Consider the following 144,179-nt stretch of genomic DNA (forward strand, 5'->3'; position numbering starts at 1 on the left):
CATTGAAATATCTTCAAGTATTATTTCTAGAACATCTTGAATTGTTTCATTTGAAGCTCATTTGATGCCTCAAAAACTGATTCGCCCAAGACCACTTCTGTGTATCCAAAAAAGGGCAGAAAGGTCATTTTGTAGGTTTTTTTGACCTTTTGGTTGACCATTTCTGCTCTAAAAGCTTAGAAAATTCTCAGGGTGCATGTACTCATCATTATGAATCCACAAATGTTGACCATTCCCTCATTGGATGCCCCTAGGAAAAGCGCAGCGCCACATAGAGCCAAAATTTCTGTGTCAAAATTCCGAAATTATTCAAAAGGAAAAAATTCTTCAAAAATTGCTCAAATTTTTTGGATAACACCACCATCAAGTGTCTTGGTTAGCCAAGGAAGCTTCAGCAAGAAACCTAATCCTATTATCCTCTTCTTTTCTTTTGAGTGCTTGTTTTACACTTCTTTTCATTTGCGTGACCCTTATGTCGCAAATCTTGTTCCGGGTCCTGTAATGGCAAGCCATGTGCCTGATGATCCGATTGTCCCTGTTGGCCTTTTGTAGCAGCTTCTTCAAATGCAAATTGACCCTGTCAAGCCAAGTTTCTCTATCCTCCTCAATCTCCTTCTCAAATCTTTGTTTTGTAGTCAAGGTGGCTGGGGTTTCTTCCTCTTGCATTACTGACTTGCCTTTGTCACCTTGCCTCTTTTATTTGAGAAGTTCTAGCTCCATAAGGACCTTTTTTTAACTTAGCTGCTTGTTCTCTTGCTCAACATATGAAATGACATACTTAGATCTCGCCAAGTTGTCCATCAGTGCTTGGATCTGTGCATCTTTTTCCCTTAAGGTTATGTTTTTGTTTGTTGCCTCATCTTGGACCTCCAAGTCAAATATCTCAATACCATGATGGATGTGTGGTTTTTCTGATTCATTATCTTCTATCAAATGAAAATCCCTTTCCTCCTCATCATCAAGGCTTTCCTCCAACATCTTTTCCTTCCCTTTATGCAGTTGTTGCACCTGTTGTACCTATTGTGTCGATGAAGAAGGCAAAGCCCCTTCCACATTTTGTGGAGCAAGCATTTTCCTATGAGTTGATGAAGAAGGAAAGGCCCCTTCCACATCAAGTGGAATAAAAGCTTGCCTATCTACTGCAAACAACTTTCTAGCCCCTCTCTAATATGTCTTGTAGGCTTTTGGCTCCTCAACAGTTTTAATCTCTTTAACCTTCTCATCTTTCTTTACTTTGGCACTGCTCAAAGGCCTTTCTACTTCTTGAGGCACCGGTGGAGGAATATGAGGACCATTGTTAGGCCCCTATACTACTAGTGTAACCCATTATTGTTATTAGTACAACCCCCTTATTATATTGTTGTACCCATGTAGTCCCCATATTGTTACTATTGTGCCCATAGAAGCCCATTATTGTTATTATTATGCCCTGTTATGTAAAAAGTTAGTTAACTTAGGTTTATTATTTAATTTTAATTTTAATTAGACGAAAGGGCACGATTATAAGATCATGCCCTTTCCCAAAGGGTGTCCATGGCGGTATATAAGCCAGGCACCCGCAATTGTAATAGCATCATCTGTAATTTCATCTTATTAATAAAATATTTATATATCTATTCTGCGTATCAGAAGATTTTTGTTCCATTGGTATCAGAGCACCTGGGGCCTCTGGAAAGCCTCACTACTTTTCCGCACATAGTTACTCCCACTGTGCATCCCATTGTCTCATCGCATTGTGTTTTCCACTGTGCAGTCTGCTGCATTTTCACTTGTCTGTAATCCATCGCTTTACCACTGTCAACACACCCTGTCTCGTTCCATCCCTGTCCCGACCAACGTCTTTTGCACCCAATTGTTGTGTACCCGGACTCTCAGTCTGTTGTTCCCTTCCGACAATCCACACCATCGTTGTTAACACACTTCCGCACAGTGCCAATTATCTTCGATCAATATCTTGCCTCGGTCAACACTACTGCAATGTTCTTTGACGTGGTGTATTATTCAACCGTCTGAGGGACACATCATTTAACGTCACGATTGGATTACGTTGGGTATATAACTATATAAGGTTTATAGCATAAGTCATATAGTTATATGATATTAATCACTTTTTGATATAGCTTAATTAATTAAAAAAAAAATTAGTCAACTTAACCTGCGGTGATAAACACTGAAATTCCGGCGTTCTTTTTTCTGCGGTGACAGCACTGAGGTTCCCATTTCCTTTTCTGCGTTATTATCCTTGCCCCGACTGACCGAAACGTGACATTTTCGTTTGGACGTGACTGTCCATTACGTGACTATCCATTCAATCATTAAAATAATTATAGAGTAATACGTCCATATAAAACACATATATAATATATATTATATAATATATATGATATATATAAGTTATATATAATATATATTATAAATTATATAACATATAACTTTAATTTAGTTGTAAGTTATATATATATATATATATATATATATATATATATATATATATATATATATATATATATATAAAAAGTTAATTTAATTAATTAAAAATTTATATATATAATTTAATTAATTAAATTTATTTTAATTAATTAAAAGTTATATATAAGTTAATTTAATTAATTAAATTTATTTTTAATTAATTAAAAGTTATATGTATAAAATTTATTTTAACTAATTTAAAAAAAAAAAAAACAAAAAAAAACAAAAACAAAAACAAAAACAAAAAAAGAGGAAAAATAATTTAGCTGGCAAATAAATATACGCCCCCGCAAACCCGCTCAATGTCGACAATGACAATGGCGGATTTCCAAAAAAAATTGTTGGATGCAGAACATAAGATAAATAGCAACCATGATGAGGTCAATAAAAGATTAAATGAATTCCAGATCAAGCTTGGGGAGCAAGCTGATGAAATAAAAAATCTTCACGATACGAAAAATCAAATAGAAATAAAGATGGAAAATTACCATGTTCAGACAGAAGCAGGCATCAGAGAGGTCTTAACAATGCTGAAAATTCTATGTAAAAGGTCGAATTGTACACCTGAACAACTACTAAAAGAAGGTGAATAGAATCAAGAACACATCTCGTCAGATTCAACAAAGTCCACAGACTCTCATGACAAAGTTGAATCCCCAAAAAAATCAGTGACACCCCACCAAGAAGCAAGTAACACAGCCTTTACAAACAAGCAACTCTGGGATAACTTTACCAATCAACACCCTTTTTTTGCTCAACCAGTAGCAACATACCAGCGAAGGGCAAAGGTTGAGATGCCTAAATTCGATGGAAACGAAAAAAACAATGTTGCATGGATAAATAAAGCAAAAGAATACTTTGAGATATATGACATCACTGACGATGACGAAAAGCTCAGGCATGCATCCATGAAAATGGAGGCAGAAGCATATAACTGGTATATGTGGTGGAAAAAGACAACACACGTCATTAGCTGGGGGAAATTTAAAGATGCATTCTTCAAAAGATTCCAAGGTGTAAAGGAAGAAGAGTTCTTTTCAAAACTCATCAAGTTACGACAAAAAGGAAGTGTGGACGAATACACTCAAGAATGGGAGACCTTAGTAACACGAGTACCTGGGTTATCAGAATCTCGTCTAATTCAGTCATACATCTCGGGACTCAAAACCCATTTACAAGCAGAACTTGAGATGCATGACATTACATCTATAGAAGTAGCAAGACGAAAAGCAAAAACAGCCGAAAAGAAATCCGAACCAATATTTTGGTCAAAAGCAGAAAAAACTTATGCAAGACGAAGGATACCCCAGTATGTGGACTCCAATAATACAAGATATGTTCCACCACATCGTCGTGAAGATGAAAAGTCTAATATGGAAATACAAAGGATAAAAGAGGGAAAATGTAAACGCTGTGGTGAGAAATGGGACCCCAAACATAGATGTGCTAAAGGAAAAGAAGCAAAGAACCTATATAATTGTGAAGCAACCAATGACTCAAATAGTGAAGATTATGACATAGAAGACACAGAAGACGCCCCAGAATTCTCACCAGAATTAGATGACGGAAGTATTCCGCAAGTGTCATTATCAGCTATGACAGGTATATCACAACCTCAGACTTTAAAGTTAAAAGGACACATAAAGAAGAACAACGTAGTGATTCTCATCGACTCTGGAAGCACACACAATTTTTTAGATGCAACCGTGGCAAAGAGACTTAATATGTTTTCATTTCCCTTACCAAACATGAAAGTGATGGTAGCTAATGGTAAGAAGATTGAAAAGGTAGGGAAATTCCATAAGGTCAATTTGCATATTCAAGACTTTAATCTAGAGTCTCCATTCTTCACAGTACCGTTAGGAGGAGTAGATGTAGTCTTAGGTATCCAATGGTTACGAATTTTAGGTACTTATGCCGCCAACAATCAAGTAAAATTTATAAAATTCAAATGGGGAGGTCAGAAGTACAAGCTACATGGATTCCAAGCACCAGAAAATCAAGTTGTATCATCATCTCAGATAATGAAACTAAGTCGAAAAGGAGCACCCGCTTATGTAGTACAACGTCACCAGTTAGAGATGTTATTTGCAAATATGACCAGAGAAGAGTCACCAGAGATACAAGATTCGATTCGGAAGCATGAAAAAGTATTTCAAGACCTACCTATGAAGATGCCACCTAATAGGGAAATTGAGCATACAATAGAAGTCAAGGCAGGGTCAGACCCTGTCAACATCAAGCCATACCGATATCCACATCACCAAAAAACGGAACTTGAGAGATTAATCCAAGACCTTTTAAAGTGTGCGACCTTGATCATCTTGGAATATCTGATCAAGTGGAAGGACTTACCCGAAGAAGACGCTTTCTGGGAGAATGAATCATTCTTCAACAACATCTGTTGTTACTTATGCTTTGAGGACAAAGCATTCTTTCGAGAGGAAGGCAATGTTATGTAAAAAATTAGTTAACTTAGGTTTATTATTTAATTTTTATTTTAATTAGACGAAAGGGCACGATTACAAGATCATGCCCTTTCCCAAAGGGTGTCCATGGCGGTATATAAGCCAGGCACCCGCAATTGTAATAGCATCGTCTGTAATTTCATCTTATTAATAAAATATTTATATATTTATTCTGCGTATCAGAAGATTTTTGTTCCATGCCCTTACATTATTATTGTTATGTTGACTCTAATTATATTATGACCCCTTAAAATCATATATTTAGAAAGGAGGTATTTTCATTTGTATCATCCAAGAATTGTTCATTTGTGTGATGTAAAGGAGGTTTCCCCCTCGAAGAGGCTGAATTATAAGCCGTTGATCTATCTTTTCTATATTTTTGTGAGTTGGTTTCATAACACCATTGAAGATGTAATTTGAAATGAATGTATCCTAGGAGATGTTTAAGAGGTTGAGATGATGTAGCACAATCATCTTAATCAGGGAATAATGATAGATACTACTCATCTGCTGGGGGTATGGCTTTTTCTGTACAATGTATTCCATCTTCTCAATGTTCCTGAATAAGAAATAAGGGATGCTCAACATTTTCACCCTTGTGAAGTGCATAAGAAGCCTAATGTGATAGGTGTACAATCTAGAAATTCTGCCCTCACATGTAAAATACTTCATAATGATCCTCATCATCAAGGCATACTTGTCTTCAAGGAACTTGAAAGGAAAGTTCCTCTTCTTTTAATTTCTGTACCTGGATTTGATGTATGGCTCATAGTAGTGCTCATCCAAATCTTGTGCCTTATATCACTTTTCCCCCACATTTGGAATCCTTGTAGGATTAGCAATGATGGAGGATGAAATTGTAAATGTCACCCCAACAAGAGTTACCTTGTTATCACGGAGATTGGCTACAAAACGCTTGGTCAGCTCAGGATGATGTTGAACTCTTTCCAGCTGCTCACAAAACTCATAACACCCTAGATGTTTGAAACAAGTGACAGTCATATGAGAAGCATGCAACTCTCTAAAGTTTGATGGTTCCTCCCTGATAATTCTACCTCCCTTATGTGGTTTTCTCTGATGCTGAGGTTCATCTCCCATGCTTTCACTACCACTATTTTCTTCATCCTTATAATCTTTGTCCTCTTTGTCCATGTTTGTCTAATTTTGAAGTTGTGTAACCTTAGAGAAGGTAATCAAGGAATGAGTTATGGTGAATAGGGATAGGGGAGGGGAAATGAGCTTATGCAGTGTAGGATGGAATATATACAATATGAGAATGAGAAGGAGGGTATTCTTCTTTGATAGGGACTGTTTAGTAAATAGGGTTTTAGGATTTTGCTTTGGGGATTAGGGAATAAGGGATATGGAGGGATTTGTTTGAGGGAATTAGGGTAAAAGGGATATGGGGTAGTTTATAGGAGGGAATAGGGTTCAAGGAATAGGTGGAAGGATGTATAGGAGGGATTAGGGTTTAAGGAATAGGTGGAGGGATTTGTAGGCAATCTAGGGTTTAATTTTTTAAATAGCAAACCAACTTCAAAATGATGAATTGAATGGCAAGAGGATAGCTCAGAGATTACACTTACTTGTTTATAAACTATAGAAGGAAAACAACACGTTTTGAGTGGCTGATAGGGTGTTTTGGCACTTTCTGGCCCTATGCATAGTACCACCTACAAGTGCAAAATGCTCTGGCTCTATGCGCAGCACCGTTCAAATGTGCACTAGAGAAATTTCCCTATGTGCAGTGCTTCGTCCCTATGCGCAGCGCTCCAGCCTCTGTGTGCAGTGCCTCCTTAAACTGCTATGTGCGTAGCGCCCTGTCTCCTATGCACAGTGCCTCTTCTCCTTACCCACCAATTAGCCTCAATTCCCCTCTCCTTCAATGATTTTATTTCTATTTGCCAAATGAGAGTGATGAATTTGGAAAAGGAGTGTGACATCTTATATAGAGGTTGATTTTGATTTTTCATTACAAAAACCCACTTTCTAATGTTTTGGAACTTTATCTTCTTTCCTTCAAATCTTTGTTTAATACCTTTCTCTCTTTGTCTCTTTTCAGGTGGATTATGCTTGGATTGAACTGATTTCTTCAATGGTTTCATTTTCTTGCAACAAGGAGAAATGTTTAGGGCAGATGGAAACACTTATTACACAAAATGGATTGAATTACATCAAAAGAATATAAATCAACTAAAAATACTCTGTTTTCATCTCAAAAACATGTTTTTGAGATGAAAATTACATTAGTGACAAATTATCTTTATACAATCATCATGACTTATTGGAAATTACTATTTGTTTATTGGTCATCCTCATACCTTTGCTGCCCTTTATTTACACTTGAAATAATGCTTTTGACCTTGGAAATGAACCCTAAGACCTAATGGAAATACCTTGGAAATGAACCCTAAAACCTAATGGAAAGACAACTGCCTTGACACCTAAAGTAACATATTTGAAACCTCAACTGAATACAACATGGAAATGGGTCAGAAAATGTACCTCATGAGGGAAGATTTGATTTTCTAAGAAAAAGACAACCATCAGTGAACCATTTTAACATGACCTAATGGAATGATCCAAAATTTTGTATGAGACACCTACAATGAAAATGCAAAGAGAAGATTTGATCCCTGATGGAAGTATGCATATTATTCAACTAGCTCTAGTAACTTATCCCATCGCTCTTCACTTGGAATGGAAAATTTTACCATGTTCCTGAATCTCTCATCTACTTCTGTGTATGTCTCAAAAGTTGGCTTATTCAGAAATAGATGATGGATTTCATGTTGAATAAAGAGATCATGTTGTAGGCCCTCCATGAAAGCTTCTCCACTTATAGTTCCTCTGACTTTAGCAAATTTAGATGCATCTGCAGCAATATTACATAATTTATCTTGATATTTTTCTAATGGAATCAATTTTCCATTAGAAGCTCTTAAGGCTGGGAGCTCTTTCTCCTACAATACATTAAATTTTTTGTTGAATCTTTTTACCTGTAATTCTAATTCTTTGCACTTATTTTCTAATTGCACCATAAGATTTTTCTTTGTCAACACTCTTTTGACTTCCATCACTGCATCTTTTCTATCATGAATGTTGAGTTCTTCAAGCTCATCTTTAGTTTTGGAATTCAACATTTTTATAATCATGTGTGCTTCTGCTGGTCTATGCTCAATTTCAAATTTTGTCTGCTCAATTACTGCCTTGACATTTTGCACTAGCTCTTCTTGTTCAAAAATGATCTGAATATATGGCCACAATATTTGCATTAATATTGTGTCAAATGTTGCGCTTGGCTTCTACAAACATTTGATTTGTAAGGGACTGATCTTCATATTTTTGAATTTGCTGAATTAATTTAAAATTCTTTTGTACCTCTGCAAGGTATGCATTTTCTACTCTGATCTTGCTTTCCTCCATCTTTGTGAGTGTTGTTGTTAACTTATCCTTTTCCTTATTTGTTAAAGATAATTCTCCTAAAGCTTAGGCTAGCTTCTCAGAAGAATCTAAATTTGATGCCTGTGTTGTTCGGTGTGTCTCTTGTTGTGTTGATGTACCTGCTATTGATGTACCGGTGGCTTCCAATTGTTCCTTTTCCTTCAACAGTGCTTCCATGTCCTGTTCCATCTTCTGGATTTGAACATTTTGTTCAACTACTATTTTGAACAGTTTTTCTTTTTCCATCTCCAGATTGGTTACTTCTTTGGCCTGAGGGTGCTCTGTTGTTGGAAGCTTAAGTTGTTTCCTAAGGGCTTGAATATCTGCATTTTTGTTTTTAATAATCTCCTCAGCTGCCTTGACATCACTAGGATCATATCCTAGTTTGATAATTAAATCTTCTAAAGTTTTGATTCTGGTGTCTTTGGCCAGAGAAGACATTCTTTCAATCTTCAACTGTGAGTGCATATTATTTAGAGATGTTTGTAACTTAGAGGCAGCCATGGCTAAACTAGTCAGTGTTGAGTAGATCATTTCACCTACTTGCTTATGCAAATCAATTTGATCAATTGCATGAACCTTTTTGGTATCAATAGAAAATATGGCAACCTTGTAATCTTATACACTTTTGGGAGTTGGTAGTGTAGGTTCCAAAAAGGCCATTTGGAACTGCCCCTTTTCTGAGTCAAATGCAGATAGAAATTTGTGTTGGGTGGTGGAAGTTTGCTTCCAAAACTCTGAATATGTTGAAGCCTTCAAAGCTTCATTCTTCAACTTGATTTCCCTGTATCTTGCAAAAATTCTCTGTTGTGCTGGAATCTGATATGTAGAAGATATAGGAGACTGAGTTGTCTCCTCTATATATGGAAAAGAAGTGGTAGGAGTTCATGTCAAAACCATTGTATTTTTCTCATGTGAACCATTTTCTTCTGAGGATTTTTCTTGAATATGTATTACTTTAGGATCAATCTTAGTAGTGATCTTTCAATCCTTCTTCCTCCTCTTGAAGACACAAAATTCTGTAGCCTAGGCTTCTGAATCAGTAGGGGACATACTCTCCCTCGGCCTCTTAATTTATTTGTATTTTTGAATAGGAGTTTACAGAGATGATTGAATTACTATATGTTCTTCTGCTTCCTGTAGTGTGTTTTCTGTCCACTTCTCCTTGTTAGCATATTGATCTATCTCTGGCCTAGGTGTATGTGCATATGGAGTGCTCTTCTTCTCAACTCTCAGCTTTGAAATTGTCCTTAAAGGATCATAATACCATGTGAAGCTTGGTTTAAATTTCATCTGTTTTAATATTTCCTCCACTTCCTTTGTTGCTGCTCTAGTATTTATAATACAAGGCCCAACATTTGCCTTCAATTTAAATTGTGCCTTATTTTTATTTGATACAAAATGAAATTCATCCATATTTAACATATGTCTAGCATATTCAAGGGCAAAGATTCTCATTGGCACAAACACTGGTAATCTATAGGGAGGAAGCTCACACCCATAGATTCTAATTTTCTATATAATTCTGGTATAAATACTAGTCTCCAAATTTTGACTGCTCTGAAAGATGCAAAACCTTCTTGATCTCTGGTGAAATCCTTGGTATAGCATCACTGTTGAGTAGACACAAGGATGTATGTAGAAACTTATCCACAAAATCAGTGAATGAATAATCCTCTGAGTTTCTTCTGACTAAAGAAGTCTAGTGAATGACTGATAATGGGGTACCCTAATCATCCATCTTCTGTAATTGGAACTTGAACCTGTCTGCCTAGTAAAATAACATCAGATATACCAAAATTAATTGGTGTTTGAACACACTTTCAGCTTTGAAATTAAGAAATTGATCATGTATAACATTTGATAAGAACTTACTGTAATTGAAAAGAATTGAAGGCTTCTGACCAATTGCAAATACTGATAAAAACCCTAACACTACCTCATCTACCCACTGGTTTTTGCGATAACCTAATGAACAAGTAACCATAGATATGACTTGTTTGGACATCTCTAGGAAGATAGAAGTAGAGTATGGAAGATTTGTCCTCGGCAATTCAGAATTCTTAGGTAGAGAACATTCAAAAATATGGGCTCACTGGGGGAAGGTAAGTTGTTTGTATAACTCCATAAGTGCATCAGTACAAAATGTATGTAAAGAGGCCTGGAGATTTATCCAAAGGGTTTGACATATGATTTCTGGGGTAATTGAAAATAGGACTTCATTGTTTTGGTCAATTACTGCTTTCTGGTTGTGGAGGTACCTTAAATGATACCAAGTAGATAATTTTGGGAAAACATGAGTCTGGGGAAAGGTAAATTGAGGGAGAAGTGATTCCTAGATGTTTAAAGCGTCACTCTGGTCTAAATACTTATGTTTTTCCCAATTATGGAGCTCATACAAGTCAAACTCATATTTTGTTTTTGAAATTTTGTATTGGGTATCAATTAAGGTATTTTTATCTAAATCAGGGACAGGGGACACCATAGGATTCTCATCTAGCATTTTTCCCTTCCCTTTATGTGAAAACATCTTAATTTCAAAGGTAAAATCAGAGAAACAGAGTTATCGGGTTGTAGTGAACTGACTAACTGAAATTTTCATAAGGAGATATTTGCAAAAGGCATTGGTGAGCTTGGATATCTTTCAACTTGAACCTGTGTGGATGCAATGACAATCAAAAGGGAATAATATAGATGGATACAATATTTTATAAAGGGATTGGAGGGCGATGTTTTTGGAGTAGAGCATTAATGAGAAATTAGACATTGGTGGGAGATTATTTAATGGGAAACAACTATATAACTGTTGGCAAGATTTTTAAATATCGGCAGTTACATGACATGGAGGATAGGTGATGTGAATGGATGGTTGATGTGGAGGGAGAAGAGGATTAAAGGTGTCGAGGATAGAGTGGGAGCCAATAGGCGAAAGGAAACATCGAAAGGTGGTTTTTTCAGGGGGGTGGGGGAGGTAGGAGTGGTAAGCGGGAAACGAAAGGGATCCCCTGAAACAAACGTGGATCTTCCATGTTAACTCACATGGTTTATTGCTCACAACTTCTCGGACACCCCGCCCCCCCACCCCCATTAAGTGTCAAAAGGTTGGGGGAGACCCGAACCTTGTCCCCCGCCGTTGATCTGGGCGGGGACAATCACATTCGTCGACAAATGCAATTGCTTTATAAAAAATGACAAACTGTCATATCAACTTTATTTAAAACATTTAAAACAAACTCTAATAAAATGATTATCACAGTTTTATTGCTATTTTTATTTTCTTTCTTTCTATATTTCTTTTTTCCCTTTAATTTTTTTACTTCTTTTCTTTTCTATTTTTCTTTTTATAGGCTAAACAATTTAAAATGAAAAATATTTTTTACAATATCCCCGTGGGATAAATGGCTACATAACCATACTAGACTACTATATTTATAGGGCCCTAATAGGTTGCGGACTTATAGACCCATGTAGTGAGAAGTATATCTTTTCATGTTGTTTGGAGTTCAAGTGTTCAAATAATATTGTCGAATATGAAGCACCCGTACTTGGACTAAAGAAAGCCATTGATCTAAAGGTGGAGTTTATCAAGGTAATCGGTGGCTCAGAAGTGGTCACTTGGTATGGGATACTATCCACTATGTTTCACCAAATCTTAAAAACTACTAGCAGGAGATATGGTGATTAATAAATTATTTCACAGCTTTAAATATTATTTATGTTCTTAGGCTTAGAAATGTTGCAACAAATGCATTATAAAATGCAACTGCTAGGATTTCACCATTGAGAAATTGTTTTTCTATTGAGATGATATATAAATCATCATACCTAACAATGTCACTAAGTTTTGTGTTTTCAATGACGATCAACAGATATTGCATTTCATGGCTAATGTAGACATGTTCAAAGATGTCGCCATAGAAGAGGATGAGCACAACAACGATTTTCAGGAGGCATCTAATGCGATGAAAGGTAACACTGTGCCTAAAGGTGTAGTGTCCCTGAAAAAGTTATACGACCCGAAAATCATGCTCAGAGGACCAACCAATACCAAGACTCAAAGATCGAAGTTATCATTGGAACAAATCAATTTGGGAACTCAAAAATATCTAAAGTATGTCAACCTAGGTATATGTTGTTCTCCACAAGAACACAAGAATTCATCCATTTATTCAAACAGTACCATGATGTGTTTGCATGGACATACGACAAATTGAAGACATATGATGCTCGTATTATCTATCATGTTATTCCTATCAAAGAAGGGATAAAACATTTCCAACAAAAATTAAGGAAATTTAATCCAACATTAGAGCCCCTCATTCAAAAGGAATTGAGAAAGTTGTTGGATGCTCAGATCATTTTCAAAGTCAGACATTCCACTTGGGTTTTGAATTTGGTCCCAATCATAAAGAATTTTGGTGAGATAAGGTTATGTGTAGACATCCACAATCTCAACCAGGTAGATGATAAATAAAATTACCCAGTGTCATCCACGGAACATATCCTCCAAATAACATCTGGGTCTGAGATGTTCTCACTACTAGATGACTTTTTTGGTTACAGTCATAAGTGCTAGTGGAAGAATTGGATAATTTGAAAACCACCTTCAGGACCAAATGGGGAACATTCGATTTTAAGAGAATTCCATTTGGGCTTATAAATGTTGGTGCTACATTTCAAAGAGTGATGGAAATTGCTTTTCGTGGCCTAATTGGTCAATGTGTAGCTTTTTATTTGGATGATGTTATTGTGTTTTCCAAAAGAATATTAGATCACATACGTCATCTAAAACAAATATTTGAGCGATGTCGCAAATATGGAATTTCTCTCAATCCCATTGAGAAAAGAATCTTCGTTGTGTCAAAAGGGACACTCTTAGGGCACATCATTGTAATGAGTGGAATTAAATTTTATCCTGAGAGGTTCAAAGCTATAACTTGGATCTCATTCCCAGTGAATAAGAAAGTTATGCAATAGTTCTTTGGGAATATTAATTTCCTGCAAAAAATTATGTCTGATTATGCTCAAATAGTTAAACCTTTGTAGGGTATGATTAAGAAAGATGTAACCTACAAATATGAAAAAATGGAAAAGGATGCTTTCACTCAAATTAAGCAGCCTATCATCAATGCCCCTGCATTATTTTGTCTTGATTATGGAAAAAAAAAATAGTGCTTTATACCCATGCTTCAAATTTGTGTATTGTGTTTGTATTGACTCAAAAGGATGTTGAAGGAAATGAGCGACCTATCTCTTTCATGATTGCTAGCTTACAGGGGTCAGAACTTAATTATCCTGCCATTGATAAACAAGCGTATGTTGTATATAAGCTAGTCAATACTTTAGGCCCTATCTTCTAAAAGCTCACACGATCATTTTTGTACCTCACACAGCGCTAAGAATGCTCTTTGTGCAGCAGGAGCTAGGTGAGAAGAGGGAAAATTGTATGCCCTGATTAGAAGAGTATGACATGGAGTTTAAACCAATTCACACCATTAAGGTCATGGCCTCAGTCAGTTAGTTGTTGAAGCAAGAGGTGCTCCTGAGAAATATCTTTTAGGATGGGAGCAGGAAATCGAGATGTACAATGTTTAACATCTTCCCCATACCACATCTACAGCACCATGGTATTCTGACATACAGCTATTTCTATAGCACGACACCATGCCCACGCATTTATCGAACAAAGAAAAAGAGAAAAATTTTCCTTAAACCTCTATCCTACCAGCTTTTTCATGGAGTGCTTTTCAGAAAGCACCATAATGGTGTCTTGATAAGATGCTTGAACCACATGATACAAAGAAGGAACTTATAGACTTACACAATGGACCGGCAGGTGGTCACTATGTTGGTGACACAAAAGTGCATAAAGTGATGAGGGTTGGTTATTATTGGCCCACCTTATTCAAATATGATCATTCTTATGTTTGCAAGTTTCCAACTTATCAAATATGTGTCGGTCGAGATCAGAAATCAGCAGCCCCACTACTACCAGTCGTAGTTGAGGAGCCTTCCCAACTATGGGGCCTAGATGCTATCAGATAAATATTTCCACATTCGTTAACGCAACACTGATATATTTTGACAACGACATATTATTTTACTCAATGACCAGAAGAAGTTCCCTTAAGACAAGTAAACAACCAGGAAGTCATCCACTTCTTATAGCATAACATTATAACCAAGTTTGGAATTCCAACGTCTCTTGTCTTTTATAATGAAACTTATTTTTATTCATTGAAACTATACGAATTTTCATTATAAAATGGTATCGTGTTAAAGCATGTATCTAACTATTATCCGCAGGGAAATGGTTTAATTGAATCGACAGATAAAAATATTATCTACATAATCAAGAAACCATTTTCTCTGAGCAAAGGAACTAGCACAATACTTTGACAAATATGTTATGGTCTAATCGTGTAACTCATAATCCTTCCCTCAAAACCTAGCCATCCTTTTTGGTTTGTGGTAAAGAAGTTATCTTGCCCTCGAACATGTATCTCCCAACCTTACAACTCTCCCAAGAGTCCCAAGGTAGACCTTGTCTTCTGGTTCAGAGTAGGATAAATACTTTGTTAAATCTTGAGGAAGAAAGGCTCAAAGACAAAGAGATATTTGTCGTCCATCAACACCATGTTAAGTGTTGGTTCGAAAAGAAATTTTCATGGGCTAAGAGTTTCGATGTGGGTGACCTAGTATTGAAGTGGGATAAAGCCCATGAAGAAAAAGGAAAAAACATGAAGTTGCAACCTCTGTGGATTCGCCCATTTACCATTGAAGAGAAGTTCGGTCATAATATGTTCACGTTGAAATCCTTAGACGGGGGGATTTACCCCCTTCTCGTAAATGGCTAAGATTTGAAGCATTATTTTCAATAGCAACTCTAAGCTATGTTTATGGTACAGTTTGTACTTTTCTTTTCTTTTTCGTCAGTGTCAGTCATATGTGTGTTATGTTAGTCATGTCCTGTCTTGTTTTGTGTCTTGGTCATTGTAAATCAATAATACCCTCTATGACTGCATTGCTCAAAAGGACTTTGTGGTGGAATAAAAGATAAAATGTGACAACCAAAACGCTTGGTTATCCGTTTTTTCTTCTTATTTGCTTTAGGAAGATTTCATAGGTTGAGTTAAGTCTGGAAGGAAAACTGCAATACATCCAAAAGGAAAACATTGAGGGAACCTATTAGATCTGCACCTATTATAGTATCCAAACTACTCAACTTGGTATAAATATACTTGTGTGATAACGCTTGTCCAATCTAGTAGAGAAAGGAGAAGGGGAAAATATAAAGCGAGCAAACCAATATCAGAGGTTCTAAAATAATTCTCTAAAGGGGAAACCTCCTCTTCTCTCAATACGTCAGGACCCTCTTCTTCCCATTGAAAATAAGCATAGTCTTATTAAATAACTAAATAAATGGTGAAAGAAGAGAAAGGCTTCATGTGTCGGGAGGTGAAGCAAGCGACTTCACTGGGGTACTGTCTAGGCCTATTGGGAGTCAAGAAACATTTGTGCTCCTGAAATGACTCGGTCGGGGTATTGTCTAGGCCTGCTGACAATGGAGTAACACTAGCAATGAAAATTAATACTCTAAATATCATAAACTTTTCATGCATATTACCCTCTCTTGGATTAAAACAATTGTGATGTGGTGTATCTTTTGTGTGTTGAGTGAAGTGAAAGAAAGTGAGGTACTATGTATATAAATGGGTTGAAAGGGGGAAGTCAAGATAATATAATTGGTGAGTCAATACAACCTGAATGACTAACCCTTTAACTGAAAATCCATGCCTAAACATAGAATTTGAAGCTTGCACAGTGTGTCGCCAAGTGTTGTCGTTGCTAGAACACCCTCCAAAAATTTCACTACATTAAATTTTTGGAGTCTACTTCACTATCGTATCTAGGGTTGCCTTGGTCTTCAAGTGTTGTTTCACGTCATTCTATATGTTTCAAGTGTTCTTCATCATCCTAATGTGTTGTCGCATTGATTAAAACATATTTAGTGCATTTCATGGTCATAACACATTTGTTGTTCTAAAACAACACTTTTGGTCGCAGTTGCACACACTTTGTTTGTTGTACTTGGGGAATGTATGTAAAGTGGAATTTTCATGTCTATTTATTGTTATTAAAGCTTGTATAAGTTTTATTTATGATTTGGTATGTGTCACACACAATTTTATGTCTAAACTCATTGTGTTTGCCCCTCATTCTATCCTTCGTACTTAGACAAATTTTGGTTGCAAAATGAACCCATTAAGGCAAGGAGTGGATGAGTGCACTCTTAAGCCTTGAACATGAACCCTTGGTTGTTCAGAAGTGTGCCATGTTCCCTCCAAGAGCACGTAGCGCACCCCTAAAGCATATTTCCCCTTTCTTGTTCTGAATTGTGCCCTTGAAGAGCCAAGTCTTTCTTTGAGTGCACTCCTATGACCCGAAGGACTGCTCCATCCTTGAGGGCATGAGCACACCATGAATACCCGAATCTCAACTACTTCAACCTTCAGCAATGTGTCCTATGCCCTTATTGCCCCTTTGAGTGTATGAACACACTTTGAATCCCTAAAGCTTCATCCTTCGTCCTTCGACAATGCGCCATGCCCCCTCCTTTGCTTTTTTGAGCACATGAGCACACCCTAAAACCCTGAAACGAGACAGCAGAAAGATGATTGGAACATGAAATTACATAAGGATAACACTCATTTAAAGGATGATACCATAATAATCTGTACACAACCAGTGGCCAAATCTTACACTTGAATACTCCTTATTCATAAGATAAATCACAATACACACTAAAATTCCCTCGGATCAATTCACCATCCAACCTCCACTACATTACATCACACTGTATTATATAGGTCTACACTTTACAAAATCTTCATGGTCAAGCTCAATGCATGAGCCATCCAGTATGGATCGAAACATGAGCAAAAGTAGAAACCTAATGTTTTTTCTGTGTCCAAATAAATAAGAACTACTAAAACATATCTCTATTTTTTATGAAAAGTGCTGGAAACAAATAACTTATCCTAATCCTTGTCTTATCTAGATAACATTCTACTATGAAAAAAAATTGATCTATAAATCAATCCTCATCTAAAACATAAAACCAGGAAACAACTATTGAAATAGACATATTTCGCACATGCAAAGGTGACAGTTGGTTGATGAAGAAGTGATAAGTGGACCACTGACTAAGAAATGAACCCCTCCACACGTTCCCTAACACTTGGCATCCTCAAAATATCCATGAATTTCCACAATCTCAAATCGAATTCCAAAATATTTTACAATTCTGCCAACAAAAACTACGAAAAGATGCCTCAAAGAAACACATGTAGCTCCCAAATAGTAGAACCTGTGTAAACATTGAAGGATTTTATTGAAGATAAAGTTGTCCTGGAGATAAACCTCTTTCATTTTCTTCAAATTCTTCCCCATCTCCTCATAAAATCCTCTACAAAACAATGACTAAAACAACAAATTTGCACAGTCTAAAAAATATTATTTGAAGATGCATTCGAATATCCCGATCCATGACACATGTGAAAAAAATGGAATATTTTATTGGCCCGTTCGTGAGAAAAACCTCTTTCAGTTTCCCAAAATTCACCTCCATGTGATCGAAAATTGTTCTGCAAAAGGATGACTAAAACAAAGTATTTGTGCAGCACTAGGCAACGAAAATAGGGGTTGCGCAACACTTTATAAACAGTGGTCTAATCATGACTCTATCAACCCTGAATTAGGCTCATTAACATATATTTGAAGTGAGTATTAAGACCTACTACCTCAGGATTAACAGAAGGTGAAAAATAAAGTTGTGTAGAGACTATGTAGCACTAACAAATCATTGCGCAGTGGCTGCGCAGCACTGTGCGCAACGACTTAGTGGATAGCAGAGGTGTGCAGCAATGGTTTATAATGGTTTTATCTATGTTCTATGTGTCACTGTCTTTGTTATGGATCGATCTAAAGTCTCTTTAGTGATGATGTGTCCTTTAGCTCTTGCTTGACTTGGGGAGTATGGGAAATGATTAAGGTTTAGGGGTATGATGCATGTGTGAATAATTAAGTATGGGGGTGTACAATGATGGTGAATGTAGGAATATAGTAGTAGAATTTAGAGAATAGTTTTAGAATTAAAGAGAAGGGTGGGGTATGGGTATGCAAATCTATAAGGGATGGGAACATTTATGAAGGGGTGTATGTATGAAGGGAAAGGAAATAGGGTTTAGGATAGGAAATTAAGGGGGTAAATGAAGTAAGAATAAAAGCATAAACCATAATTGGCATAATATTAATGACCAAAACTCATAACCAACAAAACCTTAGACTACACAAATTCGTTTCGAATGGTCCTGATCAACAAAGACTGACACATAAACATGGGACCTCATAACTCCCACTAACTAAGACTTTTTCACAATTTTATTGATGTCGAAAAATGGATTTGAGACTATGACAACAACAGTATTCATAGGCTAAACTGCTCCGCAAAAAATGAAAATCAATGGATAAGGCAAATACATTTGATGAAAAAAACATATGACCCTAACATTGGCTCCAATGGGGATGGCAACCTCCCAGCAAGGTGCCAAGAACAAAATCACAGACTAGTGGCCTAAACCATTGGGCGATGGAGTCAAACATTCAAAACTAAACTTAACTGACAGACTACAAATTTCAACTACTGATTGTCTATACTTATGGCAGCAGACCATTGGGATCTTAGGGCATTCACCTCAAGCTTCAAATCCTAATGACGACTTCCCACCTACTGAAGATATATATACAATCATGCAAAATGATCCCTCTAGTGTAGCCAATCAAGCAAATGATTGTCTGACTTATGCTTGTATTCAACTACACCAGACATAAAGGAAAATTCTGAAAATGGAAACTCAAATTGTCCACTGCGCATCTGCTCATGATCCATAAATACAATAAAACTCATCTCCCTTGATGGTTGCAACAAATTAGCAAAAGGATCTTCAATAATCAGGAACATTACCATGTCTTGAATGTCAGCAGAAATACAAGCACTCCCTTCATTTTCCAATGCAAAATCTTTGTTAGAATGAAAGAAGACAATATGTTCATCAAGTTTTTCACTTGCATCAGGAAAAAGAGAAGTTTGTTCTTGAAAATATACATTTGAGGCAGCCACCTTATCAACAACAAGAATTTCCATATCCATGGGATCCAAAACAACCTGCTCTTCTTCATAATTTTTCTGCAATCTTGGGTAGCTATCACTGTGAACGATTTTGTTGCCTAAAGTTTTTGTGCATGCAGTTTCATAAATTTGTTCTTCATAATTTTCTTCATGGGCTGAAAATTGAGACAAGGAATGGCATGAAGGAGAATTGGAAACATTGTCTTCATCCCTGTTTTGGTTACATGGAAACTGACAATCTTTCTCTACTAGTTCTCCCTCCTGATCACAAGATTGTTGCAAATTGTAATCAGCTACAAAAGATGGAACATGACTGTCATCATTGAGATCCTGCTCGGTTTCACTTTCATCCAAGGGAGAAGACACCTGTTCTTCTTGGTGATGGAAAGGGTTCTCATACAAAGCCTCCAGGATCTCTTCATCCATGAACTCTTCATCACCATAAGAATTCTCTAGATTTTGAATGAAAACCTCAAAATGTTCACAGCAATCCTCAACCAATGACAAAGAAGGATAAGATTCTCTATATTTTTCAAAAAATGTTGAATGAAAATCTTTAAGAGAATAAATACTAGCATATGGAAAACCTTCATACCAAGACCGTGTTTTTCCTTCTAAGGTTTCCATGAACATCTTCATCATACAATCTTCAAGAAATTGAACCTTCAACTTGCGTGCATGCATATGAAATTTAACCAGATGTAGAGCAGCATCCTCTCCGTCCTCATCTTTGAATATTAGGAGATAATTTGACCAATTGACACAAGGCATCGGATTTGGAAAGCCAAGAATATGAGTTCTATGCATAGGATCATACTTGAAATTTGTTCTTGCAATTGAGCCCATCTTGATTCTTGGACCCTGCTGCTAGTGGAGTCTTCAGATCATGTTGAAACTTGATTTAGAGTCGCTAGGTGAATGGTTCAGCCTTTTTTATGTGTCTGAATGTTTTCCACCATCAGCAATCAGATCTAAACGATGATGATATTTCCCAGGGAATATGAAACCATTCGCTCCCCGACAACGGCGTCACTATGTTAGCACTCTGTAAATCCATTTAGGCTAAGGAAAGGGACATAGAGGTAACCACAAGACCACTTTGGACTAGAAACTAGTCCTTTCTAGTCAGAGGGGGCTCCCTCACTCGAAAAACCTAAAGATAGGAGACTCTAAGCACATGATTTTACAGAGACCATATATGAAGAAAAATCATGAATTTAATGGTTGTTTGGCAAAGGATCTAGAACATAACATAAGAGCATGTGACCACAAATACTTTTAACTTGATGTATTAGTGCATATAACCAACTATAAGTACAAGGGCTTGATTAGTGACGATGTTAGGGTCATAGGTTTTTGTCGTCAAATGTATTTGCCTTATCCATTGATTTTCAGTTTTTGAGCAGCAATTTAGCCTATGAATATTGTTGTTGTCATAGTCTCAAAGCCATTGTCCAACATCATTAAAATTTTGAAAAAGTCTCAGTCAGTGGGAGTTATGAGGTCTCATGTTTATAAAGTCAATCCAGGTTAAAGGGGTTATGTGTCAATCTTTGTTGATCAGAACCATTCGAAATGAATTTGTGGTAGTCTAAGGTTCTGTTGGTTATGAGGTCTAGTCATTAATATTCCACCAATTATGGTCTATGCTTTTATTCTTACTTCATTTACCCCCTTACTTTCCTATCCTATACCCTTCATACATCCACCCCTTCATATATGTTCCCATCTCATATTCATTTGCATACCCTACCACCCTCTCTTTCATTCTAAACCTATTCTCTAAATTCTACTACTATATTCCTACATTCACCATCATTGTACACCCCCATACCTAATCATTCACACATGCATCATACCCCTAAACCTTAATCATTTCCCATACTCCCTACACCCATGCCAAGTCAAGCAAGCGCTAAAGGACACATCATCACTACACGATACCTTACATCGATCCACAGCAAATACAATGACAAATATAACATAGATAAAACCATTGTAAACCATTTTTGCGCACCTCTTCTTCCCACTCAGTTGTTGCACATAGTGATGCGTTGTCGATACGCAACGATTCATCAGTGCTACATAGTCTCTGCACGACTTGATTTTTCACCTTCTGTTAATCCTAAGGTAAGAAGTATTAATACTAACTTCAAATCTATGTTAATGAGCCTAATTCAAGGTTAATAGAGTTGTGATTAGACCACTGTTTCTAAATTGTTGTGCAACCCCTGTTTTCGTTGCCTAGTGTTGCACAAAGACTTTGTTTTATCCATCCTTTTTCAAAACACTTTCCGATCAAATGGAGGCGAATTTTGGGAAACTTAAAGAAGATTTTCTCAAGGACATGCTAAATAAAATTAACCTCTTCCATTTTTTGCATAGATGTCATGGATCCCATATTTGAATGCATCTTCAAAGCATATTTTTCGGACTGTGCAAATTCCCTGTTTCAGTCACTGTTTTGCAAAGGAGTTTCGAGGATATGGGGAATAATTTGAAGAAAATGAGAGAATTTTATCTCTAGGACAAGTTAATCTACCATTAAATCCTTCATTTTTTACATATTTTCTACCATTTGGGATCTATAGATGTTTCTTCGAGGCCTATTTTCGCAGTTTTTGTTGGCAGAATTGTAAAAAAATTGGAATTTGGTTTGAGATTGTGGAAATTCATGGATATTTTGAGGATTCCAAGTGTCAGGGAATATGTGGAAGGGTTCATTTCTTATTTAGTGGTCCACTCATCGCTTTGTCATCAATCAGTTGTCACCTTTGCATGTGTGAAATATGTCTATTCAGTAGTTGTTTCCTATTTTTGTGTCTTAGATGAGGATTGATTTATGGATCAGTGTTTTCCATAGCAGAATGTTATCTAGATAAGATAAGGATTAAGATAAATTAGTTGTTTCCAATGCTTTTCATAATAAAACATAGATATGTTTTAGTATTTCTTATCTATTTCGACACAAAAAAAAAAAACATTAAGTTTCTACTTTTGCTCATGTTTCAATCCATACTGGATGGCTCATGCATTGAGCTTGTCTATGGATATTTTGTAAAGTTAGACCTATATAATACAGTGTGATGTAGTGTAGTAGAGGTTGGATGGTGAATTGATCCGAAGATATTTTAGTGTTTATTTTGATATATCTTATGAATAAAGAGTATTCAAGTGTGAGATTTGACCACTATTTGTGCAGGGATTCTTATGGTATCATCCTTTAAATGAGTGATTTCCTTATGTAATTTCATGTTCCAATCATCTTTCTGTTATCTTGTTTCTGAAGATGTAATAGATCACTTTTCCTTGAATTCATCTGGCATGCGCTCGAGTGACTGTGATATTTTCATTCATATGCAAATGAAAATTGTTATGCCTCTATATGTTTTTTTCTTCTGAATACTCAGTCTTAAATTCAATTGATAGAATTCTTGACTTCTCTATTGTGTTTGAGACGAGTATGAATTTATTTATTTTTCTTCCCCTTTGCAAACAATCGATTTGAATTTAAGGGATATATTAATCAAGCCCTTGTACTTATAGTTCGTTATATGCACTGATACATCAAGTTAGAAGTATTTGTGGTCACATTCTCTTTTGTTATGTTCCATATCCTCCACCAAACCACCATTAAATTCATGAATTTTCTTCAGATCTGGACCCTGTCAAATCATGTGCTTAGAGTCTCTAATCTTTAGGTTTTTCAAGTGAGGGAGCCCCCTCTGACTAGAAAGGACTAGTTTCTAGTCCAAAGTGGTCTTGTGGTTACCTATGTGTCCCTTTCCTCAGCCTAAAGGGATTTACGGAGTGCTAACACCCTTCAACCCTTTAGCCTTTTAAAGTGTTCCCTTCTGCCTAGAAGCTCTCCTTATTCTCTTGAGAATACTGCCACGGAATTAACACAAAATCCAAATGAAACATGTTAGAATAGGATATTTTCAAGTTGATAGTTTCTTATCATGAGTGATTGCAGTTATAGGAATTTCAGGAATAGCATCGCAAGCATGCATGAAGAAGATCGGGCAAAGAAGGTAGACAAAGGAAGCAACAAAGAACACATTAAATTATTGACAATCGAAGCACCTTGAAGACTTCATAATATCAAAAACCCTTTGGATGGTGAATACATCAATGATCGAAAGTTGCATTCAGAATAAAGACACGAGTGGCAGCCATGTCACCCACTGAGGAAATCCCAGTCATCAAGGATAGTGACTTTTCATGTCTCATCACATGATGATGTCGAATTATGATGCAATGATGTAATCATTGTAAAGACGAATAAATGGAAGTCTAAGAGTCATGTATGGAAAAAATATCCATGGAAGTCCAAAAGACATGTAATATCAAGAGTCATATGCAATTCCAAAATTCATTTGGAAGTATAAAAGTTGTAGAAGTCCAAAGGTCTTCAGGAGTTGGAAATTCAAGAGTCATGAGGATGTGAAAGGTCATGCCTCAAGTTATAAAAGGATCCTCATTACTCATTCAAAGGACTTTTAACATGTGCTTGTCCCACAAGGAATAGAGAGATAAAGTTAGTACTTTTGGGGAGCAAGTAGTGGCTCTAATGCTCCACTATTGGAGCTAGTGATGTTCATTGTACTTATGTATCTTGGAACTTTTTCTTAATACTTGAAGCCTTTTGGCCAACACATTTTCATACATGGATTGTGGATGTTTTAAGACTACTATTTAAATATTTATGATTCATGTTCGCTTTCATATGTATTGAAGTAATTGAACTATTTCAGTGACTTTTGTGCTTAACTGATTGGAAATGTGGTGTAATGATTATAACGATCATCACATTTATGTGAACTATTTCGCTTGATGTTAGATGAGTCCTTCTAATATGTGTGTGTGTCTCCATTGGATTAGTAATATTACTTCTCTTTTAGAGACGCGCTTTCTTCCCCTATGCAGTAGAATAACCTTGGTACATCTGTAATTGAACATTCATAAGGCACACTCTCTTGCTCATTCAAAAGCACATGTGCACTTCTCTCTCATGCTAACTACTTAAGCCAAGGAACATTTTTAAGTAAACGGAAGTTGGGTCGCATTCTGGATGGGACTCCTACACCAAACTGTGTGAGGTCTAATTGGGACCTCATATTGGGGATATCCCTTGTATATTGGTAGTATCCAACGCCGTCAACGCATTCCTTACAAGAAAAACTATTCAAGGAAAATAAAATACAAAAATGGACCACATGTAAAGCACTTGGCAAAGGAAAATATGTAATATACCTAAAAGGTATATATTATAGTAAAGTAAAATTTAAAATTATGTAATAATACTTTCAAGTAGATGTATTATTAATATGTAATAATGATAATCATGTCATTTTCTAAGGACGTGATATATCATTGCTCGTATATTTTATGTGCACATTATTGTAACTCAATATCATGCAAAAGAAATTATATATAATTATGTGTGTGTGGGTGCGTGGGTGGGTGTGTGTGTGGGTGTAATCAAATTTCAAAATCTATTTTAAGAACAAAATGCATAAGTAGATAGCCTCTCAAAAGTGTAGTCAAATTTCAAAATCTATTCTAGGAACAAAATGCATAAGTAGACAACCTCTCAAAAGCATGACTATAGTTGGTCTAAAATACATTCAGGCTAGAATAATTCAAAATGATGTATTATTAATGAGCAAGACAAATTCTTTACAAGTATATTAAAACTTAGATGAATGTATGGTTTTTTAATGTTGTAACTTTAGGAATATTGTGAGATTTTCTGAAGAGAATATTTGATCCATATTGGATCATTGTATTCTCTTTCATCCATCTCGATGCTTTCAAAGTAGAAATAGTGGATAAATTATATCATGGGACCATTTTTACTAACGAGACCCAGTTTGGCAAATTGGGGTCTGAAACCTTTCAGGAGTAGTTTGAGGAATTAAATGACATTTTTTTGGGGTAAAAATTTGCTTCTTCAGTGCCACACCTTTATTACCTATCCTTTACATATATATTTTTCAAATGGCATAATAATTACCTTAGTCGAAGCATGTATGCAAAAGTTATGCCACTTGGAAGTTGACCTTATTTTGACCACCATAATTCGAGAGGATGCCACATTAGGCCCCATTAATCATAGAAAAGGGGTTAGCCACGATCATGATGAAGAATGCTCTAGAAAAATCCATATTGTAACTCTAGTTAAGATTTGAATGATTCGAACCTAACCACTAGTATGCTATCAAGTTGTGTTATAACCAAGCCACTAGAAGGAAAAGGGGTTCCATTCTTTTCCAATGAACTTGTTCCATAAACAAGCAAAGTAGCCAAGGGGGGTATGGAGAGAGAACATAGAGAGGATTTTTTACTGTAGTATCCCATGGGTCACAAGCCTTACTTATTTATACTCGCAATCATTTTCTATTTTAGAGAAAGAGAGTAGATTGACCTAACCTTCCAGCTGGGTTTTCTCACAAAAGGGTTTCCCATGTTATTTCTTGTGTCAATTGTGGATTGTGAGTTTTTATTTCATTGTTCTTTATTATCTTCATAATTATAATTTGCATGCATATGCAATGAACAATAGTTTATAGATCCAGAAATCTAAAGAGAAAAAAACCCTCACGGTGTATCTTTCAGTTTTTTAGGTATAATTTTATTAAATCTATTGTGATGAATTGTACAGTGGAATATCCACTGAAATTTACTGATCATATTGGTATCATGTTAGGTTTCTTTGGGAATATTGTGTATATTTGCAGGGGATCTAGATTGGCCAAGCCAAAAGTCATAAAACCCCAATCATGGCCAATAAATCTATGAATAACCCTCTTGATTCTACATAGTAGAGATTTTCATGGTTGGAGGCACAAGTTGCAAATATAAACCATAACATGAACCTCCTCATGGTAGCCTTGATCTATAAGCTTGGGCTATTCGAAGATGATGGGGGTTCTAACATAGAGATCTGATCGGAGGGGAGATCGGGAGATTGAGAGGAAATAGAGGAGTTGAAGAAAGAATCCAAAAAATATTAACCCAATTAAGTGGCATGAGTTATTCACCATCCCTATTCAAAATGGAAGCAAAGGTTGATATAAAATTGTATCAAGGTGATATTGATGCTTTGAAGTTAAATCATTGGTTGCATGAATTAGAAGTTTATTTCAGTGCTCATCATAGATAGGAAGAACAAAAGATTTCGTTTTCTTCATCTTTGTGGCTAAAATCAAAGGGTCATACCTTGACCTAGAGGGAAAACCACATAAATACCTTGAGGTTGGAGGGAGATCCTCTAGTGACCAAGTGGGAGGAATTTAAAACCCTCATAAAGTAACAATTTTACCCTATCAGGTATTTAAGGACCAGTGGATCTAGTGACGCTACTTTAGGAAAAAGCAGGGGAAGAGTGTATAGGAGTAAACCACAAAATTTAGTTATTGTCATAATGTTGGGTTATCTCCCCAAAGAACCTAGATGTATTCCTCAAGTATCTGAGGGGTCTACAAAATCATCTAAAAAAGCAAGTGATGTTTTTCAAACCCGGATTGAGGGATGGTACTTATGTATAGGCACATTACCTAGAGAACTGATGCCTGATGAAACAAAATCAAGTGGATTGAAGAAGAAGGATTAGTAGGGAACTTCTAAGGAGGGGGAAAAGAAGTGGAATAGGGGGGAGAAAAAAATACAATAGCCATAACACACTAGTGCAAAGATCCCAATAACCACGGAAACCATTAGAACATTAACAATCATACAAAGAAGAAGTGTTGGAAATTGCATCCAAAACTTAACCAAAAGAACAGAAAGAAAGATGCATATAAGAAGAATCTCATGGACATTGATTCGAGAAATCAAGTTGAAAGTTGCTCAAGCATGGATGAGAATATCATTTATACATCAGTGCAGGCGGTGAATCTGAGTAACTTGCAACAACGGGAAGAGAAAGAAACTACCAAGCTCTTGCATATAAATATACACGTTAAAGAGATAAGATTGAGGCACTATTTGACTCAAAATCGTAGGAAAATATCATTGCAATAGAGATGGAATTCCATGATCAATTAAGCCCACATCCATTGGGATGGGTAGATAAGGATGTAAAGATAAATCTAACAAGATAGTGAAAAATTAGGCGTGTTATCATTGTTGATTTTATTGATGAAGTAGAACTATATGTAGTTTCCCTTGATGTATGTGAAGTGGTGTTTGGAATTCCATACATGTACATGTGGGATGCAATCTTCATACGAAGAGCCAACCAATACCATCTTGTTAAGGATGGAAAATCATTCACCGTCAATGTGCACAAAGGCAAGTCAAAAATTTCACTCGTAAGTGCTAACCAAGCCAAGAAGCTTATCAGTGCTATCAAGAAGTATGTTTTATTATTTTTAAGAGAACTGTTATGCAGAAGAGTGGGTGAATGAAAAGCCATCTCTAGAGGGTTGTAAATAGAAACAAAAACAACAACAAGCAGCATTGCTACAAACATACAGGGATGTGATTCATTATATTAACTATCTTATTGCTCTCATATTTAAAGCATTATTCCTTAACCTAGACTATGTGTTCTACCACATCCTAACTTATCTCAAGATCTACAGTAATCCAATCTAAACTCAATATGTACTAAACAATGGATTATATCACCTACTACATATAACTTGTATGTAAATGTGTTAATAAAACTTGGATATTTATTATTATACGCAAACACTACCAAAGCTAAAACTCCATCCAATTGCCCTATAGTCTAAACATAATAAAAACGTCATAACATCCAACACCCACCCAATTCACCTCCTTGGTTGTCTATCACTCTTTTGACGATAAATGGAATTGATATTCGACTTTGTACCCAAAGTTGTTTGGAAGAAATTTTAAGATTACCTTTGCAAGATAGGAAACAAAACATTTTTTGTATGTGGAGGGAACCACTTACAAATGAGAGAATGAAAGATATGAGATAATCCACTATAGCACTTCTAAGGTAAAACCTTTAGCACCAAAGATATCCAAGACATTCACCATAAACAACATAGGAATATAGAGAGAATAACCCTTAAGATAGAAAAAATAACCCTCGAGGTAGGGTAGCATTATCAAATACTCATTATGGAAAGAAAAACTCTATAACCCATGTTTGCTATAAAATAATACAATTCAACACACACATAATACAATGATACTCATGTGTATTTATACTTTCTCATGAATATTTCACAAGTTTTTTGTCAAATGCTTATTATTATTATTTCATTTTAATTACATAATAAGTCTTCCATTATTATGGCCACATTACATTCATTATCCCCTTGAGGATCTCCATCTATTCCATGATTATAGCCACAATACATTCTACTTCGTTCATACCTCTCTAAGTACATTACATTTCATCCACCTTGGCATGCTTCATCCTCAAAACATAGGAAGAACCCATATAATATGAGCTATTAAGCAATATAGTCAATTAGTGTTATGCACGAGCATCCATCCATCCTAATGAAATGTGTACATGATGTCCAACTATAGCCTTTCCTTGATCTTGATTTTGGTTTCTTCTTGGATCCATGTTTTGACCATGCTACTCTGATATCTCCATGCATTGCTTTTAATCCCCCATGTGCCTATGCATCAATTACCTCTAGTCCCATGTTGATCCATAGTTGACATATGAACTACATGAACTCATGACTTAGGAGAATGGACTTAGGAATGGATCAAGAAGTACAAAACAATTAATGAAACCCAAACTCACAATTTAAAAAGGTAATGTTTCACTTCTAACAGTTATCTAAGTTTCCAAAAATTATTTGTGAATCCTAAGGCTAAGCACTAATAACACTCAAAAATATACGTAGGTGAAATGATATTATTATTGTAATACCTCCAAGAACCATTTTTCCTAATGAGTACATAATAATCGAAATATGGTTTTAAAAAAAAAGTCTTAACTATTTGATGCTTTTTCCCTCTTCCGAAAAAATAATTCGGCATTTGCCCAAAAATCCAACAAGGATTTCTTAAAATCATAAGTTTGAGTTGTGTAATCTGCAAAATATGAGTGCCCCAAGGGCTCTTCAGTGCATTGAATCTATTTATGTTTTCAAAAATGCACTTTAAACAAAGAAATCACAATCTCGTCAAAATTTGCATCGCCGGATTCCAACAAAAAAAAAGAAGCAAAAACATCAGTTAGTTAGACTATGTCTATTAAAAAGCCATTTGTTCAAAAATGGATTTGTGACATACTTTGGCACAAATGGAGTTAACAAGGTAGAACTAACTATAGCATGTAGCTTCCTACAATTGACCAAGCTACAATATTAAAGTCAATTGCACCAACCAACGACAATGCATTAGAACAATTAACATTATCTCCATGCTTTTAATCCCCCATGTGCATTTGTACCAATTACCTCTGGTTCCATGTTGATCCATAGTTAACATATGAACTACATGAACTCATGACTTAGAAATGGTTCAAAGAAGTACAAAACAATTAATGAAACTCAAACTCACAATCCTAAAAGGAAATGTTTCACTTCTAGCAGCTATCTATGTTTCCAAAAATTATTTGTGAATCCTAAGACTAATCACAAATAACACTCAAAAATATACCTAAGTGAAATGATACAATTATTATTGTAATACCTCCCAGAAGAACCATATTTTCTAATGAGTACATGTTAAAATTGGCAACTAGGGCCAAACTCCATGTGGATCATATTATTTATGGCAGCTGATATTTTTATTGGATCCCTCTCATTGAGAGGTGTAGGATTGATCTAAAGATCATCCAATTCCGATAAGTATTTATGAAGTTATGAATTTATTTATGTTATGGACAAATTGTTAAGTCCGCCAGCAACTTATGTAGGCTCAGAAGCCCGACAGTCATGTCTATTCAACCTCTATGTTTTAGTATAAATAGAAGAGGACTCCAATTCATTTCTATACACACTTGGATCTCTTTCTCTCTCTACTTCTCTTTGGGTTTTAGTAGGAGGAGAGATTCTAAGGAAAAGTCGGAACTACCGGAAAAGCCGGAAAAGCCGGAACTGCCGGAAAAGCCAGAACTGCCGAAAAAGTCGGAACTGTCGGAAACGCTGGAACTGCCGAAAAAGCCGAAATAGTCGGAAAAGTTGGAACTGCCGGAAAATCCGGAACTGCTGGAAAAGCCGAAACTACCAGGAACTGTCAAAACCGCTGGAGCATCTGTCCCCAAAGGAAGGCAGCGTGATGTATGAGATCATGGACAACATAATAAGCATCATGATGATATGATCATGGGCAGCATAATGATGCATGATGATATGAGTATGGGCAGCATGATGTATGAGATCATGGGCAGCATAATGTATGAGATCATGGACAGCGTGATGTATGGGCAGCCTAGTGATCATGAGCAACATTATGATGCATGATGCAGCGTGATGGTGCTACACAGTAAGGTGCAGCAAATGGACGAGATGCAGCACTATGATAGGTGAAGAAGTCACCTTAGAGAATCAGTTGAAGCAATATGTCTTCAACTGATCTCTATAGATATCAAAAGTCAAAGTGTTGACTTCTATTGTAAATGTACTATCTCTCTCACTTTCTCTGTTGAACTTTGAAGAACATAAAAGAAGAATTGATCAAGGGTTTCCCCACATTGGAGTTTGTCCCTGGCTAGCACCACATCTTATGTCCTCTTGTCTTGGCTTGTCTTCCGCAATTTATGTTCATGTTCTATCTGCAATTTACTTTAATGTTGATGTGATTGCTAACTGTGAACAATTAAATAAATTGCACTAGCATAGAATCTACCTAAACTTAACATGGTAACAAAGCTGAGGTGAAGACAATGCCCAAGCAAGAGTGAAAGAGCAATCACCAAAGACAATAGGGACAAGACAAAAGGATCAATGGGTTCCACATCTCTCTTCTAAGTTCACAAAAGGTGAAGTTGAAGTAGAGCATATTATTAGAATGGCATAGTGGAAGTTTCTGATGGCCCATCTAAAGATCACTTCATTGGGAAGTTCGGATCTAAGGGTGGAAGGAAAGGCGGGATGCCTTGGTTGCAATAAGTTCGGTCGTTATGCGAAGGAGTGTCCGAATGGCAGAGACACATCTCTTGATGAAGATAATAATCATTCCAGAGAATCAATGGTAATGCAGGTCATCAAGGAAATGGTTGACTCTTTAAAGAAAGCAAGGAACCCCAGAATCACTTTTATGTACCTGATTGCAAGAACCTGGTGTCCATCTCGGAAATGGAAGTCAAAGGTGGCACTCATCAATGGAAAGGTACGTGTTTGGAAATAGAATTTTCAAAGATGTTTTTGAGTTCAAGGTTGTATCAAATTGCAGGAAGTCCACTCGGGACCATGTCCATTGTCACGTAGCACCGAAGGCTTGTGAGTCGGATGGTGACAGGGATCCCTAAATTCAAAAGGAGCATGAAAGTACATGTTTGAGATGTACAGAAGGAAAATCTTACAAGGGGACCATTCCCCTCGTGTAGCAGGTCCACAGGTCTGGAACAACCCGAGGGGTCTGAGATTGATAATCAGGGATCTCGCATATGCAGGTGGAAGAAAGCCCTCTATGGCTTGAAGCAAAACACCTCGGGCATAGTATGAGAGGATCAATAGCTGTCTAATAACGCTGAGATTCACTAGGAGTAAAACAGATCCAAACCATCCGAAGGTTGTGGATGATAGACCTCTCATACCAACGCCTTATGAGGACAACCTACTTCTAACAGGTGCAGACCCTCTCATTTGCAGAAGTAAGAGGGAGTTGGATTCCAGATGTGGAATGGTGAACTGCAAGCCTGTGACTACCTCGAGGATCTTAACTTTCAGAAGTTATATGGTAGTGATGTCGGACCAGATTTGGGAAATGCCTCTGAGTTTCATAAACTCAATCACGTTGATGTTCTTGGTGAGCTTTCGTCCGGACATATGTTTTGCAGTTAGCATGGTGAGCTCATATTTGGTTGAGCCTCATTGGATTGGTGCCAAGAATCCTCTGAGATATTTTCGGGGCACACTCTCTCATGGATTGAGATACACTGCCGAAAATATGAAAACTGCATGATTATTCGAATGTTGACTGGGTAGGTAGTGTGAAGGATCACTAGAGCACTTCTCAGTGCTAGTTCTCTTTGGATTCTACTTCGATATCATGGATGAGCAGGAAGCAGAAATCGGTTGTTATAAGTACTGCCGAGACCGGATACATAACTACGAGTATGACCTCATATGAAGTTGCCTCATTGTGGAAACTCTTCAATGAGTACACAAGATGAATACCACTGTGATCCTTTGTGACAACCAAAGGTGGGATTCGATTATTGAGGAATACCGTATTCAATGATTGCTCCAGCAAATAGACATCAGATACTACCTTATCTGGGATATGGTAAGTCGATGAGCAAGGAGGCTCCATCACACTGAGATGATGTACAGGTCGCTACACTTTGTCAGAGCCCTGGGGAAAGATCAAATTTGTGATTTTGCCGAACGACTTGGAATCGTCGAGAGACCCTTGTAAAAGGGTCCTGCATGTTTCATACATTGAGCTCTGGGAGCTCTGGGGGCTTACAGTTCTTACTAGAGCAACATACGACCACAGAGTGACTCACCCTCCCCTGGTGGTGCGCACTGGGACAGGATGATTTGCTCTCTTGTGGACAAGATGATTTGCTCTCGTGTGGACAAGATGATTCGCTCTCTTGTGGGATAAGATGATTCGCTCTCTTGCGAGACAGAATGATTCGCTCTCCTGTGGACGAGATGATTCGCTCTCCTGTGAACAAGATGATTCGCTCTCTTGTGGGACAAGATGATTCGCTCTCTTGTGGAACAGGGTGATTCGCTCTCCTATGTAGCAGGATGATTAATTCTCCTGTGAGGTCTGGATGATGTGTTCTCCATGACGATTGTGTAGCAGGATGATTAATTCTCCTGTGAGGTCTGGATGATGTGTTCTCCATGACGATTGTGTAGTAGAATGATTAATTCTCCTATGAGGTCTGGATGATGTGCTCTCCATGACGATTGTGTAGCAGGATGATTATTTCTCCTGTGAGGCCTGGATGATGTGTTCTCCATGTCGATTATGTAGCAGGATGATTAGTTCTCCTATGAGGACAGGATTGATTAAGTTTTCTTATCGAGGCATCCTACCCATGCAGTCTGGGACTCATGGGAAGTACCTCTCATCTGATCAATGAGCAAGGAAATGAGGATAGGGACCATAGTAGTACCGATGGACGCATCGCTTTATCTACCGTACTCCCTATGTTAGGATGACCTTCATTGATCTGAGATCAATGATACTGGTCTGGGATCAGTGGTAGGAGTTGTACCTACTATGGCACTGACTTGGGGTCAGTTGAGGACTGGTCTGGGACCAGTGGTACATACTCTGAGACTGACTTCGAGTCAGTAGAGTACTGGTCTGGGACCAGTGCTAATAGTTGTACCCACTATGACACTGACTTCAGAGCGGTTGAGGACTGGTCTGGGAGCAATGGTACATACTTTGACACTGACTTCGAGTCAGTAGAGTACTAGTCTGGGACCAGTGGTAAGAATTGTACCTACTATCACACTGACTTCAGGTCGGTTGAGGACTGGTCTAGGACCAGTGGTACACACTCTGAGACTGACTTCGGGTCAGTGGAGAATGGTATGACACATTCTCGATCAATTCTTCTTCTTCATGGTTCAGTAGAGCTGAGCTGAGCAGAGTAGAGCCAGCAAAGCAGAGTTGAGCAAACCAGAGCAGAGCCAGCAAAGCAGAGCTGAGCAAACCAGAGCAGAGCCAGTAGCGCTGAGAAGAGCAGAGTAGAGTTGAGCTGAGCAGAGCAAAGCTAAGCAGCGCTGAGCAGAGCAGTGCAGGGCACTGATGGCAGAGATAGTACAGTTGGACATATGGATCAGTGGATGGAGTTCTCCCTAGTTAAGAGGGAGTGTCAAAATTGGCAACTAGGGCCAAACTCCATGTGGGTCATATTATTTATGGCAGCTGATATTTTTATTGGATACCTCTCATTGAGAGGTGTAGGATTGATCTAGAGATCATCCAATTCCGATAAGTATTTATGAAGTTATTAATTTATTTATGTTATGGACAATTGTTAAGTCGGCCAGCAACTTATGTAGGCTCAAAAGCCCAACAATCATGTCTATTCAACCTCTACGTTTTAGTATAAATAGAAGAGGACTTCAAGTCATTTCTACACACAATTGGATCTCTTCCTCTCTCTACTTGTCTTTGGGTTTTAGTAGGAGGAGAGATCCTAAGGAAAAGCCGGAAAAGCCAAAAATGTTGGAACTGCTGGAAAAGCCGAAATAGCCAGAAAAATCGAAAAAGTCAGAAAAGCCGAAACTGTCGAAACTACCGGAAAAGCCGAAACTGTCGGAAAAACTGGAATTGTCGGAAAAAGCCGGAACTGCTGAAAAATCCGGAAACGCTGGAAAAGCTAGAAATACCGAAAAAGTCGGAAACGTCGGAACTGTCGGAAAAGCCAGAACTACCGGGAACTGTTGAAACAGCCGGAGCATCTGTCTCTGAAGGAAGGCAGCATGATGATATAAGCATGAGAAGCATAATGATGCATGATGATATGACTATGGGCAGCATGATGATATGACTATGGGCAGCATGATGTATGAGATCATGGGCAGCATGATGTATGAGATCATCGACAACATGATGTATGGGTAGCATAGTGATCATGAGCAGCATGATGATGCATGATGCAGCGTGATGGTGCTACACAGTAAAGTGCAGCAAATGGATGAGATGCAGCACTATGATAGATGAAGAAATCACCTTAGAGAATTAGTTGAAGCAATGTCTTCCACTAATCTCTGTAGATATCAAAATTCAAGTGTTGACTTCTATTGTGAATGTACTATCTCTCTCACTTTCTTTGTTGAACTTTGAAGAACATAAAAGAAGAATTGATCAAGGGTTTCGCCACCTTGGCGTTTGTCCCTAGCTAGCACCACATTTTGTGTCCTCTTGTCTTGGCTTGTCTTCTGCGATTTATGTTCATGTTCTATCTGCAATTTACTTTAATGTTGATGTGATTGCTAACTGTGAAATATTAAATAAATTGCACTAGCATAGAATCTACCTAAACTTAACAGTACATGATAATCGATATATGATTAAAAAAAAAGTCTCAACTATTTGATGTTTTTTCCCTCATCCAAAAATAGTTTTCAGCAATTTGCCCAAAAATCTATCAGGAATTTCTTAGAAGCATAAGTTGAGTTTTGTAATTTGCAGAATATGAGTGCCCCCAAGGGCTTCTAAGAAGTTGAATCCATATACATATTCAAAAATGCACTTTAAACAACAATAGATAACAATCTCACCAAAATTTGTATTGCTGGATTCCAACCAAAAAGCAAAAACATGAATTAGTTAGACTGAGCCTATTAAACAACCATTTGTTCAAAAATGGATTTGTGACATAGTTTAGCGCAAATGGAGTTGGCAAGGTAGAACTAACTGTAGCGTGTTTGGTTTCATTCACTGGAGAGAAAATGAGCTTCCTGAAATTGACCAAGCTACAATATTAAAGTCAATTGCACCAACCAACGACAATGCATTAGAACAATTAACATTATCTATTGCTCAACGAGGGATTAATCGGCCAATGAAATTGAAACCATGTGTAGTGAAAGAATACATGGTGAATTTTGGCTAATAACCATTACAATAACTAGATTGACGAGGAACCTTCGAATAATCACTATACAACTAGATGACAAGTCTTCTTTGCTTTGCTAGAGTTGAAAAATACGATCGTTAATATTCAAGTCGGTCATTTGTACCATCTGCTATTGAAAACAAGTTACATTTTTTTAATGCGATCATGTCTGAACCCTCAAAATGTTTCGAAACGTGAAATAAAGGACAGATAAGGTACTATTCCCAATATTATGAATAGATTACACATATGCTAAGTGTGTACAGACTAAGTCATACGCATTGCTACTTCAGAAATTATTATTGATATGTTAAACATGGTAATACTTATTTAACAAACATGCACAGTGCAGAGCCATTAACTAACATAACATGAAACCAATTCTTTGCTTTTTCAGATATTGTGCAATAAAATAAAGAATATTTTGATTACATATGAACAAATTAGAAGGTATAGTACATTTTCCCTATTCATACAACCCTGATAAATGCCCCTGTTATAGTAAAACTGTGATTGTGGTAGAAACGCCCTTTAAGATGTCCTTGTGAAGAATCCATGGCTCGCCTACCAGAATCCATGTCACGCCTACCATAATGTGAGTCACCATACAGACAAGTTCATCTAGTGAAGTTTTAGATAAATTTAAGCTTCTTGAAATATTCTATCATTAATATTCAGGGCATAATACAAATTCAATTTTCTTTGCAGAGGGACAAAGCCGAAATAATTTGATTTGACAAACAGAAAGTGACATGCATCTCATTGAAGCTCGTAAGAATGTTGCTTTGCCATATAAACTTTGGCTTCAATAGATAGGATTAGTCTTCATTAGGCTCTCCTCCTTGATCTCGTGCACAAGAGGCTGAAAGAATTCCAAGATCCCGATTTAAAGTAGTCAAAGCTTCTTCACACTCAGAGATGATCTTTGTAACAGAAGATGACTCTTTTGGAGAAGTTGAATCATCGTCTATTGTTGACTCTGACCCAATCGCAACAGCAGCATATGAATCCCTCAAATTGCGAAGGTTCCGCAGAAACTGTAAATTTTTTAAAAAGAGAACCAAGTCTCCTCGTTAGATGATTTATAAAATCAAGGTTATATTATGAAAACCATTAATACACCCAGTAAACAGCAGTAGTACTCATAGCCTCTGTCCACATTAAATCATGTGAAGAAAACATTATCTATATTTGGTCACCTAATGTTCAGAGCAACCATAATACAATTTTCCATATTGGTGACTCTTGGATGTCCAGGTTACAAATATAGGAATAAGACATTTTATCATTCAAAAAGCACCTGGTAGCCCATAAGATCACGAATCAAACATCCAATAAGGTTTTCCTTGTCAATATTATCACATTAAGAGAAGAAAAGGAAATACAAGTTAGAGATAGGACCTTTAGAAGCACTCTGTAGGTTTCCAATAGATTATTTGCTGCTGGACCCAATCCATGTAGTTGTGGAAGCTCCATCATATGAGTCCAGGGTCGAATTTCCTGCACGCATAAGAAAAGCCTCAAAAAATAAGCAGAAAAAACAAGAAAGGTTTTGACTTTCATGCTAAGCATGCAATTTTTTTGGTTCACAATCTGGAAACTATCAGCTCATTTTCAATTTTTTACTCCGAGATCAAATGATGCCTTAATTTTGTAAAAAGCGACAAAATAACAGATATGAAGAGATAAACACAACAAGGCACTGTTTATTAAATGTTATAACGTAATGGCTTGGCAATGTCCCTATCCTCAAACCAATTCTCATTATAATATAAGCAATGTACAAACTTGATTTAAAATAAAGAGTATTTGAAAAGTCTTATTTTACATTGAACCTAAATATCATGTACCCTCAATCAAAAACACTCCAATAAACTAGAGATTGCGAAGGAAATTGATTAAAACTTGAAAGCAATCGATCACTTTAACATAAACAGGTGAAAAAAAAACTAACACAATCTTGCCCTTCACCAAATGCAATCAGACGAATATTGCATGTGTGCATCATGACAATATGTTGTCCTTGTTCTAACTCAAGCTACAGAGCTGCCCGATGTTGTTGCATTCCAACATCCATGATAGTTAGCAGCTTTATAGCAGATACAAAAACAATGCTATTCTCTTAGAACACCTAAAAGGAGATATTTTGATGGAAAATGCAAGGAAACTGATGCTCACCCAGAAATTTCTTTAGCATTGTTGTCTCTAGGAAAAGGAGCAAACTAGACAAAGTAGCTTGGTCATCAGAGCCTTTGTAAAAAAAACCAAGACAGTAAAACAAAGAATTAGGAATAGGGTCCTAGGAATATCATGTTACCTGCAAAATGTAAAACACCCAGGAATGTTGCTGAAGCCCATGGACGCAGAAAAGGTTTGATATTTATCAATGTTGAAAAATATTGGACTAAGGAATAACTCGGTGGGGGTCAAAATAACTAGACTTACAGAAAAAATCAGAATGATTTGGAAAAAAAAATGAGGCAAGCATTAAAAAAAAAAAAAAAAATATTTCAATTAAATTTAAAAAATTCATTATTTCAATTACATTTAAATATAAACTAACAACATCGGATAATCACAATGCCACAAACATGAGATAAGCAACATCTAAAAATATATAATATTTCAATTAAATTTTATTATAAACTGACAACAACATTAGATAATGTTGTGAATATTAATAATTAACAGTTAATAGTTAATAATGATTAGTATACTGAGGAGGCATGTCTCAAAAGACATGATTGTTCATGAAAGGGTACCCACCTAGGTATATATATATATGAGACCCTCAGTTGTAACCAAATCATATTCTCATTCATACATTTTATATATATAGTATATACTTGTATCCTCAAAGGACATCTTCATATTCCAAGTGTTCTGGAGTATTTAACTTGCAAGTACAAACTCCATCTATTACATTGGTATCAGAGCCACATTCGAGATGAAGGATCTTGGCTTGATGCATTGTTTCTTGGGATTGGAGATGTGGAAGAGATCAGGTGAGATTTTTCTTAGACAAGGTAAGTACACAGTTCAAATCTTGAGGAGATTTGTATGATGGACTGCAAATCCATGACTACACTTATGGTGACAAATCTGAAGAAGTTGAGTGATCCCACTTCAGATTCAGATTTGGTGAATCCCACTAATGTATGGGTGGGCAGTTGATTGGATCCTTGATGTACCTGGTTAACACAACACCAGATATTTGATTTGCAGTGACCACCTTGAGCCAGTTTATGGTTGAGCTGGAGCATATACATGTGTTGAGGAACCTGCATGATATAGTTGGATATGGCCTAAGATATGGCTCAGCTGCTGAAGTGAGGCTGCAGGGATACATTGGCTCTGATTGAACCAAGAGTGCAGTGGACAGAAAGAGCACCTCGGGGTGTTGCTTCAACTCGGGATCAGCGATGATATCCTGGTTTAGCAGGAAGCAGACTTATGTCACACTAAGTACAGCGAAAGGGAGTATATCACAGCGAGTGTTGCAAGTCAAGAAGCGGTGTGGCTTGGAAATCTATTTGGAGGACTATTTGATCAGGTGCTAGAGACAACCTTGATATATTGTGATAATCAAAGTTGTGTCAAGCTTTCGGAGAATCCAGTATTTCATGACAGGTCAAAGCACATTGAGATGAAATATCATTTCATCCAACACATGGTGCATAACAGTGTTGAGTTGTAATGTGGACTCCATAAGTGAAGAGGTTTCTTGTGATGAGGTGTCTCTTTATGGGTCTCCACTCCACATTAGAGCACTATATAAATAGACAACCATGTGAGGAGACAAATCATCAACATAGCAAGCTCATTCAATCTTTTCTAGTGGAGGAAAAATTCGGCTAAAGGAGAACTCTGTTTGCTAAGGTTCATCTTTCATCTCTCTTCATCATTTCAACCTTGCTCTTGGAGGTCACACGTGTGAGCTGTACAGCCGAGTTTTGACCCGCTTTGACAGCCGCACTTGTGAGGGCTGACTGAGTTTGACTGAGGTTAGCCACAGCTGCTTGACCGAGATTTGACCGCACAGTTTGACCACATGTGCAAGTTGACTACAGGCTGAATTGACCACAGCCACACATGCGAGTTGACCAGAGGCAATTGACCGCAGACCATTTTGACTGCAGGACCAAGTTTGACCGCAGGTCGAAGTTTGACCAGTATTGAATTTTGACTGGTTTGACCAGCATTGACTTACAGCAGCTTAACCAGGTTTGACTGATATTTGACTTGTATTATTCACTCATATTTCTACACAAAATCTCTGATTTGTAAACCTTTGCTGAAAAGACAATTTTTCCTCAAGAAAAGATTGTTGGGTTTTCTCCCAAGATTGGGTTTCCCAGGGTAAAAATATTGTGTCTATTGTGCATGGCTGTCTTTCTATGATCTTTATTGTTTCCGTTACATTTACAATTGAGATTTTCTGTGTGTAATTATTCAATGATATCAGTGGCATGAGAAATACTGTTTGAAAATCATTAGGAAGTAATTATCAGATCAGAAAATTGTATTCTACTGCACATGCTATAGAATTTCGACAATTTTTCCCTTCCCAAATCATTCTTTGTGTTTGTCGTGGGTGACTCCATTGCCCAAGGATTAAGGCACCAGCCATTGTAATCAATGTTTAGACTTAAAATCAGACTTCTTACCTGTTAGTATTTATGTCGAGTCTGCTATTTCTGAGCTTATCATTGTGTATCCGCAAGTTTTACTTGCTGATTTGACATCTTAGTTGACTGACATGAGAATTTTATGTGCACATTGCAAGTTTCCGACTGCAGAACAGTGAAGATAGATAGCAAATTTCATAGTTTTGGTTGCTGGGTGTGAAGATTTTAGTCTTTAGATCTGATTTGTAAGGACTACCCCCCTGAAACTGCAAGCACTAGTTTCAAATTGAGAGTTTTGCTGATTGGTGACAGCTACAGAATTCCATAGCTGTCCACTTGAGGCCCTTTGAGCAGAATTCTCAAAGAATCACTTTGGGTTGTAACACTGAGTTATTGACAAATTTTGTGTCAAGTTTTACTGAGTTATAAAGTTTACTCTTTTGGATGGGTTTGCCAAGTCCTGGTCCAAGTCATGTGATATTGACCTAGAGCCTTACCTATAAAATTAATTTGAGTTTATCTTTTGTCACTTTCTATGTGTGCATGTACATATATGTGTGTAGGTATGAATATACATAGACAGTCCTAGCCTTATTTCATAAAATTGTTGAAAATGTTGATCTCCATATCAATACTCACTCTATAATCACCCATTTTTTTTTCCAATCAAGTTTCAACTTATAATCATCTTATGACATATAGATTATGTTCTTTTTTCATTGTCTATCTCACCGAGGTGTAAAAGAACATGATTTGTACTGGTTTTGTACACTGTCCCTAAAACATATCAATGGATACATTTAAGTTGGAGGTTCTTTGAACTTCAAGTTTTTATTTCATGAACCATTTGAGTTCGTGGGTATTCATAAAAGTCCAATTAATCAACCCCTCTCTCTGACAAAGCATGCACACTACATCTTTTCCCTCAAGACATCCTTGCATGTAGGTTTGATAACCCTCTTAACCTTTCTATATGTCATTGTCTTGTAACATCTGTAAATTGACGGGTTTCAATCAAGACCACCGGCTTTTTAAATGTTAAAATCCTCTCAAGAAATGAAAATAAAACTACTTCCGTGTTAGCTAATAAATGTAAAAATTTTAAAACAAAATAGAAAATAGAAAATAGGTACCATATCACCTTTGTGTAAATTATGTTGAAGGCTCTTGCAGTTTCAAGGAAGGCTTCTAATTGCAGGCGCAGTTGTCCTTCTGCCTCTGTATGGTCCTCATTAGGGTTGTAGTTTTGCTGTATAACAAATGTCAAATTTGCAAAGGCTTGATATCAATAAAAAGCCCAAATGCTTTCAACTTCTGATTTCAATATCAATAGAAAAACGTAACCACCACAACAGCTTTATGCTCAAGGTAAAACATATATTCCATTTCCTGAAAGCATTAGAAAATGTGGATATGGTAAATGACATCAATGACCCCATGCTAGGCTCAAGACTATTAACTTCACTGCATGCTCAAACCAATTTCCTCTAATATCATGAAAATTGGTTGGACAACAGGTCTGTCAGAAAATTGAGGTTACAATAATATGAAGCTAGCATAAATCTTAGCCTTATTTGGATTCAAATGATGAGGAGTATGTAGAGGAAGGATGGCACATGTCAAATGATGCCTCTAAATAACAAGAAAAAAAGTATTGTCTGAAATGAAGCACACAGATAAATTTGTTAATGATTCCTAATCTAGCATGTCTAAGAGTCATTTTTGGGCAGTGATCATGTAATCTAAGAACTGAAGTGATGGATTGGAAAAAACATGTTACAACCACCTTTGAAGCCAACTCATTAACAATTTGCTGTAAGCTTGACAACTTCTTTGTCTGTTCAGACAGCTTATCTTCCAGCTCTGAGACATCTGGACTGCACATAAATATTAAATTAGAGATAACAATAGTCCCTTGCTTATATGATAAAACAATAAGACACATAAAAATGACAATCAATCATCATAATAATTGCAACACATAGCCAAAGAAAAACGGGAAGGATAAATAGAAACAATTTAAGTACAGCTGCATCTCCAAAATGAATATAACAAAAGAGTTTAAGCCCATGTAACTTAGAATAATCACATTATGTTTCATCATAGATGAAAAATGCTGACAAACAACTGGGAAAACAAACAGCTTTTGAGTGTACTAGTTAGACTCTTTAGATCTTCTACAAGGATCATCCTTTCCTGTATAACAACCAAACTCTCACCATCCCTGGTATTATAATAGCTATATGCAAGGTTTCTGCAAAGCACAATGTAGATACATTAACAAATTTCACGTTGTGGGTATATGACTATCTGTTTGACGTGATAGTTCAATAAGAAAAGTCTAGAGGTCTCTTTTAAGTTCAAAGAAATAATATTACACCAAAATTATTGGATTAATTGCAAGGTTGAGAATTTTCCCGTCTAATTAGCATTCAAGCTCAAAAATGGAAGGATTTAAATGTCATCCAGCGAACATATATTTCCACCTTGTACAACCCTTGGCACTTTGGCCTAGTGCATGCTAACCTCGGGGAGAAATCCATAGATGGTTCTCAGTGTTAAAAAAAATATTTTTATTCATAAAAATACACTTCAAATCTGCAAATTAGTCTGCTGTAACTTAGTTATCTGAGCTCATTTTTGTTAAGCAATTGACAGAAAAACAAACCAATATCCAGATCAGCACTTAACAGTACCAATTCACATAAATTTGCAAACCTACAATAGATTACTTCAGATATGCACTTAAAACTTCGAATCTGCAAGGTTTAAACTCAAAAACAGCAAATTGAAGGATTCTTTGAAGTGTTTTCTGTGATACTGCTAAGGGAAATATCAATCTTGCCCAATTTTGTCTTATTTCATGTTTGCACTTAGGAGATGTGGGTTCAGAGGTCCAACATGAATTTTGGGATTAAGTGGGCACCCAAACATTAGGAAGGAAGGGAAATGTTGCAGCTCAAGTGAAGTGTGGGGGGCACCCCATGGAGAATTACGGCCCACATGTGGAAGACACTCTCATTGGAGTGAAGTTGGTGGAGAAGGTCAAGTTGGGCCCACACAGATATCTTAGAGGCTCTTTGATAAATAAAGCAAAAGGCACTCATTTTAGTCATTCATTCATCTATTCAGAAATTGTGTCTTTGACATAGCACGCTTGAACTGAAGCCAAGTCTGTAGTGTTGTTTAGCACACGAGTGTCTCTGAGTGGAGATCTCAACCCTTTCTTCGGTGGACTTCGAGTGCCAGCCCAAGGATGGAGCCCTACCTATACCAATTCATAACAGCAGCATTGAGTGTGAATTTGAGGAGAGGATTGGCAGCAATAGTAAAGGGATTGCACAGTTCTTGGAGGGGGCATGCTTGGAGGTTGAGGAGTGAAGGGAGTTAGGATTTGAAACTTGAGGTGGAGTCCAGAAAATTGTTGTGGAGGCTTTTCCAGCATTTTGGCATAGCAACAAATGCAGCATTTGCTACAGGTTACATCTTTTGCTTGTGGAGGAGGGCCAAGCATTTGGGGGTCAATTTTGGAGCGTCAAAACTAGGACAAACCCTTTTTGGGTTTTTCTGGGTTTATTGAGGAGAGGCCAAGATTAATTTGGCAGAATTTTCTGGGCAGATTTGAGGGGTCAAACAGGGGCCCCAACTCAGCCAACAGCTAGAGGAGCTAGGGGAAAATTGGGCCGAAATTCCAAGGTCAACATTTGGCCAATTCCTTTGTGGGTTTTTGTGGGTTATTGGTGGAGAGCCCGAGGTTAATTTCCCGAAATTTTCTGAGCACCCAAGGAGGCCCTAGCAGCAGTTCTTTGCAGCCAACAACATATTTTTTGGGTAGTTTCAGCACAGAGTCAGAGAGAGTAGCAACAGATTTGAGAGGGATTTCTTATTGTTCATTTGGGCTTAGCTAGCTTGCCTTGAGCAAGCCCAGGTGCACTCTTTCCAGCACCACATTGTACCCTCTTATTTATTAATAAAATGGCTTAGATCAACGCAGTTCATGGAGATTTATGGTTGTTAAATGTGTTGTAAATTTTTGTATGTGTTTCTGCTATGTTTGCTTTGTTTAACATTGTATATTTCCATTAGGAATATTACAGTGGTATCAGAGCATGATTTTGGCCAGCAGTGGATCTAAATCACACAAATGCTCAAGTGCTATTGTGGACTAGAATTCCAGAGGCTAAAACACTAGTCCCGCAATTATTCTCTAGATTGAACTTATGCCCAAAAATGTCTCAGCAAGAGAAATTCGAAAACGTTACTAGGAGGATCGAGATACTGGTGGGGCTTCTCGAAGAGAGGTTGTCAACAAGGGCAACAAGAAGAAACAATAGTTTCCAACCCGCAAATGCAGGAAATAAGAGGAGCATGATTGTTGAACAAAATGCTAGTAGCAATACTGCAGAGATGAAGATGGGAGGCAAGGGTAGTGACGGGATGAGAGAGAACATACCCCTAGAGGAGGGAGTTCATCTAGATACATTCCAACCGGTTGAGCATGAGGCTAATGGCATGCAGGAGGAGCACGAGGATACACCTAGTGTGACACAGGAGTCACCCCTATTGGAGTCTCCTTTGTTAGCCCTAGTAGACAAATTGGAGGAGGCAGTTGAGCACACATCCATTCATGAGGTATCCCTTGATGAGGCATTCTAGTCTATGACAAAGCTTCAAAATGGTAGCCACCTACAGTTGACTGATGAGCATGCCGTGCATGTTGGGTTGTCTATGGAGGAGCAGTTGGAGGCTCATGTCGAGCCCATGATGGAGGAGGATGTGCAACCATCCTTTGGGCTAGCCACTGATGAGGGGCAACATAGAGACCACACCTTGGGATTCCAGCGCAGTTCGCTTCAAAGGCACGCTGACAGGATCTACAGTGTTATCAGCCCACCCCTACGCATTGGATTGAGAGAGGCAAAGTTGTCTAGACATACCAGAGGGGATGACCAGGTTAGCAGCACTATTGGGTCACCTTTGCCCATTAGAGAGAGGGAGACGGAGCTACCTAGTCAGATCTCATGTGTTGACCTAGATTTGAAGTTGCACAAGGTGCACCATCCGCATGTCGAGGTTGTTCTATGTGTGAGAGTTCATGCATTTGATCCCTCTTTTGGGGTTGGATGGCGAGAGATTCTGAGTTGGTACCTGGTGGAGTGGACTGGACTCATGGAGATGGTCATAGTCTGGAGTAAAGCTCAGTGGGAGCTCTTAGACACCGAGGGCACTAGAGGCCCAAGTTGGCATTGGGATCTAGGTGGAGCTCCCTATCTGATATCAAACATGTGGGATGGCTATGGCATTGATGAGGTAGTCGACCTAGTGACTGAGCACATACATTCCCTAGGGGAATTCCAGTCGACATTAGCAAGATAGGCAATTTGTGAGTAGGCTCCATGGATTGTATTGGCATGTTGGTTGCACATGGGGTCGCAAGATGATTAGCATTCTCTGGCAGGAGCTGGTGGGAGGAGGTGGCATGGGTAGGCCACCGAACCAGGCATTGTATGGAGACCATGTTCTCCCATTGGGGTATTGGGAACAGGAGTCACCAAGGATCGGCACAGCAGAGATATCCCCTCTAGCAAGTGTGGAGTTAGGTTGCTCAGGATTACCAGGGCAAATGAGGAGGTGTAGATCACTTTGTGGCAGGTGTACTAGTAGCATGGTGGTTGCATGGGCACATATGGGATTCCCTATGGTACATGGGGGCATGGCATTGAGCGTTGGTATCCAAGGGTGCATGGATATGTGCCACGGAGCTCAGTGCTATGTAGAGGAGTGTAGGGGTACGTACCTGTGTGCAATTGCGCATGATGCTGCACAACAAGCCGTCAGAGTGTTCCAGCCAGAGAGATCTCCTAACGAGGGCATCAAGCACACCATTGGGTTTGGCACACTCAAATTTGGAGAGCGAGTTGATCACAAGGCCGACTGTGAGCCTCCATTTATCACTCTCCAGCATTGCATACTGACACAGGGGGCTTGGATATCATCTCTTGATGCTCTCATCATGAGCAACAGGACCCATGAGGTTCATTGGAGACAGTTGGACGAGACTCGGTGCATTGGGAGAGAGGCTTTCCAGTTGTGGCATACGGTCAGGACGCAAGTTGGTGGCTACAGGCTTGGGGGTAGTCCAATCCCCTGTAGGGGTAGCACTTGCACCAACCTTGAGCCCACACTCAAGGTGATACATGATCCCCCTTTGATGAGACATTTTGAAGTGTCTCTAGAACATCTACAGCAGTTGGTGAACCTTGCTTATAGGCGGATGTTTAGACTCCGGGCAATATTGCGGAGCACTTTTAGGAGGCAGGACGACAGATCCCACTGTGTGGTATGGTTGACGCAGTGTTGTGTCGCACACACCAGATTAGTTCATGATGTATGGAGTTCATATATTGATTGCATGCAGGGACCTGAGACGTGGTACAGGTTGGTTCCATCAGTTGTCAGGACTATGCCGCAGTCGTTCTGGCTGTGGAATTTAGGGGTTTGATTGGTCGATTGGACACTCTGCTTTGTGGTGAGTGGGATCAGGACGGGGGATGACCCAGCTCACCCTTGGTTTGACATGTGGGGGAGCGTTGAGGCCTTGATCATATGGCAAGGTCGGTTTTCCTTGTTATCGCTACAAATTAGGGTGAGTGTTGGATGGGTAGGAGGTGACATCATGGAGGTGCTTGGCCTAGATGAATTAGGAGTCGGGACTCCATAGATGTTTTGTCGTCAGGTCCCAGGAGAGGTGGATACAACTTGAGAAAGAGGGGAAAACTGTCATGATCAAAGTTGCGCAACGACAGCATAGTGGCACCCTTTTTAGACAAGTGTGGGATTCAGGCATCATAGGACTTGGCAGGACAACTACCCTTTGGGATGAGCTGATTTATGCAGGGGAAGATCATTTAGATCTTCCATTGGGCTTTGGTGACTCGTTGATGGCATGGGGAACTTCACTAGCATGGCAGGTGGGCCAACCAGATGATATCAGGAGAAGCTCACGTGAGCGAGACTCTATCTCTACAGGGATTGGGTGGTATCTTCGAGAGTGTACTCCTAGAGTGCATGTGATGGCCTACGTGGTAAGACAGCTTCACAAGGAGTTGGGCATAGTGCCACATTATCATGATCCCCTACTCATTGATGGTATACAAGGGACTTTTGATACTTATACCAGGCACGATAGTGATTCGAGCAAGGGGAGATTCAGGTGGGACAAGATGGCTTGGGATCCTGGTATTGTGGGATTATTTCATGTCAGGACAGTGCCAAGGTCAGGGACGAATCAATGGAGCATTTGGGACCCTGGCACATTTTTACAATGACAATGGGGAGCAACAACTAGAGATAGCATTGTTAAGCAGTTGCTTGAGGACATGCAACGTTTTGGCAGGGAGGATTGTGATATTCCCACTTAGAAATATTGCTAAGGGAAATATCAACCTTGCCCAATTTTGTCTTATTTCATGTTTGCACTTAGGAGATGTGGGTTTAGAAGTCCCACATGAAATTTGGGATTAAGTGGGGGCCCAAACATTAAGAAGGAAGGGAAATATTGTGGCTCTACAGGAACATGGGGGCCACCCCATGGAGAATTACGGCCCACATGTGGAAGACACTCTCATTGGAGTTGGTGTGGAAAGTCGAGTTGGGCCCACACAGGCATCTTGGAAGTTCTTTGATAAATAAAGCAAGAGGCACTCATCTTGTTCATTCATTCATCTATTCAAAGATTGTGTCTTTGACATAGCACGCTTGAGTTGAAGCCAAGTTTCCAGTGTTGTTCAGCACACGAGTGTCTTCGAGCGGAGATCTCAACCCTTGCTTCACATTTGGCCAATTCCTTCGTGGGTTTCTGTGGGTTATTGGTGGAGAGCCCGAGGTTAATTTCCCGGAATTTTTTGAGCACCCGAGGAGGCCCTAGCAGCGGTTCTTTGCATCCAAGAGCATATTTTCTGGGTAGTTTCAGTGCAGAGCCAGAGAGAGCAGCAACAGATTTTAGAGGGATTTATTATTGTTCATTTGGGTTTAGCTAGCTTGCCTTAAGCAAGCCCAAGTGCACTATTTCTAGCACCACATTGTAACCTCTTATTTACTAATAAAATGGCTCAGATCAGCACAGTTCACGAAGATTTTTGGTTGTTAAATGTGCCGTAAATTTTTCATGTGTTTCTGCTATATTTGATTTGTTCAACATTGTATATTTCCATTAGGAATATTACATTTTCGTCCAGTGCCTCAAGTCCAATGGGTATGGAGTTGAATAAGGAGAAGAAAAGCAATTGGGTGGGAGAGATTCCCAAAGTCATTCAATTCAAAAACTTCAAATTATTGGATCAAGCTCACCAATAAGGCAAGAATTAGTAGCCAAAAGAATATCACCTTTATTCCAGAGATGCACATACAAAGTCTGAAGATATTGGAATTAATGCATAATTACTTCAAGGGATGGAATATAACTTTTGAAGTATCTTGTTCACAGCAAGCTCAGGGATATAATCACAAGACCTCAATGGAGGGACCTCTAACTCGTTGGTTTTCTCCATCGCACCAACCTGTAAGGACTCGGAAAGTATGAACACAAGGGGAGTCAAGCAAAACATTTATCAACCAACTCAATGGGACTCTATAGCACTTATAGAATGAACATGGGGGTTTGCAAAACGAATTCTCTTGAATAGAATAAAAATCAGATACGAATGCCCAAGGAATGCATCTTACTTTTCCCAAAAACAGAATGAGAGAAGAGAAGAAAATCACTCCAAGAAAAGCATCTCCACCCAAGGCACACTAGTCATTGCCAACTATGGAGAAATTCTTTTAAAAATAGCCATCAACACCTGCATGAAACATCTCAACCAAGAACAACACATAAGCTAGACTAAAATAGAGGCAAGAAGAATTAAAAAATGTGAGCACCCCCTCCTTCCAAATACAACCACGCGAACATGCCATAAAACAATGCCTAGTAATGTACCCTCCTCTTGCCAAGAATGTAAGCATGCAAGGAAAGTTAGAAGATATCCAAAAGGCATAGGAACTCTCCAAGTAGAATGCTTTCCTTAAGAAAGGTGTGTTTTTCTTCTAAGGCACATCAATGACTGTTGAATGTGGAAGAAATCTTCTAAAAGTAGTCGTTGACCCTTGCATAAAACACAGCCTCCAAGTAGGATGTATAAGCTACATTTAATAGAACCAATAAGAACAAAGAAAAGGGAAATAAATCTCCCCTAAAGTGGGCACCATTCCCTACCAAGAAACCATGTAAGCATGCCATAAAATAATCCCCAAGTAGTGTGCCCTCCTTTTTCCAAGAAAGTAAGCTTGCAAGGAAAACTATATGATCTCCAAAAGGCATAGAAACTCTTCAAGTAAAGTAATTTCCTTCAAAAGGATAGAAAATACGTTTTCTCCCCAAAAAGTTGTTGAGAAATCTAGGGCATGGATAGTTAAAATATTTCTCTACTTGATAATTGCTTGTGATACTCATTTACTTCTTATCTTATGATCTATTCTTTGTTATGTTATTTTTGTGTCCTTTTCATCAAGACAATTACCAATATGCACAATAAAAGACAAGTGAAACAGTGTGTAGGCTTGTCAGCGAGGGCCAAAACCTCTCACCTCTTGACAGGAAAACCCGATCAAAATTCTTCTTCCAGATCTTCAATTGATGAGTACCAAGACCATGACACAGACCCTTGACTCTAGTATCCTCCCAAGAACCTTGTCACTAACCTTGATGCTACGCCTCTTCCCTTCCTCAACTTTCTTCTTTATCTCGAACTACTCTCCTCGGCTCCTTCTAGAGAAACTCGGTCTCTATTCTTCACACTGCTCCTTCTCGGCTTCCTCTAGAGAATTTCGGTCTCTAGACTTTCACTGTTCTCCTCTAGAGAAACTCAGTCTCTATATCTCTATCTCAATCACCTAGAAGAATCCTTCTTTTACTGCCCTAGAAGAAACCTCCTTCGCTGCCCTAGAAGATACCTCCTCTTCGTTGCCCCAAAAGAATCTCTTCTTTGCTGCCCCAGAAGAATCCTCTCTTCATTGATCCCAGAAGAAACCCTACTTCGCAATACCCAGAAGAATCCTCCTTCGCTATACCTTCTTCGCACTTCTTTTGTTGGACTCTACTTCGCACTTCTTCTTGATTGAATGCTTGTCGAGTTGCTTTCTCTAAGTGAGGCCGAGTGTGGCTTATATATACACCTTTCCTCATGTCCTTTAGGCCGACATGATCACTTGTGGTTAGGCTGACTTCTTCTAGCAGTTTCTTCCATCGTTGTAGGCCGACTTGAAGAGGATAAGTGACAAGGTCTTGGAGGATACTTTTCATAGACAAATTTGACCTTTTACAAAGTGTAACATGACTTCATTACATGTCAATGACTCTTGTCATTTTATCACTAGATGACGAATAATTCCTAAAGACTCTTAGTGGGATTCTTGACTCAAAAATAAAATCTCTTGCTCATGAAACCCATGAAGCAAGCAATACAATAAATTTATTTTTCTTCTTTACACCACATTACATAAAATCATAATTACATGTCATTATGAAGACCGAACCTAGTTACACTTTTCAACAAAAGTGTGTTTTTTTCCTCTAGATAACACATTGTATCCTTGAAGCACTCGCTAAGTATGTCCTTTGCTTTGTGTGCAAACTACCCATACTATATTAGGAAGATTCCTTCCAAGGAAAACATGTGTACAATGTTATGTCACACACACTTCTTCATAAGCTAATAATAGGACAACTGGCAAGCTAGAAAGTAATGGAACCTTTTTTTATGAGCATAAATATAAAATAATATAAATAACAATAACTCATAATTAAATAATAACTTGTATATTTTGAAAGGACATGTCTCAATAAAAAGACGTAACTTCTTATGAAAGGACATTACTACCTAGTAGCTCTCATTTGTAATATCATATCATATCATATCATCTTATACTCATAACTCTTTAATTCAAGTACTTTGGATATTTTATTGCTGAGCCATATTTGGTTGTCAGATTTGGTATCAGAGTTGTCTTCTCTAACCCCAACCACTGTTGAAAACAATAGGCTGACAAATTAGGGTTGATTTCTCTTGATAAGATTTGGTGAATATTTGTTGGCTTCTTATCAAACAATGACCAAAACATATAAAGCATGAAGATCACATGAGACAAAGAACAGAGATGTAGGCTCCAAGCTAGGGAAAAACCCCACAAGAAGGAAAACCCAAGCAACTTATCTTCTTATAGAATAAGATCAAAGTGAGATATCCAAGACCAAAACTTGCCACAAAACCCAAGTCAACCTTCCTTCGAACCCCTCTCAACCAAGTCAAATCCAACAAAGTCAACGTTGGTCAACGCACTTAAAATCTAATCAAATTCTGAAATTTCCAGCCTTGCGGTAGTTCTGAAATTTTCGTCCCCATTGCAAATCTGAAATTTCGCACGTGTGGCAAAATTAGGGCAAAAAAACACGAATTTCTTTCTTTGACCTTTTTCTTCTCTCCTTTGACTTTCGCTCCTCTCGTCTTTCGTTGGTCTTCTTTTGCTTTTCTTGGCGCAAAAATTGATGTGATCAAATTATGTCCAAATAAGGTCGAATTGCATTGTATTTATAGCTGTCCAGGAGGTCGAATGGGTGCCTTTCTGGGCCAACTTGTCCAGGAGGGCCAACTAGATCTTGTGGTGACAAAATTTGACTTGTCAACTTAAACAAAATGAATTTTCTTTTTCTTTCAATTGTCCAAATGGGACTTTGACTCAAGTTCATTTATTTGACCCCTGACAAATTTTATTTTGACTCAAATAACCCTACAAGCATGAAGAACATGCTTTGACTAATGAAAAAATAATAATAATAATAAAATAGATTTTTCTTCTTTTTTCTTTTACATGAAATACATAATGATACAAGTACAATGATAATTATGAAAATTGAACATAGTTACATTTTTCAACACTCTCTCTTAACTAGGGAGGTATTCATAATGACTCAACAGGATACCAAGATACTCTCAAATTGAAATATTCTCATAAGAAGAGTTCGGATTGATAAGCATCATCATCATCATAACCAACATTGTCAAACATAGTAAGGCCTTGACTAACAAGCTCTATCTCTCCACTAGATCAGAGCACAATGCTAGGAGGCATACATTTGGACACCACCACCGCCTCTCAAGGCACATACCCCATCTGGATGTTCACCAGGTATGTCCTTATAGGACTATTCTTATCTTGGATATCACCCATCCTCAAAGAATATCAGTCCTCAGGATTACTCTTATCTTGGATACCCTATCCTCAAAAAGTATCAGTGCTCGGGACTACTCTCTTGGATACCATTATGTTGTCGCACAGATTGTCACGACAACACTCAGAGTGGGGGCTGTCACCCTGATCCCCGATCTCTCCGTTTAAGCCTGTCTCCCGCGGCTATGGGGGGTAGACCCTGTAGGAAAATGGATGACCAACTGTGAACCAGTTGGGTTGGGAGACACGAAGGGAAACCAGCACTAAATTGATTTTATTAATTTAATGGACCAGTGCCTTATGAAATGAATGATTAAACGATTAATTATCAGATGCTGCAGGAATATGAACTTATTAACAATCGTTTACCATCAAACAACTCAAACAAAAATTAACTTTTACCAAATGCGAGATGATCGATAAACGCTCAATGGCTTAATGATACTCCAGCAGTTAAAAATTTGAAAGATAAAGTTCGATACACAACCATGTAATTTTAAACGCTAACCAGATATCACATTCATGTAGCTAATCTTCAAAATGATCATTCAAGCATGCGAAATTACAAGAAAATTATAAACATTAATTCCATATCAAAATTTTAGCCTCAGCAGAAAAGATAAAACGTGATAAATCCCTGAGCCAAGACTGAATCTGGCAAAATATTTCCAAAATATTTTTATGTTTTCAAATAAAACAAGACTAGGTTAACTAAAGTCTAAATAAATGAAACTTTAAATCTAAAACCTAAACTATAGGACAAAAATAAAAAAGGGGCCTAAACATTGTTATTTTATGCCTTTTATAATTTTATAATTTTTATGATTTTTTAATTTTTTTATATTTTTTAAAACAAAAGTTAAAGTTAAAATCTAAACTAAAACTGAAACAAAACTCTTAAATCTATATCTAAAACTGAAGCTTTAAATCTAGAAATTAAACAAAATATAAAACCAAAACCCTAACTGAAGATTAAAGAATTTTTATGAATTTTTTTTTATTTTTATATTTTTTATGATTTTTTTAAACTTTAAACTCAAAATGAAACAAAACTAGAAAAAACGAAAAATAAAATCTAATCTAATCTAATCTAAAACTATAAAAATCAAAATTAAAATCTAAAGCTTAAACTTTAATGTAAAACGAATATTTAAAATTTTTAATTTTGAAACATGAAAGAAAAAGTATCTAAACTAAAACTATGTACTAAATTAATAAAACTTTAATCTATTTAAAAGAATGCTAACTCAAAGCTTAGAATCAAATCTTAATTCAAAATCGAATAAACCAAAATCCAAGTAGAAAATACAAAAATGAAAATCGAAATTTATTTTTTGATTTTTTAATATATATCAAAACCTACAACGAAATGAACTAAACCTAAAACTAAACTAAACTTAAATAAAGCTTGAAAATCGTATTTACGCTGCATAAATCGAATCTTACCTATGCATATACCCAAACGCGAATACAAACCAGCTCGTAAAAATTAAAAAAAAAACTTTAATGTAAAACGAATATTTAAAATTTTTAATTTTGAAACATGAAAGAAAAAGTATCTAAACTAAAACTATGTACTAAATTAATAAAACTTTAATCTATTTAAAAGAATGCTAACTCAAAGCTTAGAATCAAATCTTAATTCAAAATCGAATAAACCAAAATCCAAGTAGAAAATACAAAAATGAAAATCGAAATTTATTTTTTGATTTTTTAATATATATCAAAACCTACAACGAAATGAACTAAACCTAAAACTAAACCAAACTTAAATAAAGCTTGAAAATCGTATTTACGCTGCATAAATCGAATCTTACCTATGCATATACCCAAACGCAAATACAAACCAGCTCGTAAAAATAAAAAAAACGTGGTCTTACTGTCTTTGCAGGTTTTGTGAAGGCGGAGAAGGGAACGCTTGCAGGTTGAAGATTCAGGCCAATGTTACTTGGGAGCGGGAGCGGGAGCGGGAGCGGGAGCGGGGAGCGGGAGCGACCATTTTCAGAAGCTCCCGGTTTGGGAGCGAATCCCGGAGCGATTTTTTAAAAATATATATATTTTTATATTTTTTAATTTTTGATACATATATGTCAACAAAAACATGTAGAATGATGAATTAGATATAAAAAACATAAAAAAGCATAGATTGAACCATATAACAACAATCATCTAGAAGTTATAATCTTCATCAACCACGTCCGCAAGTTAGTAACATAGTAACATACAACATATTGAGTCTCATGATTCATCAATCTTAAAGTTTCAAGCTTTCAAAATTCAATATATAACATTTATCATCATTGATCACCAAAGTTGTACTTGTAAGCTAAGTGTAACCATTACAACAAATAATATCTAACATGAAATGAAATGAAACAACTTTCAACTTTCATGAAGCATCATATTCATAATTCATTACTAATGAGTTATAATTGCCAACTTCAAACTTAAATTGTCATATATTGTTTAAAAAAATATCATAATAAATATGAAAGAGTCAATAGTTATAAAAGCTACTAGAAACTAGAAAAGAGAAGTAAATGATAAATCTATTATCTATTTCTTATGCTTGGGCCTCTTGCCACCACGAGAAATGTCTAATTTTTTAGTCTTGTTGCAAAATCAGGATCTTTGTCATTAATATCACCCTCCAAGCATTAATATCCAGAGGTATCTTTGTCATTACCTTTGTATCTCTATAGGGATCTTTGTCATTAATATCACCCTCTAAGCATTAACATAAGATAGAAAAAGCATAGCATGTCAAGTCAAGATTTTGTTTGAGTGATGCGTACATTTTTAGAAGGGTCATGATAGAGGAGTTCGACAACCAATGTCACTAACATCAAGGTACATAGAGGGATTGGTACTCTTGATTAAATATGAGTTCCATACCCTAATACATGACAAAATTCAATGGAAACATTGCAATCCCCCAATCCTGAAATCCTGAAAAACTGATAAGTCTGCTGGATTTTGAATGAAATCTAAAATTCTACTTTCTCCATATGAAATCCAATGAGGACGAAACCACTCTCAAACACCCTGAGTCATTTCATGGTAATGTTAAAAATTTAAGTAAAAGGATGAAAATGAAAATTAAAGAAAATGTCACTTTTACTTTAAGAATTTAACATTACCATAAATAGCATATCAATACTAGGGCCTAGACTTGATCATTAAGTTGCCCCACTCAAAAACTATTTGTTTCTTTCAAAAAAAATTGCATTTCGAACATTACTACAAAAAAAAAAAATGCAAAAAAGGCAAAATGCTCCCGAAAAGGCAGGGAGCGAAATTTTTTTTAGGGAGCGCGCTCCCGACCCGCTCCCGCCCAGAGCGCGGATCGGGAGCGGGGGGGGGGGGGGGGGGGGGGGGGGGGGGCGCTCCCCCGCAACACTAATTCAGGCGAACGGTAGCTCGACGGGCAGAGGACTAAAGAGATGCACGCAGGCGAAGATTTTGCAAATGGGCGTGCACGCAGGAGGGGAAGGAAACGACGCAGGATTGCAGGTTAAGAAGCCGCAGCAATGGAGAGGGAATCATTCACGATGGTAGCAGAAGATTTGAAACGAATTGCTGGAGATGAGTGGGGTTTCGCGTGAGGGATGAGAGGATTGAGACAGAAAAACGCGTGGAGGAACTCGACTTCGACCAAATATGGAGCAGCGTACAGGTTTAAGGAGTGAACAACGTGAGGAGTACGCAAGAAAAAATCGATCTTTTTGTGAGTGTTTTGAGTTTTTTGTCTTGTTGTGCGTGAGGAATGGTGGAGGTTTGATGCGTGAGGATTCGATTTTGAGTAGGCAGCAACGTGGAGATGGAATGGATTGCCTAGATTGCCCAAAAAAACCACTGAAGCTCTCCACAAAATCAATATTTGAAATTCCCTACTCCAAATTTGCCTGATAAAACCCTGAAAATTTCTCAAAACCTGCACCTGTAACCTGCAAAAGAAAAGAAAACCTAAAATAATTTGTGCAAGAAAACCCTAAACTCAGCTAAAAAAAAAATTACAGTATTTACAATTTTTCGACTCTTAAACAGCCAGATTTATCAATAATCAACAGAGATATTATCAAAATTCCAGATTTACTATGAAATACTTCAGAAATCTCTCATGCAAATCAGAAAACAAACTTAAATGATAAACCCAGGATCGAAACTGGCTGGGCTCTGCAAGAGAATGCTTGCGGGAGTTGGCTGGTTCAGCCGAGAACTTCCCCAAATGCCCACTGATCTTCTTCAACAAGGGTTTCCTACACAGCTCACTCAACCATCAATAAAGAGAGAAAAACAGTACTAGATCTCAGATGCAATGGAGATATCTGCCATTATTTCAGAAATTCTAATACCATTCAAACCCTAGTAAGTGAACAAGATACCTGTGTTCAACAATACTCTACAATAAGCTGTTACTAATGGCTGAAAATTAAAATATGCAGAAAATAAAATAGCTCACAGCACTTCAAGAGAGTAACACCAGCAAGATTTCAAGTTTCAACCCCAAAGTCTTTCTTTATTAGCACCAGAAAAAGTTTACAAGAGAGCTTCTTCAGCACAAGACTCACAGATCGAATGATCTCAAATGACCCCTAGCACCCTATTTAAAGGAAAAATTCCCAACAGCTAGTTCAAGTGATCCACGTCAAAATGATCTCGACCGTCAATGAGGATCAAGATATCTCTTAATCTCATCCGTCGAATTTTTTAATGCATTAAAAATTGAAATTTTGCATTTATTTACTCAAAAATATTATTATTTTATTATTCTAAGTTTTTTATTTTATTTTATTATTTTATTATTTATTTTTTAATTATTTTTTTTATTTTTTATTTTTTTATTTTTATTATATATATATATATATATATATATATATATATTTCAATTTTTAATTTTTAATTTATTTTTAAATGGATCATCGAACTTAGCCTTTGGAAAAATCACCTAGGACCTAGGACTTAGGACTTATGAGGGGATTAAAACATTTTTTAACCCTCGAGACACTTTACATCATGACTTTTACAACTTTACATCTCAAGGGGGAAAACCCATTTGACATAGACCCTCATAAACCACCCAGTTCTACGACACAACTATAATCTAGCAGATTAACACACTAGGATTCCTCTAAGATTCTAATGACAAAATTCATTCCGACTTTGGGGTTAGGCTGAAGGAAAACTCTGCCAATCATGGATCGGTGAGACAAAAAACCTTCCGGAACGTAGATTATCACTAGAAAATTAGGTCCACCTAGGCAATTTACATACATGACTCAACTCTGCTAAGATTATTTACAATTCACACATGCAGACTAGGTTTACAACATAAATTGATCAAGTCGAATGGCACGGACACGTCAATCAAGCGCTATCCCTTTTGCGAAGAAAAGGGGGTGTACTGCTATGGGAAGTTGACACGTAGTCGTCAACACATTACTAAAGGAGTATTGATCCCAAACGCTTATCCAATCCTCCATTCTCCATACCAGTGCCTTCAATAGGCTTACGGCCATTAGTCTATGCCATAGTGCATGACACATGGAGAATATGGTGTCCACCATCACTCCCTCTCAAAGAGCAAGAAACAACCACAAGCCTAAGCTTGTTTCAAAAATAATCATCAAAGCATCGGCTACATGTCCTTTTGTGGAGATATGTTCTAGTTGTTGGGCTCCTTATCTGCATCACATCGTAACAAGCTTCGACATTCTTGGATATTCAACATGTCATCAAGTAGTTCGTTAAACATCTTATGGAGCCAAACTTCTTCATAGCTAATTGCACAAGCCTTTCTTCGAAATAGTATGTTTTTCCAAGAAATTATATCAACTTCCAATCATCAACAGTATCTCTATTAGCATCAACATTGTCAACTCAATCAATGTATTCCCAAATCGAACCAATCAGTTGTCGGTCCAACAATATCATAACTTTTCAACTTCCTGCCAAACCAATTATAGTTCCCTCTTTCTAGCCAAGGTGGGTGGACTTCTTTTGAATCAATATCAAATCCAACATATCATCACGTGATCAACAAAATTACCCATGACTTCTTGTATCGTTTCTTTGCCTGTCCTACCTCTATAGTGTCCATACTTCTGTATATTCTTCCTGGAAGTCATACCATATCCCAAACATTATGAATATTATTTGCCAAATCAATTAGAGTGACCTCTAGTCAAGATGTAAAGTATTTCATGTCAACTTTTGTTGCTAGCTCCCTTTGAGATCAACAATACTTCCTTCGTGTACAAGTTTTGCCAATGATGTGTTTGTTAAATAAGGGCTAGTGATGTTGTCATAGAACTGTTAATCAACCATCATGGACTTCCGTCCAACTATTTATGTGAGATGTTGTTACGAATATAATTCATAACAAGTAAATAATTAAAATAAATGCAAATATTAAATAATCAAATATTGATTATGTTAAATGGTCATTAAGTTAAGTGAAAAGGCATGTCTAAAAGACATGCCTAGTCACAAAAGGACACCTGCTTAGGTAAATATATGCAGGTCCTCATTGTAACATTCATCGCATATACATTTTTATATATATAATAAATTATTATTATCAAATATCTCTTGTGTATTTTTACATTCAAGTCTACAAGCTATCAGCTTTTATGCTTCAGATGTGTCTTGACCAAAGATATTATGTTATGCTATTGACTTTCTGCCCATTTGTATGCATCATAGTTTTTCTTTCAACTCCCTCTGAAGATATGATTCATTTTCTAGATGTCTAATGTAGAACCTTTTCTAAGACAGACATACTTCTTTTCATGTTGTCATTCAATTGACTTCTTTATGAACGAACTACTACTTTGACCTTCTTTGAAGATGTTTATGAATGATGAAGGTCCTTCCATGTTGCTTCTAGACTATCTTCGCACTTCTAGACTACTTTTATGTTGCTTCAATGTTCTTCTAGTAGAATGAATTTTTGTTACATTCTTTTAATTCTTTCATTCAAGTGCTAAACTTTGAAACTTCTATATTGCTGCATAATGACCTTGATTATGGCTCTGCTTCTATTGAGAAACTTGCAGTTTTGCTTGCGCTGCAACTGCTTCTAAATCTTCATGATAAAACTAATTGCTTGAATGATTGTAGAATGCTTGTGACTGTGGAATGATGTATAGACAACTTTAGATGACCCAAACTCTTCTATTCTGGCTAGCTAGATGATGTGATGATTGCTTTCAATTCTTTGTGATGAGATGCAATATGTAGACTCTTCCACTACTTCTTCTAGATCTTCATAACTACTTTGTGAATCCCAAGAATTTTCTAAGTGTAACTGTAATTGCTACATTGACTGTTAAACAAACTGCTTGCAAACCTAGTATTCATTAGATTCTTTAATAGTAAAGGTCATTGTTGTCTTCAACCTTAGGTTTCTTCTCGACTTCTTCTGCAATGTGAGCTCCACTTCTTTCTTTCCTTTTGTTGTTCTTCTTATTCCTAGGATCCTTGGGACAATCTCTTTTAAAGTGTCCATATTCATTGCAACCAAAGCATTGTACTTTGGACATGTCTCGATCTCCACGTGGTTGATTGTTGTTGTTGTTGTTGTTGTTGTATTTTTGACGAGGTTCAAATCTTCCAAACTTCTTCTTTGATCTAGCAGCAAAATCTTGAGACTGTTCATTGTTGGGTTCGGTGTCATCCTTGGCTTTCAATCTTGTTTCTTCTAGAACACATAAAGCCCACAGTTCATTAAATGTTGGAGTATCTTTTCTTGAATAGATGTTGGTCACAAAACTACTCCAATCTGAAGGTAGAGCATTGAGTATGCAAGTAGTTAACTCGGAATTAGATATGACTTCTCCAAGCCCTTGAAGTTGATCTTTCAATTTTGAGATTTTCACAAGGTATGAGGCCAAATCTTCATCTTTTGATAACCTTGTTTTGTAAAGTTGATTCCTTAAGGATATCTTTTGTCCTGTAGTATTGACAAAGTATAATTTTACCAACTTGTCATAGATTTCTTTTGATGTGGCCAAATCTGCAACAAAGGGAATAAGATGATCCTTGATGGACTCAATGAGAATTCTTTGAGCCCTTATTTCTCCCTTATTGTACTTGGCCACTTCTTGAGTCTTGTCCTTGTCTAGTTCTGGAACTATGCCTAGAATGTGATCCATGACTTCATTTTCTATGAGAACCCAATCAATTCTCTTCTTCCAGGCCTTGAAATTAGAAGATCCATCGTGTTTGTTGCCCTCTTTATAGATAGAAGCCATTTGAGTAGAAGCTTGAGACATAGAATATACTAGAGTACTTACTTGTTAAAGAAGAGTCTCTTGAGTGATGGCTTGCTTGTAGTGATGTCTTCAAGGATGGTTGCTACAATAATGTCTTCAAGCTGCAATGATGACTTCTTTAATGATGGATGATGAGTGAACAAGAGCCTTCAATGATTGTGAGAGAGAGAGAGATAGATAGCTACTACAATAGTTTCCTTTAAGAGTGAATGATGGTCTTTGAGTCTTTTTCGTTTATGCCCTTAGCAAATGATATCTTCCAAATGTGCCAACAAAATGTGATCCTAAAGTTGCCTTTCCTTTACCTTAGCTTTGATACCATGTTGAGAAACCAATAGGCTAGAAAATTAGGGTTGATTTCTCTTACTTGATAATTGCTTGTGAATATTTGTTGGCTTCTTATTAATTTTATTATGTTCTCTTCATCAAACAATTACAAAAACATATAAAGCATGAAGATCACAAGAGACAAAGAATACAAAGGTGTAAGCTCCAAGAAAGCAAAACCCCACAAGGGGGAAAATGTTGATTTGGGGTAGCATCGGATGTGCTCTAGCCACGAAATTTGGTGGAGAGGTTGAGGCGCATGAGATCTCCAATACCCAAAAAAGGTTTGCGCAGATTCTAAACAGATCAGAAGATATTAAAATAATTAATATTTTTAATGGAGTTCCTAAGTCTAAACTTAGGGAAAATAAAATATTAATGTGTATTAATATGAATGTGTTAGAATGGTCCAAAAGACATGGATCAAGCTAGATCTAATCTTAGTCATTGATTAGGGACTTAATCTCGGCCGTTGATATGTCAACAGGAAAAGTATAAGAGGAGGCATGAAGGTCACTTGGAGAACACACCAGAGTGATCAGTCCTTCTATTCTCTAGAGTGGGGTTTGCTAAGAGAGATAAAATCGGTGATCGGAGAGCAGTTGAGGGGCATTGAGTACAGAGAGACAGAGAGGCAGAGATAGCGTTGAGATAGCAGCAACGCAGTCAGAAAGAAAGACGTAGGAGCAGCGAGTGCTCACGCAGGGCCACACAGAGGCAGCTAAGTGTTGCGCAGAGCACCAGAGGGGCCAGCGTAGCTGATGCAGAGGCTTAGAGAGCTGACGCAGGGCCTCCTGGGGCTGACGCAGGCCAAGAGAGGCTAACGTAGGGCTAGCGCTGTGCTAGGAGAGGCTGATGCAGTCCAAATTGGGCAGACGCTGGGGTTTCTGGGGCAAATTGGTGCTGAGTAGCTGCCAGAAGGATTATCTGGGGTTTCAGCCAGTAGATTTGTCAGAAACTGAGAGGTATTACTGCCAAGGAAATTCTCTGTTGGGTAGGCCAGTTTCAGCACCCAGATTGTACTCTGATATTGCTTAATAAGAAAACCCTCAGATAGCTGCACCGGTTTTCCCACATTAGGTTTTTCCTGGGACATTAGTCCAAAAAATAATGGTGTGTTTGTTCTTGTTTCTTTTAGTTGTTGAACTGTAATATGTTGAGCATGCATTAGTGTTTATTTTCAGTATTTACATTGTAAATAACTTGTTACGTAAAATAACAAGTAGGTAGGAATAAATCAGATAAAGTGCATGGAGGGTTTCTAACTAAGTAAAATTAGAAACTTCAACATGGTACCGGAGCGTGATTGCAAATCATAGGAGGACTAAAGGACATCAGCTGAGCAAAGCAATAGCAGCAAAAAGCAGCGATCCCGAGGTGACAGAAGTTGTTTCTGGCAGAGCAGCAACAAGGAAGGGTGACACAGTGCCTGCATCATCAAGGGTGAGCCAGGAAAAGGCAACGCAGAGGCGAAGGAAGGCAAGAGAAGCCTCATGCAGAACCACGCAGTAGCTGGGAGGGCTACTGCAGTTGGCTGAGGAAGCTAGGTTGTCGTGCCGAGATTGCGCAGAGTAGAGCTGGTGAGGTACTGTAGTCAGAACAGTACCAGACAAAGCAAGGCCAAAGGAGTTGCTACCGAGGGTTTCTAGTCGAGGAACCCGGATCAGTGGTGCGGTTGCACAAGACGATCAAAGTAGGGGGCATCTCGACAAGCGTCGTAAGGATTTCCATGAGGGAAATCAAGACTCAAAGAGAGTCCAGAAGAGAACTTCCAAACGGGAAGTAGAGACTCAAAGGAGTTGAACAGAGAACTTCCAGGAGGGAAGTAGAGGAGCATCATGGCACTACACGGGGTAAAAGAGCAGGATAGACTAGATGGAGCATCGAACTTCGCAGTCTGGAAGGCCAGAATCTTTGTAGTGCTTGACAGGAATCATGTCAAAAACTTCGTCTTGAAGGTAATAGTTGTCCCAGTCGACCCAAGTGATAATGACAGGTATGAGGAGGCGATGGCGAGAGCCAACAGCATTATCCTTGATGGGGTCAAGGATTATGTAGTACAACATATAGCCGAGAAGGAAACGACATTTGAGATGTGGGAGGCTCTCAAGAAGTTGTACCAACATACTTCTATGCAAAGAAGAATGTTGTTGGAGAATCAAATGAGGTCGTATCAGATGAAGGGAGAACCGATTGACACCTTCCTCGGAGGATTGAATGAGATCCGAGACCAGTTGACTGCTATAAGAGCGACACTGGATCAGGAGCTAATAGTGAGGACAGCCCTAATTGTTGTCTCAGAAGATTGGCAAGTATTTGTCCAGAGTATACTGAGCAGAGAGACACTTTCACCTTGGGACGAGATGTGGGCAGGTCTTCGCCAGGAAGAGATCAGACGGCAATTGAAAATGGGTAGCAGCAACAAGGAGATCAAAGTCAAGCAAAAGGAGGAAGATGTGGCCCTAGCATTTGAGGGAAAGCAGGAGAAGCGGAAGAAGAAAGATCTCTCCAAGATCAAGTGCTTCCACTGTGGAGAGCTGGGTCATTATGCGACCCAGTGTCCAAGGAAGAAGAGTAAGGGAGAAGTGCTTCCACTGTGGGGAGTTGGGTCATTATGCGACCTAGTGTCCAAGGAAGAAGAGTAAGGGAGAGTCTTCCGAAACTAAGGCAGCACCAGCACGGGTAGAGAAGGAAGTTTTGATAGATGATGACTGTGCCATGAGTGCACACGCACCACTTGAGCGGAAGTGGGGAGACATCGAGTTGCAGTCAAGCGGACTATAGGCGATGAGGGGCAGGATCCTCGAGGTACCCAACCTCTTGGATTAGACCTTGCTACGGGAGCCCCAAAGAGGAGTAGCAGTAGTGGCTGAGTTGGGTAGAGATGGATGCGGATGGAGCAACAGAGATAGCTACAGTGCAGGAGTCCCGAGATAACGCGAGGCTAGCAGGCTGCAGCAATGTGAGAGGCACGGGAGTGTTGCACCAGTGCAGGATGGCACAGAGAGGTGTGCAATGGTGCGAGATGCAAGGAGTTGTTGTAGCAGTACAGAGGTCAGAGAGGGAGCACTTGTCAGCGACAGAGGGAGCTTCAGCATCAGTGGGTGTCTTTAGCCCAACAAGGAGGCCAGATTGGGAGATCAGTTACTTACTTCTCAGTAACTAAGTTGCAGTGTAGCAGTGGGCAGCATGATGCAACATTGTTGAATTGATGCAACATGATGAGAGGAGGTGCAGTGCGGATGCAGCGCTGGGAGAAAGGACTAGCAGCAGCACGGATGCAGAGGGAGTTGTCGTACAGATGCAACAGTGGCAGTGACAGAACCATGGGCAGCAGTACAGGATGCAGCAGTGCAAAGGATGTTGGGCAGGAAGGCCTAGCATCAGCACAGATACCGATGCCGGATGATCCGAGTAATACTCAGTAAGGAGTATTGTTAGAGCACAGTCCTCGCTAAGAGGGAGTGTTGATTTGGGGTAGCATCGGATGTGCTCTAGCCACGAAATTTGGTGGAGAGGTTGGGGCACATGAGATCTCCAATACCCAGAAAGGGTTTGGGCAGATTCTAAACAGATCAGGAGATATTAAAATAATTAATATTTTTAATAGAGTCCCTAAGTCTAAACTTAGGGAAAATAAAATATTAATGTGTATTAATATGAATTTGTGTTAGAATGGTCCAAAAGACATGGATCAAGCTAGATCTAATCTTAGTCGTTGATTAGGGACTTAATCTCGGTCGTTGATATGTCAATAGGAAAAGTATAAGAGGAGGCTTGAGGGTCACTTGGAGAACACACCAGAGTGATCAGTCATTCTATTCTTTAGAGCAAGGTTTGCTAAGAGAGATAGAATCAGTGATCGGAGAGTAGCTGAGAGGCATTGAGTACAGAGAGACAGCGAGGCAGAGATAGTGTCAGGATAGCAGCAAAGCAGCCAGAGAGAAAGACGCAGGAGCAGCCAGTGCTCACGCAAGGCCACGCAGAGGCAGCTAAGTGCTGCAGAGAGCACCAGAGGGTACAGCGTAGCTGACGCAGGGCCTCCTGGCGCTGACGCAGGCCAAGAGAGGCTGACGCAGGGCCAGCACTAGGCTAGGAGACGCTGACATAGTCCAAATTGGGCAGACACTAGGGTGTCTGGGCAGATTGGTGTTGAGTAGCTGCCAGAAGGATTATCCGGGGTTTCAGCCAATAGATTTGTCAGAAACTGAGAGATATTAATGCCAAGGAAATTCTTTGTTGGGTAGGCCAGTTTCGGCACCCAGATTGTACTCTTATATTGCTTAATAAGAAAACCCTAAGATAGCTGCATCGGTTTTCCCACATTGGGTTTTTCTGGTGACATTAATCCAAAAAATAATGGTGTGTTTGTTCTTGTTTCTTTTAGTTGTTGATCTGTAATATGTTGAGCATGCACTAGTGTTTATTTTCATTATTTACATTGTAAATAACTTGTTAAGTAAAATAACAAGTACGTAGAAATAAATCAGATAAAGTGCATGGAGGGTTTCTAACTAAGTAAGATTAGAAACTTCAACAGAAAACCCAAAGAACTTCTCTTCTTATAGAATCAAATGAAAGTGAGATATCCAAGACCCAAAAACCAAGACCAAAACTTTCCAAAAAACCCAAGTCAGCCCTCCCTCAAACAGTGCTCAACCAAGTCAAATCCAACAAAGTCAACATTGGTCAACGCTCTTCAAATCTGGTCAAATTCTGAAATTATTGACCCTGCAATGGCTTTGAAATTTTCAGTCCAGTTGCAAATCTGAAATTCCACACACATGGCAGAATTAGGGCACAAAAACACAAGAATTTCTTTCTTTGACCTCTCCTTCGACTTTCGCTCTTCTTCTCTTGTCTTTCACTAGTCTTATTTTGCTTTTCTTGGCACAAAAATCAATGTGATCAATTGATATCCAAATGAGGTTGAATTGCACTGTATTTATAGTTGTCCAAGAGGTCGAATGGGTGCCTTTCTGGGCCGACTTGTCCAAGAGGGCCGACTTGATCTTGTGGTGACAAATTTTGACTTTTTGACTCAAATAAAATGGATTTTCTTTTTCTTTCAAGAAGTCCGAATGGGACTTTGACTCAATTACATCTTTTTGACTCATGGCAAATTTTCTTTTGACTCAAATAAGCCTACAAGCATGAAGAACATGCTTTGACTAATGAAAAATAACAATAATAAAAATTATTTTTCTTCATTTTGCTTTTGCATGAAATACATAATGATACAAGTACAATGATAATTATGAAGACCGAACCTAGTTACATTTTTCAACTTAAAAAGGTAGCAAGAAAGGTCTTCTTGACTTGTGCCTTAGTCAGAAAGACCTCGATCGGTCCTTCTTTAGCATGCACAAGTTCGAGGACGAGTTAATGCAGCAGTTAATTCATGTACACAGTTGGAGGCTCAGTTATGTGGCTCTCCAAGTGTGAGTTTATCTTTGGAAAAGGACAAGTGAGAGTCTCAGTGTCTATTTGAGGCAAGGACTCAGTTTGACTCAGTTAACAAAACAATCACAAGTATGAGCTCTAAAAATTAACTTGCCAGCTATAGCATGAGTCAAAAGGCTTAAAAGGAGGACGAAGGCACATCATTGCACCATATTGTTGAGCACAAGTAGAGCGTGTAAGAATAAGCCTATACGCAATTTGTGAGAGAGAATTTCCTTGTGATGTGCGCTAGGATTTAGGGAGCAATTCCTAATTAATAGGGGCTCAAATCTGTGCTAGGAAATAGGAGATTTCTAGTGCTAGAAGATAGGAGCATAAGTTGCACAAGGAAATTGGGTTTGGGTTGAGTTCTTGCAGGCAGGTGTCAAGCTAAGTATTAGCAGACAGAGAAGAACCTTGCTTTTTGTTGAAATAGTTTTCCTTGTAAAAAATTCTATTTGCTCAATTTCTGTCAATAAAATCTATAGCAAGAAGAGGTTTTTTTGTCAATAAAATCAATAAGTGCACCTATTAATTCACCAATGGAAAAGTTGGGTTCTCGCCCACTCACTAAATCACCCGAGGGTTTCTGTCCTGTGGCTACAGAAGCATAGAAGTAGGTTCTCCAAACCACACCAAAGACAGATACTCAAATCCAAGATGTCCCAAATGATCTCCTCCTCTTCCTCTTCCTTTTAAAGGCTCGATCGATAGATCTCCAATCTTCTATAAGTATTTTATTTTATTATTTTATTATTATTCTAGAAGCTCCTCCTTGACTTCGTCTTAAGCGACTTTTTAATTTATTTAAGTCACTTTTGGCCTTTTCCACTTAATTAATATTTTTCCTTTTTAATTAGTAACTAATTAAAGTCACTTTTAATTTGGGAAAATGGTAAATCGCCCACCATATTTTCTCTCTCCACTGGAAGTCACTTCTCAAAATCTTATCCTATATATCTTCTTGTTCTGGTTCCAACGAGCTATTACGCTAAAGTGTTTCGTCAAATATTCCTCCTAAAATGCCACCTTAAGCGTAATTAATTAAGTCATGCTCAATAATAACCTCGTTTTGTGGAAATTATCAAAAAGCAACAGAACCAAAAACAAATTGTGCGGAACTACTCATGATGATGAATATGCCAAGCGAATGTTGTCGAATCCCATAAAAATCCATCAAAACCCCTCCTAGACCCCTAATGGTGTAATCACTCTCTTGTGGCCTGGACATCATATACCCTAAAAATCCATCATCGCCAAACTATAGAGGAAACTGAGAATGGGGACATTACACATATGAGAACACCATCCACACAAACGAAGACAAGATGCATCCTAGGAAAACCCAACTAGGAGATGAGGCTTGTGCTTTACCCTCTTTCTTTGTTTATGAAAAGCAAATGCAAAGAAATGAGTACTCACTATGGATTTGTCTTTGACATTGTGGCCTAAATGGTTATGTCAAAACCTTCTTCCTCCTATATTGTGCTCCCAAATTCTAATCCTACAAGCTCGACTCGAGTATGAAACAAGTACAATACTAAAGAATGGAACCTTCTCTCTCCCCTAGTGGCCTAGTATTTAACATAGCCTAAGAGTTGTCTAGGATTAGGGATTTTGAATCCTCAACCCTCAATTAGTAATAAGGTTTTGGACCCTCTAGAATCTTCTTGAAAGTCCACATGAGGTTATCCCCACAAGTGAAATATGTGGGCTAATGTGTAATATACTCGATACTATAGTGGTCAACAAGGTGGGTCAACTTGCAGGAGGCATAACTTCCAAATATGAACTTCGATTAAGGTGGTTTTTACACCATTGGAAATTTCTTGATGCTAGAATAGTATTGAGGAGCTAGAAGCTATGCTCACAGTGTTTTGACCTCAAAATGGCTTTAGAAGGTTCTAGACCCCAAATCTCCAAACTGAAACACCACTAAAATGGGCCTTACAAGTCATTTCTTCCATTTTTTCCATTTAGAAAGTACCAAGATAGATGACAAATTAAATAATGATCCATTCCAGATCACAATCTAAGGAATTTTGGTGCATGATTCTCACAAGCACTATCCATGTTACAAGAGTCAATAATTGTTCTTGAGCCATAAGATTTCTAACTCAAAAACCCCTTTGAATTTTGATTCTTAAAAATAATTGTGAAAGCCCTCTAAATTATAACAATTGCCATTATTTTAATCATTGAAGAAGGGGTCGAATCATTTGACCATTTGACTTGGTCAAGAAGGGATGCCACATCATTATCCTTTTGGGGTTTTTACCTACAGATTGGGTCCTTCATTTTCTAATAGGCATAACTCACAAACCGTGAAGAACCACGTGGTGTGTCACATACCACTAGAATCAACTCAACAAGGGGAATCCAACAAGGATGGTTCAGTCACGAGAAATTATGAATTGACATGTCATTTTGGCCGACAAAAGGCAAGGCATCTATGGGTGTTGCTTTGTTAAAATTGGCAACTAGGGCCAAACTCCATGTGAGTCATCTTATTTATGGCAGCAGATATTTTTCCTTGATTCCTCTCGTCGAGAGGTGTAGGATTGATTTAATGATCATCCGATTCCGACAAGTATTTATGGAGATATGAATTTATTTGTATTTACTTGACAAATTGTCAAGGTCAGCCAGCAACTAAATGTGTGGCACACATGCCCAGCATATCATATAAATACAAGTGAGGTTGAGGCATTATTCACTCATCTCATCTCTCACACATTCTTCTCTCCTTGGCTGATTGGGTTTACACACAAGGAAGAGAAGCTCACACGTGGGAAGAAGGAGGACGCAGAAGGGCAAGGAAGGAGGACGCAAGAGGACGCAAAAGCTACAACAAGACGTTTTGACCAGCGTTGACCAAGTGTTGACTTTTCAGGAGTGCGGTTTTGGTGTGGCTGCCTCTCCTAGGCAGGCCGCAATTTTTGGCACGCAAATCGAGGCAATCTGACCTCTAGTTTGACCAGCATTGATAGCCCTAGTTTGGGGCAACAAGCTGACTTCAGATGACTGCAGTTTGATTGTGTTTTTGGGGTTGTTTATGGGCTGCTTCTTCTTGCTATTGGAGGACTAGATGACTGGGAAATTGACCAAGCATATTGAAGGTCAATTTCATCTTGTTTGACCAGATTTGACTTTGTTGGTTAGGGTTTGTTGTTGCTGTCATAAAATTACAAATTTATGTATTTGTACTATTTCTATGTGCTGAACTATTGAAGACTAAAGAAGAATTGATCAAAGGGTTTCCCCACATTGGGGTTTGTCCCTGGCTAGCCGCCACATCTGGTGTCTCTTGTCTTGGCTTGTTTTCTGTCAATCTATTAATGTTCTATCTGCATTTTACTTTATGTTTATGTGATTGCTAAACAGTGGCTAATAAGAAGAAATCAAAGTAAACTGCACTAAGCATAGAACATACAATAATTTAACATGGTATCGGAGCTGAGGTGAAGACAAAGCCCAAGCAAGAGCAAGAGCAAGAGCAATCATTGAAGGCTGTTGAACCAATTTTAAAGACTTCATGGGTTCCTCATCACACTTCCCCGCCGAAGACAAGATCTGTGAGAAGTCTGACTATCACGGATGGAAGATGTCTCTCGATCTGACATTGGAGGAGCAGGGAGTGTTGGACCATGTGAGAGGCAGAATCATTGAGCCCCCATCAAATGCATCTCTTGCTACAAGGAACAAGTGGACTAGGGGAGAAGTCAAAGCTAAAAGATCATCCGGGACTCTATCGACAAGTGCCTGGTGGCCTATGTTTCCAAGCTAACCATCTCCAAGGAAATCTACAATAGACTGTTAAGCTTATTTAAAGTTAATGATGCAAATCAAGTTTTGTTCCTTAAGAATAAGCTGAAGGAAATTAATAAGGGCAAAAATGAGAGTATGCAAGCCTACTTCTTAAAGATAACCGAGATCAAAAATGATCTCCTATCAATTGGGGAAGTCATTCCTAACAAAGAACTGACCATCACTACTCTCGAAGGGCTCCCATCTGAATGGTACATATTCAGAACCACTCTTCTCAACAACAATGTAATTCCAAGGTTTGAGGAACTGATGGCGAGATGCATTCAAGAAGAAACAAGGATGGAAGAGCAGGAAATTCCTGCACTTAGAGGCAATCCCGCTGCATTCTCCTCTCATGCTAAAAGGAGAAATAATTCCAGGGCAAAATCTAAGGGAAAGGCGGAAGGAAAGGTAGATGTTACATTTGCAACAAAATTGGCCACTATGTGAGGGAGTGCCCTAATAGAAAGGACACATCTCATGACGATGATCAAAATCACTCCTGAGGCAATTCCAACAACAATCAAAGGAAGGGCAGGTTCAATGGCAAAGGAAAGAGGAATGACGGAAATCAAGGAAGTGGTCAACCCTCCAAGAAGGCAAGAAACTCCAGGTATGAATCTAACGTTGTTAACAATAAGCAAGATGAATATTATCTACCAGCAGCCCTCTCTACTACTTCTCCCCCGGACTCGCTGGGAAATTGGCTTATTGATAGTGGTGCCTCAAGGCACTTCACTGGCTACAAAGAAGCTCTCCCTAATCTAATAGAAAAGGAGACCAACCTGGAAATTGTTCTTGGGGACAACTCCAAATATCCCATGAAAGGCGTAGGGAATGTCTCTCTTCAATTGAATCAGGGTAATACAATTCATTTACAAGAAGCTATATGTACTTGATCTCAAAAAGAACCCGGTGTCCCTTTCGGCAAGGGAAGACAAAGGCTACAAGGTGCCCTTCATCGATGGCAAGGTACGTGTATGGAGAAAGAATTTCAAAGATGATTTCACTCTTGAGTTTCAAGTTGAATCTTTATATCATGTCAGAGGAAGTCCGCTGGGTGTCAAGACTTGTGACACATCTCTTCAATCTGAACTATGGCACTGGAGGTTTGCCCACCTTCATTATAAAGCTCTACCCGATGTGAGACAAATGGTGACCAGGATGCCCGAGTTCAAATTAGAGCAAGAAGGGGTATGTCTAGGATGTGCCGAAGGAAAGCTCAAAAGGGCATCATTCCCCTCAAGCCATAGCAAGACCTCCAATATATTGCAGTTGGTTCATGCCAACATATCTGGTATGATGCCTGTGAATTCTTTGGGAGGATATTTATATTACCTCACTTTTACAAATGATTACTCTCGCAAGACTTGGATATACTTCTTGAAAAAGAAGGATGAAGTGTTCTCCTGGTTTCGTCACTTCAAAGCCTTGATCGAGAATCAAACCGAAAAGAAGATCAAGATCCTAAGCACTGATAATGGGACTGAGTATGAATCCAATGAGTTCCATAACTTTTGCAAAGAGGTTGGCACTAAGAGGAGGACTACAACACCATATACTCCTGAGCAGAATGGTGTGGCAGAAAGGAAGAATCGTACGATTATGGAAGTTGTCTGTGTTATGCTCCATGATCAAAGGCTTCCGAGGTTTCTATGGGTCAAATCTGTGAATACTGCCGTATATGTGCAAAACCGATGCCCTCGTCAAGCATTGGGTTCCAAGACTCCCGAAGAAATGTTTACTCGTAAAAAACCTTACGTATCTCATTTTAGAATTTTTGGAAGTCCTATATATTTTCATGTGCCAAAAGAGAAAAGGAATAAATTGGGTGCATCTGGAAAGAAAGGAATCTTCGTGGGCTATAGCGAAAATACTAAGTGCTATAGAATCTATGCGGTTGGTCAAATGGAAGCCGAGATTAGCCATGATGTCACCTTTGACGAAGATATGGCTCTTAGCAAAGTTGACAATCTTCCTATACTAAGGAAATTTGGAGAAGCTGACACCAGGAAACCAGAGGAAAAGGAAGATGAGATGATGCCCGATGTAGAAGAACCTATGGATCCTATTGATCCCCCTCCGCAAGAGCCTTCCTCTTCTAGGAAGAGGCCTTCATGGCTTAGGGGGACACTTGATGATGCCGAAGGACACATTGCACCCAGAGGGACTTTCCGAGAAAGTAAGAAGTCGACCAGGTATCAGGGATACTTGACCCTCATGAGCACGATCATTCAAAATGAGCCTTCATCATTCGCCGAAGCTGTCAAGCATCAAGTATGGAAGGATGCTATGACTGAGGAATATGAGTCCATCATGAAGAACAATGTCTAGGATGTGGTCCCCAGACCCCAGGGCAAAACAATTGTCACTTCAAAATGGCTTTACAAGATAAAGCATGGAGCTGATGAAAAGTATAAGTCTCGTTTTGTCGCTTATGGCTTCTCTCAGAAGGAAGGTATAGACTATGATGAGATATTTGCACCTGTTGCCTGATATACCACCATCCGCTCGATCATAGCCCTTGCTGCTTCACAGGGATGGAACCTACATTAGATGGATGTCAAGACCGCATTGTTGCATGGTTCGATCAAAGAGGAAGTCTATGTGGAACAACCCGAAGGATTTGAGATTCATGATCAGGAATCTCACATGTGCAGGTTGAAGAAAGCCCTCTATGGGCTGAAGCAAGCACCCCAGCATGGTATGAGAGGATGGATAGCTACTTGATGAAACTAGGATTCACTAGGAGTGAAGCCGACCCTAACCTTTACTTTAAGGTTGAAGATGACAAACCTCTCATACTGGTGTTGTACATTGACGACCTCTTTCTAACAGGTGCAGACCCTCTCATTCACAAATGTAAGAGGGAGTTGGCTTCTGAGTTTGAGATGAAGGACCTGGGACTGATGCACTATTTCCTAGGACTAGAAGTCTGGCAGAAGCCAGGGGAGATTTTCCTATCTCAAGGAAAATATGTGGTGAAGATATTGGAGAGATTCGATATGGTGGACTGCAAGCCCGTGACTACCTCGATGGAGCTTGACTTCAAGAAGTTAAGTGGTAGCGCTGTCGGACCTGTTTTACAAAATGCTACCAAGTATCGTCAACTCATCGGAGGATTGATGTTCTTGGTGAAATCCTGTGCGGATATATGTTTTGCAGTCAACACGCTGAGTCAACATATGGTTGAGCCTCACCACACACATTGGATTGGTGCCAAGAATCTATTGAGATACCTTCATGGCACAATCACTCATGGGTTGAGATACATTGCCGGAGATGTGGGACTAAATGGATATATCGATGTTGATTGGGCAGGTTGTGTGGTGGATCGAAAGAGCACTTCCGAGTGTTGTTTCTCTTTGGGATATGCCCTGATATCCTGGATGAGCAGGAAGAAGAAGTCGGTGGCTTTGAGCAACCCTGAGGCAGAGTAAATTGCTGCGAGTATGGCCTCTTGTGAGGCGATCTGGTTGCGAAAGCTCTTCAGTGAGCTATTTGGATTTACATTGGACACTACCGTGATCCTATGTGACAACCAGAGCGAGATTCGTTTATCAGAGAATCCTGTATTTCATGATCGCTCCAAGCATATCGATAGCAGGTCGCCGACATTTTGACAAAGCCCCTGGGAAAGGTCAAATTCTTGACTTTCTGAGAATCACTTGGTGTCGTTGAGAGACCCTCTTATGAGGGTCGTGTATGATGCATACATTGAGCTATGGGAGCCCCGAGGGGCTTGGGGTACTTCTTGGAGCGACATTCAACCACAGGGTGACTCACCCTCCCCTAGTGGTGCGCTATGTTCAGGGTAAAAGGTTCAACCTTCCCCTGTGATACCCCATGGCGACTTATGGACAAGATGATTAGTTCCCCTGTTGAGGCATCCTACCCATGCAGTCTGGGACTCATGGGAAGTACCTCTCATCTGGCCAATGAACGAGGAAATGGGGTTAGGGACCATAGTAGTACTATCGATGGATGCATCATTGTATCTACCATACTCCCTATGCTAGGATGACCTCCATTGAATGATCTGGGATCAATGAAACTGATCTAGGATCAGCGACAGTGGTATGACACTCTCTAGGACTGACTTTGGGTCAATGGAGGATGGTATGATACATCCTCGATCATTTCTTCTTCTTCATAGTTCAGCGGAGCAAAGCAGAGCCAAGCAGTGCAGGGCAGTGCATTTGATGGCAAAGATAGTACCGACGGTTAGACGAATTAGCAGATGGAGTTCTCCCTAGTTGAGAGGGAGTGTTAAAATTGGCAACTAGGGCCAAACTCCATGTGGGTCATCTTATTTATGGCAACTGATATTTTTCCTTGATTCCTCTTGTCGAGAGGTGTAGGATTGATCTAATGATCATCCGATTCCGACAAGTATTTATGGAGATATGAATTTATTTGTATTTACTTGACAAATTGTTAAGGTCGGCCAGCAGCTAAATGTGTGGCACAAGGCGATCTGGTTGCGAAAGCTCTTCAGTGAGCTATTTGGATTTACATTGGACACTACCATGATCCTATGTGACAACCAGAGCGAGATTCGTTTATCAGAGAATCCCGTATTTCATGATCGCTCCAAGCATATCGATAGCAGGTCGCCGACATTTTGACGAAGCCCCTGGGAAAGGTCAAATTCTTGACTTTCTGAGAATCACTTGGTGTCGTTGAGAGACCCTCTTATGAGGATCGTGTATGATGCATACATTGAGCTATGGGAGCCCTGAGGGGCTTGGGGTACTTCTTGGAGCGACATGCAACCACAGGGTGACTCACCCTCCCCTAGTGGTGCGCTATGTTCAGGGTAAAAGGTTCAACCTTCCCCTGTGATACCCCATGGCGACTTATGGACAGGATGATTAGTTCCCCTGTCGAGGCATCCTACCCATGCAGTCTGGGACTCATGGGAAGTACCTCTCATCTGGCCAATGAACGGGGAAATGGGGTTAGGGACCATAGTAGTACTATCGATGGACGCATTGTTGTATCTACCATACTCCCTATGCTAGGATGACCTCCATTGATCTGGGATCAATGAAACTGATCTAGGATCAGTGACAGTGGTATGACACTCTCTGGGACTGACTTTGGGTCAATGGAGGATGGTATGATACATCCTCGATCATTTCTTCTTCTTCATAGTTCAGCAGAGCAGAGCAAAGCAGAGCAGAGCCAAGCAGTGCAGGGCAGTGCATTTGATGGCAAAGATAGTACCGACGGTCAGACGAATTAGCAGATGGAGTTCTCCCTAGTTGAGAGGGAGTGTTAAAATTGGCAACTAGGTCCAAACTCCATGTGGGTCATCTTATTTATGGCAACTGATATTTTTCCTTGATTCCTCTTGTCGAGAGGTGTAGGATTGATCTAATGATCATCCGATTCCGACAAGTATTTATGGAGATATGAATTTATTTGTATTTACTTGACAAATTGTTAAGGTCGGCCAGCGGCTAAATGTGTGGCACACATGCCTAGCATATCGTATAAATGCAGGTGAGGTTGAGGCATTATTCACTCATCTCATCTCTCACACATTCTTCTCTCCTTAGCTGATTGGGTTTACACACAAGGAAGAGAAGCTCACACATGGGAAGGAGGACGCAGAAGGGCAAGGAAGGAGGACAAAGGAGGATGCAGAGGCTGCAGCAAAACGTTTTGACCAGCGTTGACTTTTCAGGAGTGCGGTTTTGGTGTGGCTGCCTCTCCTAGGCAGGCCACAGTTTTTGGCATGCAAACCGAGGCAGTCTAACCTCTGGTTTGACCAGCGTTGACAACCCTAGTTTGGGGCAGCAGGCTGACTTCAATTGACTGCAGTTTGACTGTGTTTTTGGGGTCGTTTATAGGCTGCTTCTTCTTGTTGTTGGAGGATTAGATCACTGGGAAATTGACCAAGCATATTGATGGTCAATTTCATCTTGTTTGACCAGATTTGACATTGTTGGTTAGGGTTTGCTGCTGCTGTCATAAAATTACATATTTATGTATTTGTACTATTTCTCTCTGCTGAACTATTGAAGACTAAAGAAGAATTAATCAAAGGGTTCCCCACATTGGGGTTTGTCCCTGGTTAGCCGCCACATCTGGTGTCTCTTGTCTTGGCTTGTTTTCTGTCGATCTATTAATGTTCTATCTGCATTTTACTTTATGTTTATGTGATTGCTAAAAAGCGGCTAATAAGAAGAAATCAAAGTAAACTACACTAAGCATAGAACATATCATAATTTAACATGCTTGGGTTGCCATCAATGACAACCATCAACAAGGGTAATGGTGGATGCGATTCTTAAATTGGAGAAATTAGGCTCACACCTTTCCGAGGTGAACCAATCACATTGGAAGAGTTTAAATTGGGCCCTAAAACCACCAATGCTTGCCTTGATACTAGTGTTGCCAAAATCGTGATTCTTTCAAAAAATCGCAATTTTTTCGACATGGCGATTTAATCAGCAATTTTTTCATTTTGAAAAAATCGCCAAAAAAACGTGAAAAAATCACGAAAATTTCCAAAATGAAAAAATCGCGATAAAATCGTAAAAATCATCAAAAAGTCGTGGATGCTTTAGATACTTAAAAATTTGAAAAAAAAATGATTTTTTTATATTTTTAATGTAGCCGATGTTTTGTCAATTTTTTCCCAATTTTTACGATTTTTTCCCCTCGCCGATTTAATCCCAATCGCAATGTTCACAACACTGCTTGATACAACACAAGTTCTTGGAGCACCCTTGTGTAGGGTAAGACTTACAATTGCATCTTGTCTTAGTGAGATCATAAGGTTATTTTCACCTATACCTCCTTACAATGATGATATTATGAGGAACATTTTTCCGCTAATAGTAGAAAGCTTTCAGGGGTTGGATAACACAGTGGGTCCTACCCTGGGAAAGAGGTTGAAGATTTTAGAAATCATGGCCAGAGTCAAATCATATGCCATCATGCTTGACTTGGAGTGCACTAATTTAATTCTTCAAATGCTCCAATACTTCTTCGCCAATGTTAAGGAACATCAACCAAACAGTGTCAAAACAAACATGCAAACTATTTTGTTTTCAGTTATGAGTGACCATGACGCCACTTGCAAGCAACTATAATACAATTTGTCGTCCATTTGGAGGGGGAAACATATTGTCTCACTTGTTGCTTATGAACTAGCAAAAAGGTTGGTTGAGTAGAACATGAGACTGTTCAAAAGGTAGTTGACCAAGGAGGAACTGATGAGGATGCAAGTTACAGAAAATTCCAACCAAGAGTAAGGACCACAAGAGGGAGGAGCAAATTTGTGGTGTTGGTGAAGACAAGGATGCTTCCTGTGCAAAGGTTCAAATAGGTAGCAAGAATGAATTGAGGAAAAATCTTTTCTTCAATTGCAAGGGACCTTGGGAGCCTAATCACTCCTGCTCGGGTAAAATGGTAGAGATGACAGGGGTTGAACAGGAGGGAATTCCTTGTGATAATTTTCATGAGAATGAGACTGGTTCTTCTACTACAGTTGAGTCCATTGATTTTCATAAGAATACCCTTGAAGGGAATGAGCAATCATGTGAAGATGTTGACATCAATTCACTTATGCATCCATGTTTGATGGCTGAAAATGGTCAGCATAAGGAGATAAATGAATCTCCTAGTGACCAGCAGATTGTTCCCATGTGTGAAAAAGGCTAAGGAGAAGAGCACTCAGAGGTGCATGAACATGAGGAGTGTGATATACGTTATGAGTCATCCCTGGAGAGCCCGTTGAAGGCTCAAGTTGGAATCATGGTCGGGGGATTTGAGCATCTATCTTTAGGGCCAGCGATTGATGAGGTGCAAGTAGATGCAGAGGCATCCAACAAGGCTACAAAGCTTTCAGGTGAAAGCCACCAAAGACAGTATGACCATTTCACGACAAATTTGGTGGCAATGAAAAAGAGGACCTAGACACTCTGAGGCACCATCTTGCAGCAGATCAGTAAACTTGAGGAGCTTGGAGTTGTGTGTGCCAAATCAGCAACCAAGCTATCTAGCATTGGGAAATAGTTAATGTCTCTAATTGGGCAACTAGGGGATCATATTATGGAGTGTCAAAGCAACCCTCTTTAGGAATACATAGACAGGGCTTGCAGCATTATCAGCGCACCTTTGTACATTGGAGAAGGGCAGAGTTTTCTAGATGGATCTTATGGGTTGACCAAGCGGAGCAACACGAGTTGAGCATGGTGCAGCATTGGCACAGTGGACTTGTTCCGTGTACAGGCGTTCATGCATTCAATCCTTCCCACAAGGTTGAATGGCAAGAGATCTTGAGTTGGTACCCAGTGGAATGGGCTAGACTTGCAGAGGTAGTTTTAGTCAAGGGCACAGCTCAACAGAGGTCTTTAAACATCAAGATTACTAGATGCTCCAGTTGGCAATGGGATATAGTCTAACAGTTCATCAGCATTCCAGCTACACTAGCCCAACATCAGCATGGTGAGATTGACTCATGCATGGACACTTATGCACAAGGTCCATGCCATGGGATGGGTTGGAGAGAAGTGATGAGTTGGTATCCTACTGAGTGGATAATTGATGGAGAAACATCCATAACCAAGGACAGAGTAATGTTGGAGCCATGGGACACGACCGATGACGGATGGCCAAGGTGGCATTGGGATCCAAGTGGATCTACTGGTGGCAAGATGAGTCAAAAGTTTGTTTGGAATCCAAGTATCGAGGGATCCATTCATGATTGTGTGGCGCGGAGGCATGATGTGACACAATGGTTCATATGGGATTTTGGTATTAGTGTACATATGCCTTTACAGATGACAGATGTGGATTGCTTGAAGGAAAGCAATCTTGGGGTGGGAATGAAGCATAAAAACTAATAACTTGTAGACTTGAATGTAAAAATACACAAGAGGTATTTGATAATAATAATTTATTATATATATAAAAATGTATATGTGATGAATGTTACAATGAGAACCCACATATATATACCTAAGCAGGAGTCCTTTCGTGACTAGGCATGTCTTTTAGACATGCCTTTTCACTTAACTTAATGACTATTTAACATAATCAATATTTGATTATTTAATATTTACATTTGTTTTAATTATTTACTTGTTATGAATTATATTCATAACATAGCCCCTTTCTTCGAAAGCTTTGTCCTCAGAGCTTTAATGATGTGGATTTTCTTCACTTAGTGTCTGTCGTCTCGATGTATATAATCAAGCCATCCTCTCGTCATGTAGTTCATCAGTAATATTCCCTTGGATTTTTTATTTTTTTAATAATTTTTTTAATAACTCTAATAAAAAAATTTAATGACTCTATTTTTTTCTTTTTTATAACTCTAATTATTTCTTTTAACAACTATAATATTTTTTTAATTCTATTTTTTTTTAATAACTCTCTCTCTCTCTCTCTCTCTATATATATATATATATATATATACATATATATATACATATATATATATACATATATACATATATAATATATATATATATATATATAACTCTAGTAATATATTTTTGTTATTAAATAATTTAATTAATTAAACTATGTTAAACGTAACTATATAAATTAAAGTTTAAAAATATGAATTCAACCCTCACACTCAATTTCCATCTGAAACGCTATGGAATTCCGTCCAAAACGTTGTGGATCGTCTATAATATGAATAGATTAAATTTTATCCCAGTTGTCGACACATACTCAGCATTGTGGCTATTTAGAACAGTGGACACCATTACGTCCACCAAATGCTTCCTCCTACGACCGTTAAAGAGGTATCGATTGACCAAATCGCTCTAACAAGATCCCATACAACCTTCACATTTTCGGGGCTTGCTAGATAGTTCCCGCTCGGCATGTTATATATGTATTTAGCCATTCTCAACGCATATAGCAGGTGCTTACCTTTAATATCTTCCTCACCTGCCATAGCACACCACACTCGGCCTTGCTCATATAAGAAACCACCTACGTAGTTCTATCCCAACCATCACTGCAATGAACTAGCACCAAGGCACCTTGCAGAGCAATTCGTGCAACAATCCAAGAAGAAGCGGCCAATATTATATAGAACAGTTTGTCGAATTTGATTTTGCTTCTGCACATGTGACCGTGGTCACGCCTTAGAATGTAAGAAGACAAAGCTCGTACGATTCCTCTGTGATTAATTATTTGCTCCTTGGACACCATTATCGAATATATTAAGTTTACTAGGCCCAGCTGAAAGTTTACAACGTGAATTCTGGAACATTCTCTGTCAAGAACTCCTAGGGTTTGTTGTATCACTTTGGACGCTTTCAATAATCTGCCACATGTTGTGCACTAAAAGTCTCTGGAACCCCTGGAAATTGTTCATCGGTGATCATTTCAACATCAACAACTTCATGAGTTAAATCAGCTGACTTGGTTACATTACATAACTGGCCACAGCAAGGATCCTAAACCCCATTTCTATTATCCAACTCATCATCACTATCAATAATCACAGTTCAACTCTTTTTGCTATCAAACTCAAAGTCTTGACAATCACTAGAGCGTTTTAACATGTTAGGCTTTGGTTGACCATTATCTTCAGATAGACAAAGTACCAAGGAAGAGCATTTAGCAAATGTATGATGGGCAGATACTTTTTGGATTTCTTGGACAGATTCCATAGGAGATATGTGACTCACAACTTTACTGCACTCATATGGTTTTTGTAAAGTTTGTGTCAATTTCATATTTTGACTACCATTAATGCAACAAACTCCAGACTCTACACCATTCACAATCTCTGACAGGGTTCAACATTACTTATTCCATTCACAAATGTTGTGCCGACAATATCATTCTGAATATCATCATTAGTCGTCTTCTTTCTCCTGCATTCATTCCTCCTTCGTTTCAGACGTCTTTGCATTTTACGAGCCCTTTGAACATCATCCTACTCTTTAACCGTTCTGAATCTACTCCTTTGTTCTTCGGTTAAACCACACTCCTCATTTGCAACTGTCACTGCATAAATTGGATTTCTTGAGTAGTTATCAAGGTCATTGATTTCCTCCACCTCATTAACATCGGGAAGCTTCAAGCCCATAGTTGTTGCTTGTTTAGGGGTAGAAGCTAAGTACACAACTGTCCACTGTTTGGAACCAAACGCATTGCTTTTATTGACATCATTTTCTATTTCAAAGAAATTATCCACTAAGTCCCAATCCTTATCCTCTATGCTTTCTCTTCTATCTTTATTACCATCTTCAATAGCCAGCTTTTTAACAAGAAAGCCACTGGCTCCTTCCTCCAACAATTTCCCATGATGTCTTCTTACTGGCCGACAAGCTTACAGATCACACTCAGATTCATTGACGAAATCAATGATTTCTTTTGTAGGCAATCGAGCCACCCAATGGATACGCTTTTTGCAAGCCTCGGTACTGCATCCTTCTGGAGCCTGTTTCTCTACCCACTTGTATAATGTAGGAAGTTCAATACCAACATCATCAAGTTGCTCCAGCAAAACTGCACTCTCATCCTCCAAACGATCAAGAGTACTTTCCCAACATTCCTTGAAAGTTTCCATTTTGTTCTCAACAACATCTTCTAAATCTTTCCTGGTTAATGACTCAGATAACTCGGACCTAATATCCCTTTCAACATGGGCATGTGATTCTTCCTCTAATGATTCTTGAGCTTCCTCTGCCTTGCTTTCAACTTGTAAAAGCTCATCAATCAGATCTTGAACCTCTGCATCTGTTAGAGGCATCTCCAAATTGGCCTCACTGTCATCTTCAGACAATGACCTTTCATCTTCGTCATCATAAGCATCTCCACTAAAAGTTTCACTTCCATCACTATCATCTTCCTTATTATCGATTTCCTTTCAACGTGCTTTAACTTCTGCACATGATTTTTCTAAACGCTCAAATGTTTCTTGAATTTTACTAAACTACTCAACGCCTTCAGGACGTGAACGTAATGGCACATTGTGCGGCAAACAACGTTCAAAGACTCGCATGATTATATTGTGCGCCATGGCTCTGATACCACTGAAGCATAAAAATTGATAGCTTGTAGACTTGAATGTAAAAATACACGAGGTATTTGATAGTAATAATTTATTATATATATATAAATGTATATGTGATGAATGTTACAATGAGGACCCGCATATATATAGCTAAGCAAGTGTCCTTTCGTGACTAGGCATGTCTTTTAGACATGCCTCTTCACTTAACTTAATGACTATTTAACATAATCAATATTTGATTATTTAATATTTACATTTATTTTAATTATTTACTTGTTATGAATTATATTCATAACAAGGAGAACTTGTAATATCCCCAATTTTGGTTTCTCTTATGATGCAGTTAGGGTGGATTTTCAAGGTTTATGTAAGCCAAGTCACATGAGCAAGGTTTGCTTGCTATATTTCATCATTAGGGTCAATTATGCATGGTTCATTCATGGTTCTGTTGCATTCCAGTGATTCTCATAAAAGGATGTTATTATCAAGTATATTTTAATTAAATATGCTAAAGGTGTTATTTGGAGCGGATTATTTCGAGAAACATTTTAGTGTAATAGCTCATTGGAACTTAGATGATGAGATCTACAAGATGTGATGATAAAAAGTGACTTTTAGTGGTAGAAGAAATCACAGAGGCGAATTAATCATTTTCCTAGATTAAAAGTGACTTAAATAAAATAAAATAAAAAAAGAGGGAGAAGCTTCTAGAATGAAAATAAAATAATAAGATAGAAGTGTTTCTATAAGGTTGAAGAGAGATCTATCAAATCTTTAAAAGGGGAGGAAGCAAGCCTTTTGCGGCATCTAGAGTTAATCATTTGTCATTTGTGAAGATTGGAGAAGTTGTCCTCATAGGTTCATTGTGCCCTGGACAAAAACCCTTAGGTACCTTCATGAGTTTGGAAGGAAACCCGTCTCTACCAATCCCTTGGTGAATTCACAGGTGTGTCTATTGGTTCCGGTTACAATTTTGGGAGGCCAAGATCAGTATTGCCGCAGGTATTTTAGAGGCCATCACCTCAACTATTGTCCAACTCAACATGCCATTTAGCAAGAGTTATTGATAGTTTGTATAGGCATGTAATCTTGCTCTAGTAAATAAAATAAAGTTGTCCTTGTTATTTCTCGTGTTATTTGTAATGCATTATTTTTACCTAATTTGTTGGATAAGAATAATTGGTTGTGTTATATTATTCATTTGGAATATTTTATTTATAATGAGGGATTTGTCTCATTTAAAAATTTTATCGTGGATTCTTGAGATTTATTTCCAGATTGGTTGCCATATTTCCAAAAGGAATATTACACCACTCTAACTGCAACATAAGGGAATCCAGAAAATGGGGACATTACACTCTTGTTGGGATTGACGCATTTGTTCCTTAACTAATTATAAATTTATATGCATTTATTTCCCTGTAAACAACCTTTACTCCATACATCTTGAATAACTAAACATACTTGCATTACATTGTGAAACAAGATAATGTTGATTTTTGGTAGCATCGGATGTGCTCTGGCCTTGAAATTTGGAGGAGAGGCTAAGGCATGTGAGATCTCCAAGACCCAGAAATCGTTTTGAGAAATTCCATCCGAATGAGGAGTTATTAAAATAATTAATATTTTTAATGGGTTCCTAAGTCTAAACTTAGGAAAATAAATGGGTATTAAAAAAGATAAAGGTGAGAAGCTTCTAAGAGACGAAGATCGGGTCTGTTTTAATCTTAGCCATTGATTAGGGACTTAATCTCGGCCGTTGATTCATCAACAGGTAAAGTATAAGAGAAGACTTGAGGATCATTTGGAGACACACCGGCAGATACTCAATATCTCAAGGAAAATAGATTCTCAAGTAGAGGAGATCGATTTCAAAGGGAGAGTTGCAGGGTGGAGGAAGAGGAGGGCATCAGCAGCAGGCAGTGACTGAGGAGGAGGTGATGCAGGGACAGTGGGAGACAACGCAAAGAGAGACACAAAGCCTACGGAGGCTGAAGTAGAGGGACGTAGAGCCACACTGGGCCATGCAGAGTGACACAGGGGTAACGCAGAAGTGGGAGCAGGGTCTCCAAAGTGTCAGAAGGTCTCAAAGGGAAAGTCTCAGGTGTTTTCTTTTAGTTTCTCTATAAAATCATTCTTTGTAAAAGCAATTGTTGTTGAAGATTAATAAAGCCCTCATCTGTTGCACCAATTTTCCCACATTGGGTTTTTCCGGGGACAATTGTCCAAAAATAATTGTGTTGATGTGATTGGTTCTTGTGCATGTATTTTTTCTCTGGGTAATTGTGTGATAACTGCAGTATAATTTATTTTAATATTTGTTGAATGGATTTCGTAAATAACTTATTGTGAATAATAAGTAGGTGAAATAAATCAGTTGTTGCAGTAGTAGAATTTCAGTTTAGAAATTTTCACATGGTATCAGAGCAGAGATCCAACAACAGGAGAGGAAAATCGATTATGGGTCAAGAGCATGATGCAAAGGCGTCCACTCAAGGGGACTCGCGCAAATTTCCAGAAGAATGCACAAGGGGCGTAAATTACAATAATTCTATCTTAGCTTCCAGATTGGAAGAAGAAGTCGCTTTCTTAGCAAGCTTTGCCTCCTCAAAGGTTTGGTATATAGACAGTGGATTTTCCTGACATATGACAGGAATCCGAGAATGTTTCTCAAATTATCAGAAAGAAATAATGAATTTTCAGATCACCTTGGGAAATAAGGCAAAGTGTACTCCAGTAGGAAGAGGTACTATAGTTTTTCAAACCGAAGCAGGAGAGCGGCTTCGAGCAACCAATATGCTACATGTGTCGGGATTGGCGATGAACTTACTTTCCGTATCTCAACTTCAAAACAAGGGCTATGACATTTTCTTCATTAAGAAAAAAGTATATGTCAAACACTCGAGTTGGAAAAAGAAGGCCCATATTGGATTCAGAAGTAACAGGTTGTACAAGTTGCAGCTAGAATCACCAATGGCACTGATAGGCAGTAATGGAGACAAAGATTTGAATGAACTATGGCACAAGAGGATGGGATACCTACACCATGGGGCTCTGAGAATTCTCAGGAAAACAATATCAGGGGTTCCAAAACTAAATATTGAACAATATGATGTATGCAGAGCGTGCGCTCTAGGCAAGTATGCCAAAGCAACGTTTTCCAGAAGTAACAATAGGGCTAAGAGTGTGCTAGGATTGATACACTCGGACATCTGCAGACTGCTGTCCACAAAAGCTCTTAGTGGTGCCGAATACTTCGTCACCTTCGTCGATGACCATTCCAAGAAGACTTGGATCTACTTTCTGAAAACCAAGGATGAGGTTTTCGGTCGATTCAAAGAGTTCAAGGCCCTAGTGGAGAATCTGATGGGAAAGAAGATAAAAGTGTTGCGCTCAAACAATGGTGGAGAAAGAAATTAGATCAAACTACTAAGAAAAGATATCTTGTGGGATATAGCGAGAATGCTAAAGCATATAGAGTCTATCTTCAAGGGAGTAGGAAGGTAGTAGTTTGGAAGCATGTAAAGTTCATGGAGGATAGAGCTTTCAAGAAATCCCGAGAAATATCTTTCGAGGAGTAGTCGAAAGATGAGCCGTTGGTCAAACCACTTCATCCAACGGAAACTAGTACCAAAAATTCTCCTAAAGACAAAGCTTCAGAAGAGGAGGAATGTCAATTAGAGGAAGAGCTGATAGATGTGCCTACTACCAGTGGAAGAACGAGCCAGGAACTCCGACAGATTCTACGAGATGCAGAAGACTTCATTGGTGCACCCAGGAATAGTAAAAGGGAGCGAAGACAGCCAGACAGACACCAAGCCTTAATAGCTCAGGTTGGGGAACCTTTTAGTTTCCAGGAGGTCGTTCAGCATCAAGTATGAGTGGATGCTATGGTGGAGGAATACAGCTCTATAATGATCAATGATGTCTGGGAAGTGGTACCTAGGCCTCAGGACAGATCAGTGGTAGGTTCGAGATGGATCTACAAGGTCAAATATGCTGCAGACGACAGTGTGGAGAAATACAAAGCCAAGTTTGTGGCTAAGGGGTATGTTCAGAAGGAAGGGATAGACTACGAAAAAACCTTCGCCCCAGTAGCCAGGTATACTTCTATTAGAACCGTGATATCTCTTGCAGTACAGATGGGGTGGGAGATTCATCAGATGGATGTGAAGACGGCATTCTTGAACGGGGTAATAGAAGAGGAAGTATACATTGAACAGCAAGAAAGTTTTGAGACACATGAGAAGAAATCTCATGTATGCAGATTAAAAAAGCCTTGTATCGGCTTAAACAGGCACCTAGGGCATGGTACAGTGGAATTGATGGCTACTTGCAGAAGATGGGGTTCATCAAGAGTGACACAGACCCTAATCTCTACTATTTGGTTGTAGAGAATGAGCCTCTAATCCTAGTGTTATATGTGGATGATCTCTTCTTGACAGGATCATCCAGGCTCATTAAAGACGGCAAGAAGAACCTAGCCACAGAATTCGACATGAAAGATTTGGGACAGATGCATTATTTCCTGGGGTTGGAAGTTTGGTAGCAGAAGGGTGAGATCTTCCTTGGACAAGGGAGATATGCTACAGAAATCTTGAAGAGATTCAGGATGCAGCACTATAGACCTATGGCTACTACTCCAATGATCACCAACTGAAAGAATATTGATGCATCAGAAGATAAAGACGTTGATCCCACCTTGTACAGACAGCTTATAGGGTCCCTGATGTATCCGATCAATACCAGGCCAGACATATGTTACGTTGTCAACACCCTTAGTCAGATCATGGTGGAACCTAAGAAGGCGCACTGAGCAATAGCCAAACATGTTCTCAAGTATATACAACGAACAGTCGAGCATGGACTATTGTACACCAAAGGCAATGACATCAGGCTGAGTGGGTTCACTGATGCAAATTGTGTTGTAAGTTCAGTAGATCGGAAAAGTACAACTGAATATTGTTTCAACATTGGATCAGGAATGACCTACTGGTGCAGTAGGAAACAAAAATCCGTGGCTCTGAACTCAATTAAAGCAGAATATATGGCAGCTAGCACAGCTTCGTGCGAAGCCATATGGCTTAGGAAATTGTTTGTCAATCTATTCAGGAGAAAAATGGAAGCAACCAGGATCATGTGTGATAATCAGAGTTGCATCAAGCTCTCTAAAAATCTAGTATTTCATGATCAATCGAAGCACATTGATATCAGGTGTCACTTTGTCAGAGACTGTGTCAAACGAGGGGCAGTGCAGTTAAGATACACTCCTACAGGAAAACAAGTGGCAGACATCCTCACCAAGGCTCTAGGAAGAACAAAGTTTGTTTATTTCAGGGAGAATATGGGGATGGTAAAGAATCCATTTCAGTAGCAGAAATGGATAAGTGTCATAAGTTGCAGTGCAGCAGTTAGCAGTGGAAGTGCTATGGGAAGCATGATGCAGCATGTTGAGAGGGAGTTGCAGTACAGGTGCAGCAGTGGCAGTGGTAGTGGCAGTGTCATGGGCAGTAGTACAGAAAGAAGCAGTGTAAGGGATGTGAGGTAGCAAGCCAAGCATCAGCACAGGTACCGATGCGGAAGATCAGTGTAATGTTTCTATATTGAAACATTGCTAAAGCACATTCCTTGCTAAGAGGGAGTGTTCATTTTTGGTAGCATCGGATGTGCTCTAGCCTTGAAATTTGGAGGAAAGACTAAGGCACATGAGATCTCCAAGACCCGGAAATCGTTTTGAGAAATTTCACCCGGATGAGGAGCTATGAAAATAATTAATATTTTTAATGGGTTCCTAAGTCTACACTTAGGAAAATAAAAATATTAATGGGTATTAATAAAGATAAGGGTGAGAAGCTTCTGAGAGATGTGGATCAAGTTTGTTTTAATCTTAGTCGTTGATTAGGGACTTAATCTCGGTCGTTGATTTATCAACAAGTAAAGTATAAGAGAAGATTTGAGGATCATTTGGAAACACACCGGCAGATACTTAGTATCTCAAGGAAAATCGATTCTCAAGTAGAGGAGATCGATTTCAGAGGGAGAGTTGCAGAGTGGAGGGAAAGGAGGGCATCAGCAACAGGCAATGGCTGAGGAGGAGGTGACGCAAGGGCAGTGGGAGACAACGCAAATAGAGACATAGTCCAAAGGAGAGACGCAGAGCCTACGCAGGCTGACGCAGAGGGGCATAGAGCCACACTGGGCCATGCAGAGTGACATAGAAATGAGAGCAGGGTCTCCAAAGTGTCAAAAGGTCTCAAAGGGAAAGTCTCAAGTGTTTTCTTTCAGTTTCTCTATAAAATCATTCCTTGTAAAAGCAATTGTTGTTGAAGATTAATAAAGCCCTTATCTGTTACACCTGTTTTCCCACATTGGGTTTTTCCGGACAATTGTTCAAAAATAACTGTGTTGATGTGATTGGTTCTTGTGCATGTATTTTTTCTCTGGGTACTTGTGTGATAACTGTAGTAGAATTTATTTTAATATTTTCTGAAGGGATTTAAATAACTTATTGTGAATAATAAGTAGGTGAAATAAATCAGTCGCTGCAGTAGTTCAATTTCAGTTTAGAAATTTTCACAGATAATACCTTCCTCAATGAGGTAACATGGAGAACCTGACACACCTTGAGTGCCACTTACAAGTTAAAATACATGAGCTATCTCAATGACTTCCTATGCAATTGGGAACTGAGTACAATATAATGGAGAGTTTAGGCCATTCACCCATCAATAATGAACTGTTAAAACTTTAGCTCGAATTAAAATAAAATTGGTCTCCAATGTTGAAAGAACTTAATTTGTAAATAGGCCTCCCTTGTTGCTTGGGCCCTCTAAACTCTTCTTGCATTCTGCAAACTCAACTTTCTCCCAATCTTCTACATTTTCATTCTGAATCACCAATCTTATGAATGGCTAACAGGGCAGCAAGTAGCCCCAAAAGCTAGACCTTTGCAAAAAAAAAAAAAAATTGTCTATTCTTTTTCTGACTAAGCCAGGGAAGTCACAAGCTAATTCTATAATAGGCATAGAAAACTAAATACGGATCAATACTTACCAGAAAAAATCAAGGTGGAAGATATTGTTAATATACCAATAAGAATACAAATAGGTGATTGATGAAAGATCGTTATAAGAGAAGTGAAAAAGATTTTTTTTGGTAGGAAGTACTATGCATTATAGCATATCAGTAGAATTTGACTTACACAGGAAAACTGGATTGAATTTGCACATCAGCAGGAAATAGCTTGCATTCTTCAGAAAATATTTGAGCCTGCTTCTCTGCAATAGCATCTAAGAGTTGTATGTCCTTGGCCACCTGCTCATCAACACTAAAAAAATTGACTAGAAATTAGATGGTTTATAAAGCTGTGCAAAAGAAAAGAGACAAATCTAGAATGAGGCATCGTTGAAAAAAAAAACAAAAAAAAATATTATTCATTTATTTCAGTCTTGACAGCAGTTGAAGCATTCCAATTTATAACTTTAGTACAGAGAATGTCTCAGTCTCACCTCCACTCAGAATTGTCTGCATAACAACTCGCCTCTGCCAGATCCACAATGAGACGCAGCATTTCAGAACGGTTTTCATAACTTCCTTTTCCCTGCAAGTAAAGAGAGATGTCAATAGCAAATCTAACTTTCTCAAATCTATAGTCCTGGCGTAGTTTACAGTTAAGATAGTGCAAAAGTTCCTGTTACTGCCTTAACTAGCATCCTAGTGAAAAGCCCAACCATGGATGCCACCCTAGAGTAACGGATGGAAATTGTATCACTGTCACCTCAACACAATTTCACCATCACTTATGGTCAGCTCTAAAAAGCCAAGGGGGCTATCCCTTCAATCTATTATTAATAGAGCTTAAGTAAATCTTAAATTATTATTTCAACAATGAGCAAATATTTACCTAAATGAATTCTACAAAATATAAAGGATTTACTTAAATGAATCCCACAAAATATATATATATATATATAGAGAGAGAGAGAGAGAGGTAAAGATAAGGATTCCAAATTTCCAATAAATACGTGATTCAATGCTTCGAGATAAAAAGCATAAACCACAATGAGCCACTTACATATTTTTGTGAATTAGAAACTAGTAGATTAGTGCCAAATCTGATTTCTAAGGTATGGAAAAATGAAAACTCAGATTTGCAATAGTTGGAATAGCACCCCACAATAATGTTAGAATTCCTGCGAACCTAGCACCCAGTACTTATTTCCTTACAGAAAACTGATCTACTGAATAAATACACAGTAAGGTTTCTAACACAATAAAATTCAACAGAAGCAAATATACCAGATCTCATCACACATTATGCCCAATCAAATCAGTTCATCATTAACAATGACTCAAAACCTACTTGAGCTCTTGTCCTGGGATAATGGCCCAACTGAGAACATACAAAATGCAAGTAACCTAGATCTGATTCAGTAGATCTGCCCTTTATCAGTGCTCAATATTTTCTGCAAATCTGGATCTCCAGCCTCGCTGCACTCCCTTAGACTCAGCGCACCGCTCACTAAGATGCCTCTCTCAATCTTGTGATGTTGTAGTGGCTTTCTCCTGTCCTTAACCTTGCTTTCATAACTTTACATTGGGCTAAATCCCTAACCCTAACCCTAATCTCAAAGTAATTAATGGCCGAGATTAGATCTCACCTCACTTGAGATCAATGGCTAAGATTAAAACAAAATCACTAAAGTAAACTACTTTAATTTCCTATGTTTATTTTAGCTCAATGAGCCAAAACATAATATGCATGTGTTTTTCCTAAGTTACAAAGCCACTTGCTCAACGAAGAGCAGGTATCCTAGGGAGATCTTGTAGGCAACTTTTGCATGCCTAGACACTTAGGCTTGTGTAGAAGTACCTACCCGAGCTACAAAAATCAACACTCCCTCTTAGCAAGGGAGGTACTTCTACCACCTAGGGCTGGCTCTGATCTTGGACCTGTGTCCACTACCTTAGATACTCCCTCTAAACTAGAAGCCTTCCCTAACACCTGGTTTGGAAAGACCCTTGAAGTCCAACTCCCATAGGCGTTGTTCCTAGAAGCCTCCCGCTCTTGAACATCCTGTAAGGTCATCTCATACCAAGAGACCTTCTTGATGAACTTGGAGGAATATGTCAGTTGTTAATCCTTACCCTAACCTAAAGGCTGACTCCCTCTAAGTTGATCAACCTTTGGAACCCCCTACTACTTGTTCTTATCACTGCAATACTTCTTGCCATTGCTCCTATGCTAAGTCCTTCTAGCACTGTTGTGGGTCTATCTCAGTCCTTTGAGACACCCACAAACTCTATTTCCAATCCCCCGACTAGTATGATCTCCCTCTCTTTCTCTTAGGGCTAACCTCCCCCAATTTTGCTAGCTACAATGCTAGCACTGTCCGTCATAACATATTCTGTTGACTAAACCCTGCCAACAGTTCTACTCACACCCTATCGTGGCAAATCTCCTACCGAACGACTCCTTCTGGCTATTGTGACTCACAGTTACCTTACCATGCCCAACACAGCACACTTCCTAGGGCATGATCCTCTGTAGCCTGGCTACTGCACACACAAACTTTGGCTACTATCCAAGCTCCTCTGCAGCTAATGGCTTCCCTAATCAACAACAAACCCATGCTAGCTCTGTCAAAAGATCCCTCATGGTGTTCCAAAACCATGCCTTTGCCCTACGTTGGCCAATGCTAAATGACTCAGGTTTCAGGATGCACCCTGCACACAACTTGTCTGCATTGACTAGACACATCCAGCGTGGGCACTCTCAGTTGCCCACTTGCGTTGTTCTCTAGTCACCACCACAACCTGCGACTTTGACTAGTGTCACTCCTGTCGACTGTTAGCCACTACGCCATCTGCCATCTATCCCTATTTTGGCGGCCTACCTCCCACACAGACTCATGCCCATTGACTGCCACTCAACACCCACGTCTGTCATCCAGCTTTTATGTGCCACCGCTACTCTGATTACACGTTTGAACTCTATGTTCTAGGAACTGCCCCGACTCAGTCGTCAATCATCAATTGTTCTTGTTTCTTCCATGGCAGGACATCCCGAGTCCATCATTGGCTTTGTTGGTTGTGGCTGCAACTTAGCCTACAACTATCCTCTCTTACGTCTTCTACCACGTTGTCATAGGTTCTCCGCCTCGTTCCTTCTTGCGTTGTCTCAATCGTTGTGTCTTCTCTTAGTCATCTTCCTGTCACCCCGCTCGATAGTCTTCATTTCTTTCACCGACCATATGCCGATGGCCTCTCTACAATCTTCCCATAGGCCAACCCAGTGCCTGTTGCAACCTGCTACCACCACCTACATGATGCCACAGACACCTGTGCCCAACTACCTGCCTGCCACCCTGACTTCTCCATTGTTGTCAACTACTTCTCCTGTTATGGTTGTTCTTCATCTATTGTGATAGCTAGGTGGGTCGTCAAGCCTACCATCTGCCCATAACCCTCCCCCCACACTTTCCTGTTTTCTCTTTTTTTTTAATCTTAAAAAGGAAAAACCACTCCCGTTACGGCCACCGAAAAAGAAAAAAAAACTCAGTTGCAATTCCTTCGACCTTAAAAAAGGAAAATTTTTGTCTTTGCACGATCACAATCAAACCTGTCTGGGTCCCAGCGATCTTGTACAAACTCTGGCTTCTGTGATTCTGAGATAGGTTTCAAAGATCTAGCTATGATACCATGTTAGAATTCTTGCAAATCTAGCACCCAATAATTAATTCCTAGCAGAAAATTGATCTACTAAATAAATACACAGCTAGGTTCCTAACACTAAAATTCACCGGAAGCAAATATATCAATCTCAATCACAATGACAAACAAATTATGCCCAATCAAATCAGTTCATCATTAACAATGACTCGGAACCTACTTGGGCTCTCGTCTTGGGATAACAACCTAATTGAGAAATTACAAAATACAAATAACGTGGATATGATCAAGTAGATCTACTCTAGATCAATGTTCCATCTTGTTTGTAGATCTAGATCTCCTACACTCCCTCGGACCCAACACATCACTCACTGAGATGCCTCTCTCAATCTTATGTTGTTGTAGTGGCTTTCTCCTCTCCTCAGCCGTGCTTTTATAATTTTACATTGAGATAAATCCCTAACCCTAACCCTAATCTCAAAGTGATTAACCACTGAAATTAGATCTCACCTCACTTGAGATCAATGGATAAGATTAAAACAAAATCACTAAAGTAAATTAATTTACTTTTCCTAAGTTTACTTTAGCTTGAGCCAACATAATACTTATGTGCTTTCCCTAAGTTACAAAGCCACTTTCTTAACCTAAAGCAAGTATCCTAGGGAGATCTTATGGGCGACTTTTGCACTCCTAGACACTTGGCCTACGCAGAAGTGTTGATTTTTTCTAGTAGAAACAAACTAGAACAATTTTCTTTAATGGTAACTACTTCAAATGATTCATTAGGATTAATTCCATATAGCATTCAATATCATCAAGCAATTATACATGAAAAAATTTCAACCATTAAACATAAAAGAGCAAAAGATCACAGTAGACACAGTAAGACAAGAGATACCAAAATTTAGTTCAGTGACAAGGGAAAAACCCACAAGGGGAAAACCTAGCAAATCTTTCCTTGTGAGAGAATGCCAATGTTCATCAATTCATCCAGAAATGAAACATCAAAATAACAGCGAACCAAAGAAATGACCTCTCATTAACTACCCAAGCATACTCTCCTCCTTCCACAAATTTTTGGCCTCTTCTTCTTCATATATCCTTCGCTATAACAGAGAACTTGAGATGATGTGATGCCCTTTTGAGTAAGATAGTTCACAAATATATATAGTTTCCAAAGAGGGTCGAAAGGGTGCCTCCAAACGGGACAAGCCGAATTGATCTAGGAGCTCGATATGGGTACTTGTGGGGTCACAAATATAAATTCAAATTTTTCCTTTTTCTTTATCGATGAAAATACCAACCATGGTTAATAAATTTCCAACACTCCATCTTAGCCAGGTACTTTTCATTCTCTCTTAAGAACAATCTCCTCGACCAATTCATCGGTCTCCCGGTAAAAACCCAAGGTAGAGATCAGATGTATAAGTCTCATCATAACGAAAGATAAATAGCATTAAACACATCTCATAAGCCAAAACCTAATGGCATCAAAGTCAGTGCCCAATTGACCATGGGATCAATCAATATTGTTCATGAGGCCAAACTCTCCAACCATAAGCAATGGTTTCTCAGTCAAGCACAATGACCCAAGGGAGTACTCAAAAAAATCAATCTTCCCGACCAAGTCCACTTGGTCTCTCAGTCAAACACAATGACTCAAGGAAGAGAACTCAACATCAATCTCCCCGACCAACCTACTGGTCTCTCAGTCAAACACAATGACTCAAGGGAGTAATCAAGATCAAACTCTCCAACCATACCAATGGTCTCCCAGTCAAACCCAATGACCTAAGAGAGTACACAGGGTCCATCTCCCCGACCATAAACAAGGGTCTCTCAGTCAAGCTCAATGACCTAAGGGAGGAATCCCTATCTCAATATCAAACTCCCCGACTATATAGTCTCTCATTCCATGACCCAAGGGAGGAATCTTGATATCGATGTCAAAAAGGATCAATCTCCCCAACCATATGGTCTCTCAGTCAAATACAATCTTAGTCACCAGGTTCGTGTTCGAGTTCAAGTTCGGCGACCATGAAATTCGAATAAAGTTCGGCAACTAAAATTTTTCCGATAAAGTTCAACATAAAATTCGACATATAGAAATTCGAAAAAAAAAATATATATATATATATAATCAATTTAAAGTCAAATTCAAAGTCCAAAACGCACATTCCAAAGACATAAGACTGCAAAACATGCATTCATTTCTACATGGATTTGGTTTTTCCAGCTATTCTTTGATCTTTTGTCATTGTCATGGATTCTGATAAAAATTTCTAAATTTGGATTATGCAGAATTGCTCTTTGCAATACAAAAGACTACAAAACATGCATTCATTTCTACATGGATAATTGGATTTGGTTTTTAATATTTTAGACAACTGTTTTTTATATTTCAGAGAATTATTAACTAACCATGTTTAACAATGGTTAGGGTTTTTCCAATAGTCCTTTTCAGCTTAATGTATGGCCTTGATTTTGGAAGTGTCTAACAGATGTATAATCCTTTAGTTCTGCTGGAAATCTTCATGTCTTTCTGAACAGTTTTTTAAAGAAGTATTGCACATGGCTTCGTCTAAATATCAGTAATCATCGTTTCAGAATTGCTGAGAACTCTTATGCTACCATCTTGCTAAAGGTTGAAAATGCCATCTAAAAAGCTTAGAGTCATGGACGTAATGTTCAAGAGCTATAAATTTAGAGCGTGGATTAAAGTGAAGGAGCTTTGAATACCCTAGAGCGTTTAATTATCCCAGAAAATAGCATTGACAATAATTATAATAAAAGACTAGTGTTTACAGTGTAAAGTCTGTAATGTGCCACGGCCCACTGTGCAGGCAGCAGGAGTCAGGACTGGCGGTTGGCCGAGCTGTGTATGTCGGTATGCTGCACTGGTCAAGCCACAAGCCGTCGAAAACTCCACAAGCCAGAACTTAGAAGCCACGGCCCACAAGTCGTCGACGTTGCCACAAGCCACAACCCGTCGAAAAAGCTGTCGGAAACTCCAAAAACCTGTCGAAAACCCTATTGAACAATGAAAACCCGTGGGCCGTCATTGTATCATGTATGCTATTGCTCACGCGGACTGGTAGTGGTCAGTGGTCGTCGGTCGGTTCAATGGCTGCAATTTGCAAACAATGAAACCTAACCCACCGCAAACAATGAAACCAAAACCAAAACGTGCCCGCAATTCATTTCGAAATTTTTTTAAAACAGAACAAAAAAAATCGAACCAAAACGAATTTTAACGATTTTGTTTGCCTTTAAATTCGAGTTCGCCTTTCTGTTCGAGTTCGCCATTTTGTTCAGCGAACTTGAACAAATAAATTCGAATTCATTTGAAGTTCGGCGAATTTCGAATTTATTCATTCAAATTCGTCGAACCCAGTGACTAAGAATACAATGACCCAAGGGAGAGTACTCAAAATCAGTGTCCCCGACCAAGCCTACTGGTTTCTCAATCACCATGACCTAAGAGATCACTTCATGCCTCAAACCAAGCTCCCCGACTAGACTCACTGGCCTCTCAGTCAACTGACCTAAGGGAGTGACAATCTTCTCGACCATAATCTATGGCCTCTCAGCTACAGCCCAAGGAATATTCTCATGATCCTATCAATTAATGCTCCCTCTCCAAAAGGGATTCCCAGCCATTCTAGGCTTCTCACAGAAGCAAGAAAACATCAACGACCTACTTAACAGAAAAGTATACCATGGTCAATTCCAACACCAAATCAAACAAACCATCTAACAGCTTTCGATGCCAAACTACGTCACAAATTAGCTACATTCCCAGCTTCAATCTTGCTAAATGTAAGAGAAACATCTAACCCGCGCTTAAGACCCAGACTCAGCTGGTATTTTATTAAACCCGGCTACCCATATAAGACTCGGGGGTTTGCCATAAGACCCGCAGCAGACCCTTATAAGACATGTCGACCCTCAGAAGGATGAGAGAAACCAGGAGACATCAATAGATCAGAAGCCTTCTCATTTGTTGCAACAAGCTCCATCTTATTATGAGGAGGTCATTGGTTCGATTGAAAGGTGGTTAATTGAAGGTGATCCAGATAAAATTAAAAAAGATAAAGATCAGATGCAGGATGAAGAAAGACATGTCACACATATCTTACATACTTCATTTGATAGCTTTGAAACAGAAAGTTCCACGTCATCAGTAATACAGCCTGCCACAAACAAAAGCGCAAGAGAAAGAAAATGAGAAGAAGATTTGATGCATCAAACGGCCGCGAGCAGCTTGATTTTCGGATAGGAAAAAGTCCTACCATATGCAAAATTGGACATGGCACATCCGACAAGCAGCCGACAGATTTGCCTGAAAGCAGGCAAATGCTCAGTATACACTATATTGAACACATCTGATGCCATGGGGCATCCTTTGTATTGTATTTCTAACCCTACTCCTTGTCATTTCAGCATTTTCATTTCTGTTTTAGGATTAAATTTGCTTTTCTAGATTAGTTAATAAATGAAGAGCTTATATCTTTCCTATGCTTAATGTTATATGATGATTTTTGGATGGACGCTACTTATATTTCTGTTGTGTGTTGCGTGGATGCAGATTCTGGATTCTCACATTCCGACAGTGCAGCAACGTGTCCCCAAGTAGAGCCAGATGTTGACCACTACCGGTCAACTGCCCACAGAGTACACCCCCTTTTCTTTGCAAAAAGGGTAGCGCTTGATCGACATGTCTGTGCCATTCTACAGCCATCAACAGCTTGATCAATTTATGTTGTAAACCCAGTCTGCATGTATAAATTGTAAATAATCTTAGCAGATATGAGTCATGTATGTAAATTGCCTAGGTGGACCTAATTTTCTAAGTGATAATCTGCGTTCCGGAAGGTTTTTCGTCTCACCAATCCATGATCGGCAGAGTTTTCCTTCGGCCTAACCCCAAAGCCGGGATGGATTTTGTCATTAGAATTTTAGGAGAATCCTAGTGTGTTAATCTGCTGGATTATAGTTGTGTCGCAGAACTGGGAGGTTTATGAGGGTCTATGTTAAATGGGTTTTCCCCCTTAAGATGTAAAGTTGTAAAAGTCATGATGTAAAGTGTCTTGAGGGATAGAAAATGTTTTAGTCCCCTCATAAGTTTTAAGTCTTAAGTCCTAGGTCCTAGGTGTTTTTTTTTTTAAAGGCTAAGTTCGAGGATCCATTTAATTAAAAAATTAAAAAATTAAAAAAAAAAGAGTAATAAAAATAAAATAATAAAATAAAACAAAAACCCTAAAAATAATAAAATAATAATATTTTTTAGTAAATAAATGCAAATTTTCATTTTTTAATGAATTAACTAATTCGACGGATGAGATTAAGAGATATCTTGATTCTCATCGACGGTCGAGATCATTTCGACATGGATCACTCGAACTAGCTGTTGGGATTTTTCCTTTAAATAGGGTCCTAGGGGGTCATTTGAGATGGGATCTGTGAGTCTTGTGCTGAAGAAGCTCTCTTGTAATCTGTTTCTGGTTAATAAAAGAAGACTTTGGGGTTCAAATCTTGCTGGTGTTACTCTCTGGAAGTGCTGTGAGCTGTTTTATTTTCTGCATATTTTATTTTTCAGCCATTAATAACTGCTTATTATAGAGTATTGTGAGCACAGGTATCTTGTTCATTTGCTAAAGTTTGAATGGTATTAGGGTTTCTGGAGTAATGGCAGGTATCTCCATTGCTTTTTGAGATCTAGTATTATTTTCTCTCTCTTTACTGATGGTTAAAGTGAGGTGTGCAGGAAACCCTTATTGAAGAAGATTAGCGGGTGTTTGGGGAAGTTCTCGGCTGAACCAGCCAACTCCCGCAAGCATTTTTCTTGCTGAGCCCAGCTGGTTTTGATCTTGGGTCTATCATTCAGTTTATTTTTCTGAATTGCATGAGATATTTTCTGAAAATTTTCATTAGTAAATCTGAAATTCTAAATTATTATTGATATAACTGACAAATCTGGCTGATTCTAGAGCTAGAAAATTTTGCAAATTTTGGACTAGTTTTGTAGGGTTTTACTTTAAATCTTTGCATATTTTTCTTAGGGTGCTTGTTTTCCATTACAGGTTTCGGGGTTTTCTGAATTTGTTCGAAAGGTCCATCTAAGCTGTATTGCTATCTGAGGTTTTCATCTGGAAATTTATTGCAGGGTCTTCATCAGAGACAACCTATTTCTGAAGGGACTCAAGGCTGCTCAGGCCATACCAAATCCTTGCATGCAGCTGCCATTCCCGCGCCCCTCTGAAACTTTCCACACTGCCTTCCTTGCATAGCTGTTTCCTACGTCCCTATCCTCAACGCCTGTTCCATCTGCGCAAGTAAAAGGCTAGTTTATTTTCACGCGTTGAATGGTAATGATCAAGGGTTACGCATGGGCGTCAGGTAAGTTTCTTAATCTTAAATACGATCCTGGCTTCGACATTTCCGCCATTAATAAATCTCTGCAACTGCAAAACCTTTTCTGCTCACCGCCGTCGAGGTTTCTCCTCCCTTCCGTTGAACTACTAAACCCTCGCGCGGCTTCCTTCATCCATCAGCAATCATCTGCAGCAAAAGATCTCCACGCTGTCTATACCCCTGCTGGTCTTGGAGCCTCCCTGCGTGGTCTTCTATTGTCAAAAGCTTGCATACTATCGTTGTGGCTATCTGCATCTCCCGCAGCTACTTACGAATCCTCTCACTGCAAGTCCTTGTCCCCGTCGTCAACCTGCGAACCTGCGAAATCACCTGCAAAAAACAGTAAAGGGACGCAATCCTTTAATACCCACGCTGCCGCACAGTTTTATCCTCCCTTTTCCGTCAAGTCAAGCAATCCTCGTGCGGTTGTGAGCTGCTCATATCTTTCAACAGAAAGACATTACCTGTGAATCGCGCCCCAGCCTCCGTTCTCCTATCGTGTGCAACCTGCACTCATTCAGACAGGAAAGAATACCTTTCGATTTTATTTTATTTTTGATACATGCGTGGCGTGAGCTCAAATCCTTTTTTTTTATTATTAAAATATTAGCTCACGTTTCTTTATATGAAGGTTTAAATTTAAAATTTCACATAGTAGATTTTTGGTATATGTAAAAAATCAAAAATAAAAATAGGTTTCGATTTTCATTTTTTTTTTTTATTTACTTAGATTTTAGTTGTTGTATATTTTGATTTAGATTTTAATTTTAATTTTAGGCTTTGTTTAGTTTTTTTTGGATTTAGTTTTGTTTAAAAAAAAAAAAAAAAAAGGAAAAAGGTTCTTTTTTTTTATTTAGACTTTAAATTTAAATAAAACTTTTAAATTTTAGTTTTGTTTTAGTCTAGGAATTAAATTTTTTTTTTAATTTAGCTTAGTTTGATAGTTTAATTAATTTTTAAAGCTTTAGATTTAGTTTAAATAGTTTTTCTTAGATTTTATTAATTAAAATCATAAAAGAATAAAAAATATTGTGGAAAATTTTTGCCAGATTTCAGTCTTGGTTCGGGGACTTATCACATTCTATTTTCTCCTGCTGAGATTCAAATTTTCGATATTTATCATTTTATGCGAATCTGCACAGGAATGATCATCTTGAAGATTAGCTGCATGAATATGATATCTGGTTAATGATTCATAATTGCGTGATTGTTTAAAGCATTTATCTTTCGAAAAAAAAATTCGCTGGGATATCATTATTGAGCTTTAATCGCTGAATCATTATAAGAGCATTGTGGTTTTACTGGATATATTGCATTGTTCGATTTATTTGATGATAAATGATTGTTGTTCATGGTTTATATTTCTACAACATCTAGCAAGTAATCGTTTAAACATCAATCCCACAAGGCACTAGTCTTTTAACTTAACAAAATCAATTTAGTGTTTGTTTCTTCGTGTCTCCCAACCCAACTGGTCGACAGTGGGTCTTCATCACCTCATAGGGTCTACCCCCCTTAGCCGCGGGAGACAGGCTTAAACGGAGAGATCGGGGATCAGAGTGACAGCCCCGGTCTGAGCGTTGTCGTGTCAATCCGTGCGACAACAGGGCCCCCTGTCTGACTCTGATCCAAAGGTTGATCCAGATGATCTTGGTTCCTCTAACAGTGGCCACTAGCTAGTGACGCCACTAGCCAGTAGTACTGGTCACAGTTTACTTTTGTTGTAGAGGCCATTTCTAGCCTCCTTGGTTATGTGTTTTTGTTTTGATCTCTATATCAGCATCATGTATGTATTGGACAGTGCACTGGGTGCCATTTTGTTATAATGGATATATACGTGAGCATGCTTTGATCATATGTTGTCTTCTATCTTTATTCTAATGCTATGTGTTTGGAAACATGAATGAAAATCTTTAAAATTATGTTTTTTATAAAAAAAATCATTATTTAATGTATTTTTTACAATGACTGTGTCATTGAAATCGAGCCAGTCGAGTCGATACCGAGTCGGAGTCGACCCTCGACCGAGTCGGTGTCGGAGTTGGAGTTTTAAAACATTGAACCAAACCTTCCTCTTTTGCGGTTACTTCATGGGTCTCCTTCACTTGCCATTTTGAGAAGAATATCTCTCTTGGATCAAATCACGGCCAAATCTAGTAGCCCTACTCAGCCCTCAAACTCGACCTCCTCTAGGCTTCATCTTGACCAGCCTCCATGATCAAATGAAGAACCTCTCACTTGATGCATTACACTAGATCTAGGCCTCTTTAAATAGTTTCTTCCTTAGCCTCTTAGGAACCCTCCATATCTTTGGGTTTTGGTCCAAGCTATATTGCAAGGCGGCAAAGCATGTGTTGAGATACCTCAGGGGCACTTCTCAGTATGGATTATGGTACAGACGAACAGAGGGAGTGAAGCTTCAAGGCTTGACCGATGCAGATTGGGCAGGGAGTCCATCCGACCGGAAAAGCACAACAAGAGGGATCTTCATTATTGGGTCAACGGCAATTTCTTCATACAACAGGAAACAAAGATCGGTTGCACTTAGTTCGAGAGAGGCAGAGTACATAGCTGTGAGACAGGCAGCATGTGAGGCCATCTGGATGAGGAAGATCCTGGTTGGTTTGTTTGGTCAACAGATGGATTCAACTGTGATTTACTGTGATAATCAAAGTTGTATCAAACTCTCTGGAAATCTAGTTTTTCATGATCAGTCCAAGCATATTGATATTCGATATCATCATCTCAGAGATTGTGTATTGAAACGGATTAGGATGTTAGAGTACATTCTAACGGAGGAGGAAGATGCTAACATTTTGACAAAGGCTTTGTGAAGATGTAAATTCGAGTTTCGTAGATACAGGATCGGGGTAGTTGATAATCCCTTTCTTATTGAGAGGGAGTGTTGAGAAATGGCAACAAGAAATTCTAGTTTAATTTGTCCTTGAATTGAACTGGGAATTAAAATTGAATTATATTCTCATAGCAACTTGTAAATAGTTAATTAAGTTTAATTAACTTAATTAGTTTAGGAATTTTGAGTTGGAAGTCTTTCTGTAGTCATGTATATGTTCTCCCTAAGTTTTAGGGGTTTGGTATGAGTTTAAATTGAGTTGGTAATTAGATCACTCATTTTACTGAGTTAAGTTCAGTTAAATTAGTTCTAAATTGTTTTTCGAACTAATAGAGGACTAACAGACAGTTGGTGCACTAATGCATCCACTAGTGCTACTCCAGTTAACTAAAGATTCCTTCATGAGAAACTCATGCATGTCAGTTCATAGAAAGGCCTAGTTGAGACTAGAGTGCAAGGACAATGTACTATTGGTGATATTATTTATTGGATTGTAAATATCATGCATGCATCAGAGATTGATCCAATGTTTGGATTGCATGGTTTTGGAAGCATGAATTCCCTTTAAATACGAGCTATTCATCCTAGGAATTACGCAAGAGATTAGGTGCTTGGAGCGCCGCAGAATTGGCTAAGTGTTGGCCAAGAGCTAGCTTGTGAGCTGAGGGAGTTGAGCATACTTGTGCGGAATTGTTCTAGTGAGAACAAGCTTTGTATCTTCACTCATATTTCTGGTATATCCAATACAGATAGCGAGGTTTAAAGCAATGGCTTTCCCCAGATACATATTGTGTTATGTGCCATTGATTTATCTTCTTCTTGTTCATATTGTTTTCATCAATCTATTGGGTTCTGTTGGTTGAAAGTAGAAGTAGATTCTTGTCATGTGCTTTAGTACATTGCATGAGCTTGTGAATCTACAAGATTTTCTACACCCAACGTCCTCATTCATCAGCATCTTGCTTTCCTTGCTTCCTTGCATGAGCTAGGATTTCTTTGTCCAAGACATCCTCATGTTATAAAGGAGATGAATCAAATCACTTTTACTAGTACTCAATATTGTAGATCTTGATTTAGGGATTCATCCATAGGAATTTCAATCCTATACCAAGTTGTCCCTTTTTTATTACTATTAAACTTGTTGCTTTAGTACTAAACTAGTTATTTAACTGTTAGGCCATACTCCTGCTATAAATGATTCTCTTTCTGGCCATCATGGCAACACTTGTTCTCTTAGCTTAGGCAACATACTTCTACAACTAACATTCTTGCTATATGCAATGGCATCAATATGAGCTAAACTCATCTAAGGCAAGTTAGTAGACAGCTTAATAAATTGATACTCTTAGTAGCTCCAACAATGAACCCTTGTAAGCAACAAGCACAATCTACAACACAAATCAACTCAAGATTTGTTTCAAAATTCAAGCTTATGACATAGCTTCAATACTATCACAGACTTCATAAATTATCCAATATTATGCTTCAGGTCTTCTAGGTTTCACTGTAGAAGGTCTTTCCATATCGACATTGAATTTCTCTACTAAATTTTGTAGCAGAATAGGAACATAAATAAATCACAGTCACAAAGTAGCAAAACACAATATTTTTCTAGGGAACCCAACTAGGAAAACCCTCTTCTTGCTTGAGAATTTTATTGAAGAAATTTGAGCAATAGATCTCTTACAAATACAACTTATTTCAATAGAGAATACAATATGATCCCCTCTGCTTGTACTAAGTTGAAATACTCCTTGCAAGACTCCTGATCTGCTCCTCAATTTCCTCCTAATTCCTCGTTCATAGGCTACTCCTAAATTCTTGCGTAATTCCCAAGGAAATTCCTCTCTCCAATAATGCACACAAGCTTCTCTTGGCACACATATCTCTCACAAGCTCCACACAAAAACCTATGCAACCTTCTCACAAACCCGTGATCTCTATTGTCTTGTCTCACCAACTCATGCTCACAAGACAATGATCAAAACGTGCCTTCGTTTCTCCATTTAAAGCAATTTGAATGGCTAAAGTTAGCAAGTTCTATTTTTTGGAATGACTTTGTGATTGATTGAGTTAATTAAGTGAAAACACACATGCAACTCATCTTGTCTTAATTCTAGAACTTAAGACGCAACCACTTGTCCTTTTCCTCATGTAACTCGTACTTCCACTTGAGCACATTAGTTAACTGCTTCTAAACTTGTCCTGAATTTTAGGAACGATTCCTAAATTTAGGAATTCAACCTAATTTATAGGGAACTCGAGTATACTAAGGAGAAAATCATTGAGGATCCCTGAATTTAGGCACAAATCAAGGAACCCTTTCTTGCTATCGTTTTCAACATTCACAAACCATAATTAAAAAAAAAAAAAATTGCACAAATTTATCCTGCTTTAGTCAATATAGGAGGGAGAATTCTTCCACTCCAAAGACTCCGCTGCAAGCCAATGAATTCCTTCTAGTAAACGGAATCCTTTTAATACAATCATAATCACATTAGTATAATGCAAGGCACTAAGAGCCCTTACTCAGTCATACAGGATATTTCCACAAGTTATGTGGCATTCGAGGCTTAGATCTCGGCAACTTCAAAACAACATTTTTGCTTTTGAGCACATGTCTTGTAGTATAGTGTAACCAAAGGAAATATCTCTACACGGGTCCGTACAAAACTTTGATCCAATATATATTCAGTATGCCAAACGTTCTCTGCACAGGTGCATGGAACACACGCTTGGTTCATCCCCCTTTTTCCAAGTCTTATCATGCCTTTGAACCATAATCCAAAACTATTACTTCATACTACAGAAAAATGGGTGTACAAGTGACCTCACAACATCTTCCTAAGGTGCACGAATCGCTGGATAACAATATGCAATCATCCTTCTACAAGACATACCTTTCAGGTCTTCCATAGAATCTTATAAGAGAACTCGCTCCATCAAATGAGCAATCTTTAAGTGGCACGAGCAGACTTCCTTTACAAAAGAATCATCAACAACTTCTGACTGCAAAGTATCACAAAATGTTTGGCAGAACTTAGATGGTTGATCTTGGTCCTTCCATACAAAGTAACTTGGCCTCCTCTTTTCTGCAAACAAATGAATGCCCTTTCAACTACCATCAAAATTGAACTTTGTCCCACAAAGATCTGCTTCAAAGTCTCCGCTACAGGATTGATATTATAGGCAACTTCTTCAAGGATAGTTTCATAATCCAGTGCAAGAAACAAAGTTAAGATCTCCTTCAGACTTTCCTTAGGCATATAAGCTTGAAATAACTCAAGAGGACCTTCGAAAATGACTTTAAGTCTGCCCTAACCAGTCTCATTACAAGTATAAAAAAAAACACCTTGTTTTTGCATCCTCAACATATTGTAATGTGCTTTCTTCAGAATACATTAATAACAGTGATCCCATTCTTTATCTCATTTTTTACTGTCTTGATGTGCAAAGAATAGACTTTATATTCTGGGTTGGACATGGAGTCTTGTTAATGTATCTTTTATCAGTCCTTGTAGCCAGAACAAGTCTTCAAAGAAAACTAAGCATGTGATACTTGAAACACTTCAAATTTGTCATTGTTACTAAAGCATCAATCCAATCCCTTCTCACTTCAAACTTGTCATTGTTACTAAAGCATCAGTCCAATCCCTTCTCCTATGTACAGTGCATTCCACAATCTAAGGGTTAAAACAAACTTTAGTAGACCTCATGCACAAAAGACAACTTTGTTGGTTTTTCCACGGACACAGATATTTCGTACTTCTTCTGGCCACTTTCTAAGACTCTCAGCCTTTGACACTCGGACTGAGGCCCTTTTTCGAATTCTACTAGGCCTGCGGCCTCGTCCTGAGGCTCCTTGGCCATCCTGAGGTTTCTCAACCCCCTGTATCAAGCCCTGAGGCCTTCTCGGCCCATTGTAACAAGCCCCGAGACCTTCTCAGCCCACTTGAGGCCTCATACTTCATCCTATGATTTTGATTATCTTCCTTCTAGAATAGAATATAGGCAGCATATAGATCTTTTAGGGCACAGACACTATGTTACCAGATTCGTCAAGCCTAATGGTTGGATCCACAGATCCCCGGATCGGAGACGGATTCGAATTCGGATCCGCAGAGATACGCCCCAGCTTCTCTCTGAGGCTAAAAAAATCGTCAACTTCAACGCATAAATCTGTAGTAAACTAGCAAACGCCAACACAAAATTCCAAAATGGGAAATTCAACTGTTCAGTCGCAAGTGAATGAAAGAATCAGCGTTCGCGAAAACAATGAATCATCGTATTATAATCTAGCGATTTTTATTCAGATATTTTGAAGTTTAAAAAGCAAGCTTTTATTTAGATATTTTAAAGTTTAGAAAGTAAGTTTTATTTATATATTTAGATATTTTAAAGTTTAGAAAGTAAGTTTTATTTATATATTTAGATATTTTAAGTTTAAAAAGTAAGCTTTAATTAGATATTTTAAAGTTTAAAAAGTAAGCTTTGATTTATATATTTATTTTAAAGTTTAAAAAGTAAGTTTTATTTTAATTAATTTTAAAGTTTTTTTTTCAAGTTTAAAAGTAAGTTTTCTAAAATAACTTTAATAATTTGTACTACAACTAATAATTAATGTTTAAATATTTATAAATGATACATTAATCCCATTATAATTAAATTAATAATTATTTTTGAAGTATTATATTGAAGTTATATATTCAAAAAATCATATGTTTTTCATTTTTATATCAATTTAATTACTATTTATAAATGATATATTAAGTCTGGAAAGCCCCAAGGGTTAGCTCAGTTGGTCAAAATCAGTGCCTCGCCGATCGGGAGGTCACAAGGTCCATTCTACTCGAAGCCCTTAGGGTTAGGCCTTGCTAGTGGACCGCGGGCTAGATTCCCTTCAGGGTCGATCAGCCTAGATTTTTTCGTGGACGTAGCGACCACCCATTGACCAAGGTGTCCGTGAACCATAGCCAAAAAAAAAAAGATATATTAAGTCTGGAATTATTTATATAATAATTATTTATTGCATGTAAAAATTATATATTAAAAAATTAGCATATGTTTTTATTTTTATATTTATATAAATTTAGTTTTTATTTTTATTTTTATATAAATTTTAATTTTAAAAATTATAAAATATTTTATATGTGTGTACTTGTCGTTTCTAGATCCTAGTTTTTCAAAAAACTGGCGGATCTGTATCCGAATCCGGATCCAGATCCAAATCCTAGTAACTTAGCACAAACAAAAGAACAAATCTTAGCCTCCCTTTTGGAACATTTTTCATCTTACTTACAACCAGAATTGGACTAGGGCTTCTTCAAGGCTGCTCTTTCACCATGGCTTTGATACCATGTTGATTTTTCATGATTTCCTAGACTGATAATTACTTCCAATTATTATCTTCTTTAATCTGTCTTTTGTTGCATTCATCATTAGGCAATTATACATAGAAAATTTCAACAGTAAATACTAAAAACTATAAATTCAGTAGGATCATAAAGAGAGCCAACCACAAGAGACACAAAATTTATCCTGGAAAAACCCTAAGCAGGGAAAAACCCAGGTACCTTTTCTTAGAGAAATTTGTCCAATTCAACAAGGATTACAATCTAAATTTTCTAGTCAAACTGACAAATAACCAAACCCTGATCAAACTTCCCTTAATTACCCTCAAAAACTCGATTTGTTGTCCCTCAGATATTTCGGTCTACCTCAGAGAATCTGTCCTTCAAGTCTCCCACAGATTTGTCCTTTCAATAGCCTCAGATGCATCCTTCACTAGCCTCAGAAGATATCTTCTTGTGATCTGAATTGGATGCCCAAATTGGTGAGTCCCTTCACTAGGGCCGACTTGAAGCCGACATTACATTTGGAAGCAAAAATTCAAAAATTTAAAATTCAAATTCTTCTTTTGAAGCCAACTTGCAATCCAAATAAATATTTATCATTTCTTGTATATTTGGAGGGCTAAAACTTGATTAGGAAGACCGAACATAGCTACAAAATTCAACACAAAATGGGTTAGCACAAAAAAATGAAATGCTCTAGTATACATCCACTATGACCTTTGACTTCAAAGCATGCAATTAGAAGGTGCAATGCACCTTTTGCCCTTCCTTAAACACGAGGTGATAGATATGCCATTTATCCATAATGGGCTTCCTTGTTTCTTCTCATGACCTATGTCCACAATCCTTTCGTTAAAATTCCAATAAAAATAGAAAACAACAAAAAATCGAAACATGCACAAATGTATAATCTATTAAGAAGTAAGATGTAAGCATGTAAGAACTAAACCATAGCAAAATTGATTTGTTTTGAATGTTACAGCAACATAATAGCCCACTGAAGTCTATAAAGAAACCATTTAAAGGAGACAATTACTTATCTTTTAACAAACCTACACAATGATTTTCCTCTAGAGGATTACCACCTGACCTCCAGAGGATTTACTACCCAGCAATATACTCGCATTTACAAAACCTCCACGAGATGAGATCCTAAGTACATCAAGTGTGTCTCTCTCACTCATCAAGACCCCAACTAATTGTGGCACAAAAACAACCACCAAACCTTAAAACCCTTGATAAGCAAGCGAGATTAAGAAACAACTACACAAGCCATAGAACTTTAATGGGTCCAACCATAACAGAAAGAATTCACAATGCAGTCAACCCAAGGGTGGCCCTTCCTTCCCATGGTATCAAGAAATCTCTACCAACCCCAAAATGATAAAAGTTGAAATCCTCTCTAGTAGTTACTTTACAAAGATCAGCGCTAATGCCTACCATGCCAGCGAAGTCCCTTGCTTATGTCTTGCCATTCATTCTCCATGGAAGGTAGGATCTCACAACATGCAAGCAAGCTTGAAACTAAGTTTACTCTCCAAGCATGACAACTCCCAAACACAATGGATGTGAAACAACAATGGAGAATCGAAAACTTACCCTCTTTCCAAAGACAATTATAGGGAAGCTTTTAATTGAGTTTTCATCGAACCCTTGTCGCTTGTCACACGTGCCCATCATCATTATTCTTCGTAGACTATTGTGAGCCTTAATTTTCATTAATCAAAGCATGGAATTCTTTCCCTTATCACAAATTGTATCACATCACTACTCAATGAAATAACCATAACCAATCGGGGCCTTTACTTATGAGCACCCATTATTTCAAATACAACAAAAAAACATTACATGTGTTTTGCATGGCTATTTATTTAACAAGGGGACCAAAATTGCGGTATTATACAAGGCCAGAAATTTGAATCTTGATTCTTCAAATCTTTTGTCTCTATTAATCAAAAGGGTAAAAAAAATTGCATAACAGTGGAAGAGGTTTTGATTGTACAACAATTGAGATGGATGAGGTAGATCCAACCATGTACTAGATTCTTAGGCTCAAGGAGCATCCTTTTATAGGTGACGATTTTAATTTCCCAATGCTAAGGAATCAACATCAAGGACAGAAGCTTTTGCTTTCTATTGCTAAGTCTTGAGTCTATGATTATTGATTAAGACCTTTTGATTCATGCCCTAGTCCATGCAATGTTATTAGAATTGCATTGTTCATTGAACCGGTAAAGCCCAAAAATGTGAACTAGAACAACTCCGAAAAAGAATCAAACCAAAAAAACGATTGACCAAAAAATACATAAATATCCAAATTTTGAAAAAAAAACATATATATTCATGTGCATCCATATGAATCCAAAACAGTATACACATATACACAAAGTTTCTTATATAAATAGCAAGGGTGCATATAACCAAAACAGCAACAAGTGCAATCCATCTCTAAACCAAAAATACATCAACAAAGAGGCACTAGATTGCCTCTAAAGTCCAAAAAAACAACATGTTGCAACGAATACCTACATATCATCAAAATCATTGCCTATATTGGGATCCTCATCATCAACATCACCCTCTTAGCATTAAAATAATATAGAAAATGCCTAACATGTCAAATTAAAATTTTGTTTAAGTGATGGGTACATTTTTACTAGGGTCTTGACAAAGGAGTTCAATTATTAGTGCCACCAACATCGAGGTGCATGTAGGGCCACCTGTTGAAATTTCTAAGTCTGACACATTAGAAATCCCTATTGCATTATCTAGTTTATTATCTCCTACTTGTTCTTTCCATTAACAAGTTATTTATAAATATAAATACCAAAATAAACACAAATGCAGCGTTAACACATATACAAATCAACAACTTAAATAATTGAGACAAACACACAAGGGACACCGTTATTTTTGGACAATCGTCCCCGGAAAAACCCAATGCGAGAAAACTGGTGCAACAGTTCTGAGGGTTTTATTATTATGCAGATTCTTGAATACAACTAGGGTGCCAGAAATGGCTCATCCAACAGAGATTGTTACACGACAGTAATACCTCTTCTCAGAGACAGATATTCAGCTCCTCATCCCTAATCTTCCCCAAGAAAATCCTTTCGGCACTTCCTCTTGGCTTTGCATTAGCCCTGCTAGCCTCAGCGTAGCTCCTGAAGCCTCTGTGTCGACCTCCTGGCTCTCTGCGTCAGCTCTCTGGCCTTCTGTGTCATCCACGCAGGCCCCTCAGCCTGTACGCTATTACCCAGCTGCCTCTGCGTAGCTCCTGCTGCCTCTGCATAGCTCTAGCCGCCTCTGCATCAGCCTCTTCAGTCTCTGCACTGACCCTCTAGCACTATCCCTGCCTCTCTGTTATGTACTCACTGCCCCTGGTTGCAACAGACCACTAGCTCGAATTTTCTTAGCAAGCCCCGCTCTAGAAAATCAAACTGATTGATCAATCTTGGTGTATCTCCAACTGACCCTCAAGCCTCCTCTTATACTTTTCTTGTTGAGTCTTCAAAGGCCGACATTAAGTCTCTAATCAACGACTAAGATTAGATTTGGCTTGATCCATGTCATTTAGAACATTCTCACCCAGTTTTATATTAATACCCATTAATATTTTAATTTTCCTAAGTTTAGACTTAGGAACCCCATTTAAAATATTAATTATTTTAATATCTCTCCAACTGAGTGGAATTTTCCCAAACCATTTCTGGGTCTTGGAGACCTTATGTGCCTTAGCTTATCCACCAATTTTCACAGCTAGAGCGCATCCAACGCTACCACAAATCAACACGCCCTCTTAGCGAGGAATGTGCTCTAGTAATGCTCGACCACTGAAACATCACATTGATCCTTCGCACCAATACCTGTGCTGATGCTTGGCCTGTTGCCTCACATCATTTGCATTGTTGCTTCCTGTATTGTTTCCCATGACACTGCCACTGCCACTGCTACATCTATACTGCAGCTCCCTCTCAATATGCTACCCATGCTGCCGCTAGCACTGCCACTGCTAACTGTTGCATTGCAACTCAGTTACCAAGAAGTAAGTAATTGATCTACCCCAGTGCTGACATCCCAATCAGTCTGTAAGCCTCATGAAATTGAAGTTGCCTCTACTGATATACTTTGCTCCCTCTGCTGCCACTGCGTTGTTGCATACACCTCTATGCCTCTCGCACTGCTGCAACCTCCATTGTGCTACCTCAGATTTCTGCACCCAAGCACTGCTTTGTTGCTCCACTACACTCTGCTCCTCCCGACCTCAGTCATTCTGCTACTGTCATTAAGGGCTCCCGTAGCCGAATACAATCCAAGAGTTTGGGCACCTCAAGGATCTTGCCCCTAAAGTGTAGTCGTCCTGACTACAACTCGATGTCTCCCCACTTCTTCTCTAGAGGTGCATGAGCACTCATGGCATAGTCGTCATCAGTCTTGACTTCTTTCTCCGCCTTAGTTGGAGCTGCCTTGGAGTTAGAAGCCTCTCCCTTGTTTTTCTTCCTTGGACACTGGGATGCATAATGTCCCAGCTCCTTATAATGGAAGCCCTTCACCTTGGAGATGCCCTTCTTCTTCCTCTTCCCTTGTTGTCCCGTAGATGCGAGAACCGCATTCTCCTCCTCCTCTTTCTTGATTTGACCTCCCTTGCCACTACTCGCCGCCTTGGTAAACCGTCTGATCTCTTCTTGGCGAAGAGCTGCCCACATCTCCTCCCAACCTGGAAGAGTAGCCCTGCCTAAAATACTTTGGACAAATGTCTCCCACTCCTCAGAGACTACAATCAGGTTGTCCTCACCATGAATTTCAGATCCAGTGTAGACCCCACGAAAGTAAGTTGGTCACGAATCTCCTGCAATCTGAGGAGGAATGGATCTATCTGCTCCCCCTTCTACATTTGATATGACAGCAGTTGATTTTCCAATAGCATCTTCCACTGCACGGAAGAGCCTTGATACAATGTCTTCAAACTATCCCACATCTCCTTTGTTGTGTTCTTTTCAGCAATATGTGGTACGACATGATCTTTGACCCCACCAAGGATCATGCACTTCATCCTCGCCTCATACTTCACAGTCTCAACTAGGTCGACCGAGATAGCCATGGTTCTCAAGGCAAAGTCCTTGATGCGATGTCAATCCAGCACTGTCAGGATCCTGGCCTTCCAGATGACAAAGTTGGAAGCCCCATCCAACATGTCCTGATCCCTCAGCCCATTTACTGCCATTTTTGCTCTTCTTCTGGACTCCCTCTGAGTTTCAACTTCCCTCCTGGAAATCTCCCTCTAAGTCTTGATTTCCCTACTGGAAATCCTCCCGCCAAATGTCAAACCGCTCCTCTCCAATCCTCCTTGCAACTGCAACTCGGATCTGGATTTCTTGGCTAGAAATCCGTCAAGGTAGTGACTCCCTCTACCTTGGTTTTGTCCCGTTAGGTATTGTTCTGCTTCGACAGAATCAGCGCCCCACCAGCTTCCCAACCACAATCTGCCCACAACTCCCTAGGCCCCGGCCACTGAAGAAACTAATCCTTCCAACTTTGAGCAATCTCAACAAAGGCTGAATTGCTCCTCTGGCCAACTGCATCAATCCTACCTGGGTGAGTAGGATGACATGGCTCTTCGTGAGCCTCTTCTGCCTCTCTCTACCTCTGCGCTGGCCCTCTCCTTGGCTTGAAATGATGACGCAGGCCCTCTGCGTCACTTCTTTGTTGCCTTCTACTTGGGAGCAGCTCTGTCTCTCGGGACAGCTACTACTACTGCACATTTATGATATCACTGGTCCCTTAAGTCCTCCTGTGATCTGCAACCCTCTGATACCATGTTGAAATTTCCAAGTCTGACACATTAGAAATCCCTACTGCATTATCTAGTTTATTATCTCCTACTTGTTCTTTCCATTAACAAGTTATTTATAAATATAAATACCGAACTAAACACAAATGCAGCCTTAACACATATACAAATCAACAACTGAAATAACTAAGACAAATACATAAGGGACACCATTAGTTTTAGACAATGGTCCCCAGAAAAACCCAATGTGGGAAAACCGATGCAGCAGTTCTGAGGGTTTTATTATTATGCAGATTCTTGAGTACAACTAGGGTGCCAGAAATGGCTCACCCAATAGAGATTGTTACACGGTAGTAATACCTCTTCTCGGAGACAAATATTCAGCTTCTCAACCCTAGTCTGCCCCACAAAAATCCTTTCGGCAATTCCTCTTGGCTTTGTGTTAGCGCTGCTAACCTCAGCGTAGCTCCTGAAGCCTCTGTGTCACCCACGCAGGCCCCTCAACCTCTACGCAGTACCCAGCTGCCTCTACGTAGCTCTAGCTACCTCTGCATCAGCGTCTTCGGTCTTTGCGCTGACCCTCTAGCACTATCCCTGCCTCTCTACTATGTATTCACTACCCCTCACTGCAACAGACCACTAGCTCGAATTTTCTCAGCAAGCCCCACTCCAGAAAATCGCACTGACTGATCAATCTTGGTGTATCTCCAACTGACCCTCAAGCCTCCTCTTATACTTTTCCTGTTGAGTGTTCAACAGCCGAGATTAAGTCTCTAATCAACGGCTAAGATTAGATTTGGCTTGATCCATGTCACTTAGAACATATTAATACCCATTAATATTTTAATTTTCCTAAGTTTAGACTTAGGAACCCCATTAAAAATATTAATTATTTTAATATCTCTCCAACCGAGTGGAATTTCCCCAAACCATTTCTAGGTCTTGGAGATCTTATGTGCCTTAGCCTCTCCACCAATTGTAACGGCTAGAGCACATCTGATACTACCACAAATCAACACCAGCAACTGGTTCTTGCAATCCCCCCAAACCTGAAATCCTGAAAATTGTTAAGTTTGTTAGATTTTGAGTGGGATCTAAAATTCTACTTCTCCATATGAAATTCAATGAGGTTGGAACCACTCTCAAACATCCTAAAACAAATTAACATTACCATTAATTCTAGAGCATTAGAAGGGGCATATGGTTGAATATTAAGCCACCGCAGTCATAAATTATTGCTATAAAAAAATGTGCATTATAGGGGTCCTTGTCACATTATATGAAACCGGTCGATTCCAACTGAATTGACCATTTCTAGTTTGTGTTGGTTCTATATGAAACCAGTTGATTCCATACAAGAACCGACTAGTTTAGTAACGAACCAACCATATCCAATATGTGGCACCGGTTCGAAAGTTTTTGCCCTAAAACAATTGAACAAATTGGTTCAATCCGATCCAATTCGGGTCTTATAACACTGGGTACATTATCCATGGTGTTTTGTAAGTTGTGTTGTCATGATTTCATCTAGCATCTATGTAATTTGGGCTTTATATTGATATTTTGCACTGTATGCATATTGAAACTGTAGCTTGGCAACTGATTCTGCATTGGTCAAGTGCCATGGCATGTAGCGCATGACCAAAATTCTGTCACAGCAAAATAATTTAATTATTTCCTAAGTTTGGACCTTAGGCATAAAGTCACTAATTAGCTTTTTGACTTTATTGGCCGACTTTTATAAAGTTCAAAAGGTCAACAAAGATTATATCGAGATTGTAGATCTGAAGTGTGGAGATGCAATCTCAACCCTCCATCACTTTGGATATTAGGTCAAAAATTATAAAGAGGGAAATGGGTTGTGGGAGAGGTCGATCGATTTGGCACAAAGGGCTAGGCTTTCAACTGAGAAACAAGAGGTCGAACTAACAACGAGAGAAGACAACAAACAAGTCAAGTTTCAAGGGCAGCAAATTGTTGATTTTTCACGATCTTCTAGTCCGATAATTAATTTCCAACGATTTCTTAATTATTCCATCTTATCATTAAGCAATCATGTTGGAAAAGGTAGCCATGGTTGGTATTTTCGTCTTGAAAAAGAAATGGGAAATTTGCATTTTTTAATTTTGCCTCCAAAATTAATAGGTTGTTGGGCCCCTAAGGCACCGATTCAACTCTACTTGAAGGATATATCAAGGAGATCATTTCTCCTCATTTAGACACACAATTTGGTCACACGTATCTCTGATCCAGTGAAATTACTGGAGGGCCGAAATTTCAGGAGGGTCAAAATTTCAAGACGAGGCTGAAATTATAGGGAGGGCCGAAATTTCAGGAACATGGTTTTTGACAGGACACTTCGTCATGATTTTGGTTACTGGTTTGGTTATTATTCTGTTGTGATTATTTATGATGTACAGATGAATCTGGAAACTCTCTCTCTCCCTCTCATAAGGAATAACTTTTCTAGGTTTCCCCTTGTGGGTTTTTCCCTGGTTGTGTGCCTAATTTTTGCATCTCTTCCCTCATTGTTTTATGATTACTTTACTGCTCTTTCATGTTTATTACTTGATGTTTTTCTTCTATATAATTGCCTAAATGATATTAAATTTTAATGTTATGTGAAACTAATGTTTAATTGATCATTGAAGTAGTTATCAGATGAAGAAAAACTCTATTCTAGCAGGTGACCTAGAAAATCAACACAGTATCAGAGCAAAGGTTTGATGAGCAGTTGGAAAAAGACTTCACTTCTGGATGATCTCTAAGGTCTTTGTTTTGTGGATTGTCCAAACTCCTTTAAAGGTTTGATTCTATCCATGTACTATGATCCAAATCAAAAGTGATTGTAGAAAAGTATACAAGTTTTTGTAGTATCAAGAGAGGGTCAAACCTTCCTCAGGTAGTTCATATCCCTTTGTGAATGAATACGAGCCTTGTGACACCTTTTAACTTTTTATTTTGTGACTTATATCTCTGTGAGCTATAGTATTGCCATGAAATTATGATCTGCTAATATGAGCAATCTGAAATATAATTTCTACTCATATAAACACAATTTGCAGCGAAATAGGAACAGAAATAAAAGCACAGTCACACATTTTCAAATACACAGAATTGTCTAGGGAACCCAACTGGGAAAACCCTCAACTTGTTTGAGACTTTTATTGATAGAAACTAAGTATTAGATCTCTTAGAAATACAACTTGTTTCAATCTGAAAGACACACTTGTATTTCCTGCTTGATCTAAAGCTTAACCTATGCAAGATTGTTGTTCTTTGTTGCCCTCTACCAACCTATGCACAAACTTCTCTTGCACACTCTTCCTCTCACAAGCTCCACGCACAAACTCGTGCTTCCTATTGCTTAGTCTCGCCAACTCGTGCTCACCAAAACAATGATCAAATTGTGCTTTTGTTCCTTCTTTTAAAGGCAATTTGAATGGTTAAAATTTGGTGAGTTTCTAATTAAGGAGTTTGCTTTTGTGATTGTTTGAGTTAGCATGAGTTAACTACCCATGCAACTTGTCCTATCTCAAATCAAGGACTTGAGACTCAAACACACGTTCTTTTCCTCAATTAACTCGCACTAGAAGACTAATAACTCGGCCTTTCACTTTGACACATCAGTGAACTGCTTCATGAACACTTCCTAAATTTTAGGAATTTGTCCTAAATTTTAGGAACTCATCCTACTTTTTAGGAATTAGCTCCTCACTCACAAGAACTCATGCATGCTCAAGGAGAAACTCGTTGAGGCTCCTTGAATTAAGGCACAAAACAAGTAACCCATTCTCACTACAATTTTCAACATTCCCTCTTCGCGAGGAAGGTGTACCTGGAAAAACCTCGTCCACCTGGATCTGTCTCCAACTCTACCAAGTTCTCCATTGTTGCAGTTGCTCCCTCTAAACTAGAAGGCTTCCCTGCTTTCTTCTACGGAACCTAGTTTGAAGACCTATTCTTTCCCACCATGCTTTGTGAGTCCACAATCTGCTACTATCAATGATCACAACTCCTTTTGTGTCATTGAACTTTGGCTCACTGATCTGCCCACTAGCAGGCCTCTAGCTCCACTAAGAATTCTGCTCATTGGGTCTTCTGGATCTGCCCTCTTATCAGTGGTTTGGCCATCTGCAACCCACTGAACTAGGGCTCCACAACTCTGCCTCCTAATAGCTCATTAGTCCTTCAATGATCATTGTACATGAGGACTTCAAGGACTGCCCACTTGTCAAGATTCTGGCTGCTCTAGAATGCTGCTCCTAGGGCACAAATCTGCCCTGTCACTGTGACACATCAGCCCTATTGTCACTCTCCTCAGGGCCTCCAAAACTTCCCACACACAGTCAACTCTTTGACTGATCTAGGGCTTGCAAATCAGCCACTAACAGTCCATACACTTACTGTTCTTAGGCTGATGCAGAGGTTTTTCTCCTATGATGTGTTGTTCTCAGCTTGGGTTGGTCTTTATTCTGTTGTCTGCTCTGATACCAAGTAGAATTTCCACAAAATTCTGATCTGCTAATATAAGCAATCTGAAATATAATTTCTTCTCATATAAACACAGAATTTCTCTACTAAACTTTGCAGCAGAATAGGAACAGAAATAAAAGCACAGTCACACAATTCAATTACACATAATTGTCTATGGAACCCCACTGGGAAAACCCTCAACTTGTTTGAGACTTTTATTGATAGAAACCGAGCATTAGATCTCTTACAAACACAACTTGTTTCAATTTGAAAGACACACTTGTCTTTCCTGCTTGATCTAAAGCTTGAAATTTGTGCAAGACTGTTGATCTTTGTTGTCCTCTACCAACCTACGCACAAGCTTCTCTTGCACACTCTTCCTCTCACAATCTCCACGCATAAACTCGTGCTTCCTATTGCTTGGTCTCACCAACTCGTGCTCACGAAAACAATGATCAAATTGTGCCTTCTTTCCTTCTTTAAAGGCAGATTGAATGGTTGAAATTTGGTGTTTCGAATTCAGGAGTTTGCTTTTATGATTGTTTGAGTTATCATGAATTAACTACTCATGCAACTTGTCCTATCTCAAATCAAGGACTTGAGACTCAAACACATGTTCTTTTCCTCAATTAACTCGCATTAGAAGACTAATAACTCAACCTTCCACTTTGATATGTCATTTCACTGCTTCATTAACACTTCCTAGATTTTAGGAACTTGCCCTAAATTTTAGGAACTCGTCCTACTTTTTAGGAATTAGCTCCTAACTCATAGGAACTCGTGCATGCTCAAGGAGAAACTCATCCAGGCTCCTTGAATTAAGGCACAAAACAAGGAACCCATTCTCGCTACAATTTTCAACAACCTGATATATTAATCTGTTGTAAGGCACTATGTATGATCTCTATGAAATCATGATCCAAGCTTCTTGGTCCTTGAAAGCTAAGTCTATGTCCGAGCCTCTCTAAAAAGGCATTTGAGACCGAGCTCCCTGTGCAAGAAAAAGGTCAAAATTCTTGTTTAATATCCCTATGTAAGTTAAAATTATGAGTTTGATAAATTCAAAGTCTGGAAATTTGTTTAATTCAAAGTCTAGAGTTTTTGTGGCATTTGTTGAACAGTCTAAAGGCTCATTGCAATTTGCGAACCTAAGGCACTTGGGCCAATGGCTCATTTATCACTCTTCACAATAAATACAAAGGGATGATCCCATCACATATGCGAAAGTATGAACGTTATTTATACTCTCTGTGGATGTAATGCGAGCATGGTTCTCTATGGGCGATCGAAATTATAGTCTTTGAAATCTGAATCTCTATTACCTATGCATCCATGGCATCTGAGTTGCATGAAAGGAAGAAAGTTGAAATTCTCTTTTGTATATTTTGTTGCCATAATCTGGTTCTGGTCAAGCTTATGTGAGACTAAAGTGTCGAAATCATAGTATCCGATAATGTCATCAAATTGAAGCTTTCTGTGCCATTCTATGAATCAAGAATCAAGTCAAAAATCTCTAAAATGCGCATCTCTGACATATTCAAGGAAATCTAAAATGACCTGAGAGGTCTGATTCAATTCTAAGCTCTATAGAGTACATATATATGTATATATGTGTAAGCGTGGATGATGCTAGCCAACCTATCTGATTTGAAAGTTGTCTCGTAAGTCTCTGTTACTATCTGATCTATTATAGAAGATCTTCGTCAATAAGGTCTGAAGTATTGTTGATATATCTTGCAAGACATTGACATGTATAATCTCACTTTCAGTTTTGAATGTGATGGGTGGCCCAGTGTTTCAATGAGACTATCAGTCTCCTAATAAAAGGATTTTAACTAATCCTTTAAATAAAGTCGAGTTGTGTTGTATATATGTGCATCTAATGCAAGTCCTAGAAGAGCATTCTCTATAGCAAATTTATCTATCCTTTAGAATTTTTGAAGCAGATATTGAAAGAAAGGACAACTCCTTGTAACCCTTCTAAAATATAACTTTGAAGATTGCTGGAGCATCTTAGTAATTGTTGATGAGATCACAAGGAAGATTTTGAATCAGACCTTGTAGTCATACTAAAGAAGCCCTCTTAGGAGCACTCTTGTTCTCTTATTAACAGCTTTTGTAGAGTGAGTTCAAAACCAAGTCATTTCGATCTAAAGATCTTGCCTATGTGGATGAGACCAAATTAATGCATTATGAGGACATAAAATTCTTCTACAATGGTCAATATTGTTGATATAAAACTCTAAGGTTTGAAGTCCAGACCCTTGGAATGTTTTTGAATCTGTAGAAAGAATAAGCTATAGGGTTTGTAAAACCCTAAGTGTGTCAAAACCATAAATAATGAAGAATGCAAGGATGAATGCTTCTCAATAACCCCTAAAACTGATTGATAAAGAAAAGTGTTAGGGTTTGTAAACCCTAGGCTAAATCAAATCATTGAGGTTTGGAAATGAAACCCTAGCCAATCATATTGTTAACCCTATCTAGACAAAAAGGGTTCGAGAAGAAAGCCTTGGGCTTGTGGATTAATTGCTTCCACTTAAAAGAAAGAAGAACCCTAGCCCCTAGAAAATTTGATATCTTGATTGATTTGCATGATTGGACTCAAGAACACTGAAGATCAAGAGGAGGTTGTCATGATCTCAAAAGGATAAGTACCTTGTATTTCTTCTATTGTTTTAATCATTACTGACATTGGATTGTTTATTGTTTGTAAACCCTAGGTTGGACTTGGAGAAGAAAAACTGAGGCTTATTAACCAAATCCTAGAACTGATTATGTCTGAAGAAACAACTATCTCCTAAATGGTGTGAATGATATGGACTCCTTGATATTTTTTGATGATATGGATTTCTTGATGATAGCATTGATTTTTTTATGACATGGATTTCTTGATGATGACATGGAATTTTTTATGATATGGATTGCTTGATGATGACATGGAATTTTTGGTGATATGGATTGCTTGATGATGACATGGACTCATTGAAGATAAAGATGATAATGTGGAGTCTTTGATAACATGGACTCGTTAATGATGTTAATGATAATAGTGTGGGCTCATTAATGACATGGACTTGATGATGATGATAGCATGGACTCATTGATGGCAAGGACTTGTTAATGATGATGATAGCATGGACTTGTTGATGATGTTAATGATAATAATGTGGGCTCGTTGATGACATGGACTCGTTGACGATGATGATGATAACATGGACTCATTGATGGCATGGACTCGTTGATGATGGTAATGATAATAATGTGGGCTTCTTGATGACATGGACTCATTGATGATGTTAATGAGATAACGTGGGCTCGTTGATGACATGGACTCGTTGATGACATGGACTCGTTGATGATGATGATAACATGTACTCGTAACATGTACTCGTCAATGACATGGACTTGTTGATGATGTTAATAATGATAAAGTGGACTCGTTGATGATGTAGACTCCTTAATGATGATGATGATATAAAATCAATGGTGATGAAGATATGGAATCAATGATGATGTAGATTTCTTGATGATGATGATGATGTAGACTCATTGATGATGTTAATGATGTGGACTTCTAAATGATGAGAACTCTTTGATGATGGTATGGACTCCTTGATGATGTAATGAAATTGACTCGATTTGAGAAGGCTAAGATCAAGAGGGAGCTGACACACTCTCAAAAGATAAGTATTATCTTGATTGTTTCTATTGATTATTTCATTATGAGTCTCTTGGCTTGCTTGGTTGTTCTTGTTCTTCCATAGCCTCCTAGTGAGGATTGCAAGTACATAATGAAGACTGCCAAGGTATGGAAATCGTTGGAAATGACGAAAGAACAATGTGACAAAAGGACTCGTGATAGGCTCTATACTCAAAGGGAGCAAACAAGATCAAGCACGTTTCTATGAAGAGGACTTTTGTGTAAGAGGAAGTTGCTTTTGAGGCATGAACCTGGTGATATCCTTAGCACAATGGACTGCAGGTCCATTGATATCTCCTTGATGAATGATTTAAAGAAGTTGCAAGACTCTCATATCGATTGATTCTACTATGGTTGTTGATGTTTGCTTCCGAGAGAAGCCCGAAGTTGAATGAACAACTAAATGCTGAGATCTACCATGGCTACATTTCTAATGTTGAACTAGTTGCTAATGTGAAGAAATTGGAATGATTGGGAAACCCCTTGAAGAAGGAGCACTAACTACATAGCTCGTGAGAAATTGTTGTTTGGGAGATGTATTGATGATTCCTCCTATACGTTGTGTGTCGTGAGACCTTGTGGTCTAGGAGATGTATTCCTCCTATAGGCTATGTGTCATGAAACATTGTTGTCCGGGAGATGTATCGATGACTCCTCCTATAGGTTGTGTGTCGTGAGACCTTGTGGTCTAGGAGATGTATTCCTCCTGTAGGTTGTGTGTCGTGAAACATTGTTGTCTGGGAGATGTATTGATGACTCCTCCTATAGGTTGTGTGTCCGGGAGATGTATTCCTCCTGTAGGTTGTGTGTCGTGAGACATTGTTGTCCAAGAGATATATTGATGGTTCCTCCTGTAGGCTATGTGTCGTGAGACCTTGTGGTCCAAAAGATGTATTCCTCCTGGAGGCTATGTGTCGTGACGCAATGTTGTTCAGGAGATGTATTGACGATTCCTCTTGTAGGCTGTGTTGAGAAATCTAGGGCATCAATAGTTAGGTGATTTCTCTACTTAAGATAATTGCTTGTGATAGTATTTTTACTTCTTGATTACGATCTTCTCTTCTTGAGTTATTATTGTGTTCTTTTCATCAAGACAATTATCAAAACATGAACAATAAAGAGACAAGAGACACAGTATATAGGCTGTCAGCCAAGGCCAAAACCTCTCACTCTTTGAGAGGAAAACCCAAACAAATTCTTCTTATAGAACCTTCAATTGATGAATACCAAGACCATGACAAAGACCCTTGACACTAGATCCCTTCCAAGACCAAGTCACAAGCCTCCTCTTCACCCTTAGATCAATGTTTTTCTTCTTCTTCCTCTTCTTGGCTTCCTTCAGATTCCTGACCTCTTCTTGTAGGACTGCAACCCTTTATCTTCACAACAAAACCCTAGATCTGATTTGGCTTCTCAAATAGTCTCCTCCTTGAGAGAATCTCCTCTCTCTCTCTAACTCGACTTCCTTTAGCAAAGGCTTCACCCAAACGAGATCACCCTATTGTGACTATAATCTTTCGACCTCCTCTTGACAACTTCAAATCTGCAACCTTCGCACGTGTGAGGGTAAACTTAACCCAAAACAGTCCACCAACGATGTCACTTCCTTCACTATCCTTTAAGGCTTCTTCTAGAATGATTTGCGCACCTGACATAGAGACTTGCTTCATCGAATTGATGTCCTCCAAATGAGGCTAAGCACTACTATATATAGGGTTGGTTCATGACTATCTAGGCCGACATGGTCCCTCGGAGTAGGCCGACTTCATCTTCTAGATTTATCCTTTTATTGTAGGCCGACTTCAGTGAGGGCTAGTGACAAGGTCTTGGAGGGTGATTTATACGAAAAAAATTGACTCTTTACAATGTGTAACATGCCTTCAATACAGGCTGACTTGAGTGAGGGCTAGTGACAAGGTCTTGGAGGGTGACTTATACAAAATGAATTTGACTCTTTACAATGTGTAACACGCCTTCAATACATGACAATAACTCTTTAGACTTTGATGACTAGATGGCAATATCCCTAAGGGCTCACAATGGGAGCCTTAACTAAAAAATAAAATCTCTTGCTCATGAAAACCATGATGCAAGAATTACAATAATTTTATTTTTCTTCTTTACATCTTTTACATAAAAATCACAATTACATGTCATTATGAAGACCGAACCTAGTTACATTTTCCAACACTCCCTCTGAACTAGGGAGGTATTCATAATGGTACTTGGTCATTCTCAATCTGAAGAATTTCTCATAAGAAGAATTGGATTGGTAACCCATCTATATAGCATCATATCATCCAGCGTTGTCACATAGGAAGGCCTTGACTAACAGCTCTATCTCTCCACAAGATTTGAGCTCAATGTTGGCGAGACCAATGATTTATAGACACTCTCATCATTATCTCTCCTGGAACGTACCCCACCCAGGTTCTCAAGGTGTGTTCCATCATGACTATTCTTATCTTGGATTCCAAGTCCTCAAAGAATATCGATCCTCTTATCTTGGATGCCCTATCTCATCCTCAAAGAGCATCGGATGCCAAATGATTAGGAATTTCCAAGTTTCTTCCAAGTAAGAAACGTGTTTCTAGGCTCCCTCTTAGTTAGGGACCTACCGCAGCTCTTCAGGTGGAGATGAAAAGACAACCACCTGCTTGAAGAACTCCTTCCTTCGATGTCATGATTTTCTACTTTGTCATGGAATCTTCATCTTTTGGGACTTCTTCATAGGGCACAGACCATCCACACTTTCATCCATGAGTCAGTCATGTCACCACTCCCTTCATCAGAAAGTGATCCATCAGTCTACATCTGGCCTTGCTTCATGCCATGTTGCCTTCTTCATGCTTTTCATCTTCGGAAGGATCTTACATCCTTCTACATGGTCCTCTGGGAAGACATCCACAATTTTTCCTTTAGCAGTCTTGCATAAGCCCATCCAGATACTTGTTCAAAAATAAGAAATGAACACTTAAATCATAATTACCGTTGTGATGGTCTTTCATCGTGATATCTTCCTGTAGGCATCGACATCGTGCATACATGTTGACACATCTCCTAAAGACATGTATTGTCAAGGGTCTCCATCTTTTCCAAACTTCAATTAGAGTCTTCATATCTTTCTGGGAGATATCATAGTCAAATCTACTTGGGCTTTCGAATGTTGATTGCCTTTACCATTGTTGCATATTCCACGATCTCTTCCTTCCTTTCTTCACACATTTCATTCCCAGGAGCTTCCAATCAGAGTTCCTCAATAGTAGTCAACCTCCTCATACTCCATATGACATATTATGTTGATTTCATCTAGTGAATATGTGACCTATGCATTTGAGGGAGGAAATCCTTTCTTTTGATCATGCTCTTAAGATAGAGCAGTGATCCATGTTACCTGCAACCATATGACATGACTTCCATAATATGAAATGTAAACATTGTACCTCATCCTTTCTTTGGGTCATCCAGACTTCCTACAGCAGCTTCCTTTGAATGAAGGAGCTCCATTCCCTTGATTTGCTTCATTGTTATGTCATCATACCATCATCCCATGAATTCCACAAGTTTTGGAATTCTTGATGAAATACTTGCTTCCTCATGATCGGTGAACCTTACAATGAAGATTCCATCAGAGAATCTTAATGATCTTGCATATCCTATCCTGCAGATGTTACCTTTTGACTGATGTATGAACAGCCTTGTCCTATATGACTTCTTCCTTTTACCATAAGTATCACATAAGCTTTCAATGAGGTTTCCAAGAGCTATATTCTACATAGTTGACCACCGTAGATTTTGTTCTAAACATCCTTTATGTTACCTATGTCGCAAGCTCTTACTTCTAATTCTTCTATCATGATGCCATTTTCTGATATGATGCATTTGATCTTATTTACAATGCTTCCTGTCTAGATAGCTATAATTTACACAATAGAAGAGTACTTTTAGTGAAGGAGATTATCTCAATCATAGTAGAGATCTCACTTCCTCAATTTTGGTCTTCTTCGTCTCAAGTTCTTCCACTTCTTCGGTAATATGGGCTTCTTCCTTATTTCCCTTGTTATTGTCCCTTTTAAGTTTAGGACAATCTCTTCTATAGTGCCCATATTCTTGACATCCGTAGCACTGAACTTTAGCCATGTTCTTTTTCTTTTGAGGACCAAATTTACCAAACTTTCCTTTTCCTTTTGTCATAGCAGCATACGCTTAATTTTGCTCATTTGATCCTACATCAGTTTTTGCCTTCAGTTTGGTTTCTTCATTCTTGCACAATGACCACAGATCCTAGAAAGGAGTGGCTTCTTTCTTCCCATAAATACTTTATGTGAAATTGCTCCATTCCTCTGGTAGTGCATTTAATACTAAATTGGTCATTTCTCTGTTAGACATTATTTCAACCAGATCTTGAAGTTGATCTCTCATCTCTGAAATCCTCATGAAATGTGAGGCTATTCCTTCTTCCTTTGAGATCTTCAATTTGTAGAGTTCTTGCCTTAGGGAGATAACTTCTCCTATAGTACTTATGGAAAACAACTCTACCAATTTGTCATATATATCTTTTGAAGTATCTAATTTTGATACATATGGGATGAGGGAGCTTTTGATGGATTCTATGAGAATCCTTTGGGCCCTCACTTCCCCTTCCATGTATTTAGCAAGTGCTTGAGTGTATTCTTTGGGAGGTTGGGTTATTGACCCCTTGATGTGATCCATGATTTCATTCTCAATAAGGTTTAGGTTTGTTCTTTTCTTCCATGCAAGAAAATTTGAGCCCCAACTAGTTTGTTGCTCTCCTTGCAAAAAGACATTTTGATAGATTCAGATGAAATCATATACTTACTTGAGTAGATGTTGCTTTCTCCACTTGCTTCCTCCTTTAACTTGATAGTGATATAGATAGTAGAAGACTACTTCTTGATAGATTCTTTCTACAAGAGTAATCCTTGATCTCTTTGAGAGAGAGATCACTTTGATGGAGTTCTTCAAAGGTTAAATCTTTGCCTTGATGAGAGAGAGCTTGCTTCACAAATCCTTTTAAAGATGATGACAATGTTCTTTGATATAGCCTTCTTTAGTCTTTGAAGAGGCTTCCACTCCTTAGATGATGGTTGAGTGATGATTTTGGGAATGCTTTTAGAGTTTTGATCTTTCTTTCGGCTTCCTCCTTGATGATTATTCCAAGACTTTTGCTAAAGTATAATTCTTCGATCTAGGGTTTCGGTATGATGTAGATCTTGAACTTTCGCTTTGGTATTCTTCGACTCGCTTTGATACCTTTCTAGAAACTCTATTCTTGTGTGTCTCTTTGATTAGATTCCCTTCCTCGACTTTGTTACCTTAGCTCTGATAACATGTTGAGAAATCTAGGGCATCAATAGTTAGGTGATTTCTCTACTTATGATAATTGCTTGTGATAGTCTTTTTACTTTTTGATTACGATCTTCTCTTCTTGAGTTATTATTGTGTTCTTTTCATCAAGAAAATTACCAAATCATGAACAATAAAGAGACAAGAGACACAGTGTATAGGCTGTCAGCCAGGGCCAAAACCTTTCACTCTTTGAGAGGGAAACCCAAACAAATTCTTCTTATAGAACCTTCAAGTGGACGAATACCAAGACCATGACAAAGACCCTTGACACTAGATCCCTTCCAAGATGAAGTCACAAGCCTCCTCTTCACCCTTAGATCAATGTTGCTCTTCTTCTTCCTCTTCTCGGCTTCCTTCAGATTCTCGACTTCTTCTTGTAGGACTGCAGCCCTTTAGCTTCACAACAGAAACCCTAAATCTGATTTGGCTTCTCAAATAGTCTCCTCCTTGAGAGAGTCTCTTCTCTCTCTAACTCGGCTTCCTTTAGCGAAGACTTCACCCAAACAAGATCACCCTATTGTGACTACAATCTTTCGACCTCTTGACAACTTCGAATCTGCAACCTTCGCACATGTGAGGGTAAACTTAGCCCAAAACAGTCCACCAACGATGTCACTTCCTTCGCTATCCTTCCTTCTTCCTTCATTGCCTTTAAGGCTCCTTCTAAGATGATTTGCGCACTTGAGATAAAGACTTGCTTCACCAAATTGATGTCCTCCAAATGAGGTCAAGCACTGCTATATATAGTGGTTGGTTCATGACTATTTAGGCCAACATGATCCCTTGGAGTAGGCCAACTTCATCTTTTAGATTTATCCTTTCATTGTAGGCCGACTTGAGTGAGGGCTAGTGACAAGGTCTTGGAGGGTGATGATTTATACAAAACAAATTTGAATCTTTACAATGTGTAACATGCCTTCAATACATGACAATGACTCTTTAGACTTTTATGACTAGATGACAATATCCCTAAGGGCTCACAATGGGAACCTTAACTAAAAATTAAAATCTCTTGCTCATGAAACCCATGATGCAAGCATTACAATAATTTTATTTTTCTTCTTTACATCTTTTACATAAAAATCACAATTACATGTCATTATGAAGACCAAACCTATTTATACTTTTCAACAAGTTGTGTGTCGTGAGACCTTGTGGTCTGGGAGATGCTTTGTTGGTTCCTCCCTTAGGCTGTGAGCCATGAGTCCTCGTGGTCAGGGAGATGCTTTGAGATGGATGTTATGTATCTTTCCTTATGATGAGACTAATGATCTCTCCCTTAGGATGTGGGCTAAGAACCTATTATTGGTCAAGGAGATTAATCCTGATAGAGAGAGAGATTTGTATTTGTGATCTCTTCCTTAAGTTGTGGGTGGTGAGACCCATGATTGGTCGGGAAGGTTGATCTTGAGAAAGAGAATGCAAAGCACCTCCTGGAAAAGAGGGAGTGTTGGAAACTATGGTAGCCATGGTCGGTATTTTCATCTTGAAAAAGAAAAGGAAATTTTGATTTTTTTAATTTTGCCTCCAAAATGAATAGGTCATTTGGGCCCCTAAGAGGCGCACCCATTCAACCCCACCCGTGATCTCATTTGGACCCCTCCTCTTGAAATTTATCCTCATTTGGACATGTTAGTTTTTGTAGCATCGGATGTGTTCTAGCCACGAAATTTTGTGGAGAGGCTAAAATACATGAGATCTCTAAAACCCATAAATCGTTTCTGGAAATTCCGCCTAAAAGTGTCTCAACTAGATTATTCACCGATTTTTAAATATTTCTTAAGTCTAAACTTAGGGAATATGGTTAATTAATCAGTATTAATTGAGATAAGGAGTGAATCATCTAGAAACTCACACGGATTGATCCAAAAATAATCTTAGCCATTGATTAAGTGTTAATCTTGGTCGTTGGTGCCCCAACAGTGGATTATAAAAGAAAGTCGTTGTGGTGATGAAGATCATCTAGTGCAGATACTCAGTTGTCCATGCAATTCGATTTTCTCAGTAGCAGCAGCTCAATAGAGAAGATTGAGCCAGAGGGTGAGTAGCAAGTGGAAGAGGAGGGCAGTAGCATTTCAGGAGCAGTATTTCCAGTTCCCGGAAGAGTCAAAGGAAGGAAGGCTGAAATCTTCAAAGTGCCAGCATAGGCTCTGCGTAGAGGATGACGCAGGGAGCTCAGCGCAAAGGCCGAGGAAGCTATTTTGGAGGCAGAAAATAGCTATGGAGTGAGAGAAAATTCTCACAATACTTTTTCCAGTGCTTTCCTCAGATTAGATTGCCAGCTGGGCATCTAAATCATTGTACTCAAAATTGTTGTTGAATATTAATAATAAAACCCTCATCTGCTGCACAGTTTTCCCATGTTGGGTTTCTCCGGGGACAATTGTCCAAAAATAACTATGTCGAAATTATTGTGTGCACTAGAATTTCTCAGTTTCCAGTAATTTATTTTCTACAGTATTTTTATGGTGAAAATTGTAGTTGTGATTTTATTCCTTATTTGCCATAGCAAATAAACTGCATAATAAATTTTTTGAGTTAGAAGAATAATTTCCAGTCACTGCAATAGTGAAAAATTCACATGGTATCAGAGCTTAAGTGATCAGTCGGAAAGCTCAGTAGCGAAGAGGAAAATTTCGTTGCTCAAAGGGAGCAGCAGGCCGAAATTTTCAAAGGCAACACAGTCCATTGACAGGCAAGCCGGGTTGCAAGGCCAGCAATTTGATTTTCAGTTGAAGGGAGACAGGAAAATTGAATTGTCCAGATCAGTGATTCTGGCAGTCAGAGGGTGCACTTGCAACTCATATTTTTGCTGAGCAGAATCCTGGTTGGACACAGAGGATTTTGCCGCAGGCTGCAGAAGCAGAATCTGCGTCGAGTGGAAAAGAGGAATAGCACACTATATTTTATTTTATTTTTACTATAGCCATGGACAGAAGTAACATTCAGGAGACTTCAAATTTGTCTTCCAAATTGGAAGACGAATTTTGCTTATTTAGCAGGATCAGCTTCACAGTGAGTCTGTTATATAGACAATGGAGCATCAACTTACATGACAGGGGTTAGAGAATATTTATCTAGCTACAAAGAGGAGCAAATGGACTTCCAGATACTATGGGAAACATAATGAAATGTACTCCAGTAGGGAGAGGTACCATAGATTTTTAGGGGGGAGTCAAGAGCAAGCACCAGCGCTACAGATGTATTGCATGTGCCAGGATTGGGTATGAACCTGATTTCAGTATCCCAGTTACAGGATAAGGGGTATGATATTCACTTTGAGGGGAAGAAAGTGTATGTCAAACAACTGAGCTGGAAAAAGGTGAGACAAATTGGAGTTTGAAGTAACAGGTTATACCGATTACAAATTGATTCCCCAATGGCACTGATAAGCAGTGACAGTAGCAGTAGGAAGGAGCTAAATGAAGTATGGCACAGGAGAATGGGACATCTACACCATGGAGCACTCTAGATGCTCAAAGAAACAGTAACAAAGGTTCCTGAACTTGGCATTGAACACAATGATGTGTGCAAAGGATGTGTACTTGGGAAGTATGCTAACGCAGCATTTCCAAGAAGTGACAGTAGAGTTGATGGCGTGTTAGGACTTATACACTCAGATATTTGCGCCCGATGTCCACTAGAGCTCTCAGCGGCGCCGAATATTTCGTCACCTTTATTGATGATCATTCCAAGAAAACCTAGATCTACTTCATAAAGACCAAGGATGAGGTCTTCAATCGTTTCAGAGAGTTTAAAGCTCTCGTGGAGAATGCAATAGGGAAGAAGATCAAGGTGCTTCGCTCAAATAATGATGGAGAATATATTGATAAAGACTTCACACATTTTTGTGCGAACGAAGGCATCAAAAGAGATGGACAGCTCCATATAAACCACAGCATAATGGTGTAGCGGAGCGGAAAAATAGAAACATTATTGGAGCTGCAAAGGCTATGTTATATGACCAGGATCTACCCAGACTTTTGTGGGCATAAACATGTAACACAGCAATGTATATTCAGAACAGGACTCCTCATAGAGCATTAGGGAAGAAAAAACTAGGAGTCTTCACAGGGAAGAAACCAGAAGTTAGCCACCTCAGAATTTTTGGCAACATTGCTTATTGTCATGTGCCAGATGATAAAAGGACCAAACCGCAGAGAAGGGGTTCATCGTTGGATACAGCAAAACCTCAAAGGCATTCAGAATCTACATTCCTAGCAATAGGAAGATTGTAGTAGGGCGAGACGTGAATTTGATGGAGGATCGAGCTTTCAAGAGGTCTTGAGAGATGCCTGTAGGTGATCAGAATCAGTCAGCAGAACCTCCTTTATTCCAGCAGCAGGGGGGGTCATAGGGGTAGCCAGTGGGACAGGCGGGAGGACAGTCACAAGGGTCGAGTACAGTGACCATGTTAAAATTGGCAACTAGGGCCAAACTCCATGTGGGTCATCTTATTAATGGAAGCTGATATTATTCTTGGATCCCTCTCATCAACAGGTGTAGGTTTGATCTAAATATCATCTGATTCCGATAAGTATTCATGGAGATATGAATTTATTTGTGTTATGGGACAATTTGTCAAGGTCGGTCAGCAACCAAATAAACCCCACTTGTGCTCAACATTTTAGTATAAATAGACGTGGCCTTCAAGTCATTTCAACACACTTGGGATCTCTTCCTCTCTACTTGTCTTTGGGTTTATTAGGAGGAGAGATCCTAAGGGATAACACTGCCCTAATTCAGAGGGCAAAAGCCGGAATAGTGGGGAACGCTGACGCAGATGGCAAAAGCCGAAACAACTGGAACTGCTCAAACAGCCGAGAAAGCTGACACAGACGGCAGAAGCCGGAACTTCGGGAACAACCGGAATTGCTGAAACTGCCGGAACTACTGGGAACAACTGGAACAACGGGAACAGCCAGAGCATCTGTCTCCGAAAGAGAGTAGCATGTAAGGGACAACTAACTAACATTGGGAAAGTTGTATGGTACTTAGCAGCAAATACACCAAGCATGCAATGTTATAGCTAGCATGCAACAGCAAGCATGCCAGGGACAACAAGCAAGCAAGATGCAGCCAACACATAGGTCAGTATGGCAACATGGTGCAGCAATGGCACATAATGCAATACAGTGATGGGTACAGTCATGATTAATGAAGCGTGATGAGATGCAACATAATGATGATGGGTACAACATGGTGCAGCGCGGTGAGGTGCAGCATGATGATGAAATGCAGCACAACGATAGGGGAAGGAGTCACCTTGAAGAATCAGTTGAAGCAGCATGTCTTCAACTGATCTCATGTATCATCTTCTTAGAGATGATCTATGCTTTTATCTAAGTCAGAGTGTTGACTTCTGTTGTAAACATACTATCTCTCTCTCTCCGTTGAACTATTGAAGAACATATAAGAAGAATTGATCAAGTGTTTACCCACATTGGGGTTTGTCCCTGGCTAGCGCCACATCTTGTGTCCTCTTGTCTTGGCTTGTCTTCTGCGATTTATGATTATGTTCTATCTGCAGTTTATTTTAATGCTGATGTGATTGCTAATCTGAAAAAGATATGGAACTAACTATGAAATTTGAAATAAATTGCTCTAAGCATAGAATTAACATGGTATCAGAGCTTAGGTGAAGACAATGCCCAAGCAAGAGTGAAAGAGAAATCACCGAAGATAGTTGGGAAAGAAAAAAAAAAAGCAAGGAACCCTAAGTATGAAGAATCAAATGTTGTTTCTGATAAGATAAAGAAGCGTTATCTTGTATTGGCCCTCTCCTTCAAATTCTTTGGGAATCTGGCTTATTGATTGTAGTGCTTCAAGGCACTTCATCGAATAGTAGGGTGCACTCTCTAATTTGGTAGAGATGGAAACAATCATGGGATTATACTTGGATCTGATGCCGCCTATCCCGAAAGGGTGTAGGGAATGTTACCCCTCAATTGCATAAGGGTAACTCTATTCATTTACAGAATCTCTTTTATGTACCTGATCGCAAGAAGAACTAGTGTCCATCTCGGAAATGGAAGTCAAAGGTTTCAGGGTGGCATTCATCGATGGAAAGGTGGAAGAAAGGCCTCTATGGCTTGAAGCAAAACACCCCGATCGTAGTATGAGAGGATTGATAGCTGTCTGATGAAGTTGAGATTCACTAGGAGTGAAACCGATCTAAACCATTACCCGAAGGTTGTGGATGATAGACCTCTCATACCGGCACCTTATGAGGACAACCTATTTCTGACAGGTGCAAACCCTCTCATTTGCAAAAGTAAGAGGGAGTTGGATTCCGAATGTGGAATGATAAACTGCAAGCCCGTGACTATCTCGAGGATCTTAACTTTCAGAAGTTATATGGTAGTGACGTCGGACAAGATTTGGGAAATGCCTCTGAGTTTCATAAACTCATTCGTGTTGATGTTCTTGGTGAAATTCCGTCTGGACATATGTTTTGCAATTAGCATGGTGAGCTCATATTTGGTTGAGCCTCACTAGATTGGTGCCAAGAATCTTCTAAGATATCTTCGGGGCACAATCTCTCATGGATTGAGATACACTGCCGGAAATATGAAACTGCATGATTATTTGAATGTTGACTGGGCAGGCAGTGTGGAGGATCACTAGAGCACTTCTCAGTGCTGGTTCTCTTTGGATTCTGCTTCGATATCATGGATGAGAAGGAAGCAGAAGTCAGTTGCTATAAGCACCGTCGAGATCGAATACATAGCTACGAGTATGATCTCGTGTGAAGCTGCATGGTTGCGGAAGCTCTTAAGTGATTTGTCTGTACACATGATGAATACCACTGTGATTCTCTGTGACAACCAGAGGGGGGATTCGATTATTGAGGAATCCCATATTCAATGATTGCTCCAGCAAATAGACATCAGGTATTGCCTTATCTGGGATATGGTAAGTTGATAAGCGAGGAGGCTCCATCGCATTGAGACTGATGTACAGGTCGCAGACATTTTGTCAAAGCCCGGGAGAAGGGTCAAATCTGTGACTTCCCCGAACAACTTGGAGTCGTTGAGAGACCCTTCTTATAAGGGTCCTTCATGTTGCATGCATTGAGCTCTGGGAGCTCTGGGGGGCTTGGGGTACTTACTAGAGCAACATACGACCACAAGGCGACTCACTCTCCCTTAGTGGTAAGCTATGTACAGGATCATAGGTTCAACCTTCCCCTGTGATACCCCATGGCGACTGTAGAACAAGATGATTAGTTCTCTTGTGGGTCGGGATGATTAGTTCTCCCGTGGCAATTGTGAAACAGGATGATTAGTTCTCCTGTGGACCGAGATGATTAGTTCTCCCGTGGCAACTGTGAAACAGGATGATTAGTTCTCCTGTGGGCCGGGATGATTAGTTCTCTCGTGGAAACTGTGGAACAGGATGATTAGTTCTCCTGTGGGCCGACATTATTAGTTCTCCCGTGGCAACTGTGGAACAGGATGATTAGTTCTCCTGTGGGCCAAGATGATTTGTTCTCCGTGGCGACTATGGAATAGGATGATTAGTTCTCCTGTGGGCCAGGATGATTTGTTCTCCGTGGCGACTGTGGAACAGGATGATTAGTTCTCTGTGGCATCCACTGACAGGATGATTCGTTCTCCTGTGGACAAGATGATTAGTTCTCCTGTCGAGGCATCCTACCCATGCAATCTGGGACTCATGGGAAGTACCTCTCATCTGATCAATGAGCACAGAAATGAGGATAGGGACCATAGTAGTACTATCGATGGACGCATCGATGTATCTACTGTACTCCCTATTCTAGGATGACCTCCATTGATTTGGGATCAATGAAACTAATCTGGGATTAGTATGAGTGGTTTGAGACACTCTCTTGTGATATTGATCCGGGATCAATAAAACTAACTTCGAGCCAGTAACAGTGATGTGACACACTCTCTTCAGATGAAACTGATTTCGGGTCAGTAGAGAATGGTATGAGACATTCTCGATCAATTCTTCTTCTTCATGGTTTAGCAGAGCAGAGCAGAGTAAAGTAGAGCTCAACAGCGCAGAGCAGTGCAGGGCACTGATGGCAGAGATAGTACAGTCGGACATATGGATCAGCGGATGGAGTTCTCCCTAGTTGAGAGGGAGTGTTAAAATTGGCAACAAGGGCCAAACTCCATGTGGGTCATCTTATTAATGGAAGCTGATATTATTCTTGGATACCTCTCATCGACAGGTGTAGGATTGATCTAAAGATCATCCGATTTCGATAAGTATTCATGGAGATATGAATGTATTTGTGTTATGGGACAATTCGTCAAGGTCAGCGAGCAACCAAATAAACCCCCCTTGTGCTCAACGTTTTAGTATAAATAGAGGTGGCCTTCAAGTCAATTCAACACACTTGGGATCTCTTCCTCTCTACTTGTCTTTGGGTTTTAGTAGGAGGAGAGATCCTAAGGGATAACGCTACCCTAATCCAGAGGGCAGAAGCCGGAACTGTCGGGAAAGCTGACGCAGAGGACATAAACCGGAACAACCAAAATTACTAGAACAGCCGGGAAAGCTGACGCAGAGGGCAAAAGCCGGAACTACCGGAATAGGCGGGAAAGCTGACGCATAGGGCAGAAGCCGGAACTGCCGAGAACAACAGGAATTGCCAAAACTGTCGGAATAGGCGAGAAAGTTGACGCAGCCAAAATTGCATGGAACTGCCAGAACTGTCGAGAACAACCGGAACTGCCAGGAACTGCCGAGAACAACCGGAACTGCCGGGAACTGCCAAAACAGCCAGAGCATCTGTCTCCGAAAGAGAGCAGCATGCAAGGGACAACTAACTAACATTGGGACAGTTGTATGGTACTTAGCAGCGAATACACCAAGCATGCAATGTTACAGCTAGCATGCAAGGGACAACGAGCATGCAACAGCAAGCATGCTAAGGACAACAAGCAAGCAAGATGTAGCCAACACATAGGTCAGTATGGCAACATGGTGCAGCAATGGCACATAATGCAATACAGTGATGGGTACAGTCATGATTAATGAAGCGTGATGAGATGCAGCATAGTGATGATGGGTGCAGCATGGTGCAACGCGGTGAGGTGCAGCATGATGACGAAATGCAGCACAACGATAGGTGAAGGAGTCACCTTGGAGAATCAGTTGAAGCAGCATGTCTTCAACTAATCTCATGTATCATCTTCTTAGAGATGATCTATGCTCTTATCTAGATAAGTCAAAGTGTTGACTTCTGTTGTAAACATACTATCTCTCTCTCTCTGTTGAACTATTGAAGAACATATAAGAAGAATTGATCAAGGGTTTCCCCACATTGGGGTTTGTCCCTGGCTAGCGCCACATCTTGTGTCCTCTTGTCTTGGTTTGTCTTCTGCGATTTATGTTTATGTTCTATCTGCAGTTTACTTTAATGTTGATGTGATTGCTAATCTGGAAAAGATATGGAGCTAACTGTGAAAATTGAAATAAATTGCTCTAAGCATAGAATTAACAGACCAACACCAATATTTCCTCAAGTGCAAGAAATCCGGGGAGTTCTCAGCAAATGGAGCAGCAGAGATATGATGAGGAGGAGCTAGTAGAACCTCCCACGACTAGTTGTCGAGCCAGCAGAGAGGTTCATCAGACATTGAGAGATGCAGAGGACTTCATTGGAACTCCTAGGACGAGCAAGTGACAACGCAGACAGCCTGACAAATACCAAGCTTTGGTGGCTCAAGTTGCAAAACCTTTCAATTTTCAAGAGGCCGCACAGCATCAGGTGTAGATAGATGCCATGGTAGAAGAGTATAGCTCTGTCATGACGAATGATGTTTGGGAGGCAGTGCCTAGGCCAAAGGACAGATCAGTTGTAGGTTCGAGATGGATCTATAAGATCAAGTATGCCACAAACGATAGTGTAGAAAAGTACAAGGCTAGGTTCGTGGCAAAGAGGTGTGCACAAAAGGAAGGGATAGATTATGAGGAGACCTTCACCCTAGTTGCCAAATACACTTCTATCTGGCCAATTATATCTCTAATAGCTCAGATGGTTTGGCAGATTCACCAGATGGACGTCAAAACAACCTTCTTGAATGGGGTGCTAGAGGAAGAAGTGTACATAGAACAGCGAAAGGGCTTTGAGACTCATGAGAGGCGCACGCATGTCTGCAAATTGAAGAAAACTCTATACGGACTCAAGCAAGCTCCTAGGGCTTGGTATGGTAGAATTGATATCTACTTGCAGCAAATGGGGTTCGTCAAGAGTGATGCAGATCCCAACCTTTACTATTTGATGGTAGAGGCTTTGTTAGAATGTAAGCATCCTCTCATATGTAGAAAATGTATTGGATTCATACTGCTTCCTTTTGTACCATGTCTCTATACTTGATCTCAATGTGCTTCGACCTGTCATCACAGTCATCTCTAGCATTTGATCAAACAATCTTGCAAGTAGGTTCCAAAGCCACACTGCTTCACAACTCATAAAACTAGCTCAGGGTTGCAGGGGAGCTCCCCCCCTCACACCCGCTCCTAAAGCGCACTTCGAACGAAAGTGCTTAGGGAGCGACCCAAGGAGTGTGATCTAAACGAAAGAATTTAGAGAGCGCGCTCCCAAATCGCTCCTATTTGGGAACGATTTTCAGGAGTGGGCTTCTGCCAAAAAACAATTTTCTCCCTCCCTAGTGCTTTCACAGGTGGTTAATACTTCTTCCACAAAGAAGTGTTGGACCATCTATAGCTTCATCCACAATGTTAAAAGACATTGCTTCAATGAAAACCAAGCAGAAAGCTTGGTATATGTAAGCTACAACTTGACATTGTTAACACATTATTATGAGCAGGCTCGATTTGATAGAGCATATATCACCTGGGACCAACCGAGAAGAGGATAATTTGAAGGATGGAACCTTACATTCAGGAGAGTTGGAAGCAGATTTGTTTTCTTTTCTTCACAACAACAACAAAAATATATTAAAAAATAAAAATAAAAATAAAAATAAAAAAAATCTCTCTATTGTTCAACACCCTTGTAAAAGTATGTGAGAAAGCTAGTGAGAAGGAAAATGGTTGGAACAACAAATTTCGTATGCTCCCATTGTAAAACAATCTACACTACTTCATATACTTGTGTAAGAAAGCATCTCTACAAGATTATGCCATGTGATGAAAATCAGACTGTATGAGTCAAAACTTGTGATCAAGTGCTAGCAAAAGATAGGAATAGATACAAAATAATACCCAGTCGTAACACAATTCCCTCATACAAACCAAAGGTTGCCTTCTAGGGAAAAAACTCTAAATTACCATAACTTCTACAGTCAGATCTTTGCCTAATGAATGGCCCAGATTGACCACAAAATTACAATATTTTGCAAGGCAATTTTCTCAAAAAATTCCTTTTGGTGGTTGCCTCCAAACCCCCAGCAGGGGGGTCTCAAAGGCTATTGTTGTCCCCCCTAGACCCCCCTGGAACAGTAGCAGGGGTGCAAGCCCCCCCACACCCCCCCATCAAGCACGAGGATACAAACGCGACCAAAACAAGACCTCTAAATCAGGAAGATAATCAAGCTCCACACCCAACATGATGAGAATCAAGATATTGTAACTTGTGGACCTATGGTTGATTAAGATTATAACTACTACATGATTGATGTTATATAGTTTAATCCATGGATTTATGATTTTTATAACTATTTCATCATTCTACATGCTTTTGTTGACATATATGCATCAAAATATATAAAAATATATATTATATAAAAATCACTCCCAACCCGAAAGCTTTTGAAAATTGTCGCTCCCTGCTCATGCTTCCAAGCAGCCTTGAACTAGCTATAATCTAAGTCACCTGACATGGGGACTCGGGACACGAAGGACACAAGGATTCGAGTGTCCGACACAGGCACGTTGACCCCCTAGAACAGGACACATTCTATATATATATATTTAAAATTAGATATTTCCTACACAAATTCTCATTCATGATAAAAATTCATTGATTCAAACATAGATTTTCATCTAGATGTAAATTTTACAAAGTAACATTATGCATACAAATACAATTGTGACATATTCATCAATGATCCAATAGAAGAAAGACAAGATACTGCAGTTTTCTCATTAAGTCATTAAAATCAAAATGTGTTACATAGGTAGTAGCAATGTCGATGGCAAATAGAAATAGCAAATACAAAACAACTACAAGCCTCAAGGCAGTAGGTAGCTCATGAGTCATCAGTCATCATCATCAAAATCAATATCACTGTCATCAACATGGTCACCACAGCTCTCCTTTGTCGCATCCTCCTCCTCTGTATCCAATGTCATCTCTGCATCTGTTGGTGTGGAGGATGACCCCTCTACAGTATCACCATCATCAAAAGTGACAAGATCTAGCTCTGGCTCATTAAGATCCAAGTTGGCCAATACCAACTCAACACTATTGTCCAAACCCATATCATCAAGAAAGACATCCCACATCTTTGTCTTCCCCTTCAACCACTCATCCCTCTGCCTGTAAGTAAGACGAAGGTTGGTGTGCACATACACCATTGTCTCTGCCCTGGACTGCTTAAGCCTGCTCTTCTTGACACTATACAAATTCCCATATGTGCTCCAATTCCTCTTGCAACAAGAGGATGAAGTCACCTGAGAGATGAGCCTCATGGCTAACTATTATAGAGGAGGGCTTGTTGCCCACCAAGAATAGGGCTTCTTAGCCCCGTCTCTAATCACATCATATCATGTAAATCGACCAGTGTTAGTGGAAAACTCTGCAAGGCATCCTCCACTCATCAAGGGATGCTCTATCCTGAAAAATCCACCTCAATGCATCTTTCCTCCCCTGTGAAATTTCACCATCCATGTGAGGGAATCTACAAGAAGGTCCACCATTCAGCCACTCATGGCAGTAGTAATTTGGGTTCAATGAGTGAGCCAAACAATGCAAAGGTGTGCAATTCTTGTCCCATATGCTGACAAGAATATCCTGTATGGTGGTGTATGGTGGTGAGAAGGCCTTTTGTTAATTTTAGATAAAAATGGTATTTTTTATGCTTAAGAGCAATTTACTTCAATTTTCCTTATTAGCCCAATATCAATTTCCAAATTAGCAATCACATAAACATTGATAGTAAATGCAGATAGAACATAAACAATAAGTAGAAGACAAGCCAAGACAAGAGGACACTATTTGGGGGACGCCAAGGAAAAACCCCAACGTGGGGAAAACCCTTCAATCAAATCTTCTTATTATTCTTCAAAAGTTCAGCAGAGAAAGAGAGTACATCATACAAAATTTACTTGTCCCAATCACTGTCAAAACAGTCCATTCAAACAGCAATCCAGAGGATGCCCTAACCAGAAAGTCAATGTTGTTCAAACCCGCACAAAAACTCCTCCAAATGAATTTGGTCAAACCCAGTCAACTTGGCCTCCAAAGACAGTTTGAATCAACGCAAAACAGTCTTGAAATCTCAGTCAACGTTGTGGTCAAAGGTCCTACGGTCAACGCAGGTCAAACTACTGCAATTTCCTCGATTTCTGAGAGAAGAGATGCGGCCTCAAGAGATTGGATTTTCCGCCTGAAAAACCTAGTCAAAGGAGGAGATTTGACCCTTGGTCAATGTCCTTGCAATTGGCCCAAAACAAATATGTGATTTTCTACCTGTAATTTCCAGTCAATGCATGAAGAAAAGAGATGCTCCTTTTTGTTGTATGAACCAATGAGAAGAAGAGAGAGAAAGATGTGTTGATGGTGTGTCCAAATGAGGAAAAGGTCTCTCCTATTTATACACAACGTTGAGGGTGAAGAGACACATCTGTTGGGCTTCATGAGCCTACATTAGACTGGAGCCGACCTTGACAATTTGTCCATAGAAGAAATAAATTCATAATTCCATTTATGCTTGTTAGAATGAGATGATCTTTAGATCAATCCTACACCTCTCGGAAAGAGGAATCCAATAAAAATATCATCTCCATCATATGAGTTGTCCAAGGTGGAGTTTGGCCCTAGTTGCCAATTTTAACACTCCCTCTCAACTAGGGAGAAATCCACCTACCAAACCATCTGTCAATCCGTACCATCTCTGTCATCCCTGCTTTGCTGAACCATGAAGAAATAATGAAGAAGAAATGATCGAGATTGAGTCACAAGACCTTACCACTCTCCACTAACCCGAAGTTAGTCTCAATTGATCCCAGATCAATATCAAACATCCTAGGATTAGGAGTACGACAGTACACGATGCGTCCATCGGTAGTGTTATGGTCCCTATCCTCATTTCCCAACTATTGGCCAGATGAGAGATACTTCCCATGAGTCTCGAACTGCATGGGTAGGACGTATCAGCAGGAGAAGGTAAACAACTCATCCTGCTCAAATACCATAGGAGAAGGCAAACCACTCATCCTATGCATATATCAACCATCATGGGGCATCACAAGGGAAGGTGAACCACTCACCCTATACATAGCGCACCACTAAGGGAAGGTGAACCACTCACCCTATGGTCACTCATAGCTCCAAGAAGTACCCCAAGCCCCCCAGAGCTCCCAAAGCTCAATATCCAACTCAAACGAGACCCTCATAAGAGGGTCTTTCTACAACTCCAAGTTGTTCATGGAAGGTTAAGAACTTGGCATTCCCTAGGGACTTTGTAAGAATTTATGCGACCTGTTCATCGGTCCCAATGTGATGGAGCCTTGTTGCTCCCCATTGTACCATATCCCAGATAAAGTGGTACCTGATATCAATATGCTTGGAGCGGTCATGAAACACAGGATTCTCAAAAAGATGTATCCCACGTTGGTTGTCATAGTAGATCGTGGTGGTATCCAGCATATGTCCAAACAACTCACTAAAGAGCTTCCTCAACCAAACAGTTTCACATGAGACCATGCTAGCAACAATATATTCGGCCTCGGCGATGCTCAAAGCAATCGATTTCTGCTTCCTGCTCATCCAAGATATCGAAGCAGAACCTAGAGAGAACCAACATCCCGATGTGCTCTTACGATCCACCACAATGCCAACCCAGTGAGCATCAGAATAACCATGGAGCCTCAAATTCCCAGCAGTGTATCTCAGTCCATAGGTGATTATGCCCTAGAGATATCTCAAGAGATTCTTAGCAGCAATCCAATGTATGTGATAAGGCTCGACCATAAATTGACTCAATGTATTCACGGCAAAGCATATGTCCGGAAGGGAGTTCATTAAGAACATCAGGGCCCCCACGAATTGACGATACTCAAAAGGATTTCCCAAATCAGGCCCAACAGCACTTCCGCATAACTTCTTGAAGTTGAGTTCCATTGGAGTAGTCACGGACTTACAATCCACCATCCCAAATCTTTCAAGTAGATTCACAATGTATTTTCCTTGGGAAAGGAAAATCTCACTTGGCTTTTGCTAGACCTCCAAGCCTAGGAAGTAGTGCATCAATCCTAGGTCCTTCATCTCGAATTCAGACGTCAACTGCCTCTTGCATTGATAAATGAGAGGGTCTACACCTATCAGAAAGAGATCGTCCACATCAAGTACCAAGATGAAAGGTCTATCATTTTCAACCTTGAAGTAAAGGTTCAGATCATCTTCACTTCTTGTCAAACCCATCTTCATCAAATAATTGTTGATCCTCTCATACTAAGCTCAGGCAGCTTGCTTCAACCCATAGAGGGCTTTCTTCAACCTGTATACATGTGTCTTTCGATCTTGAACTTCGAACCCCTCGGATTGTTCTACATATACTTCCTCCTTAAGTGAGCCATGCAAGAAGGCAGTCTTGACATCCATTTGATGTAAATTCCATCCTTGAGAGGCAGCAAGGGCAATGATTGTACGGATGGTGGTATATCGAGCAACTGGTGCAAATATCTCATCATAGTCCACACCTTCCTTTTGAGAGAAGCCTCGAGCAACAAACCTGGCCTTGAACTTTTCAGCACTTCCATCAGCTCCATGCTTGATCTTGTAGAGCCATTTCAAGGTGACAACATTTGTCCTTGGATCTAGGGACCACATCCCAGACATCATTCTTCATAATCGACTCATACTCTTCGTTCATAGCATCCTTCCAAACTCGGTGCTTCACAGCTTCTTCAAATGTGCAAGGCTCAATTTGAAGAATGGTGCTCATGGCAACTAAGTACCCTTGGTACCTATCCGGCTTCTTAACTTCACGAAATGTCCCCCTTGGTGCAATATGTCTCTCGGCATCTTCGAGAGAGTCTCCTTTTTTAGGAGGAAGGCTCATGGGAGGTGGATCAATGGGATCCATTGGTCCTTCAGCATCGGGCATCAACTCATACTTCGGTTCTTCCTACTTTCCTATATCTTCTTCTTTGTACTTCCTTGGAATAGGAAGGTCTATAACCTTCCCAAGGGCAGCATCTTTATCGAAGGTGACATCATGACTTACTTCCATTTCTCTCTGATTAGGCACATAGATTCTATATGCCTTTGAAGTTTCATGTGTCCCACAAATGTTCCTTTCTTCCCAGATGCATCCAATTTGCTTCTTTTTTCTTTCGACACAT

General features: G+C 39.0%; 1 protein-coding gene across 1 annotated transcript; it reads right to left on the reverse strand.

Annotated features, from left to right (window-relative positions):
* Positions 1 to 37,081: 37,081 nt before the first annotated feature.
* On the reverse strand, positions 37,082 to 90,670 carry LOC149221755 (AUGMIN subunit 7-like). The gene is made up of 6 exons (XM_089383029.1): positions 90,543 to 90,670; positions 90,236 to 90,361; positions 42,698 to 42,788; positions 42,053 to 42,160; positions 37,685 to 37,783; positions 37,082 to 37,320 (listed from the first exon to the last, which is right to left on the reverse strand). Exons 1-6 carry the CDS (start codon positions 90,602 to 90,604, stop codon positions 37,102 to 37,104), a joined length of 705 nt encoding a protein of 234 aa, XP_089239155.1. The 5' UTR covers positions 90,605 to 90,670; the 3' UTR covers positions 37,082 to 37,101.
* Positions 90,671 to 144,179: the final 53,509 nt, after the last annotated feature.

The sequence above is a fragment of the Pinus tabuliformis genome, chromosome Q (assembly GCF_031772625.1).
Source record: "Pinus tabuliformis cultivar Carrire ecotype Pingquan chromosome Q, CPIR1, whole genome shotgun sequence".
Taxonomy (NCBI): domain Eukaryota; kingdom Viridiplantae; phylum Streptophyta; class Pinopsida; order Pinales; family Pinaceae; genus Pinus; species Pinus tabuliformis.

Excerpts from the sequence above, each read along its gene's own strand:
- LOC149221755 (XM_089383029.1), bottom strand. The coding sequence starts at position 90,604 with ATGCTGCGTCTCATTGTGGATCTGGCAGAGGCGAGTTGTTATGCAGAC. Across the intron at positions 37,784-42,052 it reads TCAACATAATTTACACAAAG|GAAATTCGACCCTGGACTCA; the intron begins GTGATATGGTAC and ends TTATGCGTGCAG. Across the intron at positions 37,321-37,684 it reads CCTACAGAGTGCTTCTAAAG|TTTCTGCGGAACCTTCGCAA; the intron begins GTCCTATCTCTA and ends AAAAATTTACAG.